At 51.1% G+C, this 108997-nt stretch overlaps 2 protein-coding genes and 1 pseudogene across 8 annotated transcripts; all 3 read left to right on the top strand.

Annotated features, from left to right (window-relative positions):
* The first annotated feature begins 2205 nt into the window (after positions 1 to 2205).
* Positions 2206 to 33111, top strand: BCL7A (BAF chromatin remodeling complex subunit BCL7A). 4 transcript variants are annotated; one of them, XM_036823695.1, is made up of 7 exons: positions 2206 to 3502; positions 3934 to 4029; positions 10951 to 11032; positions 14827 to 14923; positions 19549 to 19716; positions 26926 to 27110; positions 30188 to 33111. In XM_036823695.1, the coding sequence occupies exons 2-7, from the start codon at positions 3938 to 3940 to the stop codon at positions 30257 to 30259; spliced, it is 696 nt and encodes a 231-aa protein (XP_036679590.1). In that variant the 5' UTR covers positions 2206 to 3502; positions 3934 to 3937; the 3' UTR covers positions 30260 to 33111. The 4 variants fall into 4 exon arrangements, with proteins under 4 accessions (XP_036679590.1, XP_036679592.1, XP_036679589.1 ...); XM_036823697.1 differs by lacking the exon at positions 2206 to 3502 and having other exon boundaries at positions 3804 to 4029; positions 26926 to 27047; XM_036823694.1 differs by lacking the exons at positions 2206 to 3502; positions 3934 to 4029 and adding an exon at positions 5645 to 5815.
* LOC118880426 lies at positions 17799 to 18001 on the top strand (annotated as a pseudogene).
* Positions 33112 to 46547: 13436 nt separating the features above from the next.
* Positions 46548 to 108003, top strand: LOC118879853 (MLX interacting protein). Of its 4 annotated transcripts, XR_005016166.1 has the most exons (18): positions 46548 to 47045; positions 90513 to 90619; positions 91283 to 91368; positions 93507 to 93596; positions 94021 to 94062; positions 94420 to 94591; positions 95248 to 95337; positions 95920 to 96008; positions 96957 to 97611; positions 98053 to 98174; positions 98276 to 98492; positions 100021 to 100148; positions 100719 to 100820; positions 100915 to 101042; positions 101240 to 101363; positions 102646 to 102775; positions 103334 to 103603; positions 103918 to 108003. XR_005016166.1 is itself a non-coding variant. In XM_036822958.1 (17 exons), the coding sequence occupies exons 1-17, from the start codon at positions 46633 to 46635 to the stop codon at positions 103453 to 103455; spliced, it is 2790 nt and encodes a 929-aa protein (XP_036678853.1). In that variant the 5' UTR covers positions 46548 to 46632; the 3' UTR covers positions 103456 to 108003. The 4 variants fall into 4 exon arrangements, 3 of the variants coding, with proteins under 3 accessions (XP_036678853.1, XP_036678854.1, XP_036678852.1); XM_036822958.1 differs by having other exon boundaries at positions 94447 to 94591; positions 103334 to 108003; XM_036822959.1 differs by having other exon boundaries at positions 98276 to 98456; positions 103334 to 108003.
* The last annotated feature ends 994 nt before the right edge of the window (positions 108004 to 108997 follow it).

Here is a 108997-nt window from a genome sequence, read left to right as displayed (position 1 = left end):
AGGGCCAGGCCTGCATTTTCCTCACAATCACCCATCTCCATCTCTGTTCCAGAGTTATTCTTCCCCTCCCCACACCTCCCACCCCATGGTGAATGAGCCTTCATCCCCGGAGGAGGAGGAGTGATGTAAGGGTTGAATTTACCAGCCTAGGAAGAGTAGTTTGACTTCAAACCCCAGTGCGGGGCATACTGATGCAAATATCATCCAGGTCTGTTATTTAACAAATGCTTTCTGGTATCTAGCACTTACTGTGTGCCAAGCGCTGTTCTAAATTCTTGACAAATACTGTTTTGTTTTTTGTTATTGTTGTTGTTTTTAATTGAAGTATAGTTGATTGACAATGTTGCATTAGTTTCAGGTGTACAGCAAAGTGATTCAGTTATACATATATATGTATTCTTTTTCAGATTCTTTTCCCTTATAGGTTATTACAAAATATTGAGTATAGCTCCCTGTGCTATACAGTAGGTACTTGTTGGTTATCTATTTTATATATAGTAGTGTGTATATGTTAATCCCAAACTCCTAATTTATCCCTCCCCCCACTTTCCCTGACAAATACTGCTTTTAATTCACATAACTCTGTGAGGCAGGTCTTATTTTCATCCCCATTTTACAGATGAGGCACAGTTAGGTCAAGACACAAGCCATAACTAAGTAACTCACCTCTGGAACCCCATGATCACTCTTTTAACGTGTCTAAGATAATCACAAACATTCAGAGAGAGCTTGACTTCCAGTCTCTGGTAACTAGTTATACAGACTAACGCTCAAGCTGAAAGCAACTAAAAATGCTAGAACATATGCTAGAAAACATATTTTAAAAAATCCTAAAAGCCACCACATGCTGACAAGATTGTAAGGAATAGGCGAAACTGAAGGAAAAAGAGAACCCTGAAAGCTAATCCAGCAAGGAAGCCACTTGAACCCTGTAGATATTTGGCAAGTCTGGCATATTTGAACTTCAGTGTGAATGGTTTTTTTGAGGCAAGAGGTCGGAAATCAAAGTCCAGGGTCCACACTGGGTGGGAGATGAGACCTTGCCCAGTGGTGTGCTGGTAAATGCTTATCACCAGCTCTTGGTGGGGTTGGGAAAGGGTCCTGATGTATTATAGCATTGGCCAATTTCCATAGTGTAAATGCTCCGCCATGGCTGATTTAGAACTATTGATAGGAGGTCACTGAACAGAGTTGGAAAGCACAGGTTTGCCAGTCAGCTGCAGCACATCACTGACCCCACCCTGGGTACAGTAAGCAAATCAGTCTCACTCACTTAGGCAACCTATATTGGCATCACCTGGGGGTCCAGGGACCCACGAGCCCCGAACTTGGATGTTAGTCATTCTGCACTCGCAGTGCCCTCAGGAGTCTGGCAGAGCAAACGTAAAGCAACTCGAGAGGAAGGTAACTCCATTCTAGGCCTCAAATCATCCCTATAAATAAATTTTAAAATACAATGTCCAGCAAGGTCAAGGAGAACCGGACAGATCACAAAGAAATAGGACACCATGAGTAAGAACCAGCAGAAACAGACTCTCAGATACTTCAAATATCAGAATGATCAGACACAGACTATAAAACAAGTGTGCTTTGTTGAAAGAAAGAAGTGTAAAAATATCCGCAGGGGACAGGAAACTATAAAAAGTGCCACACTAGATTTATAAAGAACATTTGTAGAGAGCGTTATAGTTTAATCAGAGATCAAAAACACAAACACCTTCAGGGGCCACGTGGTAACACAAATGAGTACAGTGACTGAGTGACACGTTGGTGACCTAGTGAGCTTTATCTGAGGGGCACAGGGCTCCTCAGCTCCAGCTGATTGTTGCCATGTGGCACTTGGGGCCCAGTTTGCTGGTCTTCTGCTATCTCTAGAGAAGCTGGATATTTGGATTTCTTTTTATTGTGGCAAAATACACATAATGTAAAATTGACCACTGTAACAATTTTAAAGGGTACAATTCAGCAACAGAAAGCACATTCACAATGTTGTGCAACCATCACCACTACCTACTTTCAGAACTTTTTTATCACCCCAAAAGGAAAACCTGTACCCATCTGAAGTCACTCCCCATTCCCCCCCTCCCTGCAGTCCCTCCGGTTTCTGTCTCTAGGGATTTGCCTAGTCTAGATAACTCATATAAGTGGAATCATACAATATGTGTCCTTTTGTGACTGGCTTCTTTTACTTAGGATGTTTTCAAAGTTCATCCATGCTGTGGCATGTATCAGTACTTTATTCCTTTTTAATGGCTGAATAATATTCCATTGTATAGATATGCCCATTTGTCCATTCATCATTCAATACTTGGATTTTTAAATGTATCTTCCCATTTTTAATTCAAATATATGCTTTAAAAAGTTCTGTGTAACCTTAAGCATGTATCTGCTGGCCAGGTAAGTCAGAGGGCCAATGGTATGAGACCGCTGTTTTATGACCCACTGTTACATGTTTTCCCATATAATCCTCACATCAGGAACTTGGGGTTTGGGATGGTAAAAGGACATGCATAGGAAAAGGCCTGCAGTGCAGCTTCTACTCCGTATCGCCAGAAGCTTTTCTCCCCCAAACCAAAACCTCAGGAGAAAGGGCTTGGTTTTAGAATGAGCGGAAGACAAACATCTAGCTTATGGCTGTGTCCTTGAACTTCCCTGGGACTCAGTTTCCCTCCATGTAAAATGACTGATGTTGGGTTAGTTGATCTCCAAGGCACTGGGCTTGCTAACGGGGTCACTCTTTTTCCCCAGCATCCACCTGGGCACGAATTGGCTCTGGTCAATATAGTTTAGCTGCAGCTGAACACAAGGTTGAGGCCCCTGGCTTATCCTGGTAATTGTAGATTCGTGCGGAGTTGTCCTAAGGCACCGCGGGGAAGAAACCAGCCCGGAAGTCCTCCTTGTCGCTGGCCAGTCCATTTTACCTGCCAGGGTCATTTGTGAGGTGGCAGCACCTGGGCTGAGCCTGGGACTTACATCAGGAGTGGCTTAAACTCAACTCGTGGTTCTCGAACAGAAACCCCAGCGTGGGCCCCCTCACCTTATTTATGGCGAGGGCAACTTATCACTAGGAGGAAAGGTCTAAGAGCCCCTGTTGAAATGCTGATAAATAACCATCGAGCTTTTCCTGCGCCGAAAGCTGTTTCATAAGCAAGGTCGAACGTCTCTAGTGGTCACCCCAGGCACCTTTCCTCCCACCCTCGTTTTCCAGAGGGACGAAGGATAGGGAAGCGACGTCCTAGCTCGCGTATTTAAACCGGGCAGAGGGTCAGCACAGGTCCGCGTTTCTCAACACTTTCCAAGAGCACCTCGCGTCCCGAATCGGCGCCTTCAACTCGGAGAAGTCGGGAGCCCACAGGAAACTTCCATTACTGCAGACGCCGCCACACACCCCGGGCAGCGGATGGGCTGCCGCGCTGGCTCCCCAGGAATGCGCTCCCTCCACGGCCGGCCACCCCGCCGGCCCGCCCTCTCCCGGGGACCCCCCGGCACCTGCGGCCTCCGAGTAAGTGTCCGCGCGCACGTCCCCCGGCCCGCCTCCCCTCCGCGTGCCCGGAGCCGGGGGTCGCCGGGTGCCCCTCGCCGCCTCCCCGGGGAGCGGGGGGTCGCGGGCGCCTCCCCCGGGTGGACGGAGAGGCTCGCGGCGCTGCCCCGCGGCGGCAGCGGCGCCCGGAGGCCGCACTACCGGCGGCCGCGGCGGCGCTGCTCCCCCTGCTCGGTGCAGCTGCCGCCCGGCGCTTGCGCACTGGGCCCTGGGCGCGCGGCGGCACTAGGCTTTGTGTGTGTGTGTGTGTATGTGTGCGAGTGTGTGTGTGTCTGTGTGTGTGTGTGTGTGTCTGTGTGTGAGTGAGCGGGCGGGCGGGCGCGAGTGTGGCCGCCGCGGAGCGCGAGCAGGACCCGGCGGGCGCGCTCCCCCAGCCTCTCTCTCCCCGCCAGAACCATGTCGGGCAGGTCGGTTCGAGCCGAGACCAGGAGCCGGGCCAAAGATGATATCAAGAGGGTCATGGCGGCTATCGAGAAAGTGCGCAAATGGTAAGCGGAGGCGCCGGCTTGTTCTCTCGTTCGTTTGCAGGCACGCGCCGCGGCCGCCCCGAACCCCGAGACCAGATACAAAAAGCCGGCGGGGCGCAGCGCCCTGGGCCGCCCGCGGGCCCGGGAGTTGGAGAGGGCGGGCGGCGCGCGAGCCGGGTCACCTGCGCGCGGCGGGGGCCGCGGCCGCTGCCCAGGTGCGCTCGCGCCTGTCGCCCACCTGGCGCGGCGGCGGCAGCCTGGAGGCGACGGGCGCCCCGGGCCGGGCGGTGGAGCGGCGGGCAGTCCCCGGCGCGGCGCTCGGCTCCCGGGAGGGGGGCTCGGGGCCGGCCCCAGAAGCCATTTCGTTTGTGCAAGTCACATGAAAGCGGCTTCCCGCGCGCCGGGGCCGCGATGCCGGCGGCAGAGGGGAGAGCGCGAGCTCCATTGTGCAGGCACCGAGCGGGCCGCAGCCGCCGTCTCCGTCTCCTACCCGCGCGCCCCGGGCGGCGCAGCGCCGGCCCCCGCGCCCTTGCCCGCGCCGGGCCTCCCTCTCTCCCTCCCTCCCTCCCTCCCTCCCCGGCCGGCTGGCTCGCTCGCTCGCTCGCTCCCCGCCTCCCAGGCCCGGCGCCCTCGAGTCTGCGGAGTTTGCAGAGCGCGAGCCGTTTAAATTTAGCGCTTTGGGCTGCCTGGAGCGAGGGCTCTTGGCGAGAAAGAAAGATGGGGACGAGCGCGAGGAGGAAACGCCGGCGGCGGCCGCGGGGCCCGGGGCTCCGGGCGCCCCCCTCCCGCCCCGCTGTGCCCAGACCCGGGCGCGGGGGTCCGGGCGGGCGAATGTTGGGGGCCAGACCCCGGTCCTGGGCCGCGTCTGCCTGTCCGAACCCGGCAGCTCGCGTTTGTTTTGCGGAGAGAGCCGTTGTTTTTGTTCTCTGCGCGGGGGGCGAGGGGGACTCGGTGTCGGCTGTGCCGTTTCTCCAGCTCACGTTAGATTCCGTCCGGCGTGGCCTGGTTGTAATTAATACGACTGAACGTTTCCCCGGCCTCGTCCGGGTCTGTCTCGGAATCGGCCCGAGGGCCAGGCCCGAGGCGCGAGCCGATCGCCAGGTTGGGGCGGACTTGTTGAAAACTCCCAGCTCCCGGATTTCAACTTTATTATTTTTTTTCCCACGGCCTCACCAGGGTCAGGGAGGGAGAGGAGCCGCAGCGCCGTTCGAGTGTCAGCGCCCGCAGCCTCGTCCTGACTCTTTATTTAAAGCCTGCAAACCCCGCAGGCCCCGTGGCGGGCTCTGTTTATGTTTAGGGGTGTCATTCCTTGAGTAACGCCTCGCCTCGGTCCCTCAAAACCACTGGGGGCGAGCCTCCAGCCCAGCCGTGTCACAAGTTAGCTGTCCTTTCTGAGTCAAACCCAACAAAAAAGGCAAGAGGAAAATCAATAAAGTCCACGTGCTCCTGGGCCTCCTATGGAAAGGGCTGTCTGCAGATGGCCGGATGCCCGGCCGAGGGCTGGGTTTGGCTCTAGTGGGACAAAGAATTTTCAGAACCGTGAGAAGGGAAGGCCTTCCAAAGTTGAGATCCAAGTCTTCCCTGCCGTGGGAGCTCCCCTGGTGCGCAGGGCGCCCAGTGCCCGGACTGGAGCCATTTAAAAATGGCAGAAACAGCTGCAGGCCAAAATGCACACCGGAAAACAAGCCCACCACCCCCTCTCCTACGGGATTCCCAGAGGGAAGGCTGGAGTCGTCCCCTGCCTGAACGCCTGTGCAAAGAAAGAGCTGTTGTCTGGGCCTGAGTCCCTTCTGTCACCAGCCTGGAGGTGAGAAAGGGGTGGGGGCCAGCTGCTTTTCCGTGCTGCGGGAGGCTTGGCGGGGCCTTGCGCTCCAGGTTCCAGCCCGGCGGAGGCTCCTGCACCCTGACAGCTGCTCTGCTGGGAGGGCAGATGGAGCTGTGTGGGGTTTTCCACCCTGCCGGCCCCAGAGCAGCCGGCCTGGTGGCCCTCAGTGCTGCTCAGCACGCTGCCGGCCAGGCCTGTGTTTGGGGGGACGAGAGGAGAACGTGTCTCCCTCCCTTTTTTGTGTCTTGGGAAACTACGAGTCAAGTCCTCTAAAGACCTCAGGCTTTGGGATCTCATGGCTGGGCTTCCAGTGTGACCTTGGGCTAACCGCATAACTTCTCTAACCACGACAAGAGGCTTCTGTGCTACCTTCTCCCCTTCTGGAATAACATCATGTCTCGAAAAGCACTTATCCTGCACACAGGAGCAGTCATTAAATGCGGTCCTCACTGTGAGGTAGAAACTTGCATTTTGCTGATTTTTTTTCCTTTCTTTCTTTTTCTTTTTCTCCTGCCCATTCTAAGTAAAAAAAGACTTCGCCTTGTTTCCTGGGTTTCCCCAGCCCTGAGAAGCCAAATCTCACCCTCGCTGTGCCTTCAGAATGCGTCTTCCAGTCAGCCCTTGTGGTTTGGGGTTGTTTATTAACTGTGTGGCCACCAACCGTGCATTTCACCACTAGCTGGGACACTGGGTTGCCAGATTTAGCAAATAAAATTATGGGACACCCAGTTAAATTTGAATTTCAGATAAACAAAGAAATAATATTTTTAAATACTTCTTTTTTTCTTTTTTAGTCTAAGTATGTCCCATGCACTAATTGAGACATACTTACACTAAAAAAATTATTCGTCATTTATCTGAAATTCCAACTGAACTCTGCATCCTGTTTTGTTTGGTTTGGTTTGGTTTTTTTAAATCCAGAATGGAGGTGCCTGGCATACCACTTAGCCTGTAAGCCTAGGGTGGTATTTCTTCTCAGTCCCAGGGACCCCTAAAAATTCCCCCTTCTGCCAGCCCTACCCTTCCCCTGCCCTGGAAAAAGCCAGCAGCCAGCCGTGGCCACCCTGTCGGTAGCTGCCGGCCGTTTCTCCTCCCCTTTCTGTGGCCCAGCAAGGCAGGTCGGTGGAGTGAGAGGCAGCCAGAACACGGAGGAAGAACAAAATGGTGGGCTCCTTTTGGGGAAGCTGGGGCAGGGTTAGGAGGCCCGGTGTGGGCGGAGAAAAGCAGGGCAGGGGGAGTCCCTGGGCGGGAGGCAAAGGCTTGAGCCTCAAAGTAGGCTTAGGCCTGGGACCCCTGGATCCGTGGTCTGAAGGGTCCCTCGGTGGCTTGTGAAGACAGAGAGAGGCCTGTTCCCCGAGACTTCCCGCCCATCTCTGGGGGCGGGGGGAGGTTTGACTGTGCCTAGACCCTCACCTTGGTACTTCCAGGGGCACCCTTCTACCAGGCACAGGGCAGGTCAAGCGGGCCTGGGCCCAGTTAGGATGAGGCCAGCCGTAGCCAGGCCTCCTACGGCATCAAGGACTAGCCCTGGGAAGCGGATCGGAAGTGAGGGGTTCGGAGCCCCCTTTGAGGGAGTCAGGTCACCCTGGCTGGCTAGCCCTTCCTTGGACCTGACCTTGGGGGGACACTAGAAATTGCCCTCGGCCTAGAGAACCTGGGGAGAAGGGTGCTCATGGTTTACACAGGAGCCTGTGCTGGGGAGGAGCGTCTGGGGCTCTGTTCCTACAGCTGGGACCTCATTTGCTCCTTTTGTCCAGGAGCCCGAGCCTGGTGGGGAAGAGAGAGGCACTTAAGCCTGGCTGGTTACCAGGGGCCAGCGAGGCAGGAGGGCTCAGGCCGTGCCAGGGCAGCTTCGTGGCAAGGTTGGGCTGCGGCCTGGTGGTTGTGGTGAATCCGAGCCCAGTGCCTACAGGTGGTGAGACTTGGGGGATCCGAGGGAGCCACAGGGCCCCATCTGGAGAGAGTCAGTGCTCCTCGGGCCATGTGGGCCCCTCGTGGCCAGAACGTGTTTTTGAGAGTGGCCAGGAATCTGGATTTTAATGTGGGGTCTGACTTCTTTTTTTTTTAAGTCTGGCAATTGATTCAAATTTTTAAAAGTACCATGCAGGCCAGGCAAAACACGCCTGTTGGCCACTTGTTTGCCACTGCAGATGTAATTAAGTACAGCTTAATACCTTCCTTTGGGGTTGGGGGGCTGTGTTTTCTAGGGTGATGGGTTTGGAGGTGGTGTTGGGAACTCTCAGCTGCTCTCTGGAGTACCTGTGTCATTTCCCGAGGTGCTGCCGGGCCGCTGGCTTGGTGACACACCCGGCGCTCCCTGGTCGTGTGTCCGAAGTACCGGCTACTCACTCAGTGACTCGCCCCTGAGCTCTGGGGCCTGTGTCTCCCTGGGTGGCTGCTGGCCGGACACCAGGCTGAGGTCGGGTTCTCAAGGCTCTTCCCTCTGTCCCATGGCCCCTCAACGCCCACACCTAGAAATGCAACTGGAGAACGGTTTCTGATCCCTGGGGTGAGTTGGGAACTCGGGCCAAGGGAGGCACCAGAACCTAGCTGTGTTCAGCTCAGAACCTGCAGGGCCTGTAACCTCTCTGGGAAGCACCTGCCACTTGACACATTCATCTTGGCTCAGGTGTGGCCTGCGAAGCCCAGATCTGGCACACTTTCTGCCCTGAGAGGTGTCCTGTGTACTGCAAGTCAATTACTATTTTTTTTTTTTAAACACAATCAAGCCTTGGATTTGCTGACCTAGTGGGGCCCAGGCCAAGGAAGCCAGTTGAGGGGCTTGTGAGTAGTGAGTGCCTTTGGCCATTTGCGTGGGATTTGGGCGATTTGTGCTTCTTTGTCCAGCTTCTGTCTCCGATGTGCTCTGTGGAGTCATTTCTTAGTTTTTCACGGGAGACAGAAGAGCAGGGGTCAGAGCCCGTGTCCAGTCCTGGTTCTGCCGTTGACGAGCTGTGTGACCATGAGCGACTGGTATAACTTCTCTGGGCCTCCCATTTCCCCATCTATAAAGTGGGGTGACAGTAGTCTCCCTCTCATAGGCCTGCTGGCAATTGTCGGGAGAGAGAGCATGTAAGTAAAGTGCTTGGCACGGAAGCCCTCAGCGCACAATGGCCATTATGATTGTTACTTTGTCACCAAGGTTGTTTCTTGGAATGTCTCTGTCCCTTCCAGGCACCTGCTGATTATTCAGCATGGAGGTGGGGAAAGACTGGGGTTGTGGATCGTCCATCCTGCCTCTGAGAGGCTGGGGACAGGTGGTGGTGACTTAGGTGCCTGACTTTATTTAATTCTCTCAGGGCTAAACGGGGCAGGGATGGGGCAGGGGAGGCTGCTCCAAAAAGCAGTGTGGCCTGGAGATTGGAACACTGGCTCTGGGGAGAATGACTCCACCTCCCCCTGCCTCAGTTTCTTTATCTGTCAAACAGGAAAAGTGACAGTTACTGCCACAAGAGGTTATGGGAAGATAGAGTGTGTACAGTGCTTAGAACACAGAAGGCACTAGAAATGGTCATAGTAGAATAAGGAAAAGCCAGGCCCTAGCTTCGGACTTTGGGACCCGAGCAGGCACAGTTTGGGGAGTGGAAGTGTCCGTGATTTGGGTCAGCTGGTTTTGAGTGTGCTTGGGCACCCGGAACCCCCGGTGGTGAAGGGGTGCCAGGTGGCGGTAACGTGTCCCACCAGCTTGGGAGGGCTACTTGCCCATGGAGGAGAGGACCCAAGGCCAAGGTCTTGGTGGGGAGGCTGGACGAGGCGCCCACAGCCACACGTAATTCTCAGCTCTGGTGGACCCCGTGTTGCTAACATTGCTGAGGACTCCCGGCTGCTATGCCACCTGCAGCAGGTGTACGTCTGGCTGTCCCGTCAAATCGTGGACTCCAGAGCCCAGCTCCCTAGTTGAAACCCCAGCTTTCCTTCTGGGAGGGCTCTCCCTTAGCCGTGGTGTCCTCAGGCACGTGGTCTCTGGCTGTCACTCCTAGTGTTAGGGGCAGGAGGTGACAAGGACCTGACTTGTAGGCTGCCAGAGGTCGAGGACCGAAGTTGGGAGGCTGTGGTGATATAGCTAGAGAAGGACGATGCTCGAAGCAGAGAGGTAGGGGGAGAGAGTGGTAATTACCATCATTATTACCCTTAGTGGAAAGCAGTCACCCCCTTCCCTTCTCGTGGCTTGTGATTTGCTTCTCACCATCAACCTGCCTTTGGCCGCTGGGGGACCCTGGGCACTGTGCCCCAGGAGTTTAGGATGCGGCTGGGGGTGGATCGGGGGCAGCTGTGCAGACGTTAGGAGCTGAGACCCTGGAACTGAAGCCTGTCTCCGAACCGAGGCATAGGGTCTCGGGGCAGGCAACCTCCCGGCCGCGGCTGCCCGCAGACGGGGCTGTGCTTCCCTGTCGCAGCCCCTCGGTTTCAGCGTCTGGGGACTGCCCTTGGGGCCGAGGCCACTGGGCATCCAGGATCCCCCCTGCTCTCCATTCCCCGGGGCTGATCTAACTGGCGTTTGCCCGGAAGAGCCTGGGGTGGTTACTCATGCTGTCGGCTCCTGCTTCCCTTCCCACGACCTCGGAGGCATTGACAGGGGGCAGGGTGAGCCCCTGGGTGCCCTTGGGGAAGACCCTCCCACCCCCACGGAGGAAATGCCCTGTTGGTCTGAAGCCCTCTCTGCTGCCCAGAGGGGCTCGGGTGGCCCAGTTCGCCGGCTCTGGGGTGAAGGCTGGAGGAACCGGGGCTGATTCTCTCCATCCAGAGGAATCATCCCAGTGGCAGCCCCGCCCTCCCCTCCAGTCTTACCAGGCGCTCTCTTCCAGGCACGAGGAAGCTGTCAACATGCTTTGTCTCACTCGCGGCAGCCTGGAGAGATTGACGACCCCATCTAGCGGATGGGGAAACTGAGGCTCAGGCTGGTGAAGTGACTTGCCCAGGGGCCCCCCAGCCAGCAAGCGGTAGAGCTGGGATTCAAGCCCTCGTCTGTGTGATGCGGAGATGTTCTCTCAGCCCTGCCCGGAGCTGTCACCGTGTCACAGCTGCTCCAAGGGAGTGCGGCCTGTGCCCCCCACCGGCGTGAGCAGGGGCCTGCCCCCGAAGCCCCCTGGTAATGGGTTCTTCCTCGTCCTCTGCAGGGAGAAGAAGTGGGTGACTGTGGGTGACACATCCCTGCGAATCTACAAGTGGGTCCCTGTGACGGAGCCAAAGGTTGACGATGTGAGTATGTGGGGCCGGTCCCCTGGGGTGGGGCTGTCCATCCACACTCCCTCCCGTCACAGGGAGAGGGGGCTGTCCACGGCCACCCACCATGCGGGGACCCTGGTGCCAAGGCCACTTGGGCAGCAGAAGGACCCAGCTTAGGGCTGGAGAGGCTGCTGGACCTGTGTCTACCCCTCCCCCCATCATCCAGCCCCAGAGTCTGGCCCTCAGAGAGGTGGGAAATGTCCCCTGTAAGTCACCTCTTCGGGGCTGACAGCCCCATGGTTTGCCAGTGGGCACACTGCTTAGTGCAGAGGTATCCCCTCCCTGAGGCCCTGGGCACCATGGCTTTACGGTGGGCGTGGCGGTACCTGCAGACGGGCAGACCCTCCCCCATCATTGTAGTGCCGTTCTTGGCACCTGACCATCTGCCAGGCATTACTTTGTGGAGTTGAGCTCTTTTTTTTTTTTTTTTTTTTACATTTATTTATGTTATTATTATTATTTTTTTAAATTTATTTATTTTTATTTATTTATTTTTAGCTGTGTTGGGTCTTCGTTTTGTGCGAGGGCTTTCTCTAGTTGCGGCGAGCGGGGGCCACTCTTCATCGCGGTGCGCGGGCCTCTCACTATCGCGGCCCCTCCCGTTGCGGGGCACAGGCTCCAGACGCGCAGGCTCAGTAGCTGTGGCTCACGGGCCCAGTTGCTCCGCGGCATGTGGGATCTTCCCAGACCAGGGCTCGAACCCGTGTCCCCTGTATTAACAGGCAGATTCTCAACCACTGCGCCACCAGGGAAGCCCTGGAGTTGAGCTCTTTATCCACTCTGGACAAGGGAGGACACGGGCTCAGAGAGGCGAAGCCGTTTCCCCAGAGTCACACAGCAAATGTCAGGTCTTCTGACTCCAGAGCACATACTCTGTCCACTCTTGGAGAGCCTTCTGGTGGTTGGAGCTGCAAGTTTGGTGCGGAGAAGCAGGGGCCACTGACGGGAGGGTTCCGGGAGGGGCGGTGACTGTGACCACTAGGGGGAGCCCTGGTGGCTGTGCTCGATCTCAGGGAGGCATTGATGACAGGCCTGCCCCGCATCACGGATAGTTTTTCAGCTTGGTGGCTCCCAGGCCAGTTACCCTCAAAGACCCCCAGGTCAGCTGCTCTCATTTCCAGTCAAAATCCAGAATGGTCCCACTGACAGGCCTTTGCATGGGCTGTTCCTCCTGCCTGAGTGCCTTCCCTACTATGCAAGGATGGCTCAGCTCACACTGACCACATGCCTCCAGTCGTGACAGTGGGCATGACTGGTAGGTTTCTAGGGGCCATAAGGCGGGGCAGAGACTTCCCTGGCGGTCCAGTGGTTAGGATTCCACACTACCACTGCAGAGGGCACGGGTTCGATCCCTGGTCGGGGAACTAAGATCCTGCATGCTGTGCGGCGTGGCAAAAAAAAAAAAAAAAAAAAAAAACCGCGGGATAAAGCCTCCCTCCACAGTCTCCAGTGACCTGCCCCACGAGTCTTGGGTCTCCTGGCAGGGCTGAGGCTCCATTCTTGACCCTTTGATCCCATGCGGCCCCTGGGTGGGTCGGTGCTGGGCTGAGAACGTGGGGGCTTTTCATCCCTTCTGGTCCTCGCCTGGGCTGGTTCGTGGAGCCACCAGGGCTGCTTTCCCCAGAGGCACCGACAGAGACTGCCCTGGCCTTTGGTGCCGGCCGTTCCGGAGGGAGAGCAGAGTGCAGCCAGCCTCCTCGAAGGCAGCTCCTGGCTCTTGCCCACGTCTGCGCCTTGCACATCATTAGGTGTTGTATAAACGCCGGTTGCATTTGAGAAGACGTGGTCCCTGCTCTCAAGGAATTTATAATCTTGTTGGGGGAAGATAATTATAGAATAGCATGAAACAGACATCAGGGAAGTGCCAAATGGATTGTGATGAAGGAGAGAATGTAATATATGGGCTGTCAGGAAGGACAGGGCAGCCTGGGGCTGGGCGAAGACCTCAAGATTTGGATTTGGACAGACTACCCCCAATTAACCTGTGATGCCAGACAGGTGACCCCACCTTGCTGGGTTAGTTCCCTCTTTTGTGCGGTGGAACAGTAACATCCGGCTCCTGGGGTTTCTGCAACAGAGCAAAGGCAGTATATCATATGGGAAGAACTTAGCTCAGCACAGCTGTGCAGACAGTGCTCGGATGCTAATTCGCTGTCATCTCTGAGCCAAGATGTACAATACTCCTCCCCCCTTTCCCTAGGGTGGTGGGTCCCACGCCTGGCTGAGCATTAGATCCCCTGGGAGTCACAACAAAATGCAGGTTCCTGGGCCTCACCCTGGATAGCTGAATCCGAATCTCTGATGGTTGTGGCCGGTAATCTGCAGTGGGAAGGGATAGCTTTTCAGGTTCTTGTTTTTGGTTGGTTTTTTTTTGGCCGCGCGGCATGTGGGATCTTAGTTACCTGACCAGGGATCAAACCCATGCCCCCTGCATTGGAAGCGTGGAGCCTTAACTACCTGACCGCCAACGGAACTCCCTCTTTTCTTGTTTTCAAACACCCAATAATGACGTAGTTACATCTTTTTTCTTTTTCTTCAGAACTCTTGAAAATTGTCTTCTCTTAAATAGGTAGAACATGTTACAAAATTCAACTGTTACTTTAAAACTCTTTTTTAAAACTAAAACGATTCACATGCCATAAAATTCACTCTTTTAAAGAGTGCCAGTCAGTGTTGGTATATTTACAGTTGTGCAACCATCACCGCTGTAATTCCAGAACATTTTCATTACCCTGAAAACAAAACGTATACCCTCCCCAAGATCCTGGAAACCACCAGTCTACTTTCTGTTTCTATAGGTTTGCATATTCTTCAAACTTTAAGAACTTTAAACTTTAAGACTTCAAGTCTTATCTTTTTATACATCTGCTTCCCATTCCCGCTGAACACCTCCAACCCCATCCAGCTCTTTTCCTTGGAGACAACCAGTATTTGTTTATCCTTCCAGAGAGCTTGTGCACACAAAAATACAAACACACGCTCATTTATGCTCTTCCTTTACCACCAGTGGCAGCATTCTGTTCACATGTTCTGCACCTTTCTTTTATACATCTTGGAGATACTGAAATATTTTAATATGTGGATATTTCTGCGGATCCTTCCATATTAGTACCGGAAGAGCTTGTACTTGGACTCTGTAATTGTTGCATCCCACTGCGTTGAGTAAATGTACTGTAATGTGTTTAACAAGGCTTTTACCAATGGACACAGGTTGTTCCCACACAATTCCAAAAATGGAAGCACGTACAAAAAACATCCCCTTGACCTTGCCCTCCTCCCCTGGGCTTTCCCTCCTCACCTGGTCCCCAGTGTTGGGCCGGAAGTCAGCTGACTGCCTTTGAGGAAGGCAGTCCCAGGGGCCTGAAGATAGTGGAAATGTGTGAGCTGTCTTTTCCATCCCTCACCTGGCAGCCCTGTACTGTACCTGCTTCGGGCAGGGTGACCATGGCCTTTTCCCCAGAGGAAATTCCCGCCAGCCAGGGTGTTTGCATGCCTGCGGGGCTGGCCGCAGAAGCAAGGCAGCCTTGCCCCCAGCCCCCCAGCCCAGCCCCGGAAGCCTCCCCTCCACAGGGCTCCTTGATTCCAAAGCAGGTGAGGCTCCTCATGGGACGTGTTCACATGCGGGCCAGTGGAGCCCTCCAGAGCCCTGGGGGCTCCAGGATGAGTCAGCGGAATAAAATATTCACCCCGCTCCCCAGGGTCTCACTCGTGCGTGTGCACACACACACAGTTGGTGACTCGGTTTCTTCATCCTTTTCCTCCTCCAGAAAAACAAGAACAAGAAAAAGGGCAAAGATGAGAAGTGTGGCTCAGAGGTGACCACGCCGGAGAATAGCTCCTCCCCGGGAATGATGGACATGCACGGTGAGCTCCCCGCTGCCAGCGGCCAGCCGGGCCCCTCTCCTGCCCGCAGCACTTGGTTGTGTTTTTGTTTTACCAGCAGGTTTGTTCACATTCCAGTCGAGGGGTAGGAGGGCTGGGCAGGACCGGGAGGCTTCTGTGCCAAGGAGGAGGCTCAGCAGAGGAGGAGAAGCTGCTTTTCCCAGAGCAGCAAAGCCAAGAAGCATAAAATGAGCCAGAGACATTGAATAAGACCTCCTTCTCACCCAGTGACACAAATGTCACAGGACATGTTCTGTTAGTCCCATGTGCCCAGGAAGTTTTTGGGGGGAATCTTATCTTTTTCCCTCCTGGGCCTGACTTAGCATATCAATGACTCTTATTACCTATTTCCTATTTCGCTTGGGCTACTGGGAAGCTCTAACTGGATTTCTGACTTCATGTGAATCAGTCTGGGACCCTGGGACCTTCCCTTCTACATCGACTGCCTAACTTCCTTTGCTGTCTTATTTCAAAAGTTGTAACCAGTGTCCCACTGATCAGATCCAGGCTGGTGACATGCTTTAGCCAGTCTGCAGTTGTTTTGATGCTGCTGGTGGGGTTTTTTTTTACCTTTTTATCTGAGGAAAGGCACAAATCGTAAGTGTGTGGCTGCATGAGATGTTCACAAACTGCGCACACCTTTGTCACCAGCCCAAATCAGGACAGAATGTTCCTGGCAATCCCCGTGGTGTCCCCTCCCGGTCATTCCCCTCCCTGCCATGGAAAACCACTACCTGACTTCTCACCTCAGAGATTTGAACCAGAAGTTTCTAAAAAATTGAGTTTCTGATATTTATAAATCAGAAAATCTGCATTTCTCCCATCCTTTGAGAAATCAGATCCGCCAGCCCTTGGGCATGTTCTTCCTCGAGGCCGCGGCCCGCTGGAGCAGGAGCAGCTGTCCCTGCGGGGAGAGCGTGGCCTCTCCAGGCCCACCAAGCTCACCTCCTGTTTTGTCCCCAGCCTGGCCCTGCCGGTCTAAGAGCTCCCAGCACTTGCCTTTCTCTGTCTTGATCACAGTTTCAGTGTCTTTGTACTTCTGACCACCCAAGCCTTTTTGCGCAACAAGGTGATGTTAGATAGATAAACAAGTAAATCAAGAGGGAATATTGGTTGGATCTAGTTCCTAACCCTCCAGGTCCGGGGCTGTCTTACCCTGGGGGAAGGGAGGCCAGCAAACTTCCCCATTTGCCCAAACTGACTAGTCTGGAAAACAGTCACAAGCTCCAAGGGCAAGGAGTCTTGCTTGTTGCTGAATTGGCTTCAGAGAAGCACAGTGGGAGTGTTCGCTGACAGTTAACGTGTCAAAGTGTCACACACACACACACACACACACACACCAACAACTGGCCGTATAATTGTAGTCGGGATGCATTTCATTTTCAGAAATAGGTATTTGAGTTGGGACATACCCTGTCCCTCTGTCACTGGTCAGCAGCGCCACTCTCTGGGGACCGAGGAGGCCCCTGGCCTGGCTCAGTTTCAGTTAATTCATAGAATTACAGGTGAGAACCTTTTCGAGCGGAGGGCAGGATCCCACCTGGATTCTAATGTGACTCTCCTAGGATCTACCCGTCATGGCGCGATCCTGGGCTAGGTATTGAACACGTAGCCTTGGGGTGGTAATGCCTACTTCACAAGGTCGTTATGAATATTGAATAAGATAATCCCTTAAAGGCCTTGGCATGTCAGTCGCTAACATTTAAGAAGCCGTCACAGTGTGCCAGGCATCTTGCTAAGCCCGTTTTGGGCCTTGCCTCATTTAATCCTGGTGATGAGCCAGCTTTGTACAGGTGATGAAACTAAGGCTCAAGGAGGCGAAGTAACTTGTCCAGAGTTAGGAAGTTCATAAATGCCAGTGCTGGCATCTGCGGTCCTTTGGAGGAGGCAGAATTCAAGTTCATGGCCACTAGCCCAGACTTAACACCCCAGAAAAACCTAGAATACTGAGCGACCCAGGTCCCCGTCTCAGGAACCATGCTCACCTTCCATTTTAGTACATGTGCAGCCAAGAAAGACCAAGTCCGACTGCAGGGAGTGAAAGCTCAGGGAAAGCTATGGGCCTGGTTAGAGTTATCTGGAAGGCTACAGGCGGGAGGATGGGTACAGGAGGACATGAAGGGACAGGGCATCTGCATCCAGCTGTTTAGTCTCCAGGATCCACCTGAGGTCAGCCCAAGCATCAGGGTCACGCCGTTACCAGGTTACCAGGCAAGGCTCAGGGCAGCTGACTTGTTAAACATTAGCGCTTACTGTCCTTAATTAGCATGACCTAATGCTGGGACCCATAGGTTGAGCCTCTGCCTTCTGTGCTTCCAACACACATGGCCATGTATCTTGGCATAGGAAGGAGGCTGAGATTTTCTTGAAAGGTAAATCGAGGGAGTTTATATCTTTTTTTTTTTTTTTAAGTCCCAGAATTCACGAGAGGATGCTTTTGTGTAATGAGCGCCCCAGAGTACACTTAAAATAAGATGCAATTTACCAAGTCAGGGCTGCAGGGCTGCCTGCCGCTTCCTCACCAGATTGAGGTAGAGGAAAGACTCGGGGTTTGGGGCTGGGCAGACCAGCCCGAGCCAGGGGCTCTGCTGCTGGGACTCAGTTTCCCCATCTGGGAGGTTGTTGAGATTAAACGAGGTGACTGTAAATGCCCTGGCCTGGTGCCCAGCATGTAGTAGGTGCCCTGGATGTGTCGATGTGCTTCTCGTTTTCTCTCCTCTCCTTCCTTCCCTGTCTCTGTTTCTTTCTTTCTCTCTCTCTCATTTTTACAAAAATGGCCTTGGTCCCAGGTGCACAGCATGGCCCAGAAAAGCAGGGTAACACCACGTGGGTATCCATGGTTTAAAATGACTCTTTGCTCGCTTCTCGGCCTTTCGGCTAAGATCAAGTGTGGTATCTGTTCTTATCAGTTTAATATCTGATATGTCCTCTATCCAAGGAAAATATATTGAACGGATTTTTGGAGCAGGCAGTTGGAATAGGAGCTTGCTATGTGTGGATGTGTGTCCCCTCCACATGTCGACCTGGTATTGCAGTACCCCCAGGAATGGTGCACCCCCTTGGGGAATAACTCAGTATCCAAAGGCAAACTGTGGGGCCTTCCGTGGCGGTCCAGTGGTTAGGACTCGGCACTTTCACTGCTGAGGGCCCGGGTTTGATCCCTGGTCAGGGAACTAAGATCCCACAAGCCTCACGGTGCGGCCAAAAATAATAATAATAATAAAATAAAATGACTCTTTGTGCCCAAGAAAGGGTGTCCAGGGCAAGGGGGGGATGTGGCCCAGGATCCCCAGCTTGGCTCCCCAGCTCAACCCCTAATGCCCTTGCCCAGCTAACTTTCTTCCCCTTCCTTTTTTATTATGAAAAAAATGTCATAATAGAGAATAGTAGAGAGAATAGTATGATGAAACCCATATGCCTACCCACCTAGGCTTTCATAACGTTATGCCACATTTGCCTCATATATTTTTTTTAATGTGTTAAGTTTTTTAATTGAACTACAATTTACAAGTAAAAAAATGCACAGCTCTTGAGTGTAAAATTCAGGGAATTCTGACAATTGTATGCAACCCGTGCTAGAAGATTTTAAAGTACATTTCCCCACATCATGATACTTAAGTCTGTACCTAAACACTTCAGCACACATCACTGATAAATGACATTTCTATCTACCCACTGTACCATTATCACTGCTAACAAAATTAATTCCTTACTTTTAAACTCCAGACTGTATTCAGATGCCCCATTTGTCCCCAAATGTCTCTCAGAGCTGGCACATTCACAACAGGGTGCAGGTGAACTCCACACGTCATGCCTAGTTGTTAGGTCTCTTAAATTTCTTTAATCTGTAATACGACAGTAATCTTCCCTGCTTCTCCTTTTATTTATTTTTTCTTTAGTTGCATTGACGTGTTGGAAAGCCTGGGCCGGTTGTCCTATAGAATATCCACTTTCTGTTGTGAACTTGTTGCTCTCTCTCTCTCTTTTATTTTGTATCGAGTGGAATCGGTCCAGAGCTGGATCAGATCCGATGAAACGGTTTGACAGTGCTGCCTTGTGGGACCACGCTTTGGCCTTTGCAGTGCTTCAGAGCCAGGCCCACAGGATGTCTGGTTTCTTCACCCAGAATGAGACCTCACGTGACCCCCAAAGATTTTGTTTTATTTATTTATTTTTGGCCGCACCGCGTGGCATGTAGGATCTTAGTTCCCCGACCAGGGATCAGACCCGAACCCGTGTTGCCTGCAGTGGGAGCTCGCATTCTTAACCACTGGACTGCCAGGGAAGTCCCCTTTTTTTTTTTTTTGGCCCAAAGATTTTCAATGTGCTGGGCCACCGTCTAAGGTCGGCTGCCGCTAACACAGGAGTCCCCTCAGTGAGTCGGGGAGGGGGAGCTCAGATGAGCCTCCACCCCGCGCAGGACATGTGGGGAGGCCCTGGGTGGGCAGCTCAGGGACCTCAGGGGGAAGAGGGGTCTCCTCCCCCGGGAGAGCATCCTGTCGGGCTGTGGGCAGCAAGGCCGGGGGGACTGAGCCCCCACCCCACCCCCCACGCCTTGAGTCAGCACCCGCGGCATTTCACGCTGTGGTTCTGTTCCCCCCGTGCAGACGATAACAGCAACCAGAGCTCCATTGCAGACGCCTCCCCCATCAAGCAGGAGAACAGCAGCAACTCCAGCCCCGCTCCCGAGCCCAACTCGGCCGCACCCGGTGATGGCACCGACGCCAAGGCGGACGAGGCCCAGGCCGATGGCAAGGAGCTCCCCGGGGCCGAAGGTATGTGCCCTCAGGGGCTGGGCTTGGAGGGGCCTCTCTCCAGCCAGCCTTCAGCCAGGCAGTTGGAAGGGTCTTTAAGGAGGTCCTGCCAAGTGCCAGCCCCCAGAAGGTGACGGTAGAAGAAAGGTGTAATGCCTGGAGCTCGTATTCTTGAGGGGCAATTAAAAAAATCATACAATGTAATATTTGGAAAATAAGTGCTTTGGAGAATTATAAAGTAAGAAAGGGGAGTGGGGTAGGGTTGCATCTTAAACAGGATGGTCAGGGAAGGCCTCACTGAGAAGTTGACATGAGAGCAAACGAGGCTCAGGTTAGGGGAGGGAGCAAGCCAGGTGGGAGAAGAACACTGGGGGCAGTGCAAAGGCCCTGTGGCAGAAGCGTGCTCAGAGTGGCTGGAGGAGAAGGCATGAGGGTCTCAACAAGCGAGATGAGGTCAGAGAGGAGGCAGGACCTCGAGTGTCAGGGCTCATGGGCCACTTCACAGACCCGGGTCTTTATTGCTGAGTGAGACAGGAGCCTTTGGGAGTTTGAATGCCGTGATATGAAGGATCACCTTGGTTGCCGTGATTGAGATCAGATAATGGGGAGGCCAGGGCGGAGGCAGGGAGACCAGCGAGGGGGCTACTGTAGTTGTCCAGATGGGAGAGGATGGTGGCTGATGAGGTGGTAAGAAGGGGTCTGATGGTGGAGGACGTGTGTATACGTGTATATGTGTATGTATCGGTTTGTTTATTTTGAGGTTTCCGGATTCTCTTCATGTATTTATTTTTTTAATCTTGAGTCTTTTATTTATTTATTTATTTTAATGTTTATTTATTTGGCTGCACTGGGTCTTGGTTGCGGCGCACAAACACTTATTTGTGGCATGTGGGATCTAGTTCCTCAACCAGGGATCGAACCCGGGCCCCCTACATTGGGAGCGCAGAGTCTTAGCCACTGGACCACCAGGGAAGTCCCTCTGGATTCTCTTTAAATGAAAAATTTTCCAGTATACAGAAAAATTGAACAAATAGTATAATACTCTCCTGTATACCCACCAGCCAAACTCGTCAGTTGTTAACGTTTAATGTTTTGGGGTTTTTGGTTTTTGTTGGAGGGGGGTTGTGGTTTGGTTTTGGTTTTTTTTTTTTTTTTTTTTTTTTTGCTTTGCTTAAAAGTATTTTTTTCTGAGGCCATTTGACATTGAGTCGTAGACCTTATGACGTTCTGTCTCTAAACACTTCAGCATGCATCTTTTAAAAATAAGGACATTCTCTTACGTAGTCACGATGACCATTATTGCATCTAAGAAACTGAACAGTAGTTCCTGATTGTCTAATATCGAGGTGTGTTTCGGGGGCAGAGGTGAGAGTGTGTTCGATGGGTGGTGTGTGGGCTGTGAGAGAGGGGAGTGCAGAGTGACTCTCAGCACCTGGAGGGACGGCCTTGCCGCCACCTGTGATGGGAGAGGTGGAGGGGCGGGGCCGGTGGAGTGTGGAGGGGCGGGGCCGACAGGGTGTGGAGTGTGGAGGGGCGGGGCCAGCGGGGTGTGGAGTGTGGAGGGGCAGGGCCAGGGCCATCTGGAGTGCCTGCAGATGCCCGAGTGCAGAGTTTGGGGTTCCAGGGAGAGGTCCGGGCTGATATGCTCTTACCTGGTGGGGCAAGGCAGCTGGCCTGGAGTCCGGGCTTCCAGATGCTTGGGGAGGGCGTGCATCTCCTTGGGAGAAGACCGTCCTGTGTTGTGGAGTTCATTCACATCCCCTTCCGTTCCGTTCCACACACTTCACCCACGTCAGCCCCATGCAAAGCTCCATGCCAGTCCTGGGCGACAGTCAGCTGAGTCCCACTCCTGACTCCCAAGAACTCATGGACAAGACAAGCATTGAAGCTGAGAATTACAGTCTACAGAGGTCGCAGACAGACTAGATCAAGCATGTGGTGTGCGGGTGTGACCATGGAGCCCAGTGGTGTTTTTATTTTTAATTGGAACTCGATGCCGAAATTTTTTTTTTTTATTGGAGTAAAATTGCTTTACAATGTTGTGTTAGTTTCTGCTGTACAATGAAGTGAATCAGCTCTATGTATACCTATATCCCCTCCTTCTTGGACCTCCTTCTCCCCGCATCTAGGTCATCACAGAGCACTGAGCTGAGCTCCCTGTGCTTTACAGCAGGTTGTCAATGCCGAAATTTAAAAGTTGAGCAGTTTCACTTAAAATAAGATCGATTTCCAGCCTCTCTTGAAAAGTGGGAAGATCTGGCAATACTGGACCTGCATTTCCATTGAGCAGCAACCAGCTAGAGCAGAGATGTGGCTGCCTCTCCAGAGAGGGCCAAGAGGACCTACATTCACCAGTTACCACACTCCCCACCACGCCCTATTGTCTCCCTGACGCTGAGGCCAAAGGCAGTTGCCATGTATTACAACGTGAGATCACTGTTGTTTTCCGTTTTTGTTTGTTTGTTTTTTGGCTGCGTGGCTCGTGGGATCTTAGTTCCCCGACCAGGGATTGAACCCGGGCACTTGGCAGTGAAAGCACAGAGTCCTAACCACTGGACCGCCAGGGAATTCCCTGTTTTTCTCATTGTTGATTTAAAAGGAAAGTTAATATGTTTCTTGAACCTTTTTCTCTAGTAAGAGTGGAAAAGTAAAAGGCTGAGAGGTTGGGGGAATGCACATTTCTTTGAGGAAGAAGAGAATATTCCTTTAGATTTTCTTTACAAAGCTTATTTGTGTCTGAATTAAATATTTGACTCATTCATGGCACTGCCTGGCCCCTAAGGGGGCTTTTGAGCTCACGGTGAGATGCAGTAAGGAAAGGGAGCCTGGAAGGCTTTCCAGAGGAGGTGCTGTCTGACTTAGTCTTAAAGGATGAGCAGAGGTAGGAGGGAACTGAGCAACCCAGGCAGAAGGGACTGCAGGGCAGTGCCTGGGGACCTGCGGGGGAAGATGTCCATGTGCCAGGAGCACCTCTGTGCAGGGGGTGCAGGTAACCCTACACAGGGGAAACAACCATGAATTAGGACGCAGACTGAAGTGCGCCCCCAGCTCTCCAGGGTCCTCCCCCTCCTCAGGGCGGACCGCTGCTGAGTCTGTTTTGAAGCCTTCCAGAGGTAGTCTGCACCTAGAAGCATCTGTATGAGATGATAACCTTTCTCTTTAGAACGCTTTCACTTAGCCATCACCATGGAGATAATTCCACGTTAGGACACACGGATTTGTCTTATTTTCTTTACCAGCCTATCATTCAATGACGTGAATGTGCCATGATTTATTTAAATAGTCCCCGCGTTGGTGGTCATTTGGGTTGTTTCTGTCTTTTTCCTACACCGACAGTGCTGGAGGGAGTCTTGTGTGCACGCCTCTTTGCCTCTTTGCTCAGGTGTGAGTGGGTGTGTACGACGCGGCCCTGGAAGGGGGCTGTGGAGACGAAGGGCACGCCCTCCGTAGGCCCTGCGGGGTCTTCCTCCAGCGAGCCGGTGGGCGGAACGGCAGAGCAGGGCCTTTCAGCCTGGGCACTGTGGGCATGTGAGGCCGGATGAGTCTTTGCTGTGGGGTGTCCTGTGCGTGGCGGGGTGTTAAGAAGCACCCCTGTCACTAGATGCCAGTAGCATGCCCCACCCCCAGTCGTGACACCAAAAATGTTTCTAGATGGGGCCAAATGTCCCCTGGGGGAGCAGGGGACAGAGTCGTCCCCAGTTGAGAACTCTGTCCCAGGGACTTTGGCGCCGCCTTCTCCCGTGTACAGCACGTGGGCATCCCCTCTCGTCCCCATGGGGCCCCCCGCCCAGGCCTGGCGGGGGGAGGTGCTGGGACGGGGCCGTGGACACAGGACGAGCTAGTCACATCCGAGCCGACCCTTGCTGGCCGAGTGGCCTCAGGCCAGCGGCATCACCTCCTGTGTGCCTTCCTGCTTCCTCGTTCATAAGATGAGACCAATAAAAGTTGCCTCTCCTCAGGAGGCGGGGCTCGTGGGGGTGGGGCAGCGGGAGGGCGGAGCGATCCTGGGGGAGCTGGGGGCGGGGCCTGCGGGGCCCGGTGCGGACCACTCCTGGCTTCTTGCCTGCTGGTTTTTTTGGGTTTTTTTTTTTGCTTTTTTTTTTTGCATTGGGACCGCCAGGAAGTCCCAGTGGCTTCTTACTTTCTGGCCATGGCCTCGTTTCTCCCATGTTTGGGGTCTGCGGCTCCTTTGCCCTAAAGGGTCCGGTAGAGCTCGGCTGCGGGATTACGTCTGGGGTCGGTGCTTCCACAACCTACCCTACCATCCACAGCCCCACGCCCCATCACAGGTCCAGGTGGGAAGCACACCGGGGTCCCTCCTGGCCGGGCCTGGCCTGTGGGCCGGCACAGTTGCCCAGCTTTGACCCGGCGGGACCGCGCTGGCGGCCAGGCCCGCCCGCCCACGGCCCGGGGCTGCCGAGCTCCTGTGGGAAGGACAAGAGGCGGACCCTCGGGCCTTCCCAGGTTGGGGCCTACTGCCTGCGGGACAGGGCTGGTTGGTCGCCAGCTGTTGACCTTGCTTTGAACTTGTTTACTGCTGAGTGAGTTCAGGGAATGACATAATGTCCAAACTCCCTGGACTAAATTTAGGCCCTCGGAAAATAATTTCCCCTGAGCGCGTTCCAGCGCTGTTGGGTTAAGAGAATCAGGCCGCTGCAGCGAGGCCTGGAACGCTCTACCAGCTCAAAGGCCAGTTCGCACCGCGCTCTTGGGCCGGTCAAGGGGTTAGTGTGACTCTCTGGGTGACCGGCCACCTTCATGATTTCTAAGCCTGCAACCGGGCCCTTACCTTCCTCTCCACTCTGCAAAGCCCACCAGGTAGGGCAGAAAAGGATCTGTAGTCACAGAGAAGGAGGACGATAACAATTGCAAAGGTTTGTTAAAGCAAACATGTATTATGAACTAGAATATAAGGTTAACATGGATATTTTCTTTTCTTTAAATTGAGATGAAATTCCCGTAGCATAAAAGGAAGCATTTTAAAGTTAACAGTTCAGTACCATTTAGCACATTCCTAATGTTGTGCAGTCATCACCTCTGTCTAGTTCCAAACTGTTCTCATCACTCTAAAAGGAAACTCTGTATCCTTTGGCTGTCACTCCCCATTCCCCCCAGTCCCTGGCAACCACCAGGCTGGTTTCTGTCTCTGTGGACAAAGACAGAAACATTTTCTGGACATTTCATATATATAAAGGGAGTCGTGTAATATGTGGCTTTTGGCTGACTTCTTTCACTCAGCATTATGTTTTCAAGGTTCATCCACATTGTAGCCTGTGTCAGTGCTTCATTCCTTTTTACGGCTGAATAATATTACATTGTGTGGGTGGACCACATTTTGTTTATCCGTTCATCTGTTAATTGACATCTGGGCCATTTCCATCTTTCGGCCGTCGTGAATAGTGCTGCTGTGAATATTTGTGTACAGGTGTCAGTTTGAGGACCTGTTTTCAGTTCTTGTGGGTCTATCCTACAAGTGGAATTGCTGAGTCGTACAGGAATTCTATGTTTAACTTTTTGAGGAACTGCTGTTACATGGATTTTAAAGGTAAAACTAAAAATATCAAAGATATGTCAGGTTTATGGGGAGTTTGTTTCTCTGCCCTAGATAATCCCTCATTTACTCCCACCTGGGATTATTTTGCTGCTTGGATACTTCTGTCTTTCCATTTAATCCTCACAGCGGCTCAACAGGGCGGCTACTGTCAACCTTGACTTTACGGAGGGTGAGGGATCTGAGACCCAGGAACAAGTGGCAGAGGCAGTATTAGAACCCAGGCTGGTTTCTAGACCCTGTGTCCCCCGCACCAGACACCAGCTGGTAGGCGTAGCCCAGGGGCCTCAGTGAGGTGGACCCCTGACCCTCCCCGTGGCGGCAGGAGAACCCAGCTCAGACCCTGGCGGGGTGTCGGGTTTCCTGGCACTGCCCTGAGCAATCAGGACTGCTGATTTAGAGGAAGTAAGAGCGCGTGTTAACCGAAGCTCCCCCGGGACGGACGGGCTGAGGGTCAGCCTCCTTGGGAGGAGGGCTACAGCTCCTTCCTGCCCTGTCCCCAGCCCTGTGTGCCCTGCTGTCCTCAAGCCCTGGAGTGCTGCCTACTTTCCCCCATTTCCCCATGTTGCTTGCCTGCTTTAAAACTTAAGCCTGGAATATTTTTCCCCTTTGTTATGCCTCTGCCTCAGAAACCCCAGAAAGTAAGGCATTCTTGAGTATTGTAGTGCGCTTTTTACAAATCAGGGTGACATATGTTGTTGGTGTCTTGACTGCAAGCAGAGCTGGGCCCTGAGCACCATGCGGCCGCTCCCTCCATGCGCTCTGTGCCCAAAATAAGCTTCAGGTACAGCAGCCGTTCCCGCTTCTTCCAAAGCCGCGTCACCTCACACAACCTGCTAAGGCCTGCACCTTCCTTCTGCTAAAGGAACATGGCGAGGGGAGCAGGGAGACCGATGCATGAGAAACAGCTCAAATGACTGGCAAAACAGGACTCGTTAAATAAGTGATTGCTTGATAGAATGCTATGCAGACATCTTGTAGGCTCTTGTATTTACAGAATTTTTGAGGACATGTATTTTGGAGAAAGTCTTCCAAAATACTATGAGATCCCTATTTGGGGAGAGTGTAGAACTGTATGCATGTAGGGAGAAAACATCCAGAAAGATGGGACTAAATCCTCTAAAATGTTAGTGGCGTGGTAGCTGGGGATGGCGAGATAGTTGGTGATTTAATTTTTTTTTTTTTTAATTTAAAAAATTTTTTTTTTCTGTATTTTCTGTTTCTTACAATGACAATCAGAAAAATATCCATATTATTAAGAGAAATGTTTACAAAGGGGCAGTTACCTCTGTGGATTCCCCAGCTGGAGAAGACAGGCTCCCTAAAGGAAGAGGGAGGAGTCAGCAGCCATGATGGTTGGAGCGGGCTGTGTCCACCAGAGGGCGCCATGTGTACGCAGCACAAAGCATCCTGTAGCATCCTTTAGGTGGGCTCTCAGGGCACTTGGTAGGTAATAGGTGTGCAAGGGGAAGGGTCAGAGGCCGCAGGGCCAGAGTGGGGCCTGGCTGCTTAAAATGAGAACCCTAAGAATAAGCAAGAGGCTTCCCAGCTCCTTGCAGTCCTGACAGACCGCCTGGCCACAAAACTACCCAATTCCAGGTATTTTTAGTAGTTGGTCCATCTGGCTCCGCATCTCCCGTGTCTGAAAACAGCTTCTGTCGTCTTGCTTTTTCCCTCAGATGCTTCTGACGAGCAGAATTCACAGTCTTCAGTGGAAAACTCGATGAACAGTTCAGAGCAAGTAGAACGGCAGCCGTCTGGAGATGTGGGTCTGGCTGCAGAGACATCCACCATCTCTCAGGTACCTCGGTCGAGGTCTCAGAGGGGCAGCCAGATCGGCCAGGAGCCCGCTGGGGTGTCGGGGGTACGTCAAAAGGTGTTCTGCTGTTTTGTTTCGTTGTTTGCTCTTTGGACGATTGGAACTGTCTGGTATTCATTGAGCGGGATTCGTGGGCATCCTTCTGTGTCTGAGCTGGTCACTGGGGCCCATGGTGAAGGAGGAGACACACGGGTCTGGCCCTTGGGGTGGGTCCTTTATCCCAGCCTCAGCCCCACCACTTTGTTTATTCGGGTCCACAAAAGCGCTGCCCGGTCTCAGTGACCCAAAGTCAACTTCCCTCAGAGCTGGGAAGATAAGACTTCAAAATCCTAAATGCTGGATGAATCATCCTTTGGAATTTCGCAACTGACAACACTCCCCCTGCTCGGACCTCTTTCTGGGTCATCACTGTTTGCCAGAATCTGGTCTGAATCAGACAGTGCAGGCTCAGGTGGCTTTGTGGACAGGAGGCAAGGTCCCGGGTTCGAATCCCAGATCCTTCACTTGACACACACGAGCGTCAGTATCTCCAGCTGCTAAAATGGGATCACGGAACTGTCTTGGGGCCAGGGTGCGGGCGAGAGGAGAGAATGTGGGTAACACACTTAACACAGAGGTACGTGCACGAGATGCCCCAGTGTTGCCTCGGCCTCCATGGTGATTTTTTACCGTCAGCCCTCTGTGCTTACCTAAGAGGTCTGAGGACTCAGGTATCAAAACTTCAACTAATAAAACTGTTTCCACTTTGCTGAGTATTTTCATACCTAGGGAGAAATTGACAAGTAGCAGAAAGAAGTCTGTACTTCTGTCTGTCTGTACTCTGGGGAGCCTTCCACCAGGCCTTCCGCAAGGGAAAGTGCCTCTCAGATTCTCACATCTCCATACCCTTGTATCTGCAGCCCCCTTTCAGCCTATAGAACACCCTTCCAAAGGCCCAAAGACACAGAGGTGGTGTTGATGAAAGATGTGTTTGCAGTGGCGGAAAATCGGCCACAACCTAAGTGTATCAGAAGGATTAAGTAAACCTGGGGTCATGGATAAAACAGCCTGCTATGCAGCTGTTAAAAAGAGTGTGTGGATCCAGGTACAGATAGAGAACAAAGAAATATTCTCACAATGTGAAATGAAAAACACAAGGCAGAGCCTCGAGCATAGCACGAGCCCATTTGATTAATACTACAATACAAATCAAAGCCTCATGTAGATAGAGCTGGTAAAACCAAGAAGCAGCTGGGGTCTCCTGGCCTCTTGAACTCAGTGGAGGAAAGATCAGCTTGAAACCTTGATCCACACCCTGGGGGCATGTAATGCTCTCCACTGACATCTGAAAAGTCCAGGGGTCTTCCATTCTAACACGCCACCCCCACTCCCATTTCCGGGGACCCAGACCTGAAATGGGACCTCTTCTGCCGTTTTCATGCTCACATAGACACGCCACCTTTCTCCAGAGCTGCTAGGTTTGTAAGCAAGGCGAAGGGTACGCCGCACTAAAGCAAACAGCTTGACATTGATGTTCAGCCATTCCTGTTTAAAAAAGAAAAAAGGCTCCCCGTCCCCTTTCTCACCCCCTCCCTCCTGCTCTCTCCCTTATGCAGGACAGTCCTCCTGTCTCCAGAGTCCGCTCCCAAGCTCACATACTGTCCCCCACCGCGCCCCCCATGCAAGTGCTCTGCAGACACTTCACCTGAATGGGATCCACCTTCTGCGGAAGGCACGGCGGCCCGCTTTCTCCCGTTACGTTTAGACTGAGCTTTTATCACTTTCATAAGGAAAAGGGAGGGGTGCCTTCCTGCCCTACCTGCTCTCAGGGTTTTCCTCAAGAAACTCATACACATCCTACATCAAGGCCCGGGGCGCTCTGTTTCACATTTATTGGGTACCCACTGTGTGTCGGGCAGTAGGCCAGATACGAGGTAGCCAGGGTGAGCCAGCAGACATGGTCCCCCGGCCCTTGCGGGGCTCATGATGGGGTCGGCGGGGCGGGGCGGGGGCGCAGAGACACAGCTGGGAGACAGCAGACGCAAGCGGGCCACGGTTCATGCCGCAGGAGAACGGGAGCGGGGCAGTGAGAAGATGCGTAACAGGAGCAGAGTGCCCTCCTGGATGGCGTAAGCGGGGAGGAGTGGGAGGGGTGAGAAGTTAGGGTGGCGAGGGCAGGCTTTCTAGGCAGAGGGAACCGAGGGTGCACAGGCCCGGAGACAGGAGCCGCCCTGAGGACAAGGGGAGGCCGAAGCAGGAGGGCGAGGAGGAGGATGGCGGGACGAAGGGGAGAGAGGGAGGCCTTCTCTGCCTGGCGAGGAGCTGGGATTCTCTTCTGAGGCCAGTGGGACAGTATTCTACGTGTGGTCGCTACTTTGAGAAGATCTCTCGGGCTCCGCTCAAGGCCGGGTGCACCAGCCAGATGAGGGTTGGAGGCTCAGGTGTGGACGGGGTGGCAGGCGGAGGGCAGAGGGGGTGGGCCGAGGGCGTGGGGGCACGGAGAGGAGGGAGGGCTCCAGGGTCCACTGTACCCCGGGCAGACGGTGGTGCTGTCGCCAGCTGTGGGAGCACCAGTTAGGACGGGCGAAGTCAGGAGCTGGATTCGGGTGGTGGGTCAGGTTGGAGCTGCCTGGGATGGTGGCGTGAGAAAGTCGAGGGAGAAGCAGACGAGTGAGCATTGAACTTTCTTTTTTTTTTGAGTCCTGGGACTTCTTGGGAATTTGGTGGCAACTGTCGACCCTTCCCCCAGAATAACAGACTTGTGTACATTCCACAGTGCTGAGTGTCTGCCCCGGGCCGGGCACCTGTGCTGAGCCCTGGATGAGCAGTTGTTAACACGGCCAGGTTGGTCTAGCCCTCGAGCTTGCTAGAGGTAAACCCGAAACTGCGTATATAATTACCCTGCAGCTAATGAGAGATTGGAAGACATGAGTGACATGGGCTTGGTGGACACAGGAGCAGCTTGGGTGTGAGGCTCCCCGTGGGTCCATGAACCTTTTTGAGTCCACGAAAGGGTCACAGGGTCAGAACCGCGGACGCCCACCCTTGGGTCCTTCCTGGGCTGATCTGCAACCTCCCAGCTGACCTGAGTCGCTTTCCTGTGGTCTCAACCTGTGTTTCTCTTTTCTTCTCCTTCCCCCAAGGATCTGGAAGGAGTGCCACCCTCCAAAAAGATGAAACTGGAGGCGTCGCAACAAAACTCCGAGGAGATGTAGACACCGAGTTGAGTCCTCTGATCCACTTCTCACGGGAGATGCATCAGCAGGCTTAATTCTAGAACAACCTCACCCGAGCGGATCCCTGTTGGGTGCGAAGGGAACTACTAACTTTTCAAGTTTACCAAGTGCAAATCCAAGAAAACCTAGAACGGCGTAACTTCTCAGACACTGAAGAACTTTCTGCTGTGAAGCAAAACACTCGAATCTTGAAGTGACTGTCCTGGGGAAGGCGGGGTCGACAGCTCAGGAGCGTCTGCACACTGTCTCTGAAGCCAAGATTACATTTGTGTTGCTGCTGTATTGTTTTTTTTGTTTTTTTTTTTCCCACTTCTCTATTTAACGATGTAAGCTATTTGAGGGTGGTACCGATCAGGAATTCGCTTTTTCATCGGGGCTTTTCACTGTTCAACTGATTCCTTCCACTTTCTTTTTTTGTGCCTTGTGCCCTTGAGGTGACCTCTGGCATGTTTTCCTGGTTGTTTTGCATCTCCCCTTGCAAGTGCCCTCTTGGTTCAGTTCAGGCAGCCATTGCCCCGGTCCTCACATCTCTCTCCTCCCTGCCCCAGGACTTCAGCTGGAGCGGACCAGGCAGGGAGAAGGAGAGCCCGAGGCTGCAGAAGAGCAGGACCTCCCCGGCAGCCTGACTTCCTGGTCCAGGGGGCTGAGGGACACACCCTGAGCCCCAGGTGGGGACAGCACCAGCCTCCAGGGTCCGAGGAGTCTCCGATGTCTGGGCACTGTCCCCAAGGGCTTCCACAGAGCCCTTCGATTGTCCTGGCACTTCCCACTCTGCCGCCACCACACCGCGTTCTCCCACACCTCCGAAGACGGACTGGCTTCTGCCGCTGACTGCAGGATTGTCTCCTTAAGACGATAAAGGGGCGGAGGAGGCTGGGAGCAGACGGCAGGAATAGCTGGTGCTGAACTTTCTCTCATAGGACGTCGCTTGGATTTCAAATTCACTGTCACCTGCTGCCCTCTGTTCGCCGCCCTCCCCCCCAGCTCCACCCGTCCCCACCTGCAGAGGTGGCGAGGTTGCAGTCGGCCAAAATCCAAACTCCGCTTGCTTCTACATACCGTTCCGACTCCCAGAGCCAACAGTTGGATCGTGTCTCATTCCCGGGTGCGCCGACGCTCCCAGATGCTGCCACGGGGGAGCGGGCCTTGAGGGTTGGACCTCGAAGGCCAGAAACGAGGCACCGAGGAACTGGAGAGCTTTGCACTCCTCCAGAAAGGGGCAGCCGGGTCCCTCCTTCGCCTCCATCCCCTGCCTGCACTGGGACAGCTTCCTCTCACTAAAATGGAGATGCCTCCCCCCCCCCACCTTGGACAAACTGCCTAATTGTTTGGTTCTGAGGCCTGGTTTGCTCTTAATTCCTATACGGACTCCTCAGACCTTAACCCTTTTCCTGAGCTTTCTTTACTGCACTGGAGTTCCAACTCCCTTTGAGTTGTATGGCCGGGAGGGAGGGTTCCGGGTTCTGGGTTTCCGTTGGTTGTTTTATTCTTTTTTTCTGTTTGTTTGTTTCTGTTTTGGCTAATTGGTGCATATTCAGGTACCACCTTTTTCACATGTGGATCTCTCTCCTGACCACCATGGGGAGTGTCTGCCAGATTCCATTTTCTAAGAGTGTCTGAGGGTGAGGCTCTTATTTGTTTTTTAAGGGAGCCAATCTATTTCCTGCACTTCAAGAAGAATCAAAATGTTCCTGAATTTCAAATACCTCATGCAAAAATGTCTCCTGAAACAAGGGAAGAAAAAAAAAAAACACGAACTTTGAAAATCTTAATGTTGAAGTTAGCGATGCCGAAAGGTTTCTGTCTTAAAAAAAAAAAAAATCCTTATCAATTTCGCCCCTCAGGCAGGCAGTTCTGCGGAGAACTGTGTCCTGCGTTACCTCTCCGCGTATCTCAAGGCGGCTTTACCTCCAGACCCTATAGAGTTAGAGTTAACTTTTTCCTTTGCAGCAAAACTCCATTTGGATGAAAGATGAATTTGGATATTTATTTCCTCTTCTTTTTTGGGAAACGAGAGGTTACAAGCAAGACAGCTGAAGGAGAATCACACGCACACATCCGTGGCAACAGCAGGGTCCTCTCGACAGGCAAGGGGAGTGGACACGGTTGAGGATGAACGAAGAGGACACCCAGGATACGAGGCTGTCATTAGTTTTTCTCTGAAGTGCCTGAAGGTAGGAATGGGCCGGGGGTCGGGGACCGACGGGGCCCCGCCACGGCCATGCCAGGCAGAGCGCCAGCGGCCCTGCACTCCATCCACGCCGGCCGGGAAGGCCTTCCACGCGGGATGATGAGACTGCAAAAATCCAGACGTGCTTCCTTCCCCGACGCGGCTCGCTCCTCAGAGCCGCCCTTCCCCACCCCTCGCCCCCAGTCCCACCACAGAATCTAAGACCTTTCAGCCGGCGAGCCAGAGGCGCGGGGGTCCTAAGCGAATGCCTTCCGCGGACACCAGGCCCCGCGGCCTCAAGGGCTCCCAGGGCAAACTTAACTCCCCGAAAAACTTGAAGTTGGGGATGCTGCATACACATTCCACAAAGTGCTGGCACTTACCCCATAACCCGAAGGCGGTAGACCGGCTCATAGGGTGGTGACCTCCCTTTACCAACGATGTCGTGGTTCGGAATGTTCGTTATCAGCCAAGGACCTGCTTAGAGGTATAAAGACCTTTTTTCACTGTTACCTAATTTTTTCTTTTCCTTACGATTTTTTGTCTTTGGTGTGTTGTACAGCAGTATAATTTTTCACTTATTTATTCCATCAGTAGATATGGTTTGTACAATGTACAATGGTTCCATTTCAGAAAATAAAAACTCAAATCATGAACACCATGCGATTTTTGTAGCATCATGATACAGAGTAAAATCCGGTGGATGGTGAGAAGGTCCCCCACCGGCTGCTCTGGCGTCTCCTGCACGGCCACGTGGCCCTGACTTTGTACACAACTTGCACGCAGGCACTGTGGCCTCCGCCTCCCACGGTCGGTCGGTCATGATAGCTGCCATCACTAAGCACCTGCTGGATGCTGTGGGCGGGTGTTATTTGCCACCTTATGCAGACAGCCTCTTGCCGAGTCAGAGCCCCGGTGTAAATTACAGCTACGCCCGGCCCCCCAGCCTGGGTCCTGGCCCAGGACACAAGTTTGCTGCGTCCCTGACTTTGGGAGGCTCTGGCCCATGGCAGGGACTCTGAGGTGTCAGTTCACTATCAGCTTTGTCTTCACTTGTCTTAACTCTCGCTTAGGCTGGAGGCAGAACCGCCCCAGGGCCCTTCTCCCACACCCCACCGCCCACCCCCAGCAACTCAGGCCCTTTCTCTCGCTCAGCTCAGACTCCCTGCCCCAGTGGACTTTTTCCTTTCTTCTCTGTGCAGTCCCTCCTTTTCCAACTCTGGCACCTGAAACCGGGCCCTGGGTGAGCCGCCGATGGGGGTGGGACGATTGTTCTAGCGAGGCCTGTGCTAAGTCACCCACGTTGACCATTGACCGACCTGCAGGCAAATGTTCTCTCCTTTTTGTTTTGTCTGACTCTCTTCCCCACCCCATTCCTTTTTAACATGTTCCAGTGTTTTTACCGGGATTGGTTGCTCAGCAAAATAAACTGATACGGAAAGTTCAGCCTGACAAAACACAAATCATAGGGGCCTTGTTTGCTTAACGAAAAAAAAAAGGGCCTTAGCGGGCACACTTTCACTCTCTCCCGTGCTCCCTGTGGTCTGTTCCCTGGGTCTCAGTCTCTGGATGAAGGTCCCTTCCTTCCAGACTTGTCTCTCTGGATCTCCCCCCTTCTCTCTGCCACTCTTGTCTCCACCCCCCTGGGTCTCTGTCTCAGGCATTCTGCTTTACCTTCTCTGTCTCAGTTCCCTGTCTGTGGAGGCGTCTGACTTCTCATCTCCCTCAAGGAGCAGTTGTGCCCAAGGGCTGGAAATTTAGGCTTTACAGGCATTTGTTGAGCGCCATCTGTGTACTGGGCCCTGGGCAGCAGTGACTCAAACTTGACCCTTTCTCTCTAGGCAGATAAGCTGGTGCATTAGGATGCCCAGCACAGTTTGGAATTGGGGGGGAGGTGCGTTTTGATGGCAGGGATCAGGGAGGCTCCTAGGATGGTGAGGAAGTCCAGGCATGGAGCTAAGAAGCTCATTTTTCCTTGTGGACGCTAAGGAGTGGTTGGAGGTTTCTGAGCCAGGGCTCTGCTGGACTGGGGGCAGTGTGGTGAGTGAATGGCGTGGATTGGAAAAAGCCAGACTGGAGGTGGGGGCAGGGCAGCTATGGAACTGGACAGTAGGTCAAGCAGGAGGTCAGGAGTTGGCAAGAGGGCCCGTGTGCCTGCAGGTGGTGTGAAGGCAATCAGCACTGCAGCCAGGTAGGGTGGGGACAGGTTGGGAAGGAGGCAGGCAGAGAAAGCTCTAGTCCAGGTCCAAGACTGGACCAAGATAAGTGTCGTAGAAGTCCATGGTTGGGCTGAGGAGGGATTGCAATCCCTAAAGACCAAGTCCACCCCCCCCCCTGCCTGGTGAGGAATGCATATTTTCCTCCAGAGGCTCATAGTTGACACCGGCTGCCTTTGCCAGTTGCATTCCCTTCTTCCAGTAGGGGTCCCCCTCACCCACTCTCAGTCCCCAGTCTGGCCACGTGACCCAGGTCCCTCCCCCTGGCAACAGCAATTGGGTCAAGGATCACATGACCTAAAGTGGCCCAATGAGAGTCAGCCCTGGGATTTTTGTGGGAACTGTTGGGAAAGAGTTCTGCTAGAGTGTTGGCTGGAGTTGTTAAATGGAGCTGCTGGGGCCACCTTCGCTCCAAGGTGGGGAGAAGCCTGCCTGAGAATGAAGCCAACACAGGAGATTGTTGAAAGATGGTGAGTGTGAGCCTCCTGAGAGCAGCATTTGAGCACTGGGACCCAGCCAGCCCTGAAGCCAGCCCTCCTCCTGAACTTTTCCATTTTGTGAGCCAATAAATGCCCATGATAGTTTAGGTCAGTTTTCACTGGGCCTTTCCCCACCTGAGCCCCCACCCCTCCGCCCAAGGGCTTGGAGAGTCTCTTGGACAAATCCAGAAAGAGGGATGGTTGCTAAGATGGTAGCTCTGACTCCTGACTGGGTGTCATTTTCTTGGAGGGAGTGTCTCTTTCCTCCGAACTTTGCCCTTTCAATGCTCCCGTATGAGAAGGACTCGGAAGTTTCACAGCTGATGACAAACAAGGAAATAAACAGAGACTAACATGGACCTGTTTTGGACTTCTGAAGCAGCCCCTTCTAGAATCCTCAGAACTCCAGCACTTCAGAGCTGTGTGACCTCAGGTAAGTATCTTAACCTATCTGGGCCCCAGCTTCCTCATCTGTAAAATGGAAAGAATAATTGTGCCTACTCAGGTTGCTGTGAGGATTAATACATGTAAATTAATAAGTACATGTGAAGTGCTCAGGACAAGCCCTGGCACATAGTAAACCTCAATAATGTTAGCTGCTATTGTTACTACCATTGTAGTTATTACCCTCAGGCACATCTAGACTCCAGAAATCCAGCTGCTAGAAAATGAAGCACAGGGAAAGGCATAATCGCCCACTCCCAGCTGCTTTGGGCTTGTCCTCTGAGTTACACTTGGCTCCCTGAAGACTCACCTCTCCCCCAAATGACTGACACTGGAGTTATCCACCAAGCTCGCCCAACGTGATCCAGAGCCTGAGTGGTGCCTTGTGGGATGACTAGAAGCCCACCAGGAAACAGGCAGAAGGGAAGACATTCCTGGTCGAGGGAAGGGCTTGAGCAAAGGGCTGGAGATTTGACAACACATCCCTGCTGCAGGCACTGGCTGCTCTATAAGACACGCCCAAGCAGGGAGCTTCAGGCCCGGGTCTCAGAGGAACAGCTCACTGGGGACTCATTTTTCCAGCCTCTCTCCTTTACCATTGCTCTCCCTCCACAGGCTCTGCGGGGGAAAGGCCTCTGGGAGGCAAGGACCAGAATGTGGTGCCAGGCCTGTGGGTCCTGTCTCCCTCTGGGGTACCCCTGGGTACACTGGTGCCCGTGGATGCACTGGATGACTTGGAGTCAATGGCTTTATCTCTTTAGACTTGGCCAGAGATAACAATCTGCTTTGCATCAAAGAATCTCAAGAGACTCTTAAATCCTGCTTTTCTCCCTCAGGGCTCTCTCAGTTATGAGCTCATTTGACCTCCTTGTCACCCTGGATAGTAGTTTAGAGCAGGGATCAGCCTCCCCATTATACAGATAAGAAAACTGAGGCCAGGGAAGTGACTGAACAAAGGTCCTGCAGGGACTCAGTGAAGAAGACTTTGGAACCCAGCCTGTCTTCCACTAGACCAGGGGTCAGCAGGTCTGGCCTGCCAGCTGTTTTTGTAAATAAAGTTTTATTGGTACACAGCCATGCTCATTCACTTACATATTGTCCCTGACTGGTTTCATGATACAACAGCAGAATTGAGTAGTTGCTACAGAGACTGGCTTGCAGAGTCGAAACTATTTACCACCTGGCCCTTTGCAGAAAAAGTCTGCCAACCCCTGCACTTGACCACACTTTCCTGTTGAAACACTGTGTGGTTGAAAGAATATGATAATAATAATGATATTAATGATAATAATAATAACAATAATAATTACCTACTATGTGCCAGACACCATGCAAGACTTTTCCTGAATTTTTTATTGATATGAAAGGGCATAGCTCAATGAATTTTCACTGAGTACACCGGCAAAACCAGCAACTGGATCAAGAAACAACCCCCTGGATGAACCCCCCCTTCTAGTCACTGCCCCTTGAAGGGTAATCACTACCCCGACGTCTCTCTGCACAGATGTTTTCTAAACTTTAACATTTTCTGAACTTTCTATTCATGGAATCGTACAGAATGTGCTCTTTTGTGTCTGGCTTCTTTCACTCAGCAAGGTGTTTGTGAGATTCATCCATATTGTTGCACGTCATTGGAGTCATGACACTCCTGCTGATGGGCGTTTGGCCTGTTTCCAGTCTCCATGGAGTATTATGAATACGCAAGATATTGGACCTCATTTCACCCCGGCTTCAACATGAGAGGGGGACCAATTAGCCTCATTGTACAGATGTGAAGACTGAGGTTAGAGACCATGGTGCCCGCGAGGTGACACAGCAGGTAGGAAAAGCCCTCGGCGCAGGAGTCCCTGCCGTCCTGGCTCTCTGGCTTCCTCATTAGATTCTGGCTTGGAATCCCGCTGTGACTACAGACTGTTAGATCCCATTTATATGAAATTTCTAGAAAAAGCAAAACTATGGAAACAGAAGGTAGGGGCTGAGTTGTTTGGGGCTGGGAGCAAAAGACTGACCACAGAGGCAGGAGGGAATGATTTGGGGCAACTGAATTGTGAGAATAATTACACAACTGTATCAACTTATTAAAGCTCGTTGAATTGTACACTTAAAATTGGTGAATTTTATGGGATGTAAATTACACCTCAATAAAGCTCAAAAAAAAAAAAAAAATCCCAAACCCGCAGGCATCTATTTCTTCACGCCCCCACCCCCACCCCCGTGCCTGAATTTTCCTTAGAGGTGTGAGGATGGCTGTGCAAACTGTCCACAGCTGTTGAGCCGTGGATCTCTTGTCGCTCCCCACCAGTCTGGCCTCTCCCTGCAAAGGCACGGGGGTCTCCCTCCCAGAGGTTTCATCTGAAGCAATGGGGATCCTGTTTGGCTTTGCTATATCCGACCTGCGCCCGGCGGGGGTCAGAGAGCCACGCGCAGCGGATGCACCGGCCCCAAACTGTTTCTCCAAGTAGTCCCCAGAGATGGCCTCTGCCTTTCAGTTTCTGCACTTGTTTATTTTCAAAGGGACGTTGCCAGACCGCTAGGCCCCCCCTGCCCTTTCATGGTTTGTTTTATGCAAGAGATTTCAGGAAGAAAGAGAGGAGGTAAAGTGACCTGAGACCAATTATTCTGCCGGCAGAGAATGGCAGCAGGCCCCAGCTGATAGGTTTGAGGGATGTGTGGGGTCAGAACGCTCCCTTGTTGCCCCCAGGACAGGAATCCTGATAGTGTTAATAATCATTGCAAGGAATTCCCTGGTGGTCCAGTGGTTAGGGCTCCACGCTTCCACTGCAGGGGGCACGGGTTCCATCCCTGGTTGGGGAACTAAGATCCCACATGCTGCACAGCCATAAAAAGAAAAAGAAAAAAAGAAAGAAAAGAAAAGAAGAAAAACGAAATCATTGCAAATATTCAACAATGGACACTGGAATAGTTTGACATGCGTGTGCAAAAGGAATGACCCTCAGCCCATTCCTTACATCTTATTGCAAAATTCACTCCAAATGGCTCATAGACCAAAATGTCACTCTAAAAATTCTAGAGGAAAACACATGAGAGGATCTTTGTGACCTTGGGTTAGGCAAAGCTTTTTTAGACATGACATCAAAGGACTAACTATAAAAGAAAGAATTGATAAATTGGATTTCATCAAAATTTAAAACTTATGCTCTGCTAAAGACACTGTTAAGAGAATGGAAAAAAAAGCCACGGACTGGCAGGTAATCTTTGCAAAACACTTATCTGATAAAGGACTTATATCTAGAATATATAAAGAACTCTCAAAACTCAGTAATAAAAAAGCAAACCCCCTGCTCCCACCCCCGCGCCAAAAAAACTAGCAAAATATTTGCATAGACATTTCATCACAGAAAATATACGGGGACTTCCCTGGTGGCACAGTGGTTAAGAATCTGCCTGCCAATGCATGGGACGTGGGTTCAATCCCTGGTCCAGGAAGATCCCACATGCCACAGAGCAACTAAGCCCGTGCACCACAACTACTGAGCCTGCGTTCTAAAGCCTGCGAGCCACAACTACTGAACCCACATGCCACAACTACTGAAGTCTGTGCGCCTAGAGCCTGTGCTCCGCAACAAGGGAAGCCGCTGTGATGAGAAGCATGTGCACTGCAAGAAAGAGCAGCCCCCGCTCGATGCAACTAGAAAAAGCCCGCGTGCTGCAACGAAGACCCAACGCAGCCAAACATAAATAAAATTAAAGAAAAAAAAAAAGAAAATATACGGAAGGCAAATGAGCACATGAAAGATGTTGAACATCATTAATTATTAGGGAAATGCAAATTAAAACCACAGCAAGATACCATTATACTCCCACTAGAATAGCTGAAAAGACCAGAATACCAAGTGCTGGTGACCATGCAGAGCAATGAAAACTCTCCTCCACTGCTGGTGGGACGGTAAAATGGTACAGCCATCTGGAAAATCATTTGGCAGATCCTTATAAAGTGAAGCCTAAACTTACCCTACAACCTGGCCATCCCACGCCTAGGTACTTACCTAAGAGAAATTAAAATGTACAAAAGCCTGTTTTCGTAATCACCAAAAACTGGAAACGACTAAATTGGCCTTCCACTGGTGAGTGGATAAACAAATTGTGATACAGTCATAAGATAAACTCAGCAACAAAAAGGAATGAAGTACAGACACCCTTGGCAACAGGGAAGCATCTCAGATGCACTTTGCTAAGTGAAAGAAACCAGACTCAAGGCTGCTTACTGAATGATTCCATTTACATGACATTCTGGAAAGGGCAAAACAATAGGGAGAAGAAGCAGAGCAGTGGTTGCCAGTGGCTGGGGTGGGGAGAGGGGTTGACTGCAAAGGGGTGAGACGGAATTTGTGTGTGAGACAGTGTTGGGAACTATCTTTTTTTTTTTTGGTCACACCGCATGGCATTCAGGATCTTAGTTCCCTGACCAGGGATCGAACTTGTGCCAGGGAAGTCCCATTATTATTATTATTATTATTATTTTGTATTCCACATCTTGATTGTGGTGGTGATTACACGACGGTATATGTTTGTCAAAATTTGTGGAACTGTACAAAAAAAAGAGAGAAATTTATGTGAATTATACCCCAACAAAATAAGACAAAAATAATAATAGCCAACATAGCACCACCTACTATGTGCCAGGCACTCTTGAAGCTCTTTACATATACATATATTAACTCACTCAATCCTCACGATAACCCAGAGAAGTAGGTATTAATTATTCCCAGTTTGTGAAAGTTTTGTCCCCAGAGCTGTCTCACCTTCTTAATTTCCTTGCCTTTGGTCTGATCCCTAGTGCCCTCTTCCTTCTGTAACCTTCACCTTCTCCTGTGGCTGTCTTCTCTCTCCCACAGACACAGCAGGAAAGGTTTCCCTTAACTTTTTTCCACTGAGGGGCACAGAGCTAATAATAAGGTTTAGCAGAGATTTCAAACTCAAATGCCTACAGGAACCAGGCAGGTAATGTAAATAGCAAAACTCACTGGGACGACAGGGAGTGGTGGGGACTGTGGAAAACTGGAGAGCTATGCTGTGTCTAAAGGGGATAGTCCCTCCTTAACTCCAGCTTCTACCATGTGGAAATAGTAAGAGCCCAGTGTTGTCAGATCTTCTGATAGTTCAAGAAAATCCTAACACCCTCACATTTATATGAAGTGTCATGTTTGTTTGTTTGTTTTTTTTTTTTGGCCGCGTCGTGTGGCATGCGGCATGTGGCATCTTAGTTCCCTGACCAGGGATCAAACCCATGTCCCCTGCACTGGGAGCGCAGAGTCTTATCCATTGGACCACCAGGGAAGTCCCATGGTTTTTTAAATGTTAGCAAATAAAAAACTTGTTTGGATATTAGTTTTTACTCTTGTAAAGGCATGTTCATCCCTTTCTTTGCCTCCAAAATCACCCACAAAGTACAAGAAACCCAGATGCATGGACAGGAGGGTGGAGGGATGGAAATGAACTCTGCGAGGCGGAGGAAGACCAGACCCAAGTGTTGCAGAAGTAGATCTCAGTGAGAAGCAGGCCAGTCCTCGCCGAGAATCCCAGAAAGCCCCAGGACTGCAGAGAGCAAGGGACTGAAAATGGGGTTTGGTTGAACAATCTGTATATGAGACAGTCAGACCTCCACCCCCAAACCCCCCGCATCCTGCACACACCCCCATCTTGCACAGTCTCTCCTGACTGCCCCTCTCTCCCTTCTGCAGACAAGAGGTTTAGCATCTGGAGAAATTCAATCAGAGAAGCTCCAGAATCAGAGGCAGTAGGCACAGAGGCATGCAGGGAGTTTTTTAATAAGCCATCTAACATGATTTAATTTTTTAAAACTTTATTTTATTTAAAAAAAAATCTTTAAAAATCATAATTTAGGGCTTGCCTGGTGGCGCAGTGGTTGAGAATCTGCCTGCCAATGCAGGGGACACGGGTTCGAGCCCTGGTCTGGGAAGATCCCACATGCCGCGGAGCAACTAGGCCCGTGAGCCACAACTACTGAGCCTGCGCGTCTGGAGCCTGTGCTCCGCAACAAGAGAGGCCGCGATAGTGAGAGGCCCACGCGCCACGATGAAGAGTGGCCCCCGCTCGCCGCAACTAGAGAAAGCCCTCGCACAGAAACGAAGACCCAACACAGCCAAAAGTAATTAATTAATTAATTAATTTTTAAAAATTATAATTAAAAAAATTCAGTTTTAAGTTTTACTTTATTTTTTTGCTCTGAGCTGTTTCTTGTGTCCCATATCTTTCTCTTATTTGAATTTTTGTTTTGCTGGAGAACAACCTCCAGTAATTCTTTCAAACATGGACTACACATGAAAAGGCGATTTAACCTGTATCCTCCAAGATTTATTGAGGTATAATTTACATAAGTAAACTTCACCCTTTTCAGGTATAAATTTCCATGGATTTTGAGAAACTTACACAGTCATATAACCACCACCATAACCAAGAGATATTTTCATCACCCCAAATAGTTCCCTTGTTCTTCTTTGTAGTTAGTTCCTGCCCCTCCAGCTCCTGGCAGGCACTAATCTGGTTTCTGTTCCTACCATTTTGCCTTCTCCAGATGTCATATAAATCAAATCAAACAATATATGGCTTTTTAGGTCTGGCTTCTTCTACTTGGCATAATGCTTTTGAGAGTCATCTAGAGTATTGTATTTATGGAAACGTTTGAAATCCAAAAGTATAGTCATCATCGGTCATCAGTGCTGTTCACCAGATATTTCTGGCTGTCTGTTTTCTGGTCTTATGATGGGGTTGTACTTCCTGCCTCCCTTGTGCTTGGGTGGGGCCATGTGATTAGTTCTGGCTGGTGAGTTGCGAGTACTCATCACTTCTGGCTCAGACCATTTAATCGACCCCGTTGAGCTCTCTCTCCCCCTGCCACAGTGATGGGCAAGAGTCTGGGAGTGACTCTGACCAGCAGAGAGCACCGCCACCCTGTGATGGACACGTAGCCAATAGACAGGTAGCTTAAATCAGAAGCACGCCTGAGTGGTTTTAAGCCTTTGAGATTTGGGTGTAGTTTGTTATCAGGGCACAATCAGCCTATGCTGACCCGTGCAGAAGGTTTGCTTTTTCCAGCGCTGGGAAATTTTCTTTTATTGCTGCTTTAATTATTTCCTTTCTCCAATTTTTCCTCTCACTTTTACTTTCTTCTTCCTTTCTGGAACTATTAGGCAGGTGCTGGAACTTTTGTTGGAAGAATCCTCCACGTCACTTAACTTCCCTTTGTCCTTTCGGCAGTTTTCTGGGAGAAATTCTCAGATTAATCTTTCAGTTTATGACTGTGTTTTCCAGACTTATTCATTTTGCTAGTCAACCTGGCGTTTTTTAAAAATCATAATTTTGTATTCATTGTTTTCCAGGACCTCTATTTGCTTCTTTTTCATAATGGGTTGTTGCTTAATGTGTGCAGAATCTTCTACATTCTTTCTCGGGCTATTAATTATTTTTAAAGTCTTCTGTTTGTTCTGTTAACTTTATCCTTTCACTTGTTAGTTCTCAGGTAGCTTTCTTCCAGAGTGTTGGCTTTCCTTAATTGTTTGCTGACATTTGCTGGTCTGTAATACTTTGTATTGGGGATTTTTTTTTTTTTTTTTTTTTTTTTTTTTCTGCACTGTGCAGCTCGCGAGATCTTGGTTCCCTGACCAGGGATTGAACCTGCCTCCTCGACAGTGAAAATGCGGAGTCCTAACCACTGGACCGTCAGGGAATTCCCTGTATTTGGGAATTCTTATTTGCCTGTTTGCTGATTTGATTACCATGTAGTGCTGCTTCTGATTTTTGGGGAGAAGATGGTTATCCTATGAGATTCTCTGTTCTTATGGTTTGTCAGGTGTGGAAGCTCTTTGTCCTTCATGGGAGTTGTTGGCTCCCCTGGGGCACTGCCCTGTGTGTCCCCCCGGGCACTTGCTGTTGCTGCCCACTACTCAGTAGGAGGGGGGGCGGGCAGTCATCTGCAAACTCTTCTATATTTTCCAGAAAACTGCCCTTGAGACCTCTTTCTAGCCATTGATTTGTGAGCCTGGAGCAAACTCCAGATCCCACTCTTGGTGGTCCTCTGCTTTTAACTGAATTTTTAACTGCTTTTCCTCAAGTCTTGCTTCTCTTCTAATACAATCGTTAGGAATTTATGGTGAGGATTAAACAAAGCATGTTTGTGCACGGAATATGGCCTACACGTTGCCAGTTTGCAACTTCAGCCTTAAGAGTTTATCTCCTCCCAGGAAATTGATATTTATTTATATATATATTTTAAAGTATTAATATATATCCTTGCGACTTCCCTGGTGATCCAGTGGTTAAGACTCCACGCTTCCACCGCAGGGGGCGCGGGTTCGATCCCTGGTCAGGGAACTAAGATCCCACATGCCGAGCAGTGTGGCCTTAAAAAAAGTTTTTTTAAAATAAAAGTATGTATCCTTCCACATAGATGCCTTTTGTGTTAAGAAACCAAAGAGAAATAAAGAGCACCCTGCAAAGAAAAAAGGTATACAAGTAATAATTGTCTCTTTTGGGAATTAGAAAATAGTCACCCACCCCCCCCCCCAGAGATAACCAGTGTTAACATTATGGTGCACTTCTGACATACACACATATATATATGAATTTTAAAAAATTGGGGACTTCCCTGGTGGTCCAGTGGCTAAGGCTCCGCACTCCCAATGCAGGGGGCCGGGGTTCAATCCCCGGTCAGGGAACTAGATCCTGCATGCACAACTAAAGATCCCCTGTGCCACAACGAATATCCCTTGTGCCTCAAATAAGACCTGGCTCAGCTAAATAAATAAATAAATAAATAGTTTAAAAAAACTGATATCAAGCTACTGATAACTTTTTATTTTTTTTGGCTGTGCCGTATGGCTTGCAGGATCCTAGTTCCCCAACCAGGGATCCAACTCGTGCCCCCTGCGGTGGAAGTGCGGAGTCCTAACCACTGGACTGCCGGAGAATCCCCACAGCTAACTTTTTAAAAGTTGTTTTTCCACCCAACAACATATTATGGACATCTTTCCATGTCAATAAATATACATTTGCATCATTTAAAATGCAGTGTTTCGTTATATTGGGGACTATAATATATTCAATGAATTCCCGCTTGTTAGACATTACGTTGTTTCTAATGCCCACTCTTTACAAATGATGCTGTATTCACCATCCTTGTACCCACAGCCTTAGGATAAAATTATAGAGGTGGGATCACTGTATCAAATGTGGCTGGGCATTTAAGCGTTTACCAAGGAGAAGAGTCTTCGAATAAAGGAAGGCAACTCAAAGGGTGGACCTTCAGACGTTTGCAGCCAGAGTTGGGAGCAGTGGTTTTGGCAAGTGGGGAGACCCTCAAACTCACACCGGCTGCCAGTCCGTCTGGCCTGTCCCTGCTTGGAGACATCCAGGGAAGGAGTTAGTTCCGCCACTTTGGTAAGAGACATTTGTCCCAACACGCTCCCCTTTAGGAGGCCCTTGTCAGGAGGAAGGCGGGGGAGGGAGCTCAGCCTCCACCCGAATCTGGAAGTGAAACTGGCTTCAAAGCAGAGCACAGGAGCAGCAGCAGAGGACACCGGAGGCCCTGCTGAGACTAGAGTGGGAGCTCCTGCCCCAGGGACGTCACTGGCCCTCTTGCTGGCCTGTCATCCCCTACCGTCCCTACGTGGCCCCCACCCCAGGCTGGCTTTGAGCCCCTTGACAGCTTTCTATAAATGTCATCTCTTAGGTTGGACCATAGGAAATTGCTGTTTCTATAGTGAAAAGTGGTTGAGTATTGGCAATTGCTAGGTGCCTCTGGTCTGGCTGCTTCAGTTTCTTCAGTCTGTAGTCCATTTAACACTCAGCGCTCATTCTCTGCTAGGCACTGTGCTAAGTACTTTATAGTCATTTTTTAACTGTCACAACTTTCTGAGACATAGGAATCATTTCCCACTTGACAGAGAAGAAAACTGTGGCTCAGAATTGGAATTGTTTAGGGGCTGGTTCGCCCTCCAAATTTAAGATCTTAGCAATAATGACAGTATTTTGAGTTTTAGTGGCTCTGTCACGTACTAGTTGCGATGCCCTGGGAAAGTGCCTTAACTAACGTTGACTAAAAAGGCAGGTTCCACCTTTGTGGAGGTGAGAAGCGTTAGTGATCTTTCTTTTTTTAATTAATTAATTAATTAATTTTTGGCTGCGTTCGTTGGGTCTTCGTTGCTGAGCACGGGCTTTCTCTAGTTGCGGCGAGCAGTGGCTTCTCTTGTCGCAGAGCGCAGGCTCTAGGCGCCCAGGCTTCAGTAGTTGTGGCACGTGGGTTCAGTAGTTGTGGCTCGCGGGCTTGGTCGCTCCGCGTCATACGGGATCTTCCCAGACCAGGGCTCGAACCTGTGTTCCCTGCATTGGCAGGCGGGTTCTTAACCACTGCGCCACCAAGGAAGTCCAATGAAGCTTGCTTTCGCGTTGGAAAAACCCCTTTGGTATTCAGCGACTCAGTTTTATCAATAAAATGCGGACAAAACCCACAGCGCCCAGCAACATCTGTGAAGAGCCACAGTTCCGGGCCCTGCAGGGCCTGGGAGACGGAAGGAGCGCCACCCCCACCCACCACGTGGAGCGCCCGCCCGGCCTGCGGCGAGGCCGCAGAACGATTCCCCGGAGCGTGGGGCGGGATCGGCACGGCCCGCTTGGCCAACGCCTCTCCTAGGCCAAGACACTGGAGAGTGGCACCGCCCGGTTACCAAGTCCCGCAGCACCCCGGAGGGAACGGGGTGGCGAGGGGCGGGGCCGGGAGGCGTGGCCTCTGCCTACCCCTGCCCCCCCTTTTTTGTCCGCCCAGACACGGAAAGGTTCCCCTGCGCCTTTAAGAGGCCGAAGCGGGCACCCGATTGGCCGAGACGCGCCGGTGACGTCACGCGGGGCCGGCGCCGAGGCGGCCCTGACGGCCCGTGCCCTCCCCCTCCCGCCCCGCCGCGCGCTCGCGGACAGTCGGCGCGCGGGCCGGGCCGGGCCGGCGCCCCGTCACCCTTGCTCACCCGCGTCGCCCCGGGCTCCGGGGGATGCCCCCGGCCGGGCCCCCCCATGGCCGCCGACGTCTTCATGTGCTCTCCGCGCCGGCCCCGCAGCCGGGGCCGCGCGGTGCTGCTCAAGCCCCAGGTGCCCGAGGACGACGACGACTCGGACACGGATGAGCCGTCTCCGCCGCCCGCCTCCGGCGCGGCCACCCCGGCCCGGGGCCACGCGAGCGCCGCGCCACTGCCGCCCAAGGCCGGGTCGGGCAGCGAAGAGCCTCCGCGCCGCCAGCAGATCATCCACAGCGGCCACTTCATGGTGTCGTCGCCGCACCGCGAGCACCCGCCCAAGAAGGGCTACGATTTCGACACGGTCAACAAGCAGACGTGCCAGACCTACAGCTTCGGCAAGACCAGCTCCTGCCACCTGTCCATCGACGCCTCGCTCACCAAGCTCTTCGAGTGCATGACCCTGGCCTACAGGTAGGACCGGCCGGCCCCACCTCTCGAGCGGGGCTCCCTTTGACAAAACAAGCGTGGAGGGCTGGGCCGCCTGGGGACCTCTTGGCTTCAGGCATTCCCTTTGGGTCTTCCCTCTTCGGGAGGGTTTATGGGTCTGGGGTCCCTAGTGGAAGCGAGAGGGGCGGGGGTCCTGGCCTCTTCCCTGTCAGCAGGGCTTGGGTTCTTCCGGCTTCACGTTCCCCATCCAGGCCCTCACCTCCAATTCCGAGGCCACCGATTTCGGATAAGAAAAAGCTGTAAATACAGGCTGTACCTTGTGTTACGCGACTTTATCCACCCTTCCCCCAAAAGCTTTGTGTGTTTCCAGCAATTGCCAGTAGTGGTTAGGACCACCTGTCCAGGGTGGCTTAAAGTCGCTGGTTCCAGTACTTAATGGTTGAGTCAAATTTCCGAGCCTGTTTCCTCCTTTATAAAGAGGGGATGACGGTAGTGTCTGCCTCCATTGGCTGCTGTGGGGATGGAACGAGATAGGTAAAGTGCTTATTCCAGTGCCTGGCACATAATTAGTTGCTCCAGAAGTGTGAGCTACTTTTCTTATTGCCCCAGCAGAGGGAGGCTGGGTCCTCTCACATCCCCTTTTATTGGGAAGCCCTCCCCCAACTTCGGAGGGGCCCTGGGTGCCTCCTAGGAAGACTTGGAGCCACAGCTCTTGGAGGTGCAGGCTGTCCTCCTGGCAAGCTGGAGGGTTCTTGGGCTGGCTCTGAAACATTATATGGAGATGTCAGTGTTTAGGGCAGGCATCCCAGGCACCATCCTGACCCACAGATCTCCGGCTCTAGGCGGAGACCCCTTTTTTCTAAGTCACAGAAATGCGTGGTCCTCACGGGTTAACGTGTCCTTCCACTCTCCCTTTCTCGGTGTGTTTGTTAGGTATTTGCTTCAGATAATTTCTGCCTCAGCAGCAGAACTTCTGCGGACCAGCTGCAGTACAGAGCAGCCCAGCCCTGCCCAAAGCTCATGATAGCATCTCCGCAGAGTGGAGGTGACTGCAGTCGTAACTGGGCTGGCTGGGGTTGTCTCAGGTCTAGTCTGCAGGCAGCGCAGGGGAAGTTTCCTTGGAGACTCCAGAAACAGTGTAAAGAAGAGTAGGAACGTTACCCTCACCACCCCCCCCCTTTTTTTGGAGAGTAGGGAGCCCCAAATATATCCAAGGTACACATTTACCTGAAGTTGAAACACTAGATATACATGGATCCGGGTGGCATTTTCCCCTCTGGAATAAATGATTAGTCAACTTGTTCCTTTGTTATGTTCCTGAAACGCACCCCACTCTTCCCGCCCCCATTTCCTCTCTTGAAGGCTTCCCTGATGGTTTGTTTGCCACATGGCTGCATTACATTACCCAGAGCTCTCCTCCAACCCCCCTTGCGTGGCACATTGGTTAGGCTCTGCTCTGATTCTCTGGTCTTGCCAGCTTGAGCTGGCACTTAGCCTGTGAAGATGTTCTGTTTTTTTTTTTAAGAAAAAAACCAAACGGCATTGAGATTGCAGCCCTCTGCCCTCGTTTAGCCCTGCTTACCCAGTCTCAAATTTTGAGCACTTCACTGGAATCAAACGCAACTAGATTGTAGCATATGCTACAGTGTGAGAGAGCCCTTTCAAACAAAATTGGAGGTGAAAGACAGGAATGTGCTTTATTAAGCGAACTTAATCCTCTTCTTTATTTTAATATAAACTTCTCCGCGTACAAAGAGAGAATGGTTGATTGAGTAGCAGGAGGCATGGGCTCGAAAGCACTCACCTAAGCTCTGCTGAAGGAAAAATAAACCCGTCTCCCCGCTTTGCCCTCAGTTTGGATAACCTAAAGGCTTATTATTAAATAACACCAAAGAATTTTAGTAATGGTATTTTTTTTTTCACTTCTTTCAAAAATATTTTGGCAACTGTCCATTGCTCATTTAACTTTCTTGGTTGCAAAATGCACCCTTAGTTTGGTCTGAGGCTTACCTTGTTCTTCAGGACCTCCAGCCCCTTTGGCTCTCCTGCTTTGCTGTTATTCCCCAGGCAGAGTCCTGCCACCGCAGGTCCCCGATATGTGTCCACCCAGTAATTTCTCATGAAGATGCTCTTTGTGTCTCCGCGTGAGGCTCGTTTGGATGGCCCCAGAGTTGAGTTGGCAGTGTGGAACCCGGGTACAGATTGACAGAGGAGTGACTCAGAACCAGTTGTCTGGGCTGTAGCCTCTGGCCCAGAAAGCAGCATGAGAACAGAAGTGAGTTTCTGACCTCAGCTGTCCTGTCACGACCACTAGCTGGCTTTCAGAGAAGGGGGGTTGAGATATGGGGGGCAGGGAGGAAAGAAGAGTTAATCCCAGAGGTGGCCTAACTTCCCTTTCAGTGCGGTGTGAGCCTTCATCACTGTTTTCCAGGTTTTCTGCTCCTGGGGCTGAGGGGAAGGCCAGCTGGGCCTCCTCTTCTGTCTGACTGTTTGTGGCCTAGGCTCTTTCTAACTTCAACTTCCTGTCTGTCCCCTGGACTCTTCGTTCTAGCCGCCTAACTCTCCCTGGTACACTCTGTGCTTTTTTTTTTGGTTTGGTTTCCTGTTAACTGCTGCCTCCCAGCTGTTTCCAGATGAGGCTCAACAGCTCTTTGGGGGAGGAACTAAGTGCAGGGGAAGTTGTGGTTGTTTTTTCCCCAGTCGGGTGAAGTGGCCTAGGGGCTCTGAATGTGATCTGTTCCTGAACGTGCAAAGTCTTGAACTCCTGAAGGGTCTTTGGCAAGACTGACTTCGGGTGGGGGAATAGGGTCTTTGAGGAGTTGGGACTAAGTGTGAATGTGCCCCGTGGTCCACCTGGGCAAATGACAGTGCGGATGGATTCCAGCTTCATGCAGCTGGCGTGCACGTCCTTCCCACGCTGTGGTGCTGAGAAGCCCTGTAGTGAAACACCTTGCTTTGGTCCCGCAGTGTGCGTTCAATTACTGGGACGTTTGGGAGGGGAAGAAGTCGCCTCTCCCCAAGGCAGAGCTTAGAAGTTCATGGCTTACCTTCTCTAAGGCTTCCTGTCTGCCACTGTAAAATGGGCAGGATAAAGCTCCCCTGCAGGGTGGAAGTGAGGATTAACTGAGATAATGTCTGTGAATGTGTCTAGTACCCGGCAAATAAGAGGCAAGAGGAGGTTTAATGGGCTGAATCCATTCTGCGTCCTCATTCAGCTGACATTTATTAGGAGCCCAAGTTTCTCATCTGTAAACTGAGGGAAATAACGTGTCTGACTGGGGTCTTCAGTGTGGCTTTCCAATGCCTGCCTGACAAATGCTAGATGGATGCATTCTTGGTTTGTCCATACTTTCTAAGGCCCCACAAAGGAGCTATGTACTCTAGAACATAGTTCATGGTTCTTGCCCTCTTAACACTGTGAGGAATGTCACACATGTAAATCACCCACGCGGATTCTGAACACATCTAGTAGATAGCTTTTTGTGGTTGGTTTTGGTTTCACTTGTCTCTCTCTCTCTCGTTTTTTTTTTAATTTATGTTATCTTTGGCTGCATTGGATCTTCGTTGCTGTGTGCGGACTTTCTCTAGTTGCGGCCAGTGGGGCCCACTCTTCATTGTGGTGCGCGGGCCTCTCATCGCGGTGGCCTCTCCTGCTGCGGAGCACGGACTCTAGGCACACGGGCCTCACCAGTTGTGGCACGCAGGCTCAGCAGTTGTGGCCCACGAGCTCTAGAGTGCAGGCTCAGTAGCCGTGGTGCACAGGTCCAGTTGTTCCGCGGCACGTGGGATCCTCCCGGACCAGGACTCGAACCCATGTCCCCTGCAATGTCAGGTGGACTCCCAACCACTGCACCATGAGGGAAGCCCATCGCTTCTCTTTTTATGTAATTCTTTATTAGGGAACCTTGGTGGGAATGTCTGGGGGGCGGGGGGAGAGACAGTCCTTTTATGTATTTAAAGATAAGCAGTAGCTTTCTGGACAGTGGATTTCTGCTCCAGTGGATATTTGAGGAGACCTTTTAATTTGGACCTGTAAGATAACCTTGGGATACAAGTTTCTAGAATGTAACCCTGTATACATATGTATAGTTACCCTCTGTTCCTGATCCCCAAGGATTAAAGGTTTAGAGCATCTCGTCCTCCAAGTTTTAAGTTTTCCATAGAGGAACTTTCTAATCCTAGGTGCGATAACTAGCTGTAAATGGGAACCATTCACACAAATGGCTAAATTAGCTTTATTCTTCTGCAACCATGCTGAAGAGAAGCAGTTTCTCTTCTCTTGCGCTTTCTTTGGTCTTTAATCATAATATGGTGTCCATTAAAGGGCCGCACGGAGATGGGAGTGCGGGCTGCAGAGATGAGAAAAGACCGTCTCTGTCCTCCAGGAACTCACAAACCTGGGGTGGGGGTAAACAGACAGTTGTAAGACAGTTAGCAAGGGCTGTGATAAACAACGTGAACCAGGTCCAACGGCAGCACCAAGCAGGGTGGTGAAGCCAGTGTGTGTGTGTGTGTGTGTGTGTGTGTGCATAATCGGGATCAGTGTGGACAGTTTCCCCTGACACTGGGGTCTCGTACCTATCTCCCCTTCCCCGTGTTAACTGTCAGAAGCTCTGCAGGAAGGCCCGGAGCTCCCTTGCCTGCCTTCTCCTTGTTGGCGGCCCGGGACCAAGTTTCCTTTTTCTGCAGAGGCTGAATGGCTGACTGCCGTCCTGCTGGAAGGGCGAAGAAGGGTGATCAACTTGGGACGCGCCCGGGGAGAGGGGTTGGCGGGGAGCGTGGAGGGAGTTCATTTGCTAGGGTGGGAGGAGGGAAGAAAATTCGCACCAGCTGAGCAACTACCGCCCTCCTGGGGTCTCTGTGTGATCCTAAGTCACAAGAACCCTCTCAGGCAGGTGATGGTGGAATTCCTATTTTTAAAACTTAAAAAAAAAAAAAAAAAAAAAAAAGGAAAGAAGACCTGAGCACAGAAGTTAATTTGCCCTGTTGCTGGGAGGTGAGGCAGCTTGTCCAAGGCGGTGTCTCTGGGAGCTGAAAAGGAGTTGAAAAGTCACCTCCCTCATCTTCTCACAGAAGCCTGCAGTTCCGTAAGAGAGGAGGTGAAAGCGCCAGTTCCTCTAGGAATGTAAGGCAGAAGAAACCAACATGGGGAAAACAAATGCCCTTAGGCAGCTCCGTGCCCTTCCTCGGGCTGCCCTTCCCCACTGGTAAAATCCTGCCCTTCCTTCAAGACTGTGGCCCTGCCGTCCTTCTCAAAGGGAGTGAACGCCACGATCCTCTGCAAATCCACGACCTTATTGGTTCTGCGTGGTATTCTTCCATAGACCTGACTTCCCAAGATTCCTGCTCTCTTCACCTTTGACTTTCCCACGGAGCCTAACAGTTGCCTGGCACATACTGGGTGGCTGAGAACTACACGTGGAATCGCAAAGGGAAGCTCAGGGGCCTAGCGGCCAACGTCAGCAACTTGCCTCTGGTGAACCTCGTTTATCTTCAGCTCTGCAAAGACAGATACACCCTCTGTGGAGCACTGCTTCAGGGGTGTTGGTGGGGAGTGGGACAGCCTGGTGGTGTTTTGCTGGGTGGTGTTTGTGTTGTGACCCACACGGACTGGGGTTGTAGGCAGATGAGTGGCCCCTCAAGACGTCCACGTCCTAATTCCCGGGACCTGTGAATATGTTAGGTTACATGGCAGAGAGGCATTAGGGTTGCTAATCAGCTGCCTTTAAAATGGGGAGATTATTTTGGATTATGTGGGTGGGCCCAGTGTGATCAATCACAAGGGTCCTTGAACGTAAACGAGGAAAGCAGAAGAGAGGACCAGAGAGGGAGCAGCAGGAGAGAGACTTGGCCTGATGTTGCTGACTTGGAAGATGGAGGAAGGGGCCATGAGCTAAGGGATATGGGCGACCTTTAGAAGCTTGAAAAGGCAAGGAAACAGATTCTCCCCTGGAGTCCTCAGAAGGAACCCAGCGCTGCTGACATCTTGATTTTAGCCCCAGAGACCATTTCAGACTTCTGAGCTCCAGAACTGTAAGACAGTAAATTTGTGTTGTTCTAAGCCACTAATTTTGTGGTCATTTGTTACAGCAGCAATAGGAAACTAATACAGACTGGTTTCAAAAGTTTCTTGAGGTGATGTTTTTAAGCACATAACACATGTATAAAAGTCTTTCTGAAGGCGTCTTCCCCCACAGGAGAGCATAGCAGCCCACCCTGCAGTTATGTATGTCAAGCTGTGCTGAGTGTATTAGGCACCACTTCAGGGGATCTAGTGATAGGAGGGCCCTCGATATAAAAGAAAGTCTGTAAAGTGGTCTTATCCTGGTTCCCTTGCACAGTTTCTAGAGTAGGGTATTGTAGAAAGTTAATAGTACTTATCTTTAAGGATTCTTATATGGCTGATGAAAAATTCAGAGTGTGAGCTCCTGTTCCCCAGAATTGAGTTACTTCTTGGGTATGAAATGTGCAGTTCAGACAGCACATATCTTAGGTATTTTCTATCTTGTTGGAATTCTGTCTGTGGTTAGAATTCCAGGCCACAGGGCTTGAGTTTTAGGCAGAGCTCTTTTGGCCGCGTGGATCAGGGACCCTCTGGCGCTAGCGCATGTAATGGGGGTTTATTGCAGGGATCAGGAAGGGTGCTGGTACTCCCGTGAACCTCCGGGGTTACCAGGACTGCCGGACTTCAGTGGACACTGGAGTTGGGTCCCAGGGCACTGTGGGCCCTCGGCAGGGGGAGCTTGCCCTTTCCTTAAGGTTCACCCCCATCAAGTGACTCAGCTCCTCTCTCAGGCTCTGCTTTTCTTTGGGATCTTCTGCTTTCAGCTGGCGCTCTCACCTGCTGCCCTGCTCTTCTCTGCTTCAAAGCTCTTGCTTATGGGAGCTTCTGCGTCTGCCTGACTAGAGCTCGCCCATGGCCTGTGTTTCGCACACAGACCTGCTTAGAGCTTCCCATTACTGTCAGTGCTCTTTGCCAATTGTCTAATTAAATTAGTCCATCGTCTCCAATTCAGGTACTTGAGAAGGAGACCAGCAGCGCCCTCCCTCTCTGAGCAGAACCTCAGGGACCCCAGAGCGTGAGTCGAGCCATGGCCTTTGGACAGGATGCCCTTTCCTTCCAGAAGTATTAGTCAGGCCTCTGTTGTGTGCCAGGCACTGTTCTAGCCCTTCAGGGTACAGTAGTAAACAGGACCGATTAGTCATCTGCCTTCATGGCATTTATATTCTTTTTTTTCTTTCAGTTTTATTGAGATATAGGTGACATACAGCCCTGTACACATTTAAGGTGTACGGCACAATGACCTGACTTACAGGTACTGTAAAATCATGGAGTTTGTTGTCGGGGGATTCAGTGTGCAAATCAGGTCTGTATCGTTACTGCAATAAAGAACATAAAACACGCTGGGAGATGGAAAGTGATGGGGGTGGGCAGGGTGGGGGACACCGTATCTCGGCGGGTCGGAGAAGTGTTCTGATGAGGTGACATTTCAGGTTGAACTGAAACCTGAGTGGCGAGTGGGAACCAGACGCGGGTAGTCATTCCAGGCGGTGAAGAGCCCGAGGCAGAGGCCCAAGGTGGAATGAATTTGGCACATTCCGGGGCTAGGAACAAGGCCAGCGTGGCTAGAACATTGAGGGCAGGGTGAGTGGTAGGAGAAGAGGAGGGAAGGGGCCTTGCTGGGTGGTAAGAGGTTAGAATCTTTGCTCATTGCTCTGGGAGTTGGCTTGTCGAGGCTGCTCGGTGGGGACTAGGGGATGGAGGGCAAGGGGAGCGCATGTGGGTCCCAGAGTGGGGGCAGTGGAGGTGGTGAGAAGTGCGTGGATTCAGGGCGGGTTTGGGCTTGCCGGTGGATCGGACCTAGGGGATGTAAGAAAAGAATCAGCAGGGACCCTGAGGGTTTTGGCCTGAGCCGTGGGGGTCAGGGCTGCAAAGAGGAAGCCGAGGGAGCCCCGGCAGCCGCGTGGCTGGTGTGAGTGGTGCTGGGGACGCTGCTGTGTGGCGCTGTGCACTGAACTTGGCCACGTGGGCCGTGGGCGGAGCAGCTCCCCGGGAAGGGGTGCGAGGGGCTGTCAGCGTCGGGGGACACCGTGGTGTCCAGGGAGGTCCTCACTGTCGCCAGAGCAGTTCTCCACTTAGCCCCGACCAGTCTAGACCAGTCCAGGTGCCGGGCTTCTTTCTTCTGTCCCAGCTGCTCTGTCTTGCCTCCCTAACCCCTGTTGTGCCTCATGAGGGGCCAGTTGGCCATGGGAGGTTTTGGTGTTTTGAGCTTGTATTTGGGATGGCAGTTTTTTTTGTTTTTTGTTTTTTGCTGTGAAATATATACTATCATATCCCGAATGATATTTTTTACTCACTTGGGTCTGGTTGTGGTAGAGGAGTACCGCCTGGTCTTGAATGCCCTACGAGGAAACTTCTCCAGATCTAGCATTCCTAGTGTGTTTGGGGTCAAACTGCACCATCAGACAAACCTTCTAGAAGGAGGCAGTGTAGAAGAGGTTATTTGGTAGCTCCAGAAGGACGTACAAGATCTGGAAAAATAATTCCAGGAACTGAATTCCTTGTCGATAGCTTTTGAGTCTCAGAAGTGAACGTAAAGAATCCGGTTGCGGAACAGTGAGGAGTGAGGCCAGGGAGAAAAGAGCTCATAAAGGGACAGCAGGGAGAACGAGGCTGCAGGTAGGAGCAGCAGTGCGGAGGGGACCCCGTGGGGGTGTTGTTAGCACAGTTACACTGTTGAGGAATATTCTGTGCATAGGAGGGTCTGTTTTGAACGCTAGTTACCACTTCTTCCCTCTGTGGCTTGTGGGCATAGGGAAGAAGGCAGCCTCTCTTGCTCTGTCACCATGGAACAGTCATCAAAACAAAAAACAGCTTCTTATGTAGAAAGTAGGAAAATTAACCTAGCTTCCAGATATTTACCCAATATTCTGGCTTTTTAAAAAACAACCAAGGGCTTTCCTGGCAGCTCAGTGGTTAGGAATCCACCTACCAACGCAGGGGACATGGGTTCGAGCCCTGGTCTGGGGAGATGCTACATGCCGCGGAGCAACGAAGCCCGTGCGCCACAACTACTGAGCCTGTGCTCTAGAGCCCGTGAGCCGCAACTCCTGAGCCCACGCACCGCAACTCCTGAAGCCCGTGTGCCTAGAGCCTGTGCTCCGCAACAACAGAAGCCACCACAATGAGAAGCCCGTGCACAGCAACAAAGACCCAATGCAGCCAAAAATAAATAAATAAAATAAATAAATTTATTAAAAAACAAAACAAGAACAAAAAACAACCTAAAGAACCCCTTCATATGCTCAGGTGGTAACTGACCCATTTGCAAATGGATTACCTCATCTTATGGGACCTGCCCAGATAGCTGGATACTACGCTTTCTAGAGAAAGTGAATTTATAAATTCCTCTTATTTATTAAAATGAAACACTTTTGGACTTCCCTGGTGGCGCAGTAGTTAAGAATCCGCCTGCCAATGCAGGGGACACGGGTTCGAGCCCTGGTCCGTGAAGATCCCACATGCCGCGGAACCGCTAAGCCCGAGCGCCACAACTACTGAGCCCAAGTGCCACAACTCCTGAAGCCTACGTGCTGAGCCGGTGCTCTGCAACAAGAGAAGCCACCGCAATGAGAAGCCCGTGCACCACAACGAAGAGTAGCCCCCGCTCGCCGCAACTAGAGAAAAGCCTGTGCGCGGCAACGGAGACCCAACGCAGCCAAAAAATAAATAAATAAATAAATAAATAAATTTATAAAATGAAACACTTTCAGCAAATTCTTAAAAGAGTATATGATTATATTAGCTTGCTGTTTTAAACAACTATTTTCCAGTTGAGTAGCGGGGTCTTTTACATTGCCTCCTTTGTTGTTTAAATTATTAAACGGATCATTCTCTGCCTTGGAGCAAGACTCTTTCTTCCACTTGTACAGACAAGTTTTTGTTGTTGTTGTTGTTAACAGCTTTATCAAGATATATTCATGTACCATAAGATGCAGTCATTGTAAGTGTGCAGTTCATTGATTTATTTTTTTGTTGTGCGGTCATTATCGCAATCCAGTTTTAGAACATTCCATCACCCCACTAAGATCCCTCCTACCCTTTTACGTTTAATCCCGGTTCCCACTTTAGCCCCAGACAACCATTAATCTGCTTTCTATGTCTATAATCTGCTTGTCTGTGCCTTTTCTGGACACTTCATATAAATGGAATCATACTGTATGTGGTCTTTTGTGTCTGGCTTTTTTCACTTGGTGTAATGTGTGCAGGGTTCATCCATGTTTATAACACATATCCATATTTTGTTCCTTTTTATTCCTGGACAGTATTCCACTGTGTCAATATACTACATTTTGTTTATCCATTCATTGACAGGCAAGTTTCTGAGGGAAGCCTAGTAGCTTCATTATTTGGATGTTGACTTTCCATTTCCTGTAGTAAAGGTCTCTTGCAGATTCAGCTAGGAACTTCCTTACAAGGTGAGAACAGGAAATGGCAGTGAGTATGGTGGAAAGATGATGGATTCAACACCACTGGATAGTGGTGCCACTGACTGGCAGCATATCCCTTAGCCTCATAAGTCTGGGTGTCTTTAACCGTAAAGAAAGAAAAGAAGTGGGAGGGGTTAGACTAGAATCATGGTTACCAATCTTATTTTTCTTCCATGGACCTTATGTTTTTGAGAGATGTAGCCTTAGAAACAAATTGTTTTCAGCAATAAAAAGGAACAAACTACCGGTATGTGCAGCAACACAGATGAATCTCAGAAACCTTACGTCAAGTGACACAAGCCTTACCCAAAAGATTATATACTGATTCCATTTACATGAAGTTCTAGAATAGGCAAAGCTAATCTACGGTGAAAAAAAATCAGACCAGTCCCTGCCTGTGAGGGGGGGTTGAAGAGGGGACCGGCTGGTGAGAAGCAGGTGAGAACCTTTTAGAATGATGGTCACGTTTTATATCATGAAGGGGGTTGTGTATACATTTGTCAGAACTCTCTGAATGGTACACTCAAGATTTGTGCATTTTATTATGTGTAAATCTCACCCAAAACAAAAAGAGCCATTGACAAATGTTGAACTCAGGGACGAAGTGTACTGATGTCAGCATCTTATCTTTGAAATGCTTTAAAACAGTGGCTCTCAAACTTTTTGGTCTCAGGACCTCTTTGTGCTCTTGAATGTTGAGAACCCCAGAGAGCCTTTGTTTGTGGATTATATCGATGTTTACTGTATTAGAAATGAAAACTGAGGAAAAGTAAAACTATTTGTTAAAGTACTTTAAAAAATAATAAACCCCATTTACCATGTTAACATAAATAACATATCTTTATATAGAACAACTATTTTAAAAAAAAATAATGAGAAGAATGACATTGTTTTACCCATTTGCAAATCTCTTAATTAATGCTTAGTTCGAAGACAGCTGGATCCTCATATCTGCTTTTGCATTCGTCTGCTGCGATATCGAATGTCTGGAAAACCTCACCATTCTTGAGAGAATGAGAGTGAAAAAGGAAAATAACCTCTTAGTATTATTTTGAAAATAGTTTTGATATCCTGGACCCAGAAGGGGTCTCAGGGGCCCTCAGGGGTCTCCAAATCACACTTTGAGAACCACTGCTTAAGCAAAATAAGATGGGTTTTTGGGTGGGTAGATGAATTTTGATAAAGTAAATACATCAAAGTGGCAATCGTAGCATTCAGGTGGTGGGTACATGGGCGTTCACCATCTAATTCTTTCAATTTTTCTGTATGTTTGAAAATGTTCATAATGTTAGAAAAATGAGAAAATCACATTATTTAAACAGTGGCCACCTGGCTTTATCATGGACAAATAAATATGTTTGAAAATATTGAAAACAACTTTTGGAATGAAGTACTGACACGTGCTACAACATGGATGAACCTTGGAAACATTTTGCTGAATGAAAGAAGCTAGTCACAATGGACCACGTGCTGTGATTCCATTTGTATGAAATGTCCAGATTAGGCAAACCCATAAAGCAGGAAGTGGAGGAGTGGTTGCTGGGGGAGGGAAGGGTGGATGGTCACTGCTAATGGGTATGGGGTTTTTTTAAAAAATTAATTAATTAATTAATTTTTGGCTGTGTTTGTTGGGCCTTCGTTGCTGTGCGCGGGCTTTCTCTAGTTGTAGTGAGCGGGGGCTACTCTTCGTTGCAGTGCCCAGGCTTCTCATTGCGGTGGCTTCTCTTGTTGCGGAGCACGGGCTCTAGGCACACGGGGTTCAGTAGTTGTGGCACGTGTGCTCAGTAGTTGTGGCTCACGGGCTCTAGAGCGCAGGCTCAGTAGTTGTGCACATGGGCTTAGTTGCTCTGCGACGTGGGATCTTCCCGGACCAGGGATCGAACCCGTGTCCCCTGCATTGGCAGGCGGATTCTTAACCACTGCGTCACCAGGGAAGCCCAAGTATGGGGTATTTTGAAGGAGTGATGAAAATGTTCTAAAATTAGGGAACGGTGATGGTTACACAACATTGTGAATATACTAGAAACCAGTGAACACTTTTAAAAGGTGAATTTCATGATGTGTAAATTATGTCTCAGTAAAGCTGTTATTTAAAAAAAAATCCAAACAGTTTAGGTTTTCAGCATTATCTTTAGGGAGTCTTACTTGGGAAGCACTGGACGATATGATCTTGAAGATCCTAAATATGTCAGTGTCTAGAAATTCCATGACTCTCTATCTTCCATCTCTTCTGTGTACAGTAAATGAGAGACTGTTTGGGAAGGTGACCTGTCCTGGGCATTTCCCCTAGATTAAAATCAACTCAGGAATTCGGCTCTCCAAGTTACCTCATAGCTTGGCAAATCACCCTAAGGTTATCCTGATAAGACCTTTTTTTCTTTTAACATTGTCTGGGTCAGGGGTCACAAAGTCAAATGCCCACAAGGACCAGGAAATAAAGTGGTCATCAGTAAGGCAAAGAGGACATTTGCTGTCTTTTATTTTCTGGCTTTTGGTATAGTCATGGTTACACAGAAACATTTCTTTATTATGAAAACCATGCAAGCATAAACTGCAATTGACTGGGCCTCCGTGATGGAAGGGCAACAGGGAGTGGAGGGGTCTGTGGTGAACTGGAGGGTGTGTGCCTGGTCTAAAGGGGGCAGCCAGCGCTCAGCACCAGGCGACTTTTGCTATTTGGGAATGTGAGCTCAGTGTTACGCGGTCTGGCATATCTGAAAACTGGAAGAGATCTGAATTTGTATGTGAACTCTACATTTCAGTTTCTACCTAATGTCTGAGTTCAGGTATTAGGAATTCTGGGGAAATGAGTTTAATCTCGGTTGCATCTAGTTGAGAAGTGAGTCTTGGCCTAAGAGATGAAGGGGTGCTGTGTGGTGCTGTTTGCCGCAGGTCAGCCCTGGCACGGGGAAAGTCCTGTTAGGTGTTCTTACCCTTAGTGTCCCTTCATGCTGTGTTTAAGTTAATATGATCACAGGACCATCATCTTCTGAATACAAAATCTAAGACTATCCTTCTGGTAAACCCCAGAGGTATGGATGCTCCTGGTAGACAGCTACTCTGAGTTATGAGGAACTAGGGCAATTATTTTAAATAATCTTGACTTGGAGGTGGAGGGTTGACTCTCCATTTTGTGAAGTTATTGGACGGTAGGTCACTCATAGCTTTACATTCCATTTCTGACGGTTACCCCTTAACTTCACCACTGTAGCTGCCTGGGGTGGGGCTGTTTTCATAGGGTGATTCTGGGGTGAAAGAAAGGGGTAATCATTTGACTTAACTCCAGACAGTTGATTTGGTTGTAGTTGAAACAAAATCATAACTTGAAGTTAGCCTGCAGAGGCCTCTCACTTGGCTCTTGTTTAACGTTTCTAACCTACGCATTTGACGTTACGTGACGTGCCTCTGGCTTTGCCTCCCCAGCTAAGTGTGTACGTGCGCGTGTGTACTTGTGTGTGTGCTTCCCCAGCTAAGTGTGTATGTGTGCGTGTGCACTTGTGTGTGTGCGTGTGTGTGTGTGTGTACGTGTACTTGAGGTGGTTAAGAAAGGAATGGACATGCTTGCTTTGAACCCTCCCCCCAACACACACACTCACACACGTTCCCATGCAGCCACCCTGCACACGTTCTGAGCCTTTCCAGCTCTTGGATTTTCTGTCTATATTTGATCTGATCTATAAAGGTGTTGGCAAATAGCTTTATGGTTCTTAAAGGCCATGACTTTGCTTCTAAGCCAGATTGAAATAGAATTTGTACTTCTCAGGGGTGCAGTTAAGCACGCTTACTGAGAAATTGGGGAAGTACTCTTCAGAGCTTAGCACCTTACTTTTTGGAATTTGACTGTATTTCTGGGTCTCCTTCCAGGGGAAGAAAAAAAAAAAAATCCCAACACCCACAGATAACCCTTGTCAATTCCCTGGTGTTTATCCTTCCAGACCTTGTGGGGTTTTTGTTTTTTTGGCAGGGTAAGTGTATTTTGTTTTTCTATTTAATAGATTATGAACACCTTTCCAAGTCCCCAAATACTCATCTGCAGTATTTTTAAGTGGCTGAATAGTATTTCATTGTCCACACAATGAAATGTACTATTATTTATTGAATCCCTCTCGGGTGGTCATTGAGAATATTTCATGATATTTTTGTGTTTCTGAGCCCCTGTTCTAGTTATCTTACCGTATCCCTACTTTCTGTGAAAATGTCCCTCTGCCTCTTCCTCCTTCCTGACGGAAAGAACCATTTACCTGAGAACCTTTCAGCAGGACTCTGGAAAAAAGGCACCCGGCCTGGCCTGTCCCACCCTCCTGCCCGCGTGGATAAGGTGTGTGTGGAGGTGGCGGTGAGCAGGTATGCAGCTCAGCAACAGCCTTTGTCTGCGCCTCAGGCTACAGAGAGAAAGGCTGGCTGCATTCTGAGCCTGCAGAAGGGCAGGGGACACTGCGGCGGAAGGCGTCTGACACACCCCTCAGCAGCATGCCTGGACCCAGGCTGAGCTTGCGCGTTCACGCCCCGAGGCCAGGGCTCGGCGCTCATGCCAGCAGGTGGATGCGTCCCTCGGCTTTTTGTGGTTCCAGAGGCAGGGAGAGCAGCGTTGAGCTTCACGAAGGGCGGTGACTCCAGCTGTGAGCCTGCCCGGCTGTGGTGAGCCCACCTGAGATGGGGAGCCGAGTGGAGGCGTGTTCCTGCGAGCCACAAACCAGACGCTGGGGTGACTTGGTGTACGGAAGGGAAAGCTGACTCAGCTCTCTGGAAAACAATTTAAATGCTTTCCGTCACATCGAGTCCAGAGATGCTGATTTCTGGCTTTTCGGCAGCCTTCCTTGTCAGCGTGATCACTGGTGGGGTTTCTATGGTTCCGTCTATCCGACCACCCACACTGGTGACAGAGTGGTGGCAGAGGGGCTGAGCCGAGACAAGAGGACTTTGGTGACGTTTTAAACGCTGGATCAGGTCATTACGACTCCCTAGGCCCAGTGGCAAGGTTAGGCTGCCCCTGTGACATCCGGGTCCACCGGCTACATTCTGGCCCAGAGCTCCTTACTGCGGCCTCCACCTCCTACCCCAGCAGAGCCTGGCCCCAGCCTCCTAGCACTCTCCCAGGCTGGTTCCCTATTTATTGGACCAGCCTCTATTTCCTTCTGGCTTTGAAATTCATGACTTTTTTCCCCCACGAGAAACCTTGGCAGAAGACTTTGTTCCATGGGGAAAAAGCCTCCTCAGAAAAGCAAGGAACCCACTTATGAGCTCCGCCCCTGGCTTGTCCTTGGTGATGTCCTTGCACAGTACCTGAGAGCCAGCAGGCAGGTGGTGCTGGGGAAACTTACCTGTGGTGGGCACGGCCTCCTCCAGATGCTTCTCTGGTCGAGCAGCCTGCCGGAGGACCTCCTGATTGCCGTTGAGCTGGCTCAGCCTGTATGTGGCCAGCTGCTTTTTGCCCGATAACTTTGTTTGCTCATCTCTGTTTTTATGCCGATTGCTGGCTCCTTGGAGTGATGGGTGTGTCTGTGGTAGTGTTTGAGGTGATTGCCACTGATTGGTAAAGTATGGATGAAGTGAGCAGGGCAGGGTGTGGTATGAGAAATATTGTAATCTTCTGGTGCCTCTCATCCCTCAGTTCTTCCCTGCAGAGAAAATTTTTTCTGCTTCCTGTCCTAGAGGGTAACAGCCTTCAGGCTCCCGTGAAGCTGGGAGCAGCCGCCCCGGCTCAGTAGCTCCAGCTGAGGTCTTGGGTGTGCTGCCCGCCCCGATCGACTGGAACGGTGACCCAGCAGCACCGCAGAACAACTTGACCTTTCAGCCCTGTGTTCTTTGTTGTCTGGGATTGCTGGAGATGTATCAGTATGTGAGACTCAAATACGTCCCTGGGGTAGGAGCTCCACGGCTGTACAGCGGTCGGCGCCGGTGATGTGTCGTCACTGAATGGCAGCTGGCCCGCCTGTGTTGAGTCACATGCGTTGGCCGATGTTGGTTTATGTGTGTAACTTTTTTCCCTCTTTTTAGCGTGGTGTCTCAAAGTCAGGGGTAGAAGTGAGGAGAGGAGGGCAGGATTTGGTGGGCTGTTGCAGTCTTCTGACAAAAGTACCAGTTGGTTCGGTTTGAATGGCTCCATCGCTTCAGTGCTCTGAAACGGCTGTGATTCTTCCACCTCAGCGGCGTTCCTGGGGGGAGGTGGAAGGAGGACTGCCCGATCCAGAGGGGAGAAACTGCTCTCCTTTGCCCTCTCTGCTCAGCAGCAGATCAGTTAACCATCCAGAGCAGACAGTCTTCTCCTGGTCGGCGGGCATCCCAGGCCACTGCTGGACCCCAGCTGGGCCGCAGCCATCGTGGCCTCTTGGAGGAGTGGAGCTTTTAGGAATCAGGCTGCCTGCTCATGGCCTCAACCTCCCTTGGCGCTCACCTGTCCCGGCCAGGTTCCCTGCCTGCTGCGCTGCTGCCCAGCTGACCTCCCTGCCGACCTGTTAGCCTGCCGTCTGTCCCTGTCATGATAGCTCAAGCTGCGGAGTTAATCCAAAGAGCGAATCATTCCTCTGGCTGGACTCCCAGACACAGTCGCTCGAGCGAGCCTGGGACAGACACTCAGTGTTTTGGTTCTTTCTGATGCTGATTAGGTTGCGTTGTCTTACCTCTGCCCCTCGTTCCGTTTCGTGTTTGTGTAGTCAGATTAGTCAGACCCAGCTGTGTTTGTGGAAATCCCAGCCTCTCGGGTGAGGACAACAGGAACTCCCATTGCAGTGAAGGAGCTCACATAGGGAAGACGGAGCCTCCTCCGTTTGCTTCCAGAGTCGGGAACTTCATTTTCCTGCCTCTGAATTGATAGCTCTCCAAATGCAGTGTGGTCGCAATATGACATCTGAAGAACTTAGGAGAAATGCAGGGTATGAGAAACCATTTTTTTAATGACCCTGGCCCCAGACTGGCAAGTTAAAGTGATTTTTCTCAGAGACGGAGATGCAAAGGCAAGGAGATTCTACGAGGACAGAGCCGGACGGATGGGAGGGGGTGATGTAAAATGACCTTATCCACAGCGTTAGTTCTTCCTCAGAGATTGGAAACCACCTACATGGTGTACTTCGGGGAGCACAGAAGAATCTATCAATGGAGCTAAATTACTTCTTTAGTTCAGTCCTTTGAGTTTTGTGGTATTAAAGTTGGGTGGATAGCTATTAAAATATGTTTGCAAAAATGACTCATTTATTTGCCCTTCTCTTAAGGACTAGAGTTTCCTTTGATATAAGCCAGTTTTCCAGATCACTGTTGTTTATTTCATTAATCATCTCTTTTATAAAATTAACCATTCTTAACGGGAAATGGAAATCCCTCTCAAATGCTTAATAATCTTCACTGCTTTCTTGAACATACTGAGTCTAATATAACATTTGATTATTTAGAAACCTATTTCTGAATGTTACTTATTGTAGTATTAGTACCATCGTGACTTCTTGATGAAGTTGCACTGATCAGGTATGCTTACTTCTCTACTCAACCATCTCAGCCTCTCTCGTGAGTTGAGTTTTCAAATCTTTAAGGGATCGTCTCCTCCAGGCTGTTGGCTGCCACTTGTTCTGCAGTGAGTTTCCCATTTACTCTCCCTTTTTGTCTGGTGCCTCTCATTTTCTATTGGTTTGCATAACTTGTTAAATTGAGTGTAAAATGAGAGTAATTAACTTAGTGAGGGTTTAGAGACTCTCTGAGTCAATTGCACAGACCTTTACTATCTATCTTGAATTATTTGTACTTACTTTGGTATAACTAAATTAAGCTCCAGATAGTTGCGAGATAATGCTATACATATTAACTTCTTTTACAGTGTAATTTTAAGCCATTATTATCAAGTTACATCACTGAAATTTGTTGACCAGGTTAACTTGTTTGTATGAAAGAAATTATCTGCAAATCTTAAGAATATTAAGCTCTTAAGAAAATTACAGTTTATTCTCATTTCTGAAATGTGGCAAGTAAAAAAAACAACTCCAAATCACAATGGTAAACTATGTCCCCTGGCTAATTAAATATTACTTTCTATTACTTACCAGAAGGAAATTCACTTTTACCCCTTTTCAAAATAGAAATAGCTTTCTGGAGGGTCCTCTCCAGCCCTTCTCCTTATTATATAGAAATACATACTCATTGTCAGATGGAGAATTCAGACATTTCAGAAAGATAGAAAAGAGCAGCATCCTCTGAAACGTTCTTCTTGGATTTATTTACTTTATTTTGTCACTGTGCCCTTTTTACTTTTTTCTGTGCCTGTATAGGTAAAAATAGACCTGTACCATCATTTTCAGTTGTTTTTTTGAAGAGCAAAAGTTTTTAATTTTGTTGAAGTCCAGTGCATGTTTTTTTTAGATGGTTCATGCTTTTTGTGTCCTATTTAATAAATCTTGCCAAACCCGGGGCCTCTAAGATTTTTTCCTATGTTTTCTTCAAGAAGTTTTATCATTTTAGCTCTTACATTTAGGACTATGCTCCATTTTGAGTTAATTTTTGCATGTGGTGTGAGGTAAGGGTTGAGATTCAGTTTAAGAAGTACTTTGATGAATGTTCTTGTTTATAGCTTTTCTCATTCTACTTCTTTAACTTTTATCTTAAGATAAACTCTTAAAAGTAAAACTGTAAGATCAAAGAGCATTCACACTGAAATCTTTGGTATATGTTGCCAGACTGGTTTTCAGAAGTTGTACCAATTGGAAAAGACAACCTCCAGAATGGGAGAAAGTATTTGCAAATCATACATCTAATAAGGGATGTGTATCTAGAGTATATAAAGAACTCTACAACTCAAAAGTAAAAAGACAAACAGCCCAATTAAAAGCAGGCAAAGAACTTGAATAGATATTTCTCCAAAGATACACAGAGGACCAATAAACACATGAAAAGATGTTCAACACTATTAATCATCAGAGAACCCTGGCAGTCCAGTGGTTAAGACTTCGCCTTCCAATGCAGGGAGTGCAGGTTCAATCCCTGGTCGGGGAGCTAGGATCCCATATGCCTTGCGGCCAAAACACCAAAACATAAAACAGAAACAGTATTGTAACAAATTCAATAAAGACTTTAAAAAATGGTCCACATCAAAAAAAATCTTTACAAAAAACCCCCCCCACACACACACTGAGATACTGCTTTACTTACACCCACTAGGTTGTGATAAATGTTGGCAAGGGTGTGGAGAGATTGGAATCTTCCTACACTGCTGGTGGGAATGTAAAATAGTGCAGCCTCTGTGGAAAACAGCCTAGTAGTTCCTAAAAAATTGAACATAGGGACTACCCTGGCGGTCCAGTGGTTAAGACTTTGCGCTTCCACTGCAGGGGGTGTGGGTTCAATCCCTGGTTGGGGACCTAAGATCCCACATGCCCTGTGGCCAAAAATTAAAAAAAAAAAAAAAAAATTTGAACATAGAGGTGCTATTTGCCCCAGCAGTTGCACTCCTAGGTATGTACCTGAGAGAAATGACAGCATATGTCCGTACAAAAACTTGTACACGAATGTTCTTAGTAGCATTATTCGTCGTAACCGAAAGGTGGAAACAGTTAAAATGCCCATCAGCTAATGAACAAATAAACAGAATGTGATATATCCATACAATGGGATATTAGCCATGAAATGGAATGAAGCACTCGCTCCAACATGGATGAACCTTGAAAACATGCTAAGTGGAAGAAGCCAGTCACAAAAAACCACACATTATATGATTCCAATTATATGAACTGTGCAGAATGGGCACATATAGAGAAACAGGAAGTGGGGGACTTCCCTGGCGGTCCAGTGGTAAAGAATCCACCTTCCAATGCAGGGGATGTGGATTCGATCCCTGGTCGGGGAACTAAGATCCCACATGCCGCGGGGCAGCTAAGCAACTACTGAGCTCGCGCGCCACGGCTAGAGCCCGCGTGCCGCAAACTACAGACTCCCATGCGCCCTGGAGCCCTCACGCCACAACTTAGAAAACCCACACGCCACAACTAGAGAGAAGCCCGCGTGCCGCAACGAAGACCCAATGCAGCCAAAAAACTAAATAAAATAAATAAATAAGTAAATACTTTAAAAAAAAAAAAAAAAAAGCAAGTGGATTAGTAATTGCTTAGGTTTGGGAGCTGATGACCAAGGGGTGCAGCATATTTTTTTGAGGTGGTGAAGATGTTCTAAGTTTGATTGTGGTGATAGTTGCACAAGTCTGTGAGTACACTAAAAACCATTGCATTGTACGCTTTAAGTGAGTGAATTGTATGTGAATTATGTCCCAATAAAGCTGTTACCCCCTAAAAAGAAAAAGTTTACCAACTAATATTCCCACTAGCAGTGCACAGGAGCCCATTCCCCCACCTTCTCCCCAGCTCTGGGTTATCATTGCTGTAATTTTAAATTTTAAATCAGCCCTATTGAGGTTTAATACGTAAACAATAAAATTCACCCTTTTAAATGCACACTTATGTAACTTTGACAAATGTATTCACATGTGTAATCACTGCAGTCCAGACACAGGACATTTCCATCACCCCAGAAGGTTCCCCCAGACCCTTTCCAGGTATTCCTCACCATGTCTCTCTCACTATAGGTTAGATTTGTCCTGTGTTTTGTGTAAATGGAATCATACAGTATATACACTTTTTGCCTGACTTCTTTTGTTCAGCATATTTTTAAGATTCATCTGTGATGGTACTTGTATCAGTATTATTGCACGGATTTGAATGTTTCTGTACCAGCCTTGGTGTGGGCGTATGTTTTTATTTCTCTTGGGTCAATGCTGGGTCATGTGTAAGTGTATGTTTAACTTCATAAGAAACTGCCAAACTGTTTTCCAAAATGGCTGTACCTTGGGACTTCCCTGGGGGTGCAGTGGTTAAGAACCTGCCTGCCAATGCGGGGGACACGGGTTTGATCCCCGGTCTGGGAAGATCCCACATGCCGCGGAGCAGCTAAGCCCGTGCGCCACAACTACTGAGCCTGTGCTCTAGAGCCCACGAGTCACAACTACTGAGCCCATACGCCACAACTACTGAAGCCCGGGCGCCTAAAGCCTGTGCTCTGCAACAAGAGAAGCCCCTGCTCACCGCAACTAGAGAAAGCCCACGCGCAGCAACGAAGACCAATGCAGCCAAAAATAAATAAATAAAATAAATAAATTAAAAACAAAAAAAAAGAATCCTTTTTCAAAGTAGCTGTACCTTTACAAAAATTTTGTGTACCATTATTACTGTGCGTTCAAAACTCTGTTACTCTGATAGGCCAAAAAAAAATGGCACCTCTGGTGTTTTAATTTGCGTTTCTTTGATCTCTAGTGTGTGTTTTTGTTCCCTGAATTTAACCATTTATTTTATGTTTGTGAATTTCCTTTTAGTTCTTCCGATTTGCTCTTTCTTTTTTAGTTGGGATGTGGGTCTTTCCTTTTCCATTTTTTTTCAACTTTTTATTATAAAAATATTGTAACAGAAAAGTTGAAATAAAGGTGCAACCATCACCTTTATAACCACCACCTGCACAGCTCACATTTGCTAGCTTTTGCCATATTTGCTTTATGTATCTGTCTTCTTAGTTTCAAATGGTTCAGGAAGAAAAGTTGGACACATCATGACATTTTATTCCTAAAAATAAAGGCATTTCATTTCATAACCATTATGTCATTTTCATGCCAAAAAATATTTATATAACATACAGTCTATATTAAAATTTCTCCTGTCAAAATGTCTTTTGTAACTGATTTTTATGAATCAGGATTCAGTCAAGGCTTATACTATGCATTTGGTTTTCATCTCTTTAGTCTCTCTCTTTTTTTTTAAATTTTATTTATTTATTTATTTCTGGCTGTGTTGGGTCTTCGTTTCCGTGCAAGGGCTTTCTCTAGTTGCGGCAAGTGGGGGCCACTCTTCATCGCGGTGCGCGGGCCTCTCACTCTCGCGGCCTCTCTTGTTGCGGAGCACAGGTTCCAGACGTGCAGGCTCAGTAACTGTGGCTCACGGGCCTAGTTGCTCCGCGGCATGTGGGATCTTCCCAGACCAGGGCTCGAACCCGTGTCCCCCGCATTGGCAGGCAGATTCTCAACCACTGCGCCACCAGGGAAGCCCCTCTTCAGTCTCTTTTAACATAGAAAAATCATTCTACCTTTTCCCTCTTGGCATCGACTTTTGGAAGTGACCAGTCCACTTGTCTTGAAAAACGTCCTACATTCCGTATTTGTGTTTTGTTTTGTTTAACGTGTTCCTCTGGGTCCTGTATTTCCTGTAAACCACATGGTAGGCCCCGAAGGCTTGATTACATTTAGGTTCAACATTTTTGGTGAGTTTGCTTCACAGATAGTCACGTCGAAGATGCACAGTGTCAGGGTGTCCCACTATTAGTGATACCAAATCTGATCATTTGGTTACAGGTAACTGCCACATCTCTTCACTGTAAAGATATGTTTTTCTCCGTGCAATTACTAGTAATCTGGGGAGCTTAACTGATTTCGTAGAACTCCTTATGCAGTTAACTTTTTTTCAGTCTTTCTCTCAGTTTGGCACTGATCTTCTAACTTTGCTTCTTGATTTAGAAGAGATTTTTCACTTTTATATATTTAAACGCCCAATAGTACAAGAGATTTCTTTCCAAACGTCCCTTTCCTAAACCCTACTCTCCCCGTTTTTCCTTCCTCTCTCCCCCACCCCCCACTTTCTCGTTCTGCTTTATTTAAATAACTGGTATGAGAAGCTAGCTCTTCCTTCTGTTCTATCATCTTTTTGGACTACAGATTCAGAAAATTGCACTTAAACCCAAATGTGAGATACGGACGCACTGACTTTCCATAGCTGTCTCTTATTTTTCCAAGAACATAACTGCTGTAGCTGATCACAGCCCTCTGGCAAAGGGGAGCCAGCAGTGAGATTGAGACTTTGGTCCTTGAGGCTCCAAACAACCCATGCTCTTAACTCCTCTCATCAAAGCTAAGGATGGAGGAGGGAGGGGACCAGAAGTCAAAACTGCTGATATTTTGAGAAAGACCTCTTTATGCCTCTTGCCTGAAACGCCTTTTCTCTACATTCCCTTTCCCTGGTTAACTCCTGCCCATCCTGGAGACTCGGCTCAGGCATCCGACTTGAGGAAGCTGTCCGGGACCCACCATCGAGCGCCCTGCCCTGTGTTTCCATACCCTGCACACATGCCTTCGCTCCCTCGAAGCAAGACATTTCTGTCTTTCCCATGAGCTTGTAAGGTCCGAGGATTAAGAGCCCGGGACCAGCTCCGTTGCCCAGTCTTCCACACAGAGCCGGACACCTCGCAGGTTCTTGACAGATGTTGCTGGGAGGTTTCACTTCCTGGCCTGCAGATGATTTCTCCCGTACAGTTATGGATGCGTTTGCTTCCTGGGCGTGAAAGCAAGGTGGCGTTGCAGGCTTTTTTTGAGACGTGTATTTCTCTGTACCTTATAAAGAGCTGAGGAATGAAAACTCTGGCCTTTCCCTTTTTAATTGTTCCAGCTGCCTTCTAGCTGCCTTCTCATCATTCTAGGGTAATCGTTTCTCACTTGGTACCTTTCATTATTCTTTATTCTTCTAGATTCATGGAAGTATGGACTTTGAACTGAAAGAGGCTTAGCCGTCAGCGACACGACCTAAAATATAAACCCGCAGACCTGTCCACTTCCTCCTGGAGCACCTGCAGGGTTTAGAACTGCGTCCTCAGCATTCCTTCTCGGGTTTTTCCTCTCTCCCTCCCGCCCTCTCCCAGGTTTCCCCTCGCTGGTCTGCCTGAGTGGTGCTTGATAAGGGACATTGCTGTGAAGGGGGCCTGAGAGCCGCGGTTAGGGGTGAGTGATCAGCTCCCGGTGGTGGTTTTTCTTGCTCAGGAGGCTGGGAGTGCAGAGAATGGGAGGCTTCAGCTCCTGTCGAAGAGCTGTTAGCCTTTTATACTACATAGATACTCGTCTGTGGTGGAGAGTGAACTAGTGCTAATAAAAAAAGAGAGACAGTTGTATCTGTGCCGCCGATACTGGTGGGATTCGATTGCGTTTTCATTGAAGAACCGCTTATCTAATCTCTAAATGGTAGTTCTCTCCGGCTCTCAAGGACCTTTGCTCATCACCCACCCCTAACAGTTATTCTCTCTTTGTTCCCTGAGTCGAGTTGCTAGGAGGGAGGCTTGGCTGCTGTGGCCTAGAGGCCTTTAATTGCGCTTTATCACAGCCCAGGGTCAGAACAGTTCCGAACATCATGGGGAATGTCAGCTGGATGCATTAGTCCATTTTATTGAGAGCCTCCTGTGTTCCAGACCCTGTTAGTCCATTCTAAATACCTTCTTTGTTTAATTCTTACCACAGCTCTGTGAAATAGGTTGTTTTTCTTTTCCCCAAGGAAAGTGAAGTTCAGAAAGGCCAGATGTCTGTGCGAGGCCGCATGGCTGGCAGGTGAGGACACCGGTGGGCAGGTCACAGGGTGGGTGGTTAGGAAAGCGTCCTTCTGAGTAAAAAGCTTCTGCTGTACTTCAGAGTCAGCCCTAATCGGGAGGCATGTGGTGTTTCCACTCGTGAAGGTGGCCTGGCCTGAGATTCTGTTGATAGATGACTTTTTATGACATCAGGACAGCACAGTGGACAGGATCAGATTTCCTCAGTAAAATCTGGAATTTTGACATCAGATGAATCAGATGTTATCCTTCTTCTTTATGCCAAGAAAGTGTAGCTGGCCCTTGCCATAATATGAAGACTCTGCAACTTTACAGTCAAAAATCCTCGTAAATGGTTGGCTTTAGGTTTCGTTCACAAGTACCTCTCCCCCTACTCCTCCTCCACCAAAATGCACACTGGTCCCCAAAGATCTGTGGAATAAGAAGCACAAAATCTCCTTGCTATTTGGTTCAGTCTGTCGTTATCGCACAAGCTCCCGCCCGGCCCATTTGTTGATTTTGTGTGTGAACGTGGAGGGAAAAACTCAGCATATCAGGGACTTCAATTTTGAGAAAATAAAATGTTCGTCACTTTTTGAGTTGACTTTTTCCCCTGCTCTGTAGTTGGTTGAATTATTTTGCCTTAAATATTCTCGTTTTATTTTTGTCTGTTTTCCCAGGAGGCCTTGAAACAGGGAAATGAAAGAGATGTTACCCTGACCTTGATTTTTATAGCACCATAGTATCTAAAGGTGTGTCTGCCCTCTCATGGAGCCATAAAAAACACACTTTTCTTTTCTTTTTAAGCATTTGCAGCAGCAGTTAAGATGGGAAATAACTATGCGGCTGGGTTCATAACATACAAAGGTCTGAGGTTAAAATTGGGATATGATAATAAATCAAAACTTCTTTTTATCTTTCACCGCTGTTTTTAAGTTTGGTTTTATGAGTAACAAGTTGTTGCTTCTGACGGAAAGGGCATAGTGAAAATGAGTATATCAGAAAGGAAGAATGTAGGTATTTTGAATGTGATAAAGACATAATATTTACGTACGTCTCAGGAGACAGTGTCAGCAGAGGGGTGTTCGTCTCAGCTGGGTCGGTGTGGAGATATACAGCGTTTCTGAAGCAGAGACCAATCTGATGAGATTATCTAGCTTGCCTTCGATTTAGTGGGTTCGTCTCCAGCTCTCCTGCTCATCCCCAAAGCCTCTGCCACTTGGAAGGTTAGCAGGTTGATTAAAAAGCAGGCATGGGAGAAGGATGAAAAGAGGGAGAGATTTAGGGTGACAACTGATTCTCAGCAGCAGACGGAAGGAAAATTCTCTTTAGCTGGCAGAGGTAGAACAGATTTTATTTTGGAATGTCTATTAGGGGAAGAGGGCTGTGCAGAGTTTTTTATTTGTTTGTATTGCTTTTTTTTTTTTTTTAATTTTTATTTATTTATTTATTTATTTATGGCTGTGTTGGGTCTTCGTTTCTGTGCGAGGGCTTCCTCTAGTTGTGGCAAGCGGGGGCCACTCTTCATCGCGGTGCGCGGGCCTCTCACTCTCGCGGCCTCTCTTGTTGCGGAGCACGGGCTCCAGACGTGCAGGCTCAGTAGTTGTGGCTCACGGGCCTAGTTGCTCCGCGGCATGTGGGATCTTCCCAGACCAGGGCTCGAACCCGTGTCCCCTGCATTGGCAGGCAGATTCTCAACCACTGCGCCACCAGGGAAGCCCCTGTATTGCTTTTTAAAGTCCCCCTCCTCAGAGATAAGCCAGAAGCCTGTGGTTGTCGTGGGGTGTTACAGACCTTTCTAGTCCCTCTTCTGCGTAATGGTAGCTGGTGTTACCCTAACACCCCTCTACTATGGGTGCCTCTCAAGTGTATTCTTTAGGGCCAACCTCTCCCTTTCTGGGGAGGGCTGCAGTTCTAGACCCTATGAATTGGAAAGGAAGTTGGGGTAAGCTAATTCAGTTCTCTCTCATCTAAAAAAGGGAAGCTGAGGCCAGGGCGAAGAAATGACCTGTGGAGCAGAGATGGGGTCACACTGCTATTCAGCGTCAGAACTGGGGCTGCAGCGCTGGAGCCTGCCACCTGGTTTTGTCTTGCTCAGTTTCTGTTAAGACCCTTCCTTTTCATCTAGGTGTCTTCTCTAAAATGAAGCAAGCCTGGAAAAAGTAACAATCAGTTAACTTACAAAGCCCTGTGGTCTGATTTTGAATGTTGGGGGGAAGAGAAGGGAGGTGGAATGGGGGGGGAAGATAAACCGAGAACAAACGGACAATAACACATCCATGTGAGAGTCTGGAGTTCAGGCCAAGGGGAATTTCAGTGAGCATGACGGGGGGCGGGGCTGAGAGGGGGAGGGACTGACGGGGGGAGGGACTGTCAGGGGAGGGACTGACGGGGCAGGGACAAATGGGAGGGAGCGACGGGGGAGGGGCTGGCAGGAGGAGGGAGTGCCGCGGCAGGGACACACCGGGGCAGGGGCTGATGGGGGAGGGCCGCTGGAAGGGTCCTGGAAGGGTTGGGAGGTGTGGGCCGGGCCGGGGGCAGGAGTGGGGCTGAGGGGGCGGGGCCCGAGGGAAGAGGGTTTTCGCTCTGGAGTTCCCTCAGCACCGACTGTGCGGTGGCGTTTTGCTGGGCTCGGGGGGAGGTACTGGTGAGCAAAACAGACGGAGTTGTTACCCCCCTCATGGAAAATGCAGTCGGTTGTGGAGACACACCGTCAGCAGACACACACACAGGCAGTCGCAGATTGTGGTAGGTACAGGGTGTTGTGAGAAGTCGTAGCCAACTAACTCATTTACCTTGAGAGCCATCCAGGAGGCAGACAAGGAAGGTGAATGAGGTTCTTGTTTAACCCAGACATGTGCAGCTGCGGGGCTCCACCGGGGTGAATACGCAGGGATGCTCTTCTCTCTAACAAGCAGGGCAACCCCTGAAGGAGTCTCAGTGGGGGAGAGAGATGGACACATACGGGTTGTCCAGGTCATTCTGGCCTCCTGGGTGGGTGGGGCGGGGGCGGGGGGGGGCAGGAGGGGAGGAGCCCAAAGAGGAAGCCTGGCGGAGTTTGGCGGCGACCCGTGTACACCCTGCCTCCCGGCTCCCCCTCCCCTAGCGTTTGCCCCACACCACTGAGGACTTCCCGACACCGCAGGCCTGTGGTCGCCTGCCTGTCTGTCATTCCCCGGAGAATATAAGCTCCACGAGGCTAGGGACTTGGTTTTGTTCACTGCTCTGCACCTAGAACAGTCCTAAATAACAGATTTGTGTGGATGAATCAGGATAGTGTCACAAAGAAAGTGGTATTTCAGCCAGATTAATCTGGCTACAGTATTCATGCTGTGTATAGCCCATGTGCGGCCTGAAAAGGTTCCACTTCTTACCATCAACCCGTTTCTGGTGTTAAGCACTGTTTTACACAGGGCATTATGATAGGTACTACATAGAATGAACTATTGGCTTCAGCTTCTGGCCCCAGAAAGGTTAGAATTTGTTAGGTGTACCCAGAGCAACTTCGGTTAACTTACCCATAATGTCACTGTGATCCTAGTTATATTGTCAAAGTTATTGTCAAAGGTTTGAAGTTTCAAATTCAATCAAGAACAGATTCCATGGTTTTTTTTTAATAGTCAACGTTGACTTTTAAAAAAGGACCCAATGCTTTTTAAAGCCTATTTATAGGTCTTGGCTACCCGGAGGATGTTACCTTATCCTTTGAAATGCATCAGACAGCTTCAGATTTCTCTGCCTTTTAAGTAGGTTATGTAGCTGGCGGTGCCTCAAAAACGGCTAATAATGGTGATAATAACAAAGTTGTTTCTTGCCAATCTTCGTAGGAACTCAGAAACATTTGCAAGCGTGATCTATTTCTGTTATATCTCTGGCAGCCAGTTTCTTGACTCCAGGTGTGTACTCTGGCCGGAGACCTCCGTTAATTTACTTCCTCTTTACACCAGGTGTCTGAGATGGGGTGGAGTTCTTCCATTCTTTACATAAAAATCTTAACCTTGGTGAATACTTGAACCTATTAATTACCTTTTCCCGTAGGTGGATGAAAGTGCTAGGGAAAGGCTGTATTCTTTGCGGGTAGTTGGTTATTCCTGGTACTGAATATAATAGAAACCTCTCACTTATATCTATGGGTTGGCCACTTTGATCCGGGTGAGGGTGGCAGTTACCATATCAGCTGCGGGTGCTGTGCTGAATACAATAAAGTGTGAATAGTGCTTGTGTTTGGGTGTGTAACTATGTGATTTTGTTTTGTTTTGCTGGCTTCACTTTTTAAACTTTCTTTTGACATTATTTTGAGTATTATGATTAGAAATGCGAAGGACATTTATGAAGAAAATTACAGAAGACACCTTCAGACTTCTCTTTTTTAAATAGGTTAAGTTGTTCGAATAAGTAGAGAAACATAGGCCAGTCTAGGATGGAGATGACCCAGCTGGAATGGTCAGTGGTGGACACACAGTAGTGTATTTGTTAAGTGCAACTCCAATCAAAATGCCAGAATAGTTTTCTTTTGAGATTTGACAACATGATTGTAAAGTTGGAACATGGAGGAATAAATAGGCAAAGATTCTAAAATTTGTTTTAAAAAATGATGGGGACTGGGACTTCACTGGTGGTCCAGTGGGTAAGACTCTGCGCTCCCAGTGCAGTGGGCCCGGATTCGATCCTTGGTCAGGGAACTAGATCCCACATGCATGCCACAACTAAGAGTTCACATGCCACAGCTAAGAAGTCCACATGCCGCAACTAAGAAGTCCTCATGCTGCAACTAAGAGCCGGGGCAGCCAAAATAAATAAATAAATATTTTAAAAAAATGCTGGGGACTAACGCTACCTAGGTAGTAAAGTGTATCACAGATTTATAGTTATTAAATCACTGTAATACTAAGACAGGATTCAACATGAATCAGTGATATGAGGCCCCAGAACAGACCCTAGTGTATATTATAATTTAATATATGTTAATGGAAGTGTCATAAATTAGTGAGGGAAGATGAGATAATCAGATAGCTAGTCGGAATTTATTTTGGTGAGCTGTGTAAAAAACTAAATTGATTTTCCCCCCAGATGAGTCAGAGTTAAATGTAAAAAGTGAAACCATTTAAAACATATGCACAAAACACCAAAAGAACTGGGGTGCTCAGAAGTGGTCCCAGGTATTATATATGAGAATGTGGTGTATGATAGTGATGGTTTTTTAGTCTAACGGGGGAAGGATGAATTATTGAGTGAATAGGTAGGAACCATTGACTGAAGCAGGATCCCAGTATCTTAATGAAACCAAAACAACTTTCAGATGGAGCGAAGAATGTAAAAGGTGAAGCTGTGAAAGAACTAGAAGAAAACATAGATAAGTGTTTTCACAGTCTTGGGGTGGAAAAGCCCTTTTTTTTTTTTTTTTTTTTTTTTAAATAAATTTATTTATTTATTTTTGGCTGTGTCGGGTCTTCGTTGCTGCGCGCGGGCTTTCTCTAGTTGTGGTGAGCGGGGGCTACTCTTCGTTGCGGTGCGTGGGCGTCTCATTGCGGCGGCTTCTCTTGTTTTGGAGCACCGGCTCTAGGCGCGCAGGCTTCAGTAGTTGTGGCACACGGGCTCAGTAGTTGTGGCTCACGGGCTCTAGAGCGCAGGCTCAGTAGTTGTGGCACACGGGCTTAGTTGCTCCGCGGCATGTGGGATCTTCCCGGAGCAGGGCTCGAACCCGTGTCTCCTGCATTGGCAGGCGGATTCTTAACCGCTGCGCCACCAGGGAAGTCCAAGCCCTTTTAATTATGACACAAAAGATAGAAACATAAAGGACTTCAAAATTTTGATTGCATTAATGAACAATGTCAACTAAAACAATAACAACAAAAACTCACCATACATTAAAAAATTAAGTAGAGTAAAACAGCAAAACAAAGCACATCAAAAATAGTCGAGGCAAAGATAAATAGTCAAGACGGACACATTAACTCTGCCATGTGTGTGGCAGACATTTCCACCAAAGTAAGAGCTTTCAAACAACAGAAAACCAGCGGAAGACATGCAGACAGTTAACATTAAAAAATCCAATGGCCAATAAACATAAAAGATACTAATAAGTGGGAACTAAAAAATTAGTGGTCTAAATGTTTGTTTGTAAGATTCGCAGACATTGGGACTTCCCTGGTGGTTCAGTGGTTGAGACTTCGCCTTCCAATGCAAGGGGTGCGGGTTCGATCCCTGGTCAGGGAGCTGAGATCCCACATGCCTCGGGGCCAAAAAACCAAAACATAAAACAGAAGCAATATTGTAACAAATTCAATAAAGACTTTAAAAATGGTCCACATCAAAAAAAAAAAATCTTTAAATAACTAATTTGAGTAATGGTTTGCAGAAGTAGGTACTATTCACTGGTATTAGGAGTGTAAATTAGTATAAACCTTGAAAGATTCTTTGACTATTACAAAATTATAAATGTACAAATACCCTCTGATTCAGCTTTCCAATTTCTAGGAATTTATCTCACAGAAACAGTCGTGCAATTGCACAAAAATGTAAGTAGCAGTATGGTCATTGAAGCACTATGTTTATAATAGTGAAAAATAGAAACAATGTATGTCCGTTAATATAAACGAATGCCTATTTATTGAAAAGTGGTTAAGTAGATTGTGATAAATGTATATAATGGAATATTTTGTAACCAATAAAAGCTGTATACAACTATAATAAGATGTCCATGACCTGTAAGTGAAAAAATGAATTATAAAACAAAATAATTCCATATATTTAAATACTTTTTTCATATGTTTTAATCTGAATAAATACACACATATATACGTAATCAAATAAATATATATTATAAGGATTTAGGACCAACTACAAAGTTGCAGAAGGTAGTCCACGAGACTCCCTTTTTTTTTTTTTTTTTGTCCACGTGTCGCAGCTTGTGGGATCTTAGTTCCCGGACCTGGGATTGAACCTGGGCCCACGGCATGAAAGCCTGGAGTCCTAACCACTGGACTGCTGGGGAATTTCCCAAGACTTCCCTCACTTCTAACACCAATTGCAAGTTCCCAAAACCATCCTCAGGTTCTGTAATTGCTAGAAGGACTCACAGAACTCACTGAACGCTGTTATACTCATGCTTGCAGTTTATCTCAGGGACAAGATTCAGGTTAAATCAGCCAAGGGAAGCCATGCATAGGGCAGAGTCCAGGAGGGGTCCCCATGTGGAGCTTCTGGTTGTCCTCTCCCAGTGGACGGCGTTACCTCCCTCCGACCACGATGTGTGATGCTGTCCACCAGGGAAGCTCACCTGAGTCTTTGGTCTTCAGAGTTTCTACAGGGGCCGGATCACTGTCTGTGTGGCTGGCCTCTCGTCTCCAGACCCTCCCAGAGACGGCTGATACCTTTAGTCATGGGTTCCTCTGGAGATCGGAACTGACACCCCCTGCTCCAGGGCCCCCATTGTAATTACATAGTGAGGTTGTCCTGTGGCCAAAGCCCCAGGCAAACGCAGATACTCCTGTTGGGCAGGCCATTCCAGCGGCCTAGAGGTTACCCCTCAGGAGCTGAGGGCAAGGGCCTTCTCTTTGAACGAGGTTATTTCTTCACTACACAATGTTATCACCAAAATTTAAACAATGGTGATTTCTAGGTGGTGGAATTGCAGGTGACTTTGCTTTTGTTCTTTGTACTGTTCTGTGTTGTTTGAATTTTCTTTCAATGTGAGTATATAATTTATTTAAAAATCAGATAAGACTAAAAAGGCTAAAAAAGAGATTAAAATGAAAAGTAAATCTCTGGATAGGGTGGGTGGGCAGGCAGGGAAGCAATAAAAGAAATTCTAAAGACCAGTAGATATGACTACACAAAAATATAACCTACTTATTCAAAGACATGCTATAAAAAGAAGTAAAAACCAAAACCTAGGGGAAACATTGGCAGAAATATCACAAAGCGTTAATATCATTAATATTATAGTATTACCAATATAAAATAGCAAGAAAAAAACAACTAACACTTCAACGGATGGTGAAAACTGAATAAAATCTGTCGTCTAGGTAACAACAATGTTCCCAAAGCTGGTTTCCTGGTTTTGAGGTTGTGCTACAGCTAGAGAAGGTTCCACCACTGGGGAAGGCTGGGCGAAGGGTCCATGGGACGCTTTGTACTATTTTTTTTTACTTCCTGTGAGTGTATAATTATTTCAAAATAAAAAGTTTTTTAAAAGACAGAGGGCACGGACAGCTCATAAAGTAAGAGACACATAGCTAATATGCAGATTTTTAAAAGTATTTTATTAACAAGTGATGCAGTTGAAGTGAGACACCACTTGTTCCCGTTGTAGGTCTGGTCCCATCCTCAGTCTAGAGGAGTCGGGAACACCCTGGGTTCTGGATTCAAGTTTACTCTCCTGGCAAATAGACATATGGTTATAGCTTTAACTGGTGCCCTGCCCAGCATCCCTGCTTCCTGCCTGAAAGGCCAGTGGTGGCTCGAATCGGACAGGAAACGCCAGGCTTTAACACTCAGGAACATGCCCAAGACTCAACTTCAGTGTTCAGCAACAAGCCCCAGATTTGGGCAGCACTTACTCTGCACCAGGCCCAGTCCTTTCACGCCTCCTGTGGTCCCCGGCTCTCCTGTCGGGGAGGGGACATCGGCACCCTTTTTACCAAAGGTGGGGCTCCGACAGCTCCCGTTGTCACCAGCCCAGAAATGGAAAGCACTCTCTTTCCTCATTTGCTTGGGAATGGTGTAGGCATGGCGGTGTCTGTCCGCAGATGGGAGGCCGGGACACAGCAGGGAGTGCTCCCAGCAAGGACACAAGTCACTGACCTTCACAGTCAGGGCGAAGGGGCCACCGCTGCGGCTAGCCCGATTTTGCCTCTTTCAACTCCATCGTGGTGCTCTAACTTTTGATGGTCATGGACATGATTACTCCCTGCTTTTTACACAAAACAGACAACCCCAGTCCTCACAAACATGCTCACACATGTGAGCAGGCACATACCTAGACACACTGGCACACCCACACACACACTCACACACACCATACATACCACACACACACACCACACTGTACCCACATACCCACACACACAAGCATACACTACACACATACACACACATGCATGCACCACACACAAACCACACACACACCCCCCTTGTCAGTAGGACAGACCTGGAATGAGGACCTCGGGAGCCCATATTCCTGCCTTGCTGCCATCGCCCTCCGATCCTGCTTCTCCAATACGACTTTCTTTGAATGTTTAAAAAAAAAAGAAAAAGAAAAAAAGATGCCAAGTGCCCCAGGAGGAGGATGAATTTGGGGTGCAGGAGAGAGGACCCATGCCTGGGCGTGGGAGCAGGGCCTGAAAACCTCACAGGCTCTCTCCGGGTGGAGACTCTGCTTGGGCAGGTGGCCCAGGGCGGAGGGCCCGTGGCTCCAGGGCGGTTCCGTTGAACACGGTGCCCTCCTCCTGCCATGCCGCTCGCAGGGCCACTCCCCACGCCTTGGCTCCTCAATGAACCTTTGTCTGTCTGGAGCCTGTTAGTTTTGGCTCCTAGCAGCCTGTGGAACCAGGCCCAGATCCCAGGGAAAACCAATAGAGACCGCTTTTTTGAAGAAAAAGAATCGGAGTCCTGGAATAGAGAGACCAGTCTGAGCATTATTGATCCAGTCACTCATTAAAGAAACCACTTATTAGCTATTATCCTCATATTTGGATCCGGTGCACAAAACTGACTTGCATACAAGTTTTATATCTGCTCATGTGATTAGTTTCCTTCCCCAATTAACTAGAAGCCCTATAAGGTCTTGGACTATACCTGGTCTTTTTCTCTTGTTTATTTTGAAAAAATAATACATTCCTGTGTTATATTTAAACAGTAGAAAAATGGTAAACAGTGAAAACTAACTCTCTGACTGAGCCCCCTTAATTCTGCGATTCAGCTCTCCAAAGGGAAATCACTGTTTCACTGTTACCTGTTTCTTGTGTGTCTTTCCTGAGATTGACTGGTTGTCTTCCTCCCTCCTTCTCCCTCCCTTCCTGTGTGTGTGTGTCTGTGTGCATATCTCCCTGTTGAAAATACAAATGGTGGCCATCCTGTATATCTTGCACCTTGTTTTTTTTCCCCACTTAATACATCTTGCAGATCTTGCCTGTACATCAGCCCATATAAACGTGTGTTGTTCCCAGCCTTTTGCTCCCACAAACAGTACTGCCGTTTAATGTCTTCTATTTATGTCTTTGTGCCCATGTGCAAATGCGTCTACAGACTCAACTCCTAACAGTGGAATCGTGAGTCAGAGGGATGTGCATTTGAAATGTTGATAGACAGTTGCCCGCTTGACCTCCAACAAAGGTCACAGTTGTTTTTGCCCATCATCATGTCCCCGGTGCCAGTGTAATGATCAGACCTCTCCCCCTTAACCAGCATTCTGAGCCGATTGGGAAATAAAACTGGAGTCAGTGCACACCAGCACTCTTCACAATGGCCAAAATGTCAAACAACCCAAGTGTCCTTCAGCAGATGAAAGAATAAACAAAATGTGGTCTCTCCATCCAATGGAATATGATTCAGCCACAAAAAGGGAGTACTGATTCATGCTACAGTGTGGATGACCCTTGAAACTATTGCGCTAAGTTAAAGAAGCCAGACATAAGAGGCCACATATTTTATCATTCTGTTTATGTGAAATGTCCAGAAGAAAGAAATCCATAGAAACAGAAAGTAGATTAGTAGTTGCCAGAGGCCAGGGGGAATGTAATGGGGCGAGACCGCTGGTGGGTACAGGGCTCCCTTTGGGGGTGATGAAAACAGCACTGAAACTAGGTAGCAGCTATGGTTGCACAGCATTGTGAACGTACTGAATGCCACTGAATTGTACATTTGTAAATGGTCAAAATAGTAACTTTTATGTTACATGTATTTTACACAACGAAAAAGATTCAGCAGATGCTGGCTAAATTATTCTCCGTATTGTTGATCAAGCTGAGAATGTGGCTTATAAGGGAACCCCAGACTGTCTTTCCAGGCAGCCTGGGACTAAGAGAGGCCTCCCCGACCCCAGGCTCTCTCTGTAGGAGCAGAACAGGAGGGGCCTGGGCCCTCAGTGGGCAGCTTTCCCGCAAGAGGAAAGGAGAAGGGCCTGGCCCCCCATGCCAGTCCTGCTTTCCACACTCCGTAGCTCACCCACTCCACCTAGCTGGGAGGGAGTAAGGGGGAGACAGGCCTAGGAATGTTTTTTGTTTGCTTGTTTTATTTTATTATTATTTTTAAAATTTATTTATTTACTTATTTAATTTCTGGCTCCGTTGTGTCTTCATTGCTGTGCACGGGCTTTCTCTAGTTGCAGCGAGCGGGGGCTACTCTTCATTGCAGTGCGTGGGCTTCTCATTGCGGTGGCTTCTCTCGTTGCAGAGCACAGGCTCTAGGCACGCAGGCTTCAGTAGTTGCGGCACATGGGCTCAGTAGTTGTGGCTTGTGGGCTCTAGAGCGCAGGCTCAGTAGTTGTGGCACGTGGGCTTAGTTGCTCCGTGGCATGTGGGATCTTCCTGGACCAGGGCTCGAACCTGTGGCCCCTGAGTTGGCAGGCAGATTCTTAACCACTGCGCCACCAGGGAAGCCCTTTTTTTTGTTTTAATTTTTTTTTTAATTTTATTGAAGTGTAGTTGACTTACAATGTTGTGTTTAATTTTTGCTGTGCAACAAAGTGACTCAGTGATACACATAGACATTCTATTTCATATTCTTTTCCATTATGGTTTATCACAGGATATTGAATTTAGTTCCCTGTACTATACAGTAGGACCTTGTTGTTTATCCATCCTATGTATACTAGTTTGCATCTGCTAATCCAGAGCTCCCAGTCCTTCTCTCCCCGACCCCACCCTCCTTGGCAACCACAAGTCTGTTCTCTATGTCTGTAAGTCTGTGTTTTGTAGATTTGTTCATTTGTGTTGTATTTTAGATTCCACATATAAGTGATATCATATGGTATTTGTTTCTCTTTCTGACTTACTTCACTTAGTATGATAATCTCTAGGTCCATCCATGTTACTGCAAGTGGCATTATTTCACTTTTTAATGGCTGAGTAATATTCCATTGTATATTTGTACTACATCTTCTTTATCCATCTGTCAGTGGACATTTAGGTTGTTTCCATGTCTTGGGTATTGTAAATAGTGCTGCTATGAACATAGGGGTGCATGTATCTTTTTTTTTTTTAATAAATTCATTTATTTATTTTTGGCTGCGTTGGGTCTTTGTTGCTGCATGCAGGCTTTCTCTAGCTGTGGTAAGCAGGGGCTGCTCTTCGTTGCGGTGCGTGGGCTTCTCATTGCGGTGGCTTCTCTTGTTGCGGAGCACAGGCTCTAGGCGCACAGGCTTCAGTAGTTGTGGCACGCGGGCTCAGTAGTTGTGGCTTGTGGGCTCTAGAGTGCAGTCTCAGTAGCTGTGGTGCATGGGCTTAGTTGCTCCGCGGCATGTGGGATATTCCTGGACCAGGGCTCGAACCCGTGTCCCCTGCATTGGCAGGCGGATTCTTAACCACTGCGCCACCAGGGAAGTCCAGCATGTATCTTTTCAAATTATAGTTTTGTCTGAGTGTATGCCCAGGAGTGGGATTGCAGGATCATATGGTAGTTCTACTCTTAGCTTTTTGAGGAAACTCCATACTGTTTTACATAGTGGCTGCACCAATTTACATTCGCACCAACAGTGTAGGAGGGTTCCCTTTTCTCCACACCCCCTCCAGCATTTACTATTTGTAGACTTTTTAATGATGACCATTCTGACTGGTGTGAGGTCATACCTCATTGCAGTTTTGATTTGCATTTCTCTAATAATTAACGAAGATGAGCATCTTTCCATGTGCCTGTTGGCCATCTGTATGTCTTCTTTGGAGAAATGTCTGTTTAGGTCTTCTGTTCATTTTTCGCTTGGGTTGTTTGTTTTTTTGTTATTGAATTGTAGGAGCTGTTTATATATTTTGGAAATTAAGCCCTTGTCAGTCGCATCATTTGCAAATATTTTCTCTCAGTCTGTAGGATGTCTTTTTGTTTTGTTTATGGTTTTCTTTGTTGTGCAAAAGCTTATAAGTTTAATTAGGTCTCATTTGTTTATTTTTGTTTTTATTTCTATTGCCTTGGGAGACTGGCCTAAGAAAACATTGGTATGATTTATGTCAGAGAATGTTTTGCCTGTGCTCTCTTCTAGCAGTTTTATGGTGTCTTGTCTTATATTTAAGTCTTTAAGCCATTGTGAGTTTATTTTTGTGTATGGTGTGAAGGTGTGTTCTAGCTTCATTGATTTACATGTGGCTGTACAACTTTCCCAACAGCACTTGCTGAAGAGACTGTCCTTTCCCCATTGTATAGTCTTGCCTCCTTTGTCAAAGATTAATTGTCCATAGGTGTATGGGTTTATTTCTGGGCTCTCTATTCTGTTCCATTGATCCATGTGTCTGTTTTTATGCCAATACCACGCTGTTTTGATTACTGTAGCTTTGTAGTATTGTCTGAAGTCTGGGACCGTTATGCCTCATTTGTTCTTTTTCCTCAGGATTGCTTTGGCAATTCTGGGTCTTTTATGGTTCCATATAAATTTTAGGATTGTTTGTTCTAGTTCTGTGAAAAATGTCATGGGTATTTTGATAGGTATTGCATTAAATATGTATATTGCTTTGGGTAGTACAGACCTCGGAATGTTTTGCTCGTGGGTTTCCAGGAAGCATCAGGAATGGTGAAGAAGTATTGCCTCACAAGCAAATATGGTTGCATGACCAAATGAATGGACTCCACCACTGTCTGGGCCCTACACCGGTAGACCCCAGAACCCTTGCCTGCTTTCTTTTGGAGAGAATGGTCTGGCCAGGAATTAGGACCTGGGACCTAATCCTACCTGGGACCAACAGAACCCCAAATCCCTGCCCCAGTCTCACTCTCCCCCGTTCTTCTTAATTCCAGCTCCTGTCTGTGCAAGGCTTGCATTTTAATTTTTATTCCGAAGCAGTCTCTTGCCAGACCTCTGAAGAATTCAGTTTGCTCGTTGCACCCAATGGCAGTTTTGAGAGAGACTTTTGTTGTGCTGTAGACTTCCTGCCCGTGTCATGAACCTGTCTTCTAGGAAGGGCTGCTGTGGCAGGGTGGGGATGAAGATTTTTCTTTATGGAAAAGTTTAGCACTCAGTAATTCCATATTTAATCGCACCTCCCACGTGCCAGGCACTGTGCTGGGTTGAGTCAGACCCAGACCCTGGCCTTCCCAGAGTAAGACTGGGAGAGTGGGGGGTGAATCAGGGTCATTGTTCTGATCAGGAAGCTGGTGTGTGTCTGTGGGTTCCCAGGCGTTTAAGGAGGCGGGGTTGGGAGGCAAGGCTGGAGGAGGTCTTGCCAGTGGTCTCAGAAATTTTGATAATGTGTTTCTGCTAACACTTTATTTTATTTTAAAGATTTTTTTGATGTGGACCATTTTTAAAGTCTTTATTGAATTTGTTACAATACTGCTTCTGTTTTTTTTTTTTTAATTTTTATTTATTTATTTATTTATTTATTGGCTGTGTCGGGTCTTCGTTGCCGCGCGTGGGCTTTCTCTAGTTGTAGAGAGTGGGGGCTACTCTTCGATGCGGTGCACAGGCTTCTCATTGCGGTGGCTTCGCTTGTTGTGGAGCATGGGCTCTAGGTGCGCAGGCTCAATAGTTGTGGCGCACGGGCTTAGTTGCTCAGCGGCATGTGGGATCTTCCCAGACCAGGGCTTGAACCCATGTTCCCTGCATTGGTAGGCGGATTCTTAACCACTGCGCCACCAGGGAAGCCCCTGCTTCTGTTTTATGTTTTGGTGTTTTGGCCCCAAAGCATGTGGGATCTTAGCTCCCCGACCAGGGATTGAACCCACACCCCCTGCATTGGAAGGCAAAGTCCTAACCACTGGACCACCAGGGAAGTCCCAATGGTAACACTTTAAAGAAGGAATATGGCAGAACCCTGAGTTAGACTAAGAAGTATCCCAATCAGCCGAGTCTGGAAGCCGAGTGAAGCTGGGACGGGGTTGAGGGGAGCAGGAGTCCGACCATGGGTGCTTTGTGGGCATCCTGCTCAAGGGAGCTCCACCAAGGAGCTGCACGGTCCCTTTTAGAACTCTTTAGAGCAGCGTTTCCTGTATGTTCCATGGGAAACTAGACTTGGGGTACCTCCATAGAAAGGGTCCCAGTCCTTGTCTTCGGATGTCTGTATAGGGAATGTCTCCTCTCCCCGTTGAAGATTGATAGTGACATCAGCACATCAAAGGCTCCAGGGAGCCCATCAGTAAGGAAACTTCTCTCCACCTCTGAGGGCTGTTTAGGTTTTGGTTTTGGTTGCAGACTTACTTCTTTGCGTTGGTTGAGCGCCGCCTGTTGGCTGTTGAGATATTACAGAAGCCTCAGTTGATGGGTGATAGCAGTTGGAAATAAACATCAAGGAAGAGGGAAACATCCCAGCAATTGAGGAGGAAGAAGATGAGAAGCCCAAACTATACCCTATCAGATTTGGTTTCTAGCCTTCCAGGGTTTGACCTCTCTCTGAATCTTCCCACCCCCTTCGTGGTAAGTAACTGAAGCTGTTGGCATTGTCTGACTTCTCTGAGAAGATGCTGTATGCTCACATCAGCCACTTTGTCTTAAGTAACAAAGCAGGAGTAAGGGTGGGTTTATATTAAGCCTGGTGGTCAGTTCTTAACAGATTGTTGCAGGGGACTTCCCTGGCGGTCCAGTGGTTAAGACTCCGCGCTTCCACTGCAGGGGCACGGGTTCGATCCCTGGTCAGGGAACTAAGATCCCACATGCCGTGCGGTGCGGCCAAAAAAAACAAACAAAAAAATGTAACGGAACGTTGCAGGACACCAAAGTTTCTCCCCGCAGGAGTCCTCGTTTTCCATCCCATCTCTTCTCCTGCTTCTGTCCTCGGCAGCTGTCTCTGCAGGTGGCAGATGCCAGGTCAGGATTCTGGTCCTGCTAGACACACAGAGAAAGTGGTGTTTGAAGCCTGGCCTTCAACATAGGAAGCTGTCAATTATAGAAAAGTTTTGTTTTCCCTTAAGGAAATAAAAAAATAGGGAGGGTTTTCTGTTTTGTTTTGTTTTTTCCTGGAACAGGCGGGAAGACCCTGCCTGGCTAGACGGCGGGTTGCTGGAAGATCTTTCAGAAGAGGGGAAAGAGGGTGGCTTTGCCCAGAGGCGGGACCAATATACTCTGGTGTATACTCTGCCCTCCAGACTGGCCTGGAAGCATCCCCCCGCCTCCCCCACCCCTCCAGCTCCTGCCATTCTGGGCGTTTTCTACGGCCTTGACCGGACCTGTGTTGATCTCCTGAGGACTGTCAAGCCAGGCAGAAGGACCAGCACGGGCCTTTCTGCCTCTCCTTGGTTTAGCTGAAGTTTCCTCATCCTCTGGGCCTCAGCTGAGATGTTACCTTCTCCAGAATGCCTCTTGTGACTGCTCAGACAGGGCTAGTTATGCCGACTGTGTTCCCACAGCCCTTTGCTCTTGTTCGAGGCACTCAGCACGTAGGCAGGACTCATGCCTCAGCAGCTCATGTGCTCCATGAGGGCCGGGACCTCATCCGCCTCATCCATCCTTTCCCTCCCCTCCTAGCGTGTGCACGACACACAGTAGGTCCTCAACGCTTGTCGAGTGAGTAGATGGACCCAGGCCTGCCTTCCGGGCCCTGAGGAAGCGAGTGGCTCTGCAGCTGTGCGGGGGTCAGGGCTGACCTTTGCCGTGGTCTCTGCTCGCGGGTGTCGAGAGGGGGGCCCATGGGTGTCACCTTTTCTTCCTGTGGGGAGGAGGCACCCCACAACAGTGGCGGCAAACACGAAAGAGAGGACTTTTCAAGTCAGGAGGTGTTAAAAGCCAGGCCTTCGGAAAATAACTTAAATCCAGATCACTGAGGTGGTTATTAATAGCTTACATTTACATTTTACCTTAGGGTTTACCTGTCCTGTGTGTCTAAGAACGTGTGTGTGTGTACATTTAATCCTTATTAAAACACTCTGGAGGCAATGGTGTTATTGTAATTTTACCCAGGAAACTGGTGTGTCGGAGAAGCTAAGTGACTGTGAAAGCTCACAGCCAGTGCGCAGTCGTGCCACACAGGCTCAGAAACAGTGGGCTGCTGGCGGTTAAACGCAGGTGGCAGCTGGGGTGGAGGTGCCTTTGGACCGGGGAGAGGCGGGAGGAGGGAGGCGTGTGATGGGCTCGAAGCCCTTGACCCTTTGAGCTGAGGGGGCTTCTGTCTGTCTGTCCGTCAAATTCTCAGAGGATTTGCTGTGACTTTTTCTCTGGGGGAGGGGGTCACAGCCTTCTTCCAAAGCCTAGGCCAGTGCTGGGTTGAGTTGGGGCGGGGGCATGAGGTTTGCCAGGTGCGCTGCCAGGGGCTTCTGCTTTATAAACCAGGTGTTTGGGTTCAGGGAAGGTTTATCGCTCAGGCACTGTCTTTGAAGACCCCAGCTGTTGTGACTGCTCGTCACGTGGGATTTCTGAGTGGGTTTGGAGAAGGGGCAGGGCTGTGGCCTGCAGGGATGTAGAACCCACAGAACCGCCTTTGTATGGACCAGTGACAGTGCCTTGTCCCTCTCAAGCCATCTGAAGAGCGGAAGCCCTATGCCAGCTGCTCAGAGGTGGCTCCTGGCACAGCCCTTGGAAAACTAAACTATCTGAGCAGCCTGTGCCACCAGGCAGCATTCCTTGCCTGCCGTCAGCTTTGTTTGCAAGGGCCCTTTAAGTCATTCAATGGAGAATTATTACACGAGCCCCTGCCCTGTGCCAAGTTCTGTGCTGGGTGCTTAAGATGAGGATGCCGGAAGGGCCCTCCCCTCGAGAAGCTGCGGTCTAGTGGCAGGAGGTGTGGGGACATGTTGCTGTACGGGGAGTGCATGAGTGCTGTCCTTGAGGTGTGAACAGCGCTCAGGGATCCTGAAGGGGTTGGCAGCAGCCTGGGAGAGGCCAGTGCCGGCTCGGAGGAGACGGTGTTTGAGCGTCACTCGGAAGGCTGAGCAGGTGGCCAGGGGCGGAGGGAGCTCCGTGAAGGGTGAGGACGGCGAGCACAGGGGCCCGGAGGCAGGAGGGGGCCCGCGGGTTCTAAGGCCAGTGGGGCGTTTGTGTGCCTGGATTGGAAGTGCCTCAGGGGGACTGGTGGCAAAGGAGGTGGCGAAGACCAGGTTCAAGGGGGCTGGCTTTCGTTCGGTGGTCAGCAGATTTCTTTTTTCCTTCCCCCAACTTTACTGAGATAAAATTGACATATAACATTGTTTAAGTTTAAGGTGTACAACATGATGATTTGATACACGTATGAGGCAAAATCAGCAGATTTTAAACTTTTAATTATGGAAAATTTTAAAGATATTTGAAAGTAGACAGAATAGGATAGTGAACCCCGTGTACCATCGCTTCACTCCAGCAGTTGCCAACCCACGGCCAGTCCTGATTCCTCCATACCCAACACCATTGCCCCCCTTACCCCATCCATATCACTTTGCAGAAATCCTAAAGTGCCTTGTGTATCCTGTCAAGCCTAGCCTGTGGCTTACATGGGTTAATCCAGAATTTTGAGGCCTGGAATGATTGGGTGGCACTTTGTGATTTCATTCCGTTTTCAGAGAAACCACTGAGTTTCCCCTCTTCATTTTACCTTTCAGTGGGAAGTTGGTGTCTCCGAAGTGGAAGAATTTCAAGGGCCTGAAGCTCCAGTGGAGAGACAAGATCCGGCTCAACAATGCCATCTGGCGGGCGTGGTACATGCAGTGTAAGTGCCGCGTGGCTGGGCCGGAGACCCTCCAGGTTCTGCCACCAGGAGACCTTTGCACCTCGGGGCCCTGGAGCCTGCTCTTGTAACACCGTGTGTCAAACAGAAGTCTCTCTCGGGCCGTGTGCGGCCAAATCCGAGTGAACTGGACCCTTATCGCCATCGGCACTGGGGGCCCAGCTGAGCGTCTGCAGGAGGCGGAAGTGTAGGCCGATTGCTCCCAACCTAGTGTGCTCAGTGTTGTAAAGGCAGAGGAGGAGGGACGGGTGTACAGCCGAGAGGTGGCATTTGGAGAGTCGGGGAACAGTTCCCGTTTTCAGCAGGTCTGGGACGATGCAGGCCCAGGCCGCGTCCTGTGTCCAGCTGGCTTGGGTACGGGTGGATCTGGTGACTTCTGCAGGAGATCGGCGTGCTCAGGGTCCCCTAGGCTCAGGCCGGTGTTTCTCTTGATCAGCCAAACTCCCTTTCTCGCCCACACATCACTGCCAGACTCTTTTCCTTGGACCTGGACCCCTTTATTTCCCTGAAATCTCGTTTTCCAAGGGAAGGAGAAGGAAAGAACCCTTAAGGGTCCCCCCTGAGGGGTGGGGTGTGAACAGAAGAGGCGGAGCTCCTGCGGGGGTCTCTGCCTCAGTGACGCTATCTCACCCTCTCCCCGCCCAGATTTGGAGAAGCGCAAGAACCCCGTGTGCCACTTTGTCACTCCACTGGACGGCTCTGTGGAAGTGGACGAGCACCGGCGGCCAGAGGTACTTGGCATGTGGTGGGCCCTCACTTGGGAGGAGGTGACTCACAAAGGTGGGACCGAGGGCTCTGGGTCCCGCAGAGGGAGGATGCAGGACAGGGTGCTGGGGCTGCGGTGTCCTGGCAGCTGTTTTGACCCTGAGAAGCGATGGCGATGCAGGGGGCAGGTGGCCTCTGACACCCCACAGAGGCTCCCGCCTTCTCAGACCGGGCTGACCCAGGGACTGAGGGGGGTCCTCCAACCGGGACTTACCCTCTACTTTCTTTTTTTTTTTTTTTTTCTACTTTCTTTTAATGTCAGTATTTCTCTGGAAGTCAATGGGGAGGGAATCTCTCTCTTTTTTTTTTTAATTATTTATTTATTTATTTTTGGCTGTGTTGGGTCTTCGTTGCTGTGCGTGGGCTTTTCTCTAGTTGCGGCGAGCGGGGCCTACTCTTCATTGTGGCGCGTGGGCTTCTCACTGCGGTGGCTTCTCTTGTTGCGGAGCACAGGCTCTAGAGTGCAGGCTTCAGTAGTTGTGGCACACAGGCCCAGTGGTTGTGGCGCACGGGCTTAGTTGCTCCACGACATGTGGGATCTTCCCGGACCAGGGCTCGAACCCATGGCCCCTGAGTTGGCAGGCAGATTCTTAGCCACTGTGCCGCCAGGGATGTCCCACGGGGAGGGATCTTGACTCCTTACAAGGCAGACATCTTTAACTATTAAAGAATGACCTTGAGATCTTTATATACTGAGAGGGAAAGATGTTGAAGAAATAGTAAATGAATAAAAGCAAGTTGCACAACAGTATTTGAGTATCTTTAGGTTAATTTTTTAAAGCGTGTGTCTGTGTGATTGTACATGCATAGGAAATGTCTTGAAGGATATACAGAAATTGTTTCCTCGTGGGATTAGAGTGAGGAGGAGGGAAGACTCTTCTCTCACTTTTTACTCTTCTTCACCGTTTTAGTTTTGTCCAAGCATGTCTCACTGTTACCATGAAAAGGGGAAAACTTGGAAAGTAACCTAATGAAAGACAGTTTGGAGCCATAGGACATGATCTGGTGTTAGTATTAAGGAATATCACTTTTTTCGGTCTGGTAATAATATTGCATTATTCACTGTCAGAGACACACAGTGAAGTATTTTTGGGTGAAATTATGTGGGATTTATGATAGGATATCTGGGACTTGCTTTAATATTTTCCAGCCATTAAAAAAAAAAGGAAGTGAGGTGGGCTCTCGGAGGCCGTCGTGAACTCCTCGTCACCAGAGGTCCTCAAGGCTGCTGTGGAGGGGCTCCCTGCCCTGCGCAGCGGGGAGGCTGGACTGTATCTTAGAGGTCACTTTCCACCTGAACCTTCTGTGACTGGCCGTTTGTTTTCACCCTTTGGAAACGTGGCGGAGGCTAAGGGCATTTGAGAGCTAGCCCGGGTCTCTGGAGGTTCCTCCAGCGCCGGGAACTCTGTGCTTCTCCCCTGCCAGGCACTCTGTCTGACCCCTGCTCCGGTCCAGCCTCCAGGACCTGGGCCGCCGAAGCCCCCTGGGTTATCATGGGCCATGAAAGGAAAGCTCCCCATCACTCAGAGGCCGGGTGGGGCCGAAGCCCCCTGGGTTATCATGGGCCATGAAAGGAAAGCTCCCCATCACTCAGAGGCCGGGTGCCGCCGAAGCCCCCTGGGTTATCATGGGCCATGAAAGGAAAGCTCCCCATCCCTCAGAGGCCGGGTGCCGCCGAAGCCCCCTGGGTTATCACGGGCCATGAAAGGAAAGCTCCCCATCCCTCAGAGGCCGGGTGCGGCCGAAGCCCCCTGGGTTATCATGGGCCATGAAATGAAAGCTCCCCATCCCTCAGAGGCCGGGTGCCGCCGAAGCCCCCTGGGTTATCACGGGCCATGAAAGGAAAGCTCCCCATCCCTCAGAGGCCGGGTGCCGCCGAAGCCCCCTGGGTTATCATGGGCCATGAAATGAAAGCTCCCCGTCCCTCAGAGGCCGGGTGGGGCCCAGCAGAGGCGGGACGCACTCTGTGGACGAAGCCGCCGGCAGGCAGCCTGCTTCTCAGAGCTGGATTGCCCAGGCCTGACTTCCAGAGCCAGACGCGTGTTTGTTGGCAGGGTGGCTCTTCCAGCGCCGCCGCGTCACTCTGCCCCGCGTCTCCCCACAGGCCATCACCACGGAAGGGAAGTACTGGAAGAGCCGCATTGAGATCGTGATCCGGGAGTACCACAAGTGGAGAACCTACTTCAAGAAAAGGGTATCTGGCTCGGGCTCCAAAGAGAGCACGTTCAGGAAGCCCCGTAGGGGAGGGAAGAAGTGAGCCCGGATTCAGAACACTGGCCCCCAAGGCTGTGGCCCGGAGCTGGCCGCCCCTCTCCTTGGCCCGGCATTCTAGCCCAGCCCAAGTGGTGGCCTGCTTTGGTCGTGTGACCTTTGCTCTCAGCGTCTCCAGCTAGGAGCCAGGGCTCTTTATTCCACACATGCTGGTTGGGAGTCTCCTCGGTGTCCAGCGTTGGCCTGGGGACGGCAGGGGCAGGGTCCCTCTCCCCGCCCGCCTCCCAGAGGGAGAAGGCCTAGATGTTTCTGGAGGTTAGCCCCTTCCACGAAGGAGAGGCCGAGGGCCTCGTCCCCTGCCTGGGCCCTGAGTGACCACCTCGGCCCTCTCTGTCCTTTCTCCGCAGCTCCAGCAGCACAAGGATGAGGACCTCTCCAGCCTGGCCCAGGTGTGTGAGCTTGGGGGCCATGAGGACCCTCATGGGACCTCCCCCTTTGACAAGAAACAGCAGTGACTTGGGTGGCCCAGCACTGCAGCAGAAGGTGGTGGGGGCGTGGACTCTCCCTGGGGCTAGAGGAGGGGCCGCCCCCCTTCTCACGTGAAGGATGTGAAGGAAACGAGCCAGTTCTCTGCTGGGGGGCTGGAGGGGGTTTCTCCCTGCAGTTCCCACCCCCTCGCCTCGTCTCTTAAGCGGGAGCCCTTGCTGCTCTGTGAAACGGTGCAGCGTATTTCCCTGATGGGGCGTGCTGGGAACTCCCGAGTCACTCCCGCCCCTTTGGTTTGTCCTTCCCCCCGTCGGTGGCAGGACGATGACCTGCTTTACTGGCACAAGCACGGGGATGGCTGGAAGACCCCCGTCCCCATGGAGGAGGACGCGCTGCTGAGCACAGACATGCTCATGTCGGAATTCAGCGACACCCTCTTCTCCACGCTCTCCTCGCACCCGCCCGTGGCCTGGCCCAACCCGCGCGAAATAGGTAACCCGCCCCTAGACTCTAGACTGGACACGTTGCCCTCTCCACCAGGCCCCCAGGGCAGGCTCTGCCTCGGGGACATCCCTGAGCTGCTGTCGCTTGTCTAGGGTGAGCAGTGAGGAGAAGGGTTGACCAACCTCCTTGCTGTGTGAGGGCCCCGTCAGACCCGTGGTGCCACCGCCAGGGAACAGTGGAGGTCTGGTCTGAACCAGTTTCGCATTTCTGATACTGTCCCTCAGCGGAGGACAGGGGCCTGGGGCGCGTGACAGGGCCCGTGACTCACTCTCAGGAAAATCATTCGCACTCCTGGGCTGGCCTCTCACCTGGCAGTGTGCAGCTGTCCAGCTAACCCCTCAGGGGAGAGCCCACAGGCTGAAATTAGAACCCGGGGTCTCTGCATAGCTGCTCACGGCTTCTGGGGAGTGTCCCTTCCTGGATACTCAGTTTACCTTTCCTACGAAAACTCTCTTTCCTGCCCTCTGAGGGTGGACGATGCCCGTGGACTGACGAGAAATCCCAGCCAGTGGCCTACGTTTCTCCTTGGAAGAATCTAGAATGCGAGCAGGGCCAGGAAGATCCATTCCAGGCCCTTAATATGTTCCTACAGCATGGTCTGAGACGGCAAAATGATTCCTCTGTCTCCTTTCTGATTCTTACAGCACATCTGGGAAATGCAGACATGATTCAACCGGGGCTGATTCCTTTGCAGCCCAACCTGGACTTTATGGACACTTTTGAGCCTTTCCAGGGTGAGGACTCGGGGCAGAGAAAGAGCATGGCTACCTGCAGCTCCCTTTACCCAGGACAAAGTGGATGTTGCTTCCCTGTCATAGAGGCAACTGTTAGAATGGACCAGGGAGAGGACTTAGAATTTTTCCAGAACTTTTTTTTTTTTTTTTTTTTTTTGCTAGTAGCTGCAAGGCCTGGAAAGTGTTTCTGGGATGTTGTTCTGTCTCATCCTGCACGTCTCAGAGCCTCAGGCTTGGCTTTGACTGTAAGCAGTTCCCCCACTAGGCAGCAGAGTGCGCCGACGACACAGCCACTTCCTCGCAGTTTCCCGCAGTTAGAACTGGTCCTTGAGCTCCTGCCACTGTAAGAGCGGGTGCCACCCAGGCCTGGGAGTGTTTCAGAGGCCACACTGGTTGCCAGCCTGTGCAGCTCCAATCAGAGGGCCTCTTTCTGCAGAGTTACCTCGTGGTGGGGGGCGGGGAGATGCCCTCTAGCCATGGCATTCCTCTGGGTAAGGTGGGGTTCAGTGCCTGATTTGTTTGGATCTTAATGCAGTGAAGTGATGGGCACAGAGCTCACGAGCCCCTGATGTTGTCTTTCAGACCTCTTCTCTTCCAGCCGCTCCATTTTCGGCTCCATGCTGCCTGCACCTGCCTCAGGGCCTGCACCGGATCACAACAGCCCACCTGCTGTAGGTAGAGGGAACTTGGGGGAAGGGGCACCGGACTGGTCATCAGACCTTTGCAGCCATAAGCAAAGTGCTAGGGGTGGCTAGATCCAGCGGTGAACTCACATATAATGTGTAAACAAGTTATTCTAGCCCTCCTTGGAAGCATCCTTAGGTATCCGTGAGGTGGGAGACTCTGTCAGTAAGCGTATGCTCCCGCCTAAGGCCCAAATAAGCTGTGTGCAGCGGGCTCTGTCTTGACCAGTTAAGACAGGGCCAGTGAGACAGCAAAGAAAAACGCAGATCGCTGAGAAGAGGAAGTTCCGTGTATTTCTTTTACTTTTTACTCAGCACGCAACACAAGTTGGTTACCAGCTGCTGGCACGGCTCTCTGCCATTAAGAGACTCTCAGGCTGGTGCCCATAGCCAGTTAGGCGCCCGTGACCTGACCCTCTCTCCTTCCATCTGGCTCTGTGAAGAGTTTCTCCTGTAGAGGCTGAGATCCAAACAGTTGATTCCTTGTAGCGTTTCCCTTTTAGGAAGAGGTGACCTCTCTAGAAGTTGACACGTGAAACTGTCCTGGGGGAACCTCGTGAGCAGCTGTGATCCAGGCTGCCCCTGCTCTGTAACAGAAGGTGGCAGGGACTTCGGGGGGACCCCGCCGGACTCCAGAAACAAGATATCCCCAGGCCGAGAGCCAAGCGTGTGCAGACCGTCACTGTGTCTGAGCCCTGTGTTATCACTGAGTTCCTAGTGGAAACAAGACCCCTGCAGATGCCTGGGGAGACCCAGATCCATCCCCCGCAGATTAGCAGTCCCAGGGCTGGGAGACGTCGCCTCTGTCCCTTCTGCCTGGGGCATCGTCCCAGGCGCCGGGTACCATGTCGGACCTTGTGGCGTGCAGCGCTGGAGAGTGACGGCGAGCAGTGTGGCTCTAGCGTGCGTTCCTCACGTCTTCTCTTCCTTTCTTAGGAGAGCATCCTGCCAACCACCACTCTGCCCACCGCGAGCCTCCCCGACGGCTTCATCGCGCCCCCTGCAGCCACGGCCCTGGACCCCACACGTGGGCAGGGCTGTGAACACACCTCCCAGCCAGGGGACCCCTTTCTCCAGCCCACAGACTTAGGTCCCTCTGCACCACCACTGAGTGTCCCCCAGCCCTTCCTCCCCGTGTTCACCATGCCCTTGCTGTCGCCCAGCCCAGCCCCGGCACCTGCTTCCCCCGTCTTGCCATTAGGCCCTCCTCCCGCCACTGCCCTGAACCCCCCGACTCCCCCTGCCTTCCTGCAGCCACAGAAGTTTGCCGAAGTCAGCAAGTCGCCCCCTGTCATCACCCACACGGCCTCTGCCACCCTCACCCACGACGCCTCTGCCACCACCTTCAGCCAGAGCCAGGGCCTCATCATCACGACCCACTACCCCACCCCCTCCGTGTCCCCGTGTGGCCTGGCGCTGTCTCCGGTCACCCGGCCACCAGCCGTCGGGCCTCCTCAACCCCGTTTAACTTTCGTGCACCCCAAGCCCGTATCCTTGCCTGGGGGGAGGCACAAGCAGCCCCCCAAAATAGTGCCTGCTCCCAAACCAGAGCCCATGTCCTTGGTATTGAAGAATGCTTGCCTCGCCCCAGGTGAGTCAGGTGGAGGGAAGCAAGTGGGATTCTCCCCCTGCCCTCATCCCCCGCCGGGATGTTTCCCGTCCCCAGGCTTGCAAACTCGTGACACACACATTGTGATGGGAAACAGAAGGGTTATGAAAGACTACATGCGTAGATCTAGTCTGTTTTTTTCTATTCTATGTTGTTCTTTTAGTTAGTCTCAACCCAGTTTGAAAAAAACATGGTCCTGGTCACCTCTTTCCCGGGTCTGTAATCTGTCCCCTCCAAGGAGAAGTTGCAAAAAAGTAGCTTTGTCTCCATGCCCTGCGGCAAGGAGGTGACGTCTCAGTGGCAGCAGAGGGGTCGTGTGCTGCTCCTAGGGCCCCCCCGCCCCCCGTGCAGCCTGGCCAGCCCTGGCATCAGGAGCAGGCCCCCAGCTGGGCCGCCACCCTCACCTCCCCCTTGTTCTGGCAGCTGCCTTTTCAGGACAGCCCCAAGCAGTGATCATGACATCAGGCCCTCTGAAGAGAGAAGGGATGTTGGCTTCCACCGTGTCCCAGTCCAACATGGTCATCACGCCTGCTGCCATCGCCAGGGTGAGTGGCCCAGACAGGCCCTCAGCATCCTGTAAGCTTGGGTGGCCCTCACCCAGCATGACTGTGGTCGGGGGTGACCTCTCTCCCCTGTGTCCCCTCAGGCTCCTGGGGTCACAGAGTTCCACAGCGGCATCCTGGTGACAGACCTTGGCCACGGCACGGGCAGCCAGCCTGCTCCCCTCTCCCGGCTCTTCTCTCCCAGCACAGTGCCGGACTCCCTGGTAAAGGGCGAGCAGGTCCCGCCACATGGGGGCATCGCCCAGGTCCCTGCCACGGGTGCCAGTGAGTCTGCTGTCTGGTTGGAACGGTTGGGACCGCGTGAGTGGAGTGACGGGCCCGCTCTGGACTGGGGAGGCTGCCGAGGGTGCCCGGGATTGAGCCTGGGTTTCCAGGCCGGGTGGTGAGAAGCTGCCAGTGGCCCAGGCTAGGGAAGTGCTCGGCAAAGGGCAGGATAAACCAGGGAAAGCAGCCGGCGCGTCGCAGCGCAGGCGGTGTGTATGCTCGCGGAGACATCGCTCAGCCTCCTTCAGAAAGGCCTCACTCGGATGGGGACTTCCCTGGGGGTCCAGTGGTTGAGACTCCGTGCTGCCAACGCAGCGGGTACGGGTTCATTCCCTGGTCAGGGAGCTAAGATCCCACGTGCCACGTGAAGTGACCAAAATAGATTTTAAAAATTAAAAAATAAATTAAAAAGAAAAAAGAAAGGCCTGGCTCTGAGCTGCCAGCTCCGATCCACAAAAGGGCTTGAGGGGGCCGCGTCGACAGTTTCCAGAAAGCACGAGCCTGCTGTTGCAGCCACGGGAGCCCCCGGCCTTGTCCCCTCCCCCGCGGTGGGCCGGCACCGTGCCTTGGGAGCCCCCTTCCCTCCTCCCCAGCTTGGTCTTCCGTTGGTGAGGTGGCCGGGGTAGGACTGATACTGCCCAGGGACGTCTGAAGAGCTGAGAGGTCAGGGTAGATGATCTTCCCGAGGCTGTGCTGCTGCGGGCTGGGGGGAAGCCAGGTACCAGGTCGGAGGGAGACCAAGGTGTCTTCCTGTCTCGGGTAAAACCGTGGCAGCTGCTCCCGGCACCCTGTGCAGAGGCAGCTTCCCGAGGTGGAGGGCAGGACACGAGGGGGAAGGCTCTCTACTTAGAGGGGTCAGACAGGGACTTGTCCCAGGACAGGTTTTGAAGAATAAGGACCCTCATCTGGGAAGATGGGGACGCAGACTAGCTATGAGTCAGGCCCTGGGATGCTGCATGGGGCTCGGGCTCAGGGAGACGGCGCCTTGGCCACCGAGGGGGGGTCCCCGCAGGTTAGAGCCTTGAGAGCAGGGTGGGGAGAGCAGCCGAGCGGAGGGGGCCGAGCCTGAGGCATCCGTGCTGTGAAGCGGGACTGACCGGGGGGGGGCCAGGGAGGGGCTTCCTGCGGGTGGCTCCGCAGCCTGGGCCACAGGTTTCTTCCACCGTGTTCTTTGTGGGTAAAATAGCACTTTTGTTTTTTTAATTAAAAAATGTCGGGGGTGGGTACGATTGAAAAAAGTGTGAGAAAACATACATGTAGAAATTAAAGAACAACAAAAAAAGGACAGGTAGCTGTGTGCTCACCACCCAGGGTGAGAACTGCAGCCTCGCAGGCGCCGAGGGGCCCCTGGCGGCCCAGGAGGCAGGCCTCCTCGCAGCCCCCAGACCCGCGACTGCAGCGTCCAGCTGGCGTCCGTCAGGCCTAACGGAACCCACCTCCTGCCCCCGCCTGGTGGCAAGGATCCCTCCCGATTTTGCTGTGGGGCTGCCATGGAGGCTCAGGGTGGGTGTCCCCGCGCAGCTGCTGCAGCCTGGTCCCTGAGGGGAGTCTCTGCTCTTCCCAGGTCGAGACTGCCCGAACTCAGGGCAGGCCTCTCCGTGTGCTTCAGAACAGAGCCCCAGTCCTCAGTCTCCCCAGAACAACTGCTCAGGGAAATCTTCTGCAGACCCCAAAAATGTGGCTGCTTTAAAGGTACCTGTGGGGTCTTGATTCCCTTGGAAGGATGGGGAGGCAAGGGGAAGCGTATCAAGGGACTTTGGGGATGGCTGCGTCCCTTACTAGAGACACACTGGAAAGAACCGTGGGCTTGAGGGGTGTCCCACACCAGGCTGGGGCAGCATCGGAAAGAGGGAGGTTTGCTGCTTTAACCTTGAGCCTCTTGGCTCCTCCCATCCCCCACCTCCCCCCCAGCCCTGTGGTGACGGCGGCCCTCAGCCCAGGAGCCAGCACGGAGCCCTGTGGAGCAGTGGGGGGAGGCGGCAGCTGTCAGAACTGGGTCCGCGGTGTGAGGGTGGCCGGGAGGGGCCGAGCCAGCAGCCTCGGACCCTTGCTGTGCTCTCTTCTGCAGGGATGGTTTTCTAGTCCCGTCCTGTCGCCCTCCTGGCTCCCGCTGGAGCCTTTTAGCTTCCTGTCGCCCCTCCTTCCACATAGGTCTCTAGAGGCCACAGGGTCCCAATCTGCCCCTAATCTGGGTGGCAGGCGGGGGTGGGATGGGGAGGGGAGGGGTCCCTGTGTCACAGTGACGGGTCGATTTCCCAACAGAACCGGCAGATGAAGCACATTTCAGCCGAGCAGAAAAGGCGCTTCAACATCAAGATGGGCTTTGACACCCTCAACAGCTTGATCTCTAATAACACCAAGCTGGTGAGTGGCCGGAGGGCGGGGAGGGCCGACAGGACGGGCGGACATGGCGGGGTCGCCGCGCCTGCTGCCGCCCTGACCCGGCCGCCCCTTGCAGACCAGCCACGCCATCACGCTGCAGAAGACGGTGGAGTACATCACCAAGTTGCAGCAGGAGCGCAGCCAGATGCAGGAGGAGGCCCGGCGGCTGCGAGAGGAAATCGAGGAGCTCAACACCACCATCATGTGAGGCTGGGCCTGGGGGCTCAGGTGGCACCCCGTCCTCGCTGGCACGGCACAGAGGGGGCGCTCATCGCCGGTGGAGGCCTCTCTGCTCAGCGCCGCAGCCTTTGCCCTCCTCCTCCTCCCCAGGCTCCCCTCCCGGGCCCGCCCACTTGGCCCCCACCACGCCGAGCTTCCTTTGACTCTTCCTGTCGTTTCAGCTCCTGCCAGCAGCTGCTCCCTGCCACGGGCGTCCCCGTCACCCGGCGCCAGTTTGATCACATGCGAGACATGTTTGACGAATATGTGAAAAGCCGGACTCTGCAGAATTGGAAGTTCTGGATTGTATCTTTGGGTTTTCTTTGCTCATCCCCCATCCCCCCGACCAGGGCACTAAAACCGCAGACACTGAGCCTTCAGTTGCTTTAGAAAGATGCTCTCTAAATGGTTGTCATTGAGTTTGTCAAGACAGGTAATGCTAGTTTCTGTCTCGAGAGGGAGGGGCCCGGCCGGGCCCATGGTGTGGAGCAGGCTGTCCTTGGTGACCGTCCTGGCTTGGGGCTCCCTGGGGACCTGGAACAGGCCCGCTTTGCGCTCTGAGTCCTTGAGAAGTAAAGACAAGGCTGGAGCCACTGGCAGAAGCAGTAAGGTGGGCAGGAGGTGGGATCTGGTCTGACGCGTCCTGGCACCAGCTCTGTCCTGGCAGCAGCGCGGAGTGTGGTGCCACCCGAAACCAGGGCTCACAGAGCGACTAAGTGGCAGAGCCTGGATTTGAAGCCAGTTCCCCCCGGGCTGTTTTCTGGGTTTGTGCCGCAGGGCCTTGACTGCTGTAACGAGGCACGGATACCTGAGTGCTGGGCTCTGTCTCTGGGGCCAAGGCCTCCCTGCACTTGGCCTTCCAGATGTCAGCAGGGCCCTTATGGGGGACGGCTCTGCCCTTGCCACTCCCCACCCAGCCACCGCTGTGCCTCCGAGTGGACAGTGTGCGCGGGGGTGGGGTCGGTCGCCGTGCCTGGGCCTGGGGTCTGATGGGCTGCGGAGGGGGTCACGTGGGAGGAGGGACGCTCCAGCCTCAGCTCTGACAGGGCGGCTGGTGTCTGTGTGCACTAATGGGCGGGTTTTAAAGGAAGAGACGACAGACGCCAGCTCCAGTGCCCCAACTTTGCTCTGGTCCTGGTCCCTGAGTGGCGCTGGCATGAGTCAGAACCTCTGTGGTCAGTGGCAGGTTCCTCGGCATCAGGCTGAGTGTGGTGACCGTGGTCGCCACCTGGGCTCAGGAACAGTTAGGGACCGCTCGCTCTCCCTCCCTCCCTCTCTCCCTCCCTCTCTCTCTCTCCCTCCCTCTCTCTCTCTTTCTCTCTCTGTCTCTCCCTCTCTCTCCCTCTCTCTCTCTGTCTCTCCCTCTCTCCCTCTCTCCCTCTCTCTCTCTCCCTCTCTCTCTCTCTCTCTCTCTCTCTCTCTCTCTCTCTCTCTCTCTCTCTCTCGCCCCCTCTCCTCCGCCCCGCCCCGTCACAACTATGCACAGTTACTTGCCAGTCCTGAGGGGAGCTGGTCACGGGCAAGCCCGTGACTGGACGTCGTTCTCTCCACGCTCGCTTCCCTTTTCTTTAACGTGCGTGCTGTGCAGTTCAGCGTCATCATCAAGCCGCTGTTTGAGTCCTTCAAGGGTGTGGTGTCCAGCAGCAGCCTGGAGGAGCTGCACCGCACGGCGCTGTGCTGGCTGGACGAGCACTGCTCCCTGCCCGTTCTCAGGCCGAGTGAGTGGGGCCGTGCGGGCTTGGATGGGGCTGCCAAAAACCCAGGCTCTGCTGCAGGTGGCCTGCAGACCGCTGGGGCAGGGGGGCGAGGCCGAGCCGGAGGCGCCCCTGCAGGGCGGAGGGGTGAGGGCTCCCAGAGCCTCCGTGTGCCTGTTGATCAGATCCAGCTCGCATTTAGTGAGCACCTACTATTTACCAGGCCACGTATCAGGGGTTTTCAGATACGTTTTCGTGTTTAATTCTTGTAATAACAAAAAGAGCTGTGGCCGTGTATAAAGGCTGTAGAGGTGTGATGCTAAAGCAGGGGGACGAGCAGGAAGAGGTCAGTGTTCCCCGCCCACCTGCAGCGTAGGAGGTAGGACCGGGGGAGTCGTCTTAAAGGCAGAGGTGTGAGTGTCCAGACCTCAGGCGAGAGGCTCTCCCGGTGTCCGTGCCGCTCCTGCTCTGGGGGCCTGAGAATCCCCACGCGGGGTGCACACACGTCGCCGCGTGTTCCGTCCTCTGGGGGCTTGGAGCTGGCGCCGGGCCGCGTCTGCAGGCTGCTCCTCTGTCTTGCAGCCGTGCTGAACACCCTCCGGCACCTGAGCACCACCACGTCCATCCTGACGGACCCGGCCCAGCTGCCGGAGCAGGCGGCGGAGGCCGTCACCAGAATGGGCCAGAGATCTGGGGAGTCTTAGCAGTGCTTAGCGGGCACATGGCCGCGTGAGAAGCCGTGAAGACCCTTCCTGCCTGTGGAGAGGAGGCCGCGCCCCTCACCTCTCCTGATGCGGAGCTTCCGGGCCTCCCTCCGACTGCGGCCCAGGCCGCTCAGAACGCCATGCTCAGGTCTGAAGCAGGTTCGGGTCCTGCCCACAGCAGTAGCCCAGCTTAGGGAACCCCTTGCTGTGAACTCTGACTCAGCGACCTCTGTCACCGACCTCCCCTCCCCTCGGGTAGCCGGGATAAAGGGGAACGCTGCCCGTCCCGGTCCTGTCCTGTCCTGTCCTGTCCTGCTGGTGGGGTGTCGGGGCCACGGCGGCAGCGCGGGGAGCAGACGGGGCAAGAGGGGGCATCACCCGCTCCCCCAAGTCAGGAAACGTGAGGGTCCTTCCCGGCTCCTGTCTGGAGACTTACACACGCTGCCTCCTGTCACCTCTCAGGCGCCCGTGGGGCAGTTGGAAGGCATCCTCCTTCCTGCCCCGACTCTGACCTTGTAGATAGATTGAACGTCTGCTCAGGCTTCACAGGGCCGGCTGCCGGGGAAACCCCGCAACACACGTGTGCAAAGTGGTGGGTGCACGTGCCCGCAGACAGGAACGGAAGCGCAAGCGACGCGGAGCTGCTGCTGGCTTGGAGGGCCGCTCGGGCGGGGCTTCGATCTGTCCTGATCTGGTTCCACTTGGCGTTGCAGCCTCCGTGGTGACACCGACCTGAGAACCGCGTGGCGGGGCTCAGCTGGGGCCCTGCTTCCGAGCCGCAGCCGGGCGGGCGGCCGTGCTTGATAGGTGCTGCTGGCCCTTCGGGTGCGGTGTTCGAAAGGCCAGGCTCCACAGTGCTGCCGTCGGCCTGGTCGCCGTGTCTGGATTGTCCAGCTGGGAGCCCCAAATCATAACAGTTCCTGGACCAAAGACGCCACCGCACCCAGCGTCTGTCTCATGTTTGGAGGCAGAAATTGAATGTTGACACAGAGCTCCGAGGTGGCTCCAGACCAGACTGTAGAGAGTTGTATTCAGATTTGGTCCAGGTGGAGGGGGCAGCAGGCTGTTTCCGGATGTGGGAATTGCACTTGGAAGGGTTCAGAGGAGGGCACGGCAGGAGGGGCGGTCCCGGGCCCCGCCCTCCTCTCGGTGTGTCTGCAAGAGCAGCTCCAGGTGGAAGGATGCTGTCTAACTGCTCAGGAAGCCCAGCCAGGGGCACCTCCTCACTGAAAGAATGTGCTTTTCACGTCCTGCTGTGAAGTTCAGAGGCCAGCAGGCTTCCCGTTCAACCTCTGTCCTCCGGGCCCGCGACGGAGACTGGGCAAGCGCTGGGCAGACCAGGAGCCCAGGGGCCCCAGCAGGGGGCGCTGCGGGCCGCCCTCTGAAGCTCGGACCATTTCGGAGGCTGCTGCTGGTTCCCGGAGGCCTGTGGAAGGTGCTCGGGGTGGGGCAGGCAGCCCCACCCCAGCCTCGGCTGATGGAGGACGGAGGCGGGGTCCTCTCTCGGCCGCTGGCCGTGCCACTGCCCCTGCCACGGGTCACGACCGGTCACCTGCTCCAGCCCCGTCAAGGGTGCCTCGGCGGCACCCCTGCACCTCCCCAGAACCCGTGTTTACAGGCCTTCCGATCGCTCTCCTGAGGCGCGAGCACGCAGCGAGGCCGGGCCAGCCCTTCGTTTCCACTGGGATGAGGGACAGGAGCCCAGCCTTCCCCCGGGGTGGACACGAGGTCGCCCCCAAAAGTGGAAGAGCACGCGGTAAGAACTCCGTGAGGCTCAAAAGGGAAAAAGGAAAGCCAGAGACGTTCCAGCCACGAGGGCTCGTGGAGGGTCCTGCCCTCGGCCTCGCCCCAGTTCCTGTGCCTTCGTAAACCGCGTGGTGGCCGCGGAGCTCGGCCCGGCCGTGACCTCTCCGAGATCCCTAGCTTTCTCCCCACCCCTTGCCGGGAGTCTTTTTTTTTTTTTTTTTTTTTTTTTTTTTTAGCTCCCTGGGATATAAAATTGGCCTCTTCCTTCTCTGGCCTACCTCTCCCTCCCTTTGGCTGATTTAATGTTCACGATTCTGTTTTTTTAAATATTTAAGGCTGTTAGGTTGTATGAGGCATTGAAGGGGGTGTGTGTGTGTGTGTGTGTGTGTGCGCCCGTGTGTGTGTGTGTGTGTGTGTGTCCCAGCAGGCGTTTAACTAGATGCATGTTTTGTTTTGAGATATTTACTTAAATCCATTTCTCTTGGTGCTCACCATTACGGCTGTAGGGCCGCAAAGCTGTATCTCTTACTACAAACACGTTTGTTTCTTGCCCCGGAAGTTTTCTTGTTTTGGATTCTTGCCTGATGAGTCTGGCCAGACGGGGGCCTAGCTTTGACCTCTGTCCTGGGGTCCCAGGCCGGGGTGCAGGGACCCCGGGGCCACTCTGCCAACCGCCTCCAGTGGATGCTGTAGTTTGTTTACACTCACTTTCACCCCTACTCCTGTCCCTACTCCCATAAAAGAGACTTAAAAATGCTGACACTTTGGAGGATAAGAAAATCAAATCTGAAAAGGAAAAAAAAAAAAAAGCCCATCTGGCACGTAATCTTTGAAAGTGTTTCTGTGAAATCTTTCTGTGCCATCAACTCCCTTCCCACTGCTGGTTGCTGTTTGACACCGTGTGGGAGATGCAGGGAGAGTGGGGCTTTCTGCAGTTGGCTGGCCCGTCCCTCCCTCGGTCTCAGGCGGGTTACGGCCAGCTGTCACCCCTCTCCCACCAGGCCCCCCACCTGGCTGGGGTTTTCAGGGCACGAGGGAAGAAGCAGTCCCGGCGTCAGGAGTCAGTGTCGATGTGAGCACCAGCTCTTGTTGGGGAGGGGCGGGCAGGGCGCTGTGGGTGACCCTGTGCACCCAGCTCGCTCTGCTCTCTGTGCTTGTGACCTGATCCCGCCTCCCTCGCTAGGTGGCGCTCAGCCCTCCAGGTGGTTATTGCTCCGGCTGATAGAAAGAGAAACTTAGAGTCTCAGGGGACACGGCACCCCAGGGTGGGGGCCAAACCCCGTGTCCCTCCCCAGGTGAAGGGGTGCGGGGGCCTCCTCTCAGCCTGGGCCTGCCCTCCCTGCACAGCCGGCTCTCCACCTGGGTGAGCGGGTCCGAGCGGCAGGCTCATTGCCGTTGTCAAGATCCCACGTTCTCACTGTCCAGCTGAACGAGGGCTCATCAGGGCGGAGCCGGGGCTGCCCAGGGGGCCCGTCTGCCTGCGGCCTGCACGCTTACTCAGTGTGGACCCAGCCCGGCGCCGGCTAGCCTGCCCCACTTCGGTTCTTTTACCTCATCTGGGCTCCAGGTGGGCAGGCTTGGAACACCGCTTGTCGGAGCAGCTTGGCTTCCTTGGTGGTGGGCTTGCTGAGGAAGGGAGCTGGGGGGCCCCACTGTGGGCTCAAGGGCAGCAGTGGGCTAGGGTTTTTGGCTCCACGCCCCTGGTGCCTCGTATACGAAAGAGGATTGTCACCACGTCTGAACACAGATGACAGGAGAGGACAGTGAGGCTGGAGGGTGGAGGAGCTCGGACCTTCAACACGTTGTACCTTTCAGTGGTCGCTTAGCCTTGACCCGCTCAGCGGGCAGGTTTGGGGATCGGAGGGGCTCCAGGAGCCGAGAGAAGCCTTAGGACCCCCCGGGTGCCTCCACACAGATCACCTGCCCTATTTTCTTTTCCTTCTGACGACTTGGCTTTCCCGGCTCACCACACAGGGCTGTTTCCTGTCGAGGCTTGTGAACGTAAGCCTTTGAGAAAGAAAAGGGAACGTTTCCTGTTGAATGTTGGCCTTGACTATGCGTGTGTGTATGTGTGTGTGTGCTTGCACAAGCCTGCGTGTGTGTTTGTGGGTGTTTACTTAATGGAATTTTATTTTTGTGAAATTCTTTTATAATTATGTAGCAAAATTCACCTCCATCTCGCAGTCAAACTTTTGGTTCCAGAGTCAACCCTGGGCGTCACTAATTTGAAGAATTCTCTCCTGGGTTTCTGAACGGAGATGCGCCACTGTCAAGAGTTGAGGTTGTGGAGAGGGTTGGGAGAAACTGAAGTCTGATGCATTTCCGTAGAGTTTACATCCTGCAGTTAAAAGGTAGGAAGGGCTCGACCAGGGAGACACGAAGCCCAGGCTATGTTTCTTGCGAGGGAGCTGGACCGCGGCCTCACCCCGAGGTGCCCTGCTGCTGCTTTATCTGAATCTGTTCACACGGCTTGTTTTGCTTGTTTTGTAACGCCACAGCTGAAACAGCACGTTCGTTTCCTTTTTTGGGTTTCAGTTCATTGTATAAATGGTTCATTTTTTCTGTTGTGAGCTCTGGTGACTTGTGTCAGGCCTCCCGTAGGAGACAGTCACCCCTTGTGGGCAGAAAAACAAAACCCAAGAAGAGTTGTGTTAATCGGAGGCTCCCTCAGGCCTGCACCATCCAGAGCACGGCCCTTTATGCTCCACTGTTGAGAAGCAGGTTTCCACCAGCTGAATTCAACACTACAATGCAGTTCAAAAACTATATTTGCATCCAAGACAATAAAAAGCCGTATTTTTTCGAAGAGCCTGTGGTGTGTGGTCTTTGCTACCCTGTCGGGCGGTGGAAGAGACCATAGAATGAGGTCAGAGCGGAGTGAAGCTCACGCTAGCCTTGGGGGGAGTGGGTGCAGCCTGGAGCCAGGGGCTGGGAGTGAGGAGACGGGCCTGAGGCAGTGGGGCTCCGGAGGCGGCCGCAGAAGACGGCGGCCCTAAAGAGAGGCCTCCGCCGAAAGGCCCAACAGGACACATTCTGCCCGTGAACTCACCAGGACCTGGTGCTCCAGGCCTTTCCCAGGTGGACAGAGTCCAGGGGTACTTGTACAAAACTGCCCGTTTCCTCGTGCGGAACTTGGGCAAACAGCAGCCGCCCTGCGCTCTTTACAGGGTGGTCACGAGGGTCACACGAAGTCACGAACATCCGGTGCCCAGAAAGCACAGGTTATCACCAACGTGGCCAGCACTGGCCCCAGCACAGAGCGGGGTGGCTGCGTCGCGGTGATGCCCCGGGGGGGGGGGGCGGTGGGCCCCCTGCTGACTGTTGACCCGACACTGTAGGCAGAAAATGCTGGGAAGTTGACCAGCAGAGATGTCCCTTTGTTGTGCTGAGATGTTGATGATTTCTGTTTAATCTAAAAGCCTTTCTTTTAGCCCTACCATCTTCCTGTGCCCCCAGCTCCTTGCGGCTGGGCAGGGTGACTGTGAGATGAGGCGTGCTGTCCCCTTTCAGCCTGCCGGCCCCTCTACAGAGCTGCTGGCTTGTTTCACTGAACAACTGCCCGGATCCGTATCTCCTGACTAAGATGCAGTGCGTTCATATGCAGGCCCTTGTCTGATCAACCCCCCACGCCTCCCCCGAGGAAGAAAGTCTTCATGACACAAAGCCAGATTTGGGGCCGTGAGAACCAGGGCCCCCTGAGAGAGGTGAGTGGTTCATGGACTCCTTGAGGCTAGAAGGAACTCGGTTTCCATTGACCTAATCAGTGGGTGTCCAGTTGGTTCTTCTAACTTTTTGA

This window comes from Balaenoptera musculus, chromosome 14 (assembly GCF_009873245.2).
Source record: "Balaenoptera musculus isolate JJ_BM4_2016_0621 chromosome 14, mBalMus1.pri.v3, whole genome shotgun sequence".
Lineage (NCBI taxonomy): Eukaryota > Metazoa > Chordata > Mammalia > Artiodactyla > Balaenopteridae > Balaenoptera > Balaenoptera musculus.
The sequence above is the reverse complement of the archived record's forward strand: the minus strand, read 5'-3'. Positions and strand labels throughout refer to the sequence as shown.

What these genes read in the sequence shown, in the direction of transcription:
- LOC118879853 (XM_036822957.1), top strand. Translation starts at nt 46,633, where the DNA reads ATGGCCGCCGACGTCTTCATGTGCTCTCCGCGCCGGCCCCGCAGCCGG. An exon ending in TGCATGACCCTGGCCTACAG is followed by an intron (nt 47,046 to 90,512) that starts GTAGGACCGGCC and finishes TTTACCTTTCAG; the next exon opens with TGGGAAGTTGGTGTCTCCGA. An exon ending in CACTTTTGAGCCTTTCCAGG is followed by an intron (nt 95,338 to 95,919) that starts GTGAGGACTCGG and finishes GTTGTCTTTCAG; the next exon opens with ACCTCTTCTCTTCCAGCCGC.
- BCL7A (XM_036823694.1), top strand. Translation starts at nt 5,676, where the DNA reads ATGCACACCGGAAAACAAGCCCACCACCCCCTCTCCTACGGGATTCCC. An exon ending in CTTCTGTCACCAGCCTGGAG is followed by an intron (nt 5,816 to 10,950) that starts GTGAGAAAGGGG and finishes CGTCCTCTGCAG; the next exon opens with GGAGAAGAAGTGGGTGACTG. An exon ending in AGCCCGCTGGGGTGTCGGGG is followed by an intron (nt 27,111 to 30,187) that starts GTACGTCAAAAG and finishes CCTTCCCCCAAG; the next exon opens with GATCTGGAAGGAGTGCCACC.